Source organism: Orussus abietinus, unplaced genomic scaffold (genome assembly GCF_000612105.2).
Source record: "Orussus abietinus isolate OABI.00-Male unplaced genomic scaffold, Oabi_2.0 scaffold148, whole genome shotgun sequence".
In the NCBI taxonomy this organism is placed as follows: Eukaryota; Metazoa; Arthropoda; class Insecta; order Hymenoptera; family Orussidae; genus Orussus; species Orussus abietinus.
Genome location: NW_019395996.1, coordinates 71,445 through 215,623, shown reverse-complemented (window position 1 = coordinate 215,623; position 144,179 = coordinate 71,445). Strand labels below are relative to the sequence as shown.

At 39.7% G+C, this 144,179-nt stretch overlaps 5 protein-coding genes across 8 annotated transcripts; 3 read left to right on the top strand and 2 right to left on the bottom strand.

The window, feature by feature from the left end:
• The first annotated feature begins 10,114 nt into the window (after positions 1-10,114).
• LOC105698413 lies at positions 10,115-11,320 on the top strand. Its single transcript, XM_012422651.1, has one exon. It carries the CDS (start codon positions 10,115-10,117, stop codon positions 11,318-11,320), a length of 1,206 nt encoding a protein of 401 aa, XP_012278074.1.
• A 45,170-nt stretch (positions 11,321-56,490) lies between these two features.
• On the top strand, positions 56,491-85,466 carry LOC105697189 (protein fem-1 homolog CG6966). Of its 2 annotated transcripts, XR_002762362.1 has the most exons (8): positions 56,491-56,654; positions 67,069-67,269; positions 73,963-74,214; positions 76,210-76,366; positions 76,604-77,042; positions 77,198-77,404; positions 84,304-84,826; positions 84,893-85,466. XR_002762362.1 is itself a non-coding variant. In XM_023434111.1 (7 exons), exons 1-7 carry the CDS (start codon positions 56,573-56,575, stop codon positions 84,700-84,702), a joined length of 1,737 nt encoding a protein of 578 aa, XP_023289879.1. In that variant the 5' UTR covers positions 56,491-56,572; the 3' UTR covers positions 84,703-85,466. The 2 variants fall into 2 exon arrangements, 1 of the variants encoding a protein (XP_023289879.1); XM_023434111.1 differs by having other exon boundaries at positions 84,304-85,466.
• A 40-nt stretch (positions 85,467-85,506) lies between these two features.
• LOC105697191 (myelin expression factor 2) lies at positions 85,507-93,916 on the bottom strand. Of its 3 annotated transcripts, XM_012420286.1 has the most exons (8): positions 93,763-93,916; positions 92,911-93,295; positions 92,540-92,830; positions 92,012-92,432; positions 91,228-91,667; positions 91,019-91,154; positions 90,860-90,917; positions 85,507-85,732 (listed from the first exon to the last, which is right to left on the bottom strand). In XM_012420286.1, the coding sequence occupies exons 1-7, from the start codon at positions 93,774-93,776 to the stop codon at positions 90,862-90,864; spliced, it is 1,743 nt and encodes a 580-aa protein (XP_012275709.1). In that variant the 5' UTR covers positions 93,777-93,916; the 3' UTR covers positions 85,507-85,732; positions 90,860-90,861. The 3 variants fall into 3 exon arrangements, with proteins under 3 accessions (XP_012275709.1, XP_012275708.1, XP_012275710.1); XM_012420285.1 differs by lacking the exon at positions 85,507-85,732 and having other exon boundaries at positions 89,580-90,917; XM_012420287.1 differs by lacking the exon at positions 85,507-85,732 and having other exon boundaries at positions 89,580-90,917; positions 92,911-93,283.
• Positions 93,917-94,431: 515 nt separating this feature from the next.
• On the top strand, positions 94,432-97,466 carry LOC105697193 (probable isocitrate dehydrogenase [NAD] subunit alpha, mitochondrial). The gene is made up of 6 exons (XM_012420295.1): positions 94,432-94,590; positions 94,873-94,998; positions 95,550-95,722; positions 95,952-96,186; positions 96,257-96,535; positions 96,627-97,466. Exons 1-6 carry the CDS (start codon positions 94,564-94,566, stop codon positions 96,864-96,866), a joined length of 1,080 nt encoding a protein of 359 aa, XP_012275718.1. The 5' UTR covers positions 94,432-94,563; the 3' UTR covers positions 96,867-97,466.
• A 14,555-nt stretch (positions 97,467-112,021) lies between these two features.
• LOC105697188 lies at positions 112,022-114,254 on the bottom strand. Its single transcript, XM_012420282.1, has 2 exons — positions 113,102-114,254; positions 112,022-112,421 (listed from the first exon to the last, which is right to left on the bottom strand). Exons 1-2 carry the CDS (start codon positions 114,252-114,254, stop codon positions 112,261-112,263), a joined length of 1,314 nt encoding a protein of 437 aa, XP_012275705.1. The 3' UTR covers positions 112,022-112,260.
• Positions 114,255-144,179: the final 29,925 nt, after the last annotated feature.

Sequence of the window (144,179 nt, the reverse complement as noted above, 5' to 3'; positions counted from 1 at the left end):
AAGGGAAGAATAAGGACCGGAGTGATAACGAACCTGCGATGCAAGGATTTAAAGCATTTCTTAGAGGATTCAAGAAAATTGTTCACTACCAGGGTGAATAACGTGCTCCGAAAGGATGGAAACGTGAAAGTGAACGTCGTCTTGTCGTGCAAATTCAAGACTACGAAAGGCGGTGGAATCATTGAAGAAATTAAATTCTTCAATACTAGAAATTAAATTATTCTACCTTCGACGAACATAGACGAGTGGTTTAACGAAAACGTGACGAACAAATTGCTGACCAAGATCGAAGACTTCCAGGAAAGAGAATCGGGCTGGTCGCTGTTAAAAATTATAAATTTGACGGTGAACATCAACAGATACATTCCCATCCACGGTGGCTTGTCGAAATTCATCGAATTACCTGAAAACATTCGATGCAAGAAAGCAGTTGTGAATGTTAAAAATAGTGATCCCTTTTGCTTCCTCTGGTCGGTAAATGCAGCTCTGCATCCGGCGACGTCTTATGTAAACTTAATCGATTCGTATCCACATTTCAGTTCAGTGTTCAATTACGAAGGTTTACACTTTCCCATTGGTTTGAAAGACGTGCCAAAGTTTGAAAGGATGAATAATTTCAAAATTAACATTTACGGTATTGAACGCGAAAAAAAATAGCAGCGTGATCGTACCGATTTATCTAAGTCAGCAACGTTCGGATAAAGAGACGATTCATTTACTTATGTTGGAAACAACCATTTTTTCAAACGATGCAGATGACAATGTGTATAATTTTGCATGGATTCGTAATATCTCGGTTACTGAGTTCACAAATTTCAAAACGTGGCCACTATACCAGATTGTGCGATAGATGTCTTTGTCACTTTAGATTAGAAAGCTCTTTCGAGAAACATAGACTCGATTGCATGAGTAGTAATAAATGTAGAGTGGAATTACCGAATAAGAACGATAAAATTTTAGAATTAAAAAATTATAAGCACAAGGCACCCGTTCCATTCGTTATATATGCCGACATCGCGTGCATGTTAGAACCGGTTACGGGTACGTCTAATTCAACAAACACAGCGGTTTACCAGAAACATGTTCCACACAGCGTCGCGTATTATTTGAAATGTAACTTCGACGACTGTATTTCCAAATTTAAAGTTTATCGTGGCAACGATTGCGTGGAATGGTTTATGAACGAGTTAAAAGAATTAGCTCAGTTGGTGGAATTTTACCTGAAACGCATCGTATCGATGGAACCCCTAAATTTTGAACAGAGAAACGAATATTACTCGGCAAAGATCTGTTATATTTGTGAAAGGCCCTTTACATCTCAGGATGTGAAGCATCGGGATTATTGCCATTTTACGGGTAAATATCGCGGTGCTGGACATCAGGGCTGCAATTTGAACTACAAGAACTCGCACACCGTTCCTGTCGTGTTTCATAACTTATCAGGCTATAATTCACATTTCTAAATCAGAGCCCTGGCTACGTATTTCGAGGGCTCGATAAACCTTCCACTGGTAAATAAAGAGCGATACATATCTTTCACGAAGAACGTAAAGGATACGATCGTATGTTTTCGATTTATTGACTTGTTTAGATTTATGTCGAGTAGTATCGAGAAGCTAGCATCCTACTTGAGAGATGAGGAAAAATCAATTACGCGTAAACATTGCAATAGTGTAGAGGAATTTAACTTGTTGACTAGAAAGGGTGTCTTTCCATACGAATATGTCGACAGTTGGGAAAAACTTGAAGAGGATCGATTACCACCCAAAGAAAAATTTTATTCGAAATTAACTAATGAAGGAATATCGAACGCAGATCATGTACACGTTTCAAACGTTTGGCAAACATTTCATATCGAGACATTGAGTGAATATTCCGATTTATATTTGAAAACGGATGTTTTACTTCTTGCCGATATCTTTGAAAATTTTAGACGCGGATGTTATACTGTATATAAATTAGATCCTCTACATTATTACACTGCACCCGATCTTGCTTTCGATGCTATGCTTAAGTGTACCGGTGTGAAACTCGAGCTCTTGACCGACGTGGAGATGTTATTTATAGAAAGAAGTATCCGGGGTAGCGTAGCTCAATGCTCCAATAAATACGCCAAGGCGAATAACAGGTACATGGGAGATGATTTCGATTCGAGTAAAGAGGAATCGTACCTTATGTACTATGACGTCAACAATTTGTATGGTGCAGCTATGAGTTAGGTTTTGCCATTAGATTCCTTCGAGTGGGTGGAAAATTTCGAGCAATTGGATATTCATCAAATTCCCGATGACTCCATTATCGGTTACAATGTCTATCGCATCATCAAAATTTATTTAAAAGTCAAAATTGAATTCAAAGTAGAATTCATAATGTTTATACTATAAAACAAAAAAAATTAGCACTGAGCTGGAATGATAACAAGAGAATCATTGTTCCGAGTACGACTGATACACTCCCATGGGGTTATAAAAAAAGTGTAAGAAATTAGATTTTTAAGGTTCACGATTAACGTTTAATATTATTATCTTGGAAAGAGTACGAGCTCCTCGATCAATTGATCCTTTAAAGAAGTACCGACTCTGAGCAGCCAAACAACTCGGATAGATTGCAACCCTTTGTCGAACCGAAAAGTACCGAGTGGAGGAGAGATCTTTTAAAAGATGCTCCAGAGACCTGCAGCAGCTCAGTCGTCATTCTCATCATTGAAAAAAATTGAGCAAGTAGGCTACGCTGAAATTTTACCGAACGTCATCGTACCGTTCGAGTGGACGGTAGACAACTTAGAAGAAACGCGGATGGCGTTCATTACCGCCATTGACGTCTACTCCCGCCCGAGTGGATTTTCAGGCCCGGAATACAACTGCGTGACGGAGATCAACGATGTCCAAGCTAAAATGACGAAAGAAGGACGACGCATCGTCTTTCAAAAAATATAAGGTAAGTACTCAATGTAAAAAATGTTTTTCTTTTTCTTTTTATTTTATTTTCATTTTCCTTTCATTTTCTTTTTCTTTCTTTTTTTGTTTGGTTTATTGATCATTTTCAATTTTTACTTCAGAGATGGCGGTGCATGATAGCGGTGGTGGGCGGTGCCAGCAGCGAGCGACGGCGAGCCAGCGGCCGACGAGACCCTTCGCCAGCGGCGAGCCAGCGGCCAACGTGACCCTTCGCCAGCGGCGCGCCTCCATCGTCACCGTTCACCGTCACCGTTTTTTGATAATTTTTTGATCACAGAAGGAATGTAATAAAACTACAAAAAAAAATGTAAAACTGTCTACCATTTATTTTTACACCCTTGTTACGTAGGCACCTTCCATACCCTAACATAGGGAAAAACCCTATTTTTCAATTTCCGGAGCTAGCCATGGAAATCCGAGTACAGAAACGCGAAACTCTTGCGAAAGAATCCAACGAGTTCATCGGCCAAACGGCTCCAAAAGTCATCGATCGACCCGGGGCAAACAACCTGATGACTCCGCAACCCATCAGCACGACTTAGAAACGCCACCCTCACCTGGGCCCTAGGAAGCCCCCACCAATTGGAACACCCTGCTAATAAAACCAGCAGTCCGATCAAACGGCAGTCATATTGTCATTAGTCGAAAGTTTAGTCAATTTGCAGTAAGTCAACGTCAGTCGTCATCGAAACTTCGAGTGGAGCTCCTGGTCCCCGATACTCCGTTCCTAGCGAATCAGAGACCAAGACCATTGGACTCCCTGCCAAGGATCACTATCCTGCGAGCTGCAGTAGCGCCATCCGGTACTCCAGCGATCCAGCCACCGAGTCAGGACTAGACGGCGGCACTGCGACTTTCGTTGGACGGGAGGCTTCTAGGAGACCTCCAACCCTAGGGCACGCCACGGGACGAAGATGTTCACGCACAGTCATCCGACCGGGTCGATCAAAAGAGACTGTCACCGATTACGGCCGCTGAACAAGCCAGGTAAAGGATCCTTCGCAAGCTCGATTCATCCTCATTTTCATTCTAGTTTATTTACTCACCCTTCATCTTCGACCAAAATCGAATTCTAACCATTATCGCGGCTTACTCCGGTTAACCGGATAGATTAAGAATCCATCGACTTCCATTAAACAGCTGAGCTCGAATCTCAGCATCGCGACCCCCTTTTTATTCCTGACTCCCCTAGATCCCACCAGAGGAATTGATCTAGCCGCTCGGATCAATCTCCTCACAAACTTAAAATAAGCGTTACGCGCAAGATTTGGGTAATCTCCATCCGAATTACCCCGGCCTCGCATCCGCTCGGCCGCCCCGTAACACGCTTTACACATCCACCTTCACGTTACTCCTGATCATATAAGAATTGTCCTAACACACATTCAAAATTTGGATTTTTGAAACAAATTTTTTAACTTACCCCAGACCAGAGCCGAAATGGTGTCGAGCTCTCATATTTCTATCAATATACAATTATCGAAGGCTCCGATATGAGAAACGAAAGGGCCAGGACAATTTTACGACAATTTAGAACACTCTGGTAATCGATAAACTCGCATTTGAATGGGATAAAGGCAAAAAAGTGTTGTATACGCATCTATCCTAAAACGATGGGAATACGAGGTCTCATGGTGAAAATTTAATTGACCTGGAAATCACAGATGGCGCAGGGGGTCCATCTGCAGTCAATTAGGGCCCCAGAAAGGATGAATTCGGAGGATTTCTGTAGTTTTATTTCAATTTCTTGATATTCATTGTACGAAAACGACGGGTGGAGTATGCCATTTGGTACAATGTCCAATATATAATTCGATACAGCTGTCAAAACAAAAACGGACGTCGGTAACATAGACATTTAGAAAAATCTTCTTTGTCGACATGGATCAAGTTCCTCGACGTGTTTCACTTCACCTTAACGCCGTTGAGTTCCTGTTCATGGAAACCGCCAGCGGCGCGCCTCCATCCTCACCGTTCGCCGTCGTCATTATTGGAATTAATTTTTTGAGTACAGAAAGAATAAAATAAACCACCAAAAATGTAAAACTATCTAACCTTTATTTTCACACCTTTTACACATTCGCCTTATATATCCAACTATAATGCGAATGCTCAAACCCTGACCATTTCACGAAAAGCCTATTTCCACGCTTCCTGAGCACCTTCTCTATAAGATAAACGTCGGGAAATTTAACGCCGTTGAGTTTCTGTTCATAGAAACCGCCTTCAATGGGGTGATCCTGATAGTCTTTAAGTTTATACGTCACCGGATCGGTATTTTTAGTTTGACTTATTGTAAATATTTCCGTCGTCCAATTAGGTGTGTAGCCTTTCTCGAAAACGTGTTTAAATTTATTTACTCACACCTTATCTCCTACTTTAAACTTTGATCGTTTAAGCGTAGATTTAGTCTTAAAATTGCCGAACACTCGATGCAGTAATATCTTCTCATTCTTAGCGGTAACATCTGCAGGCCTCATACCAATCGTTTGGTGTCTACTGTCATTGTAAGAGGATACCAAGCCCGATAAAAGATTCAACCACCGATGATTACCCCGTAGGCTGAACTGCATCCACATTTTACTTTTCAGAGTCCGATTAAATCGCTCGCAAATCGATGCCTTCAAGTTGCTAAATGTCGAGTACAGCGTGATACCATGTTTTCGCACCAGATCTTGGAATTCGAAATTGTAAAATTCTCGACCTCTGTCAACGTGTAATTTCTTAGAGGATCGACCCTGCACCAGTATAAATTTCATAGCCGCCGTCACATCTTTAGCGTTCTTACTCCTCGACGCCACAGCCTAAGCAAATTTTGAAAATATGTCGAAAACGGTGAGCAGATACTTGTAGTCACGGTTCTCTCTCGCATAGGCTGACATGTCAACGAGATCGGCTTGCCAGGTCTCGTCCAATCCACGGATATCGACACGTCTGCGTCGATAATTTCTTCTAGCAGGTTTATGCAGTTCCTTCACCACGACTAACTTTTTTCCATTCATTTTCCAATACATTCAGTCTAGCGTCCAGTTGGGAAATGATCTCCGAGTTGCGGATCGCCAGGTCTTGTAACGATCCGATGTCAACTCGCAATCCCGTCAACGCTTTTCTCACGGTAGAATCGAGACCTTGAATCATTACGTTGTTGCTATCGATATCGCTGCGCATCCCTGTCATCGTATGGAATACCGTAGCGATTTCCTGCTTCACAACAGTTTTCATGATATTTAATGTCACGGCATCGTTTTGATCCTTGGGGGTGGCGACGTTGTACAGCCTCTTGTTATCTATATCGTACTGTCCATCAGCGGTAATCTTGAAGCCGACTCCGGGGATACCACGGTTACTCGTGATCGGGGTTCTGCTGCTCAGCTGACGTCCGAGTACGTCGACTCTCATTTTTAGAGTGACGATCGCGATCGTTTCGATGAATTAATAAACGATACCCGCCTCACGCAATTCCTCAAGAATCGATACAATTTCGTTCGAGTGACTGGGGTTACCAGCCTCCTGAGACGCGAGAAGAAGGCGAAGATGATCTACCAATTCGTTGGGATCGTCCCAGTATACGTAATCCGTTCGCCCGTTCTTTACAGCGATCATATACCGAGGTGATACGACACCTTCACCCGTTATCAAGGATTTATCGATCAGTTTTGCGATAATGTTTCGAAATTTGGAAATTTTGCTCTCGCAAACGGCACCATGCGGAGTATAGTATTTTCTGTACGCATTCGTTGCTACGATAATTTTTCGATAATTATCTAAGTTCATCTTGGGTGATGTCAGTCTCATCGGGTACTTTCTTAAATAAAAGTTCCATCAATCCAACTGTTCTTAAATAACTCGTATCACCTACATGAATTCGATCACCCTCGAAGCTTATAGACGCATCACCAATCATTAGCCTATTCTTAGACAGTTTGCGTACACCGCAGACCGTATTCAGAGTTTTCTGTTTATTGGATCGTAACATATCGAGATACCGTTGCACCGAATCGTCATTCCCATCCCCTACTTCAGCATCCTCTTCTTCTTCGGTGAAATCACCTTTCGTCGACTCGAAGGATTCATCGACCGTATCGTTTCGTTTTACCTCTCGTTTTATCTTATCCTTGATCATATTACGCTCCGTTTCATTTACTAATTCCTTAAGCGGTGAAACTAACGGTTTAAAGGCGTCACTCATCGCTCGTTCGATGTTCCCTTTACCCGATTTTATCATTCGATGCTTCCTGCGAATCGCGTCGCTAGCTTTCGCGATTTGATGCAGGATATTTTTTTGCTCTCGAAATTTCCCATGGTGCATGTTGTTATTGCTAAATCCGAGACGCTACTGTGTTTATTCTTTCGATGATCCTCCATTTATCCGCATGAAACAGTCGAATCCTTTTCGGTATCTACCTCCGTTGAGCTCGCTGTCCTTATCGGTAACGAGAAACCCGTACTTATCTTCCTTTCAGCATACCGAGCACAGGTCTTTAAATTGTGCGTAGGTCATGTCCGTGTTTACATGATCATCGTACACGTGCTTGTGATTCATGTCGTCCTGCTTAAAGAGTGCCAACAGGTTGGCGTTATCGCGTACAAGGTGTTTAGGAATCCGAGCGTACGTCTGACAAAGATAGAAACAGTCGTCCTTGTGTCGACCCATACTGACGAAGGATCTAATGTTATCTTGCTTCTCGCAATCTATATCGTCGTAAATAATTATCCAGTTTCGACGAGCCTCGTTCGGTGGCAGCACTTGTTCGTGTTCCGTAAAGGGAAAGTATCCGACGCCATCCACGGAATCGAGTAAATCTTCGAGAAACTTGTACTTCGATTGATCCAACGATTTTGAATATACATAAACGTTCTCAAATCTCAATCCATTAGGGTGAGTTATGAGAAAGAGTAACGCGTTCGTTTTGCCACAATTGGATGGTCCGCAAAACACCGCGCGTATGCTGTTCGGTAATAATTCACCGTGTCTCTTTCTTCTTTTCTTCACTCGCATCAATTCGTCGAAATTCATTACAGGAAACTTCAAAGACTGTGTCTCGAACCTCATCTCGCTTGCGACTAGTAAAAAAACTATAAATACTAGATTTATAAAGATCGCCGTTCAGTTGAAAACGTTTCGCGACAGAGGGTGGATATGATCGTGCATGGTAAATCCAAACGCATCTGCAAGAGAAAGCGTCGCGACGGTGAAGGCTTAGTTAACAAGATCATCAACGGTCTCCCCATTGAATTGCATATACTCGGCTATCAGTACTGCGGACCCGGAACAAAACTAGCCAAAAGATTGGCACGAGGTGATCCAGGCATCAACCCCCTCGACGCTGCTTGCAAAGAGCACGACATCGCCTACTCGAAGAATCGAGAAAATCTCGAGCAGAGAGGGGTAGCGGATAGGGTATTGGCTGACAAAGCTTGGAATCGCGTTTTAGCCAAAGACGCGAGTGTGGCCGAAAAAGCAGCCGCTTGGACCGTCACGAACTTAATGAAAGCTAAATCGAAATTTGGAATGGGAAACAAGAGGAAGAAGCCTAAAGCGATCGCGCTGCGAAAAGTTATCGAAAGATACGATTGATGATTCCGAGTAACGATGCTCGGATCGCTATCAAATCTGCCCTCAAGGGCGCGCAAATGGTTGTTAAACAAGCGGGTGGAAAACGCAAGGTTCGTAAACCGCGCGTTCTATCAGTACCATAAAAAATTGGAGGCTTCCTACCCTTTCTCGTCCCCGTATTTGCGGGTCTCAGTGCCGCTGGAGCGTTGGCCGGTAGAGCGGCAGGCATCGCAAAAGCTGTAAACGATGCGAACGCATCCAAGGAACAATTGAAGGAAAGCGAGAGGCATAACAAGTCGATGGAAGCCATTACACTGGACAAGGGGTTGTACTTGAAACCCTATAGGAAAGGACTGGGTATTCACGTGAAGCCAAAAAACTTGAAACGAAACTACCATACCGGGCGTTAACTGATGCCGACCTGCTCAAGTACGCAAAAATTGTCAAGATACCACATTTTCGTGGAGTCTTTATGCGGAACGCTATGCCGAAGAATGGACCGTACAGATACGAATCGGCGATAGTCAATCTCGACGACGAAGATGGTCCCGGAACTCATTGGGTTGCATACAAGAAGACGAACGATCGAGTCGTTTATTTCGATAGTTTCGGTAATCTTCGACCGCCATTGGATCTCATGAGATATCTCGGTGTTGGTAGTGTAGAGTACAATTACGAACGATATCAGAAATGTGATACTTTCGATTGCGGACACTTGTGTCTAAAGTTTCTTTGCGGGCAACTAAATCGTAGGAATAAGTACAGTTTATATAAACGTAGTGCATAGTTTCATGATGTCAGTCCATCGATCGCAATCATGGAAGATTCATTTACGCTGACTTTATCGGGCACCTCCTCCGTACTCGAAACTCAATATTTTCCTCCCGTTGAACTTTCTCCGTATAAAAATTATACTCTCGGACTCATCGAGCTGTTAACTTTCAATTCAATTCCTAACGTGGATACCGGTCACAATAAGTTTTACATCGGGGATGAAATTATTGCTATACCCACTGGAAGCTATGAGATAGCGAGAACTACGTGCAGAGCGCATTGAAGGATAAGAATATTATCGTTAACATTAGACCTAACAATTATACGTTATGCAGCGAAGTTAAGTGTAACCGTGACGTCAATTTTCTACCGAACGATTCCATAGGTCGTCTATTGGGCTTCACTCCACGCATTTTGAAAGCCAATATATTGCATACGTCCGATGTACCCGTAACCATTCTCAAAGTAAACGCTTTGCGAGTCGAATGTAATATTACCGCGGGGGCCTACATCAACGAACGCAAGGTGCATACTATACACGAATTCTTCCCGGTCGTACCACCGGGATATAAGATCATAGAGGTGCCATCGCACGTCATTTACCTTCCGATCGTGACCAAGACCATAGATCATCTACAGATTCGAATAGTCGATCAGGACGGAGACTTGGTCAATTTTCAAGGGGAGGTCATAACGATAAGACTACACGTTAAATCCATGCAATAATGGGAATCGTTTACAACAGAAAGATCGGTAGCGGCTATAATAGCAAACCGATATACCGAAAAGAAACCAGTCATCGATCGCTTCTCAAAGCGTGCATACCATGGAGGAAGAAACGTTGAACATTCGGATGCCCGTCATCTTCGACAAGTCCATAGCGCACTGCGAGACGCATGCGCACCAACCTTACGCCTCGTCAACGTTCAATAACAGCGACGAGATTCGAATCTCCGTTCAACACCAAGACCTGTGCTTACTACCGAGCAGAAGTTCGTTACACGTATACGGGAAGCTGGTTAAGAAAGATGGGTCTACGGTGACTGCTAGTACGGCTTTGGTCAATAACGCCATCTGTCATCTCTTCGAGGAAATTCGCTATGAAATGAACGCCATCGAGATCGATCGAAACAAGAACGTTGGTCTCACGAGTCTCATGAAGGGTTACCTTTCCCTAACACCCGGTCAACGCGCATTGATGGAAAACGCCGGTTGGATCACCGAGCAATCGAAATTGACCGATGTAGCCGGTTACTTCGACGTATCCATACCGCTGAGCATGATACTGGGATTCGCGGAGGATTATCGGAAGATCGTTGTCAACGCTAAACATGAATTGATTCTGACGAGGGCCAAGAGCGACGCCAATGCGATCGTGCAAACTGCTTCTGAGGAATACAAAGTCGTAATTCAGAACTTGGAGTGGTTGATGCCGTACGTGAGAGTCTCGGATCGACGAAAGATAGAATTGTTGAAGTTCATCGAGAAAGATGCACCCATCTCCATGAGCTTTCGTACCTGGGAGTTATATGAGTATCCTCTTCTCCCCACCATTTCGAAACACGTGTGGACCGTCAAGACGTCGACACAGTTGGAAAAATCTCGATACGTCGTCCTGGGTTTCCAGACGAACAGAAAGAATAAGAACGACAAAAACGCGAGTCACGTCGATCACTGTAACGTCAGGGACGTTAAACTCTTTTTGAATTCACAATGTTACCCTTATGGAAGTTTGAACCTTGACATTGCCCGCAATCTGTTTGCTCTGCTGTACGAGATGTACGCAAACTTTCAAGCGTCGTATTACGGTAAAGACCTTGAGCCGCTGTTAAAGAGAAACCCTCCTCTGCCTCTGATCGTCATCAATTGCTCGAAACAAAACGAGTCCCTCAAGTTCGGACTGGTCGACATTCGCCACGAATTTGAGGCTGAAAAGAATTTCCCTGCCGAAACATCGGCATTTTGCTTAATCCTGCACGATCGTATCGTTGAGTACAATACGATCAGTGGTGGGGTGAAGAAGTTGGTATAAAAAGCCTCGATCGCTTCCTCCTGCGCAGTTTGAAAAAGGAAATGGAGGTCATCGTAGATCTGCAAGGATTTAAGAAACCGTCGAATAAATTTGTTTTAAAGGAGTTTTCTCTAATTGGAACCGATAACTATTTCACCGAGCCCATAACGTTCCTGTTTCAACCACCGTGCCCATGGGAGCGTCTTCCAGCAATTCTATGCAGACTGCAACTTCACGCTGCTTCTCACTGTTCCGCATAACCTGACTCTGATCACTCGAATAATGAATACGTCCTGATGCAGCACTTTTATACAGGGAGCCCTCTTTTGTTTTTAAAAAATGGTAGGGGATTTCCTGGAATCGTTGACGGTGAGAGACAGAGAGAAGTGTTTAAGGTCAGAAGTTCTAGAACGTTCCAAAGTGCTATCGTCCAACGTCTACGAGAGCTAACGGATTTCTAATTCTCCGAAGACGACAAATTCGCGGAATTACGTCGCGAATCTTCCGATGTCGAATGACTGACGAGAGCCGGCGGATTCCTGCGTCGAGGGAGACAACGGCTGTCCTCCAAGATCGACGGGAATTCTCAGAATGTCGTCGCGAGTCTTCCGCCGTTGTGGGGAACAAAAGTGCCGACGCGAATCTTGGAATCGAGTGGCGAACGCAGCGGCCGACGAGAGCCGGTGGATTCCTGCGTCGAGGGAGATAACGGTTGTCCTCCAAAAATCGACGGACGAAGGGAATTCTCGGAATTATGTCGCGGATCTTCCGGTGTCAAATGGCCGATGGATTCTTGCATCGAGGGAGATAACGGCAATCCCTTCTAAACGACGGGAATTCTTAGAATCTCGTCGCGAGTCTTCCACCGCTGCGGGGAACAGAGGTGCCGACGCGATTCTTGGAATCGAGTGGCGGATGGCAGAATCCGGGGAATCGAATGGCTGACGGCAAATTCCGATCTCAATGTTGTCGTCCGCGGGGGGAGAGGGAGGAAATGTTGCGTCAATGTTTCAGAGGATGGAGCGGGGTCCGACGGGCGGGGTAGGCAAGGCGGTTGGGGGTAAGGGGACTTACACATATAGGCCAGCGGTGCGCAGGTGTGTGTGTCCATGTACGTGCGCACGCATACTGATCTATTCAGAACCGGCCCAGTATACCTACTAACAAGCGTAACTCGAAAAAGTCACATGGGCAAAAACAGATGAAATTACATCGTTAACTTGCATTTTAAATACAAATACAAGTCATAAAATTACGTGTCCGAAAAAGGCATGGACAACGGAGGGTTAACATTACGACTATATGGCACAGTTAATTCGAGACGACATTTTTCGTGGAGGAATTGATCCTCCATTCCCTCTGTTAATTACTTGCTCGCGGTCGCTGCAAAATGACAGTCCCCCTTGCGAGCCGCGGAAGGAAGAGCAGATAAGGCCTGAGGGTGAACGACGGCAAGCGAGAACGCCGTCGGGAGGCATAAGATCTGCGAGAGAGCCGCTCAGGATGAGAGAGAGAGAGAGAGAGAGAGAGAGAGAGAGAGAGAGAGAGAGAGAGAGANACCGTCGCGAAATACGCTACAAATTGTTTGCATATAATATCATATTGCAAGAATGTCAATGCCATCGAAAATATACAATTTCATTTCCAATCATGTTTCCTCTATTTACTGTGCTTATTTTAGTTTACGTTTTTTGCAAAATTTTTCTTTCTATCATTTTGCTTTAATGTCAATGCCGTCAATTTGTTTTATTTTAAACCACGGAACTCTGAAAATTCATCATTTTTCAGTTTCCACATGGTTTATAAATTTGCATGTATTAATAAAACAGGGACGACGAAATGTTAAAGTTACGAGTAGACCGCATAGTTTATTCGAGAGGACAGTTTTCGCTAAGGAATCGATCCCCTTTCCCTCTGTCAATTACTTGATTGCGGTCGTCGCCAAATGACAATCCACCTTGCGAGCCCTGGAAGAAAGGGGCGATAAGGCCTGCGGGTAAAGGAGTCCAAGTGAGAACGCCGTCGGGAGACATAAGACCCGCGAGAGAGCACAGGAGAACGACGTTCCGGAAGGAACGAGGCCGTAGGCCTAGGCTGAAAGAGAATCTTCTCCGCCGGCGTGAAAACATTGAGAATAATCCGCTTATCGGGAAACCAACATTGATACCCTCACAGCAGGGGGTTGGAGGTCCGAGACCGAAGTCTTGAGAGCAGTAGTGGAAGCCCGGGGCCTATGCGACCCGAAGGAGCAAGCGAGAGCGCCACGCCCCTCGAACCACTTGTCGGCGGCCGAGCCGTGCCGGCCACGCCAGCGCGAAAACGTAATTTGATCAGGACTCGAAGCCCGGACGCATAAGTCTGTCTCTACTTTAAAAGACGGTTAAAGCATCAAATAGGCCATCTCACTCGGGCACATGGCCTCCAGGGCGGATATAGAGAGTCGCAAGAGTGCAGTCCCCTTACCGCACCGGCCCTCCGTTCATCTGCTACCACCGAGGCTGAGTGTCGACGGACTCGAACGCTTCCCGAATGACTCACCCCCCTCTGCCCCTTTACCCTCCATGTGTAACCTTCGTCAGAGAATTCATATAACGAAATATTGGCCATTTAAATTTACCTTTGGGCTGTAGCGAAGCTGTACGACAGTCGTGAAATACGCTACAACTTGTTTGCGTATATCATATTGCAAGAATGTCAATTCCTTCGAAAATATAAAATTTTATTTCCAATCGTGTTTCCTCTATTTACTGTACTTATTTTAGTTTACATTTTTTGCAAAATTTCTCTCCATATCATTTTGCTTTAATGTCAATGCCGTCAATTTGTTTTATTTTGAACCACGGAACTCTGAAATTTCATCATTTTTCAATTTCCATATGGTTTATAAATTTGCATGTTGTTACGTCCCACGTAACCCACCCGATAAATTATCTCTAGCTTTAAGTACTGCGACGGGAATTTCCTATCCCTAGTCGGCAAACCGTCATACGCCAGGGATCTAACGCGAAACAGTGGCCGAGCCCTTCCGGGAGCCCGATTTATTTAGGGCGCCAGGTGCGCAAGCACACCTCGGGATCCCGGTACCCGGTAGCGCGAGCACGCCGACTTGGCCTGACGACGGGACCTTCCCCTGGGCGTATCCGACCGGCTACCCAGCCCCGCGAGGACCTTAGGCCCCTCACGGCACGGAAGAGTCGGGGGGTTCGTACTCCGAGAAGTGTGAGCGAGGAGGAGTCGACTCGGGATTCGGTTACCGGAGTAGGGTAAAATGACGAGAAACAAAACTGCGGTAGATCCTCCCTTCGGGAGATTTATATCGCTGGGCCCTTCACGGAAGCGCGTCACAAACTCGGCAGACGTTACGCCAACTCGGTACGGGAAAAAAATTCAAACGGGGGAAATCGAAACATAACGGGACCAATGACAAAAAATTTAGAGCGCGCGATTACAGAAGCGAATTCCCCGGTGGGAATTCGCACAGGGTACTACACCCTAGCGGACGGACCTATTTTGGGCCCCCAGTGCCCCGATAAGAGCCCGGTGCCTTCGATAACTGCGCAAAGAGATTTGGCACCGGCTCGCGATACGGCCCTACGCCTCCCACCCACTCCGACCTGCTCACGGGCAGCCTAAAACGGTAGTCCTATCCACTTCCGGGATTAGGCAATCGACAGTACGGGGCGCGATACTTTTGAGCGGGTGGGAGTCTCCGCCGGTCGGAACTTAACATAAAAATTTAAAGGGCGACGCGCTTTCCGCGGCTCGAACACGGCCCTTCAACAGAGGCGAAAGTCCTCCCCAAGACACTCGGGAGGCACGCACGGAATTTACGATTTTACAATAATGTCCGGCTGGTGGGACTCGAAATGGCGGTGGTCGCGGCGCGGTATCGGCTCACGGTCACACGGGAGAAATATCGGTCTAAGAGGCCCCCTGGGCAGGCTCGGGCTCACCGGTCAGAGGTCCACTCAGGCCGGGACGTTCCTGGCTCCGCAGCTTTTCCTAGGCGTGGCGGGACGGCGCCCTTCGGGAGTTGCGGCACGGCGCCTGTCGGGAGCTGCGGTAAGGCGCCCTTCGGTAACGGCGGTACGGCGCCTAGCGGGACGGGAATAGCTGACTGGGTCTGTCCTCGCTGACAATCCCTTTGGCAATGCCGGATGCGCCAGAAGATCCTACATTCCGGCTCCGGTGTCCTCCTGGCGGGCCTAGCGGAACCTCTTACCGGGCCCCGACCTGCCATCTCGCCTAGTTTAAATTAGGTCACTAGGCCGCCTAATTAGGGCGGCCGCCGACTGATGGCAGCAAGACCTCTGAATTCGAGGCTCGCGCGCTATCCGTGAGCCTGTAAAGAGGATGTTTACGCGCGCACTATGCGACCGGCACCTGCGCGACGTAGAATCTATCGCAAATTTTAAATTCTTATCAAAAAACATAATGCTTATCCTAATGATTGCCAGAGGTACTCCTCCCCGCTCCGGTCTTAAAATTCCTTGTGACGAGCAACTATTTTGCTACGTCACAGTACTAATGAGTTTTATTGGCACTCGTTGGAGCTGATTCACGAGCGTGTAGCGTATTTAGGCTAAGATCTTATAAACTGTAAAGGGAAATCGGAAGACGGCGTATTGATATCAATTTAGACAGCATGACAAACCAATCGATTATCAAACTAAAGATATCGATGTTTAGACGTTTTGAAATCTCACTCCATCGATTAGGTCATTGAAAGGAAAGACGAACCCCTTTAAAAGGGCTCATGTCTCAAGAGCGCGAATTCAGTTCAGTTTCAGTTCCAGCTCAGTTCAGACGAGTCCATTTTGCAAACACGTCCTCAGCCAAGTGTCGATTTAAAGAGATCAGTCTCTTCTATTGGTGGATTATATTGAATCCAGGTACGCCTACATCTTATTTCCCTAACTAAGCTTGTATAATACTTGTAATTTAATTAAATTTACACGATTTTTTCCTTAATAACATTAATATCTTTCTTTTTAAACCATTATCTATTATATTGTTATTGTTTTATTCTATCCGTAATAAATGCTTTATTAAGGAATTCAAGCCGCTTATTATTTTCTTTTTCCACATTAGTGGTCCAATTTCTCATAATTCGTTTGGCCCATATTGAATTGGCCTACTCAGAATCCGAATCGTCAGTCGGTCATATAGTTCGACTGGCAGCTTCTCAACTTGTCAATCCTAAACCAGAATCCCAAGTAAATTTAGTCCAAATAGATTAGACGAGCTGGTCCCAGGACCGGTATTAAGATTCGGTATCCCGAATCTTAACTTCCATTTCTTTCCATATCCCTGTAATCTCTTCAATTTTTTCCACCTTTTTACCATCAAGAAGGACGGGACGTAACAATGTCTTAATAAAGCAGGGACGACGAAAGGTTAAAGTTACGTGTAGATGGCATAGTTTATTCGGGACGACAGTTTTCGCTAAGGAATCGACCCTCCTTTCCCTCTGTCAATTACTTGATCGCGGTCATCGCAAAATGACTATACCCTCATAGCAGGGGGTGGGAGGCCCGAGACCGGAGTCTTGAGAGCGGTGGTGGAATCCCGGGGCCTATGCGACTCGTAGGAGCAAGCGAGAACGCCACGCCCCTCGAGCCAATAGTGAGCGGCCGAGCCGTGCCGGCCACGCCAGCGCGAAATCGTTATCTGGTCAGGACTCGAAGCCCGGACACATATGTCTGTCACTACTCTAAGAGACGGTTAGAGCATCAAATAGGCCATTTCACTCGGACACACGGCCTCCAGGGCGGATATAGAGAAACACAAGTATGCAAGTCCCCTAACCGCACCGGCCTGTCCACTTGCTACCCCCGAGGTTAAGTGTCGACGGACTCGAACGCTTCCCGAATGACTCACGCCCCTCTGCCCCTTTACCATCCATGTGTAACGTTCGTCAGAGAATGCATATAACGAAATAATATTGGCCATTTAAATTTACTTTGGGCTGTAGCGGGGCTGTTCGACCGTCGCGAAATACGCTCCAACTTGTTTGCATATAATATCATATTGCAAAACTGTCAATTCGTTCCGCAATATAAAATTTTGTGAATGTCTTAAAATACATTTTATTCTCCTTAAAAATAAGCAGCCAATATAAAACTTTATATATTTCTTTAGTATCTGTCAAAGTTATTTGGTCCCGTTTTTCTCGCTCGAGTGTAGTCTGAAAGATTTCGTGGGTGTCATTTTTGTACACTCGATGGCCAATCTGCTTAACGTAGTTCCTAACCATCTTTTCCCGATTCGCCCCGACCAATACCCTGAAAAGGAAATCAATTGCTAGAAAATTGATGGTTTAATTTTTCTCAACCTGACCTCAAATACATTACTGTAAAATGTAGTCAAAAGATTGAAGTATGCACGAATTGAACGAATAACGCTGGAAAGCCATAATATAAAAAGTAAGTTTATGAAGCAATGAGAAAACCACAGGATTTCTCGTTAATTTTAAAATTTGATTACTTGAACACATTGAACTTACAACAGTAAAAGATTGAACCATAATTGGAGAGAAAATTTTATATTGCGGAACAAACTGACAGTTTTGCAATATGATATTATACGCTGTGACGTAGCAAAAATCGTAGCTCGTCACAAGGAATTTTAAGACCGGAGCGGGGAGGAGTTCCTCCGGCAATCACAAGCTTAAGTATTATTGTTTTCATAATAATGTAAAACTTGTCATAGGCTTCACGGTGCGCAAGGCGCGCGGAAAGAATTTTCACAGGCTCACGGACAGCGCGCGGGGCCCCGAGTTCGAAGGTCCTGCTTCCAGCAGTCGACGGCCGCCCTAATTAGGCGGCCCAGTGACCTATTTAAACTAGGCGAGATGGCAGGTCGGGGCCCGGTAAGAAGTTCCGTTAGGCCCACCAGGTGGACACTGAAGCTGGAGTGTAGGATCTTCCGGCGCATCCGGCATTGCCAGAGGGATCGTCAGCGTGGTCACACTCTCGTCGTCTCGTCCCGTCCCGTCAGCGCTTACCGCCCGGCGTAGAGTCCCGAAGGGCGCCGTACCGTCGCTCCCGAAGGGCGCCGTCCCGCTACACCGAGGCGAAGCCGCTGAACGAGGAGTGTCCCGGCCTGAGCGGGCATCGTACCGGTGAGCCCGAGCCTGCCCAGGGGGCCTTTTTGACCGCCATATTGTCCAATCCGTGAGCCGATACCGCGCCGCGATCGCCGCCATTTAATGTTCGACCGGTCGATTTAGGCTTTAATCCCGGTTGTTTCTTTTCTTTTCGCCCGCGCGACTTCCGAACTTCGAAGGGAGATCTTTCGCAGATTTAGAGTGTCCGGGTCCCGATTCCCGCCGCCGCCTGCGGGGTGGACCGCGGAGGGCGCGTACGTTTTATCGTAAAATTCCAACGGGCGGAGACTCCCACCCGCTCAAGTGTATCGCGCCCCTTACCGTTTCGTGAAGCTTTTAAGAGTTGTATTTCACTTTTCGGTGGCTGCTCGCAAGCAGGTTGGAGTGGGTGGGAGGTGTAGGGCCATACCGCGAGCCGGTGCCGAGTTCTGTTAGGTCGGGGATCGTTTACTCGGGAGCGGTGATAGCGATTACCCGAGGATGTCGATCGAACCGGGCCTCGTGGGTTTGTTTTTGGGACTCGCTTCCAGATGGTTGAAATCAGCCAAAGACTTCGTCGAGCAAAGTAATGAAGGTACTTTATTTTCAATGTTTCTCGGTTTACAGGAACGACTCGTAGACTCGGTCAACTCAAGGGGACTAGCGTTCGCCCAGAGTTACAGGTGCCTCGCACGCAGGTTATAGAATGGAGACAGTTCAAACTTCAGTCCCAGGGGTAAGTTAAAGGTCCGTCCGCGAGGGTGTTGTACTCTGTCCGGACTTCCACCGGGGAGTCCGTTTCTGTGATCGCGAGCCTTATTTGATTTCGTTGGTCCCGTTAATGTTCAATTTTCTAGTTTTGAGTTTTCCCGTATCGACTCAGCGTGAAGTCTCGCCCATATTGTAACGAGTTATCGAGTAGGGCCGAGAGGCGAAATAAATCTCCCGAAGGGAGGGTCTATCGCAGTTCCGTTTTGTTAATTTACCTAAGCCCGGTTAGCGAATCCCGAATTGGACTTTTCCTCGTTCGTGTTCCCGATAGTCCGAACCCCCCGGCTCTGCCGTGCTGCGAAGGGCCTAAAGTCCTAACGGGTCTGGGCAGCTGGTCGGATACGCCCGGGTGGGTCCCGTCGATCGGACCGAGTCGGCTTGCTCGCGCTACCGGGTACCGGGATCCCGAGGTGCGCGCGCGCACCTGGCGCCCTAAATAAATCGGGCTCCCGGAAGGGCCGATGATCGGGCTTGACACCTTTTTCGCTAATGTACACCGGGCGTATGACTGTTTGCCGACTACGGACACGAAATTCCCGTCGCATCGCAAACAAGTTGTAGCGTATTTCGCGACTGTCGAACAGCCCCGCTACAGCCCAAAATAAATTTAAATGGCCAATATTTTGTTATATGACTTCTCTGATGAACGTTACACATGGCGGGTAAAGGGGGCGGAGGGGTGTGAGTCATTCGGGAAGCGTTCGAGTCCGTCGACACTCAGCCTCGGCGGTAGTAAGTGGCCGGAGGGCCGGTGTGGTAAGGGGACTGCATACTTGTCTCTCTATATCCGCCCTGGAAGCCTTGTGTCCGAGTGAGATGGCTTATTTGATGCTCTAACCGTCTCTTAGAGTAGAGACAGACTTATGCGTTCGGGCTTCGAGTCCTGACCAGAGAACGGTTTCACGCTTGCATGGCCGGCACGGCTCGGCCGCCGACTTGGCTCGAGGGGCGTGGCGTTCTCGCTTGCTCCTACGAGTCGCATAGGCCCCGGGCTTCCTCTACCGCTCTCAAGACTCCGGTCTCGGGCCTCCCACCCCATGCTGTGAGGGTATCAATGTCGGTTTCCCGATAAGCGGATTATTGTCAATGTTTTCACGCTGGAGGAGAAGATTCTCTTTCAGCCCCGGCCCTCGGCCTCGTTCCTTCCGGAACGTCGTTTTCCCTTGCCCACTCGCGGGTCTTATGTCTCCCTACGGCGTTCTCCCTTGCTCTCTCGCGGGTCTTATGTCTCCCGACGGTGTTCTCGCTTGGCGTCGTTTACCCGCAGGCCTTATCGCCCCTTCCTTCCAGGGCTCGCAAGGTGGATTGTCATTTTGCGACGACCGCGATCAAGTAATTGACAGAGGGAAAGGAGGGTCGATTCCTTAGCGAGAACTGTCGTCCCGAATAAACTATGCCATCCACACGTAACATTAACCTTTCGTCGTTCCTGCTTTATTAAGACATGCAAATTTATAAACCATGTGGAAACTGAAAAATTATGAAATTTCAGAGTTCCGTGGTTTAAAGTAAAACAAATGGACGGCATTGACATTAAAGCAAAATGATATAAAGAGAAATTCTGCAAAAAACGCAAACTAAAATTAGCACAGTAAATAGACGAAACACTATTGGAAATAAAATTTTATATTTTCGAAGGAATTGACATTATTGCAATATGATATTATACGCAAACAAGTTGTAGTATGTTTTGCGACGGTCGAACAGTCCCGTTACAGCCCAAAATAAATTTAAATTCCCAATATTTCGTTATATGTATTTCCTGACAAATGTGACACGTGGAGGGAAAAGGGAAGGAGAAGACCAAAAATAAGTTTCCCGTCGTCTGGGCCGGCTCTGCTCGGGGCTCGAGGGTCCTAGACGTGGCGTTCTCTCTTACTCCTACGGGTCGCATAGGCACCGGGCTTTCTCTACCGCTCTTAAAACTCCTGTCTCGGGCCTTCCACTCCCTGTTGTGAGGGTCTCGGTATCGGCTCCCGATAATCGAATTAGCATCGATGTCTACACTCTGGCGAGGAAGACTCTCTCTCTCTACCCCGGGGTGCGGTCTCGTTCCATCCTAAGCGGCGTTCTCCGTTGCTCTCTCGTGGATCTTATGCCTCCCGACGGCGTTCTCGCTTGCCGTCGTTCACCGTCGGGCCTTATCGCCCCTTCCTTCCGCGGCTCGCAAGGCGTATTGTCATTTTGCAGCGACCGCGATCAAGTAATTAACAGAGGGTATGGAGGATCAATTCCTCCACGAAAAATGTCGTCTCGAATTAACTGTGCCATATAGTCGTAATGTTAACCCTCCGTTGCTTATGGCTTTTTCGGACACGTAATTTTATGACTTGTATTTGTATTTAAAATGCAGGTAAGCAATTTAATCTCATCTGTTTTTGCCTATGTGGCTATTTCGAGTTACGCGTGATGTTTAACTTTTTCGAGAGTTGATTCAGTTGTTAGAACAAGTATCATTCCGAACATCAAATTTTACCCACTTTTCAATTTCCGCGTTCGAACTTTGTTTCTTCAATACTGTATAAGCTCCCTCCATAATCTCAATCAATTTCTTACACTTTGCGGTATCCATTTTTAAACGTGTGCGAAGGCTTCGCTAACAATCAGAATAATGAATACGTCTCGATGCAGCCCTTTTATACAGGGAGCCCTCTTTGTTAAAAAAAAAAAAAGAAACATTGTAGGGGGATTTCCTGGAATCATTGACGGTGAGAGACAGAGAGAAGCGTTTGAGGTCAAAAGTTCTAGAAGGTTCCAATGTGCTATCATCCGACGTCTACGAGAGCTAATTCTCCGAAGTCGACAAATTCGTGGAATTACGGTCGATATCTGTACCGCGAATTTGTTGATCGATGGCAGCTGAAAAAGTTCTTAGAATCGCAATCACCCCTTTGAAAGGTAGCGGCTACCGCGTTTGAGGTAAAGGTTCCGGAAGATTCCAAAGTGCGATGTCTACGAGAGCCAACGGATTCCTAATTCTCCGAAGTCGACAAATTCGCGGAATTACGTTGCGGTGGACGAGAGCCGGCGGGTTCCTGCGTCGAGGGAGATAACGGCTGTCCTCCAAGATCGACGGGAATTCTCAGAATCTCATCGCGAGTCTTCCAACGCTGCGGGGACCATAGGTGCCGACGCGATTATTGGAATCGAGTGGCGGATGGCAGAATTCGGGGAATCGAATGGCTGACGGCAAATTCCAATCTCAAAGGTGTTGTTCGCGGTGGGTGAGGGAGGAAACGTTGCGTCAACGTTTCAGAGGGTGTAGCGGGGTCCGACGGGCGGGGTAGGGAAGGCGGTGGGGGTAAGGGGACTTGCACGCATAGGCTATCGGTGTGCATGGGTGCGTGCCCTACGTGTGCACGCAGACGAGGGGCCCAGGGTCTTCTCGGCAAGGGGAAAGGGGGAGGGGGGAGGGACTCAGCCGCATAGGCCGGCGCTGCGCACGTGTGTGTGTCCGTGTACGTGTGCACGCATACTAATCTATCCAGAACCGGCCCAGTATACCTACTCTTGTTGTTTAACTTTTTCGAGAGTTGATTCAGTTGACAGAACAAGTATCATTCTGATCGATTCTTTTCTAATATTCTCATTTCTCTGGAAGTATTTAATTTCAAACGCAAATAGATTCAAAATCTATTTAAAATTGGAAATCCATAATAATTTATTGTTCTTATATCAAATACGAAATGGAAATGGGGTTTTACGTTTTTGATACCTATTTCGAATGAAATCAATTCATAAGAGTTACTCCGATTTGCGTTTATAAATAACTCGGATACGAAAAGTCTTTCTTATGTTTACGGGTGCTCATTTACATGCACATTTAATGATTTACAGGTGTCCATTTATTCGAGGTATACGAAGAATGGCGTAGAACGTAAATATATAACAGACATGAAATCATGATTTCGTTTCTATATCCGATAGTTGATGCATCTTAAATTTTCCTACAGTATTTCACTATATATATATTTAGAAACTATTTCTGTTAAGCTAAGATAATATTCTAACTTCGGTTCAGTGGATGGAACAATTGAATCGCTAAGAAACTTGTTAACATTTAATAAAACATGTTCTATTATATTCTTTATAAAATTCTGTAAATTATCATTTAACAAAAACTACGTTAGGTGGGTCAGGGACGCTCCACAATAATACTAAAATAATTTTCATTAATTGTTTTTGTTTATAAATATTTATTTTCTTTAGGAAATCCATTCTGCCCCTCGAGCGATTCGAATTCCGCGCTGCTCCCGTCGCTGGTACGCTGAGGAGTGGCCGGAGAAGGCAGTGCGGACCAGGAGGAAACCATCGATGGAGTCCAGTATACGTGTCGCAAGTTCAAATTCTGAAGGAAGAGTAGGGTGGGTTCGGTTTTATACGCAAATTTTATTCGTCACGTTTTACAATTCATAGCAATTGGACAAAACACATTGCAGTTATGTAATTTTTGATTGTGGGTTCAGCTTTTCATTATTTGTTTCACCGTCCATGAGGTGATTTTAATAGTTAATGTGAAATTAATTAAAATCGTACCGTAAGATAAGAGTATCAATCTTTCTTATCGTTAGTATTATTATTTAGTTACCCACGTTGCTACCGTTATCTCATTCGTTGCACAAATTTTAATTATAATCATCATTTTGAGAATGAGCTCGTAAGTTAAAAATCTCTGGTTGAAGTATTTGTCCCGTACATTACTGCAAACTTTACTGCAAAACATTTGTCCTGAAATATTCCGGCTCACGATAAAACAATGGTAATTAACATAATTTCAATAACATTGTTAAACACCGAGCACGTGAGTCATGAACGACGTGGATCACGCCAGTCGGCGAAAGATGAAAAATGATGAAAAAAAATTTAAAGTACATCATTGCCCCGAAGTCGATGCGATGCGGAGCTTTGGGCACGCGTCGGGTCACGTACAGAATTCACATGCAGCGAATCTGTGTGTGTGCGATCGCTTCTAGAAATGTTCGCGCGAAATTCTTCGAATGCTGCGAAAAATTCTCCCGAGGTTTACCTAGCCGCGGATATAAGCAGAGTCATTTCGCGTATGATTTTTACATTTCGTTACATGGATATAAATCAATAACTCTTTTGTTATTCCATTTGGTTTTATTTCTTGACAATGGAAGAAATTTAATTTACTGGTATTTAAACAAATTTTGAACTATCAATAAATAAACATCGATTATGAAATCAACTTCATGTCAAACATCTTCAAATTTCTCACCATTAGGAAACATTCTTTTCGTAAATTAGTAATCTTTTTAGGTATTACTCGTCAGAAATGTCGTTTTCTTTGTATCATTTACAATGAGTTCATGTTATTTTCGATACCAATTTTAATATTGACACTTTGAGATTGGTGCACTGGTATTGATACTTTCTGATATCAACTTCTCTTTTACTTTAACATATAACTCAATTTTCTTCCGATACAGTTTAACGTTTTAACACTTTCAGCTTGATGTACTTGTAAGTCGATACTTTCCATGTATTTATAATTATAATAATATGTAGTTTACTTTTGACACATTTCGGGTGCTCGCCAAATAAAATGTTGGTTTCAAATGGAGTATTTGAAGCGTTTTAGCGTTTTTGAGCATTATCGAGCGTTATCGAGCGTTATCGTTATATTTCAAGCGCTTTCGAGCGCTTTTCGTGCGGTTTCGAGCGTTTACGAACGTTACCGAGCGTCTTTCGTGTGTAATTGAGTGTCTTCGAGCGTTTTCGAGCGTTATCGAGGGCTATTGAGCGTTTTTCGACCGTTTTCACGCGTTTTTCGAGCGTTTTTAAGCGTTTGCGAGCGTTACCGAGCGTTTTTCGAGAGTTTTCGAGTGTTATCAAGCGTTTTTCGAGCGTTTTCGAGCGTTATTGACATCTTTTCTAGTGTTTTCGCACATGGTGTGCCGTTTCGTGGTGTGGCGTGGTGTGGCGTGGTGTGGCGTGCCGTAGAGTGCCGTAGAGTGCCGTAGAGTACGGCGTTCTCACGTCGCCCGACGGTGTTCTCGCTTGCAGTCGTTCACCCTTGGGCCTTATTGCCCCTTCCTTCCGCCACTTGTAAGGTGGAGTGTCATTTTGCGACGACTGCAATCAAATAATTGTGAGAGGGAATCCGTGAGGGGGTCCGGCTCTTGGCCAGGAATTCGGACCTAGCCAGCCAGCCAGGGCGAACTGAGGCCCTGCCGCTGCTGGTCCGGCATCCGGCGGCCTCGGCAGGCAGGACCCCTACATGGTCCAGATGGCCCGGGAAGGGGAAGCAGGTGCCATCTTCGGTGGTGAAAATTGTCCTCCGATGATGTTCCTTAGGTCTTTTTCGTGGGTGCCCCGCTGTCGTTTCTCTGGTCGTCGTTCTGACGGCCCTGGCTGTTTATTTGTGATCGTCCCGCGGCGGTCGAGCATCGCGTGCACCGTGCCGGGCCGTCGCTCATTACAGGCTACGATATTTGGCGAGGCTTTAAAATGCTTAATTATTCGCACTAGGGGAAGGAAATTGAAATTTCTATATGGAAATTCCTGACATGGCTTAATGCCAAAGAGATTATGAAAAATGGCAACGTTTTATCCTCTCAGTTTTCCTACTAAAGGAAGGGATGAATTAATCGAGTGCGAGATACTTGATTAGATAATTAAAACGCCTATTTTCGGCAAAAAAGGAAGAAAAGGTACATCGAGGACGATTAATTCATCTGAACGTTAATTAATCGAAACAGGAAAAAAAGAAAGAGGTTCTCATCCTAGAGCCGTAACCCGCATTCATAGAGTTCGTGTTCCTTTAAGAAAATAATACAAAATTGAACATAAAAGGCGTGAATGAAACAAATATAATACAGGTGGCCAGCGGCCCTCACGGTCCCCGCCCCCTCAGCCACCGCCGTCCGGACCAGTGATTGTCAGGCCGTTTTTGCGGCGATATTATATCATCGCATAATTGGGTAGTTCGTACCGGTACGATTAACCTAGGTATGTTTATTAAGTTAAGACATCGCCCTGTACGCCACGGTCTATGTTCGGTTCTCTTCCCGAGACAGTATGCTCGGAGCGTTAGACGTGCACGGCTAGGGTCTGGGCGGAGTGAATCAATAAATACGTAATTGGAAAGCAAAACAATGAGTTTATTCAAAGGGGCTGCGGGCGGTTCTACCGCTGAAGTGTCCGTTGTAGAGCTACAAAGGAGAATACAAAGATTGTACGTTAAATATAGGTTGTCGTTCCCTAAGTGGGATTACTTTTCAATACGTGTAATGCTACTCGATTTATTATCTATGAGGACTATTCTACTTTCGATTTAAGTCAGTTTCGCTTTCGCTTTTGTGTCGTCTATGTCATGACTTGACTGCGTGATTGTCTCGAACCGAGGTCTCTTCCTGCTGTTCGTTGAGAAGCTACACGTAGAGTACGGTGCAATGTGATCAGTTGTTGGTGGTAGTGGTGGGCATTGACAGTTTCACCAGGTTTCAACAGCTCATAGTAGACGATACCCTGCTGATCCCACTACACGTATAGCATCGTCTTTCGTCCGAAGCGATTTGGTCTTGCGGACGAGTTTGATGATTGGCCGGGATCAACCCACGATTTCTTGCGTTTGGGATTCTCGAAAAATATCCACTTTTTATCGCCTGTCACAATTCGATAAGGAATGACTTTCTTTTTTGTCTGGCAAGCAAGATTTCGCATGTGTTTTGGGGTCGCTCCATTTGCCTATCGGTCAATTCATGCAGCACCCATTTTCCGAGGTTTTGTACATTTCCCATGGCACGCTGACGCATGGAAATGGCTGGTTGTGTAACATCCAATTGCTCGGCAAGCATTTTTTGCGATTGGGTATCGTCCTCGTTCAAAAGAGCGTCCAATTGATGGTCCTTAACCTTCCTGGGCCGATTTTCACGTTTCTTGTCACTCAGGTCAAAATTGCCGTCTTTGAATCGACGAAACCAATCTCTGCACGTTGTTTCTGATAAAACACTTCCGCTATAGGCCTCCACAAGCATTCGATGCGATTCGACAGCCGATTTCTTCAAATTAAAGCAGAAAAGCAGAGGTTCCCGCATATGCTCTTTTTCTGTCAAGTAACTAGATATGATTACCAAAGAAAAAGTATATGTTGTTGTATGAAATTGCTGATGATGTGCACTAATTATTGTTGACAGATGTCAAGTTCATACAAAACAAAAGTATGGCGAGTCCATAGTAACTTAAAATGCTCACTAACGCAATTCTATAAGCAAACCGCGGATTTAAGCTTATTCACCTGGTATTACTAATTATTACTTTTTACATAATTATTTGTGTAAATTAGGTAGCTACCAAAGAGTCTAGAGCATGCAAGATTCTAGAGTAGCATGAACATGCACATGCTTCAAATAGGCACTCAAAAGCACACTGAGTGATCTCAGGTGCACTGTAAACTGCGACGTGGTTTCCGTCATAAGGTTCGACGCCCGGTCTTTAACGGCGTTCACCACCAAAGTGGGGACGATTACTTCCACCGCTAGATGGCATTAGCATCGAATTCGGTGGGAGGTAACTAATGCTCTTTCTCACTCGGGTTGAGAGAGATGAAACGTCTTATGGGCGGAGCTTAGATGACGCGGCAACAATGTGTGCGTGCATCTTGCACATATACTACACAACTAAAAGCGTCTTCGCCACGGCCTATGTTCGGCCTGACACATTGTGCACGGCCAGTACGTAACTCTGAACTGGCTTGAGTTTAAAATTGCTGGAATTTTGGCCGAAGCAAATAATACATTAAGCTGTAAATAAAAATATTAATAACAATTACCACTGTATAAATTTGTCGCTTTAAATATAATTACGTTTATACAATTATTCTAAAGCAGCTGTTTGCAAGCTACTGGCAATGTCTGACAGAAACTTCCCAGATCTCACCGCGTGGAGGTCGTTGCATCGAGATCCAAAGTCAAAGTTGACAGTTCAAATGTACGAAAACGGTTCGTTAAATAAAAGTAATGTAAAATATATTTTTTAATTCATTCGTGATTTATTAAATTCATGCAGATGTGTAGTGTCCGTTTAAAATTAGTGCTAATGTTTTAAGAATTAATTCCTATTAAGAAAACATGGACATCTTATAAACACATTATAAAATGTTTATGTAAAAAGATTAGACGACAATGAAAATTATGAAGTAAGTTTTAAATTTATAACGTTAGATCCGTGTAATGATTGTGTTTAAAATTACAAAATATTTTTACATTATGAGGGACCATAATTTAATATAATTACAGAAAATACCAAATTAGAGTACTATAATTCTGCAGTTCTATAAACTACACCACGTTTCCCTAAAATCTAAATAAAATGAGTAAACGTAATTCTGTAGTCAAGTTGTGAAGGGCAACAAACGAGAAATTTACTAAACATCTACATGAATTCATGTCTACAAGAGCATTATTGATATTAATAAAGTCTACACAAACTATCAACTGAAACCCAACCAATCAATTGATGATTCAATTCAAAACAATAAAACATTAGGGAAAACGAATCTCTATATTGTAATCCTTATTATATAAAATTACGAAAGAAATGTGTCTAGTAACGAATGCATCAATTGATAATTACTGGTCGAAAATAAAAAGATGTCTCATTAATTATGGAAAAAATAATAACGATCTTCATAAAATTAAAATAAAACATTTTTCCAACTATTTGTTGGTAAGGTAAAAAGATGGAAAAACAAATTTTTAAACAAGTGAGCATCGAACACCACTTTAATGTATAATATTGAAACATATAAATAAGAAATGCCCTGTTCGTGGCTTAAAAGTTCATATGGAATGAAACAAAACAAAAGTAAGTAATTGTACATAAAAACTGAATTCTTAATATTGTTGTATCTTAATACTTGAGAAAAAAAGCAGGCTATTTCTGGATTGAGTATAACGGAGTATAACTTTTAAAAATAATGAAATGAAACAGTTATTTTTTTTGCCTGCTAATATAACGAAAAGTTCTGTCCATAATGAATAAAATGAAAATCTCTTTGCATGTAAAAAAATAAAACTTGATTTCACATACATTAATGATTGGTGTAAAATGCTCAAACTATGAGTAAAATAACGAAATTAATAAACTTTGCATTGAATAAAACAAGTAATTACTTCACAAAAAAAATATATCCTGCTTACGGATTGACTAGTGTGAAGTATAACGTAAAAAAATATATAAAAGTACTACCTTTAGTAAAAATGGAAGTAACGTACGCATATAACAACAAAAATATTGCACAAAAATTCCTTTTGTTTAAAATAAAACTGATCTATTGCGTAGTCTCCACCGTAAACTCATCGCCTGTCCTCTTTTTTATTTTACATGTTCCTTTTTTTCAACGGAGGTACTTGCCACTTTTTTGATTTCTAAATTTAGTATGTCATTTCGTTTAACCCTTTGGAGACGGAGCTCTTTTGACACACAGGCGAAATTCATGAATACGTGCAGGCAATATTGGACTAAACGTCGGACGCATATATGCGGCGGTAGCCCGCAAAGGGTTAATAAAGAAGAATTACAACATGATTTCAGATTAAAACTCGTTAACGTTTTAATTCACGCGCTGGTTCCCTTCTACCATTTATTAATTATATTAAAATATGCAATGCTGAAAATAAAAGTCTGTATACAATAACCTCCACGCGTAAAACATGTACTATTTATATAGTGAATGCTAAATAAGAAAATTTTCATTCAATGAACCATTCTATTATATTTAAAGCGTCGTAATACAATATATTTAAAGCGACATAATACATAATTTCGTAAAAGTTATTAGTGTTGAGATATTCGAATCCACCGCCACTAGTCAATCTACGGCGGCGTTCCTCATCTAGACGACTGGAGCGCTCTGAAGATGATCGCCATTGATNTCTTTGCAACGAGCACTCGTTGAACCCGATCGGTTCAGAAATACGTTCAGAATCGTTGTCCCCGTGAGACTCTGCAAACCGCTGGAGTGGTGAGCGCCCTTAATAGATATCTATATACATCTCATATACGTTCAATAAACATTTATATACGATTAATTTACGGATATTCCACGTTCCGCAGGGCCTGGGTGGCACCACAAATAAGACCGAGGACTGGTACTGCAATCTTTCCCAAGAAAATGGGGTTGCCGTTATGCGGCAACGTGCCTTGTGTAAGAAATGGCTTCACGAAAAGCGCTTGAGGATAACATTCGAGGATCTTGATGACATGACTTGCTCTAATTGTGTAAATTAACGCGCAGAGTAGGTTGGATCTTCCCACTGAGTTTTGTGGTCCTTAAGGTGGAGTGGAACCCTCTTTAAATCAGCCGATTCGATTACAACACTTTTTTTTTAAGGCTGTTGGTCCAAACTGTCCGAAACTTTGACACATGACTCGCGATCATCTAAGAATTGTCCTGACACATTCAAAATTTGGATTTTTTAACAAAATTATTTAACTCAGCCCCGACCAGAACCAAAAGGACGTCGAACTCTCATATTTCGATCAATATACAATTATTGAATGCTCCTTTATGAGAATCGAAAGGGTCAGGACAATTTTACGATAATTTAGAACACTCTGGTAATCGATAAACTCGCATTTGAACGGCATAAAGACGAAAAAAGTGTTTTATGCGCTTCTATGCTAAAACTATGGGTATACGAGGTCTCGGAGGGAAAATTTAATTGACCTGGAAATCACAGATGGCGCAGGGGATTCCTCTGCAATCAATTAGGGCTCCAGAAAGCATGAATCCAGAGGATTTCTGGAGTTTTACTTCTATTTCTTGATATTTATTGTACGAAAACGACAGCTGGAGGATGCCATTTGGTACAATATTCAATATAATTCGACACAGCTGTCGATATAAAAACGAACGTCGACAACGTAGGCATTTAGAAAAATCTTCTTTATCGACGTCGATTAAGTTCTTCGACGCGTTTCACTTCACCTTAACTACACGTGCGGGAAACAAAGTCCAATAACATCAGACTACAATTTTTTAAATTACGTTTTTATTTAGAATTGAGTTTTATTGTTCCAGTTTGTGGCTGAAATAACCATTGTACGCGTAAACCCTGTTCATTACCCCTTCCTAAAATACTTTATATTTTAGGTTTCACAAGAACTGAACCCCTTCCCTCACCTGTAATTTCCCAACTAATTTTTAACGTAGATCCATAAAAAATAGTCTGTTCCGATTCTTATTTTTCTAGAATGGATGATGCCGTGAAAGCAGGTCGCGTTACAAATCTGTCGAGTAATCCTTCTATTGACACGATCTCTGTAGGGATCGATTTACGCCATGTAGAAACGTTGAATTCGATTTATACTTGAAACTGTACCCCAGCCATATTTATCTCGTACCCGCGATCCTGCATCCTGGGAAATCACGCTACGCCTATCCTCATTGCAAGGGTATCGGTCAAACCTTATGTAAGGTGTATGCTTCTAAAAATAAAAGGGAAAAAGAAAGAAATACCTCCGATTGCCTCGCGCAGGTATTATAGTACAAAATTTCAATATACTTCGTTTATAAACGTTTAAGACGTTCGATTCTCTGATCAGAGCTTCGCGGAACCACTTTCATCAGGAATTAAATACTTTGCACAGATCTTGTTTCAAGAAACCACGATATGATGTATAACAAAAAGAAAACCCTAATTATGTATAAACCACTGATTTACTTCTCTATTGTAGATTTCTGTCAGGAATGTTCACGAAATGTTCCTCTCCGATTTTGTTAAATTTTTTTTATGTTTTGTAGAAAAACATACTCTAAGAGCCACGTATTTTTCATACGTGCGTTAAAGTGGTTTCAAGGGGTGAACTACCCTCCAATTTTGGGCACGCAAAGGGGTAATTTCCCAGTTTCATTCAGGACTGTACCAACTTTAATGGAACGAACGGCAAAATGTTCGCAATAACGAGGGTAGAAAACGGCATTATGGGTTCTTTATGGCGGGTGTTTTGAAAGGGTAAATCGCCCTTTTAGCGATCACTCCCCCCTCCAGTGTAACCCAACGTAATGAACTATCGTCATTTTGCAGCTTCCTAAAAAATAGGACGTCCTTTTGCATTTTCTCGACAAAAATCTTTGGGGGTGGAAACATCCCCATTAATAAAAAATGATGGCGTGAAAAAGATTTACATATATATTCATGGGATATTTTTATTACACATACTATGGATGATGTAAGTTTTCTATACTTATGTCCTAATTTGTATGTCCACTATATTTATACTATACTTCATATGGTACCTGGCAAAGCACCATAATTTATATAGAGGTAAAAAATCATGATGTATGGTGATCAGCCAAAGAGGAAGTAAATAAAAAATCAGAGTATGGGCGATATTAACAGTTTTATCAAGTTAGAATTTTGATATAAACATTGAGTATGTATGAAAAATGTTGTTATATGAGATGTCTATTTTTCTAAATGTGTTTTCTACAATGTTCCGTGCACTACGGTGCGATGGATCTCGCGCTAACTTTAACGAAAACTCACGCGAGTATTTTCGTGTAATTATGTGTGTGTCTATTTGTATATATGGAACAGTGAACTGTGCTACAATTTTTGTATTACGACCCGGGCGAAAGAATTCGCCTTGGAACTAATGGCTACTCGCGTCGGTGTCGGAGAAACTGCCTTTTTTTGGATTAACAAATTCTGCCTTAGCGATGAAGATCTAAGGATAAGAAGACTGGAGAAAGTTTTGGAAGGGCGGAATTTTTGAAGAATCTCCGAGGATCGGTTGACAGCAAAAACGGGCTGCATTTTGCAGTGCAGCCGATTGGTTGCAAAGGAACGTGAAAAGGGAATTTAATGCAGTCAAGGAAGTGTAGGTGGGGATTGCAAAATGGACTCCAGGAGAAGTACTTCTGACAAGGAAGGTATCCCAGGTCGATCTCTCCGATTTGATTTCCTTTATAATAGGTTATAGTAGACTAAAAACTAAGCGACACGTATTTTTTTATCGGCCATTAAACACTTTAAGGGGGTGAAATCACCATCCAAAGTGAGGGGTGGCTCACCCGTTAATTTTTTTTTTTATTCAGAAAATTATGTTTCATTTCTCGTGATGAGAAAGCTTTTCCAGGTGGATTGGTTAAAAAATATGTTCTTGTGGGTGAAACTGCCAAATCGCCTTACTTTGGATGGTGGTTTCATCCCCTTAAAGTGTTTAATGGCAGATAAAAAAAAATACGTGTCGCTTAGTTTTTAGTCTGCTGTAACATATTATAAAAGAAATCAAATCGGAGAGATTGACCTGGGATACCTTCCTTGTGAGAAGGAACTCGGAGCTTCAGATAGGAAAGCTTACATTTACGTTCTTTTCTAACAAATTGGTTAGAGATTTGGCGATTTTTGCGAAATTCTGAGTAAATCGGCGATTGTATCCTGCGAGACCTAAAAACTGTTTCATGTTTATTGCTTCTTTGGGGATTGGGAATTTGTCTACTGTTTCGATTTTTCCGGGGTTTTCATGACATTTTCTTCTGTGGTGTGACCTAGATAATCGACTTCTTTCCTCAAAAATTCACACTTGTAAGGCTGTAGTTGAAGATTCGCCTTGCGCAATCGCGCTGCACGTTTATTAAATTTAATTTCGTGTCCTCTAAGGGAGCTAGCGTACAGAACAATGTCGTCCAGGTATACGAAAAGTTCGTTCCTCTGTAAGCCGATTACCGCTTTGTTGATTAGGCGCTGAAAAGTAGCAGGCGCATTTTTGAGCCCAAACGACATACGGTCGAACTCGTAATGACTATAGGGAGTTGAGAAGGCAGTTTTATGACTGTCCTTAAGGTGAAGTGAAACACGTCGAGGAACTTGATCGACGTCGATAAAGAAGATTTTTATATATGCCTACGTTGCCGACGTTCGTTTTTATATTGACAGCGGTGTAGAATTATATTGGGTATTGTACCAAATGGCATACACCACCTGTCGTCTTCGTACAATAATTATAAAGAAATCGAAGTAAAACTCCAGAAATCCTCTGGATTCATTCTTTCTGGGGCCTTAATTGATTGCAGAGGGACACCCTGCGCTATCTGTGATTTCCAGATCAATTAAATTTTCTCTCCGAGACCTCGTATTCCCATCGTTTTGGCATAGAAGCGCATACAGCACTTTTTTTGCCTCTATCCCGTTCAAATGCGAGTTTATCGATTACCAGAGTGTTCTGAATTGTCCTAAAATTGTCCTGACCCTTTCGATTCTCATATCAGAGCCGTCGATAATTGTATATTGATCGAAATATGAGAGCTCGATGCCATTTTGGTTCTGGTCTGGACTGAGTTAAACAATTTTTTTGAAAAATCGAAATTTTCAATGTGTCAGGACAATTCTTAGATGATCAGGAGTGATGTGTCAAAGTTTCGGACAGTTTGGTCTAATGCCCTTAAAAAAAAGTGTTGTATTCGTATCGACTGATTTGAAGGGGGTTTCACTTCACCCTTAACCCCTTAACTTACAATATCGCGTGAGAGACGTGGTATATCAGTCGGGCCAAACGTGAACAAAACGTGTGAGAGACGTGGTATGTCAATCGGGCCAAACCTAAACAAAACGTATGAGAGACGCGTGTGACTGAACGTTCAGCCAAACCGTGAAATGGCCCGATGTATGCCCGACACTTTTGTTGTTTATGGCACGCGTTATTGGAATTTAAATCGTAAGGCAAGGGGTTAAGATCCATTTCAATTTGGTGGAACAATATCTCCGTAAAAATAAATTCAGCATACTTCTATTTCGGATGAATGTAATGCTTAAAATGTTCTGATTATCAAACACGCATCAGAGCAAATATTAATGAAATATTGTAGGTTTAATAGCCGGGGTCGGAGAATCGCTTTATCGCCTGTCTGTAGAAAGCGTATGAACTGCGAGTTGTAAGAGATTAAGAAACTTTGTACAACAGGTTCCCTGTACAGTACTCGGCAACGAGACACGACCGAGTCTTTTGATACGTCTCTTTTTTTAGAGTTTGGGCTTAGGTGTGGGGTGATGGTGTGTGTACCCTGTTTGTTGTGTTTCGTCCCGGGTCTGCCTGTGTGGACTCGTCAGTAAGGCTATCAGGCAGACCTTGCCTTAGACACCGAAAAATCTCTCCTGAGCGAGATTTGAACCCGAGAGACTACATGGTATGAGCGGTTAGCGTAACCGCTGGGCTATCGAAGGCCCGTGTCGAAGGAAGAACTTCTAATATATATATATTAGGTCCTTGAATAACTTCTCGCTGTTTTCTAACAGATGGCGTTATCAGAACTATGTACATGTCATTTCAGATGGTAACGCATATACAAGGAAGTACTATCGGTAAGCTTGAACTTCAGTGTGTGTTAGTTCGCTACAGTGTAAACAGAGTTTTTTTTACTTGGTTCCTTGGTTACTTGGTCCGTATTCACCTGACATAGCCTCTTCCGATTATCACCTATTCCGTTCGATGGCACATGGCCTGGCTGAGCAGCACTTCCATTCTTATGAAGACGTCAAAAAATGGATCGATTCTTGGATAGCGACAAAGGACGTATCGTTTTTTCGACGGGGAATTCAAATGCTGCCAGAAAGATGGGCAAAAGTAGTGGCCTGTTATGGGCAATACTTTCAATGACTTTTTTTTTACCACATACTTTAAATAAAGCACTCGTTTTCACCAAAAAACAGCGAGAACTTATTCAAGGTCCTAATATATATGCTATGACCGCCACAAGAGATCCCAGAGGGGCGTTAGACGGGAATTTATTCACGATCCTGGGGGAAAGAACGTGACTGTTCCCGGGTGTATGGTTTAAATTTACAAGACGTCACTAGCGACCTCAGAACGAAGAGTAGTCTTCGGACTCAAGGTCGAGGTACGTAAAGCCTCACAGGATAATCTCGAAGGGAGACAAAGGATTCTCAAAATTATCATTCCGCTCGGCCTGTTCTTCGTCCTTTCGTTTGCTAAATTCAAAGTAAGCCACGATCGCGTCCTCGGTGGAATATTAAAATTCCCTAAATTCTGGTTAAATCAACATCTGCATCTCCTTTACATTTAGCAGTGGTATTTTTGGGCGGTTTCCCGGTACAGGAACCGTTTTTATTTCAGAGATGTGAGGTATCGCTTCAATCGTGAATCTCATTAGAATTCAGTCTTATCGGGGATATGCCTTGTTCCCTCGCTTTAGAACGGGGTCGTAATATTTTCCCGATAAAACAGAGGTTGGATGAAAGAGGCATTAAGCCGTAGACTACGGTTTAATTAGATCCTCAACTTTCCGACGTTCGTTTTATGTTCAACACGGGAATCCATCCACTTATTAAGGAGGTTTAAAGCTGCCTTTTTAACTCATAACTTTCGTCTCCGCCTTAATTCCTCGCCACTTCCGAGGACGATATAAGGAATTGCCGTAAACTTTCCCATATACATATATGGAAATAGAGGGTTATTCGTTACACGAGAAATTAAGGAAAGCTGTTACAAATTTTAATGATCACAGAATCGTAAAAGCTTTGTGATGCCTCATTAAAACATATTCTACTGCACATGAATATACTGAAAAATATAAACAGAATAATAGAAAACTAGAATAATATAAATATATATGTTTTTTTATTTCAAACCATTCTATCTTTTTTCTCGCAGCCATGTGTCCAAGCGAAAGTATCCCACCCGTTTGTTGTCTTATTTAAGACCCGTGGATCTCTCATAATAACCGTAACAATTGAAAGTAACGAATAGTAACCACAGATGACAATCGTTCTACAAATTAAAAAAGACAAACAAAAACAACTGGCGTATTATTGGAGTAAATGAATATCCACCTGAGAAAAGTGTTGTGGGCATTGCCACAAGTCGGTCGTGATCGGCAGTTAGAAGGACGATTGCAGTTCATTCATCGATCGGTACTTGGCCTCGACGTCATTCACGAGCGTTGGTTCATGGAACGGTGACACAATCGGTACCTCATAAACCTCTTTTTAGTCTACCGAGTTCTCGCGGAATCGGCCCGGGAGAAACCCCAACTCGTTTCCGAGAAACTCGGGCACCCTATCTCTCTCTCTCCTTTGCTATAATAGTCGCATAACTATATCCTACGGATTTATGTCTCCTCGAAAGTAAGACGCAGTCTCTAGAGAATGCTGGCAACGCGGATGACGACGATCGGTCGATTTCCCTTGGATGCATCAACCTCGTGGAACTAAGAAAAGAAAGAGGGTATAACACTTACCCCCTACTGAATTGAAACTTTTTAACGTCAGAATAAATGAAAAGGCTATTATTACTTCAATAGAGCACAATACGATATCAAAATACTGATAAATGGAAATGTTGCTTTATTCGAATACGATAATTTCTTCGCGATCTAAAAATTAAATCATGGGCTCAAGATAACTAAAATACCTATGATAGATTTTGTATCCTGTTAGGTCGGGGATCGTTTACTCGGGAGCGGAGATAGCGATTGACCGAGGATGTCGATCGGACCGGGCCTCATGGGTTTGTCTTTGGGACTCGCTTCCAGATGGTTGAAACCAGCAAAAGACCTCGTCGAGCAAAGTAACAAAGATACTTTATTTTCGATGCCTCTTGGTTTACAGGAACGACTCGTAGACTCGGTCAACTCAAGGGGACTAGCGTTTGCCGAGAGTTACAGGTGCCTCGCACGCAGGTTACAGAATGGAGACAGTTCAAACTTCGATAGATCAGAGAGCGAGCCCTTCGGAGCGGGCCCTTTTATACTGACCTAGGATGTTCCTAGACGCGGAGGAGGATGCTTATTGGTGGGTTTTTAAGATTGAGGAGGGAAATGTCTCATGTGATTGGGTTGGGGACAGGTCGAAGGGGAAACAGGTGGAAAGCGTCTTTTTCCAAAGAATCTGAATGTTTGACGTTTCCCAGGGCTGTCATCTAGTTTGGGGTGCGGAAGTACTCGGATAAACAAAGGGGAGATAAGAAACGAGGGAGAGCATGTCTCCAGGAGCGTTTTCGGGCGCGAGACGCGTTGCTTAGTCCCTTTCTTAATATTACTTAAAATAAAATGTTAGGTAGGGACCTAACAATCCCTGTCGATTTGTTGACATGTTCGCTTAAAAATTTGGGCCGAGCCAGTTCATATGAATGGTCTCGCATTTTCTCCACCGAAACGTTCCGTAATACATTGGGCTACTAATTTTTCACATTTTCGCTCTATTTGCTTTACGTAATAGACCCTCTGGGTCCTTTTGACTCGACGCCGAAAAACCACCTCGAAAGGGTGAACGGGTTGCAACATTACGCGATGGGGTTATAGTTACGCAGTGTTGGTGCAAGTCTGTACGGGTCTTTGAGAATATTTTGTAATTTTGTTCGTTTTTATATCAATTTGTTAACATAATTTGAATTTTTTGTTTAATTCCGTAAAGCGTAACCTACTCTGAGGTAGGGAAAATTGTTTTGCGTACAATATTGTGTTAGAAACATACATAAATGTGAGAAAAAGCACCAAAGGAGGAGAAAAGGTAATTAAAACACGTGATTTATTTAGGTTTACAGATAAAATGAATCTCCTCCCTACCGCTTTAACGAGCCCATTTCTTGCATTTTATCCATTGAATCTACACAGATCGTATGTAAACATAGACTTCTTAATCGCACGAGGCAGATTTCACAGTTTAACAATTTACCGGACTTTATTGTAACGAGTTGTCTTATATGTTTGATATTGTTTAAATTAGCCCTCTTCTAAACGTAACGCAACTTAATAAATCAATTTATGATAAAATTGTATGTAAATATAAGGAGAATGCATAGCCAATTTGGAATGTTAGAATATTTGTTCAATTCTTTTGGTCAATATCACTTGACGTCTTGAAATATTTACCTTGTCCATATCAAATACAGAAAGTGATGTACTAAAAATTCTCCCAGCGAATCACATGATGTGTTGAAGAGGAGGTACCCAGCCTAGAGAAGGCTTTCAGAAGCTCCCTGTAACAACTATCCCCGATCTCCCCTAAATTTCGCTTATCAGCGGTGGTATTTCTTTTTGATATCAATTCCGTGTGGCGCATGGCTTTGGAGGCCGATTGAAATTGTCTTATCGCGACGAAAGAAATTTCACTTCAAAAAGAGACGATCGTTCGATACGTCGTCGTTGACGTCGCGTTGCAATATCATTGTTTTGGCTGACGAGGCTAATCGACACGTAGTCGGTTTTGCGGGTGATTGCACGGAGAAAGTAGTCCAGTGCCGTTGGCTTCAGGATGGTGAATGATTATAGGAAGCGATAAGGAGTAACGAAACGGAGGTCAGCCCGCATTTTCTCGCACATAATAATGTTGCGACTTTATCACTTAGAATGATTAATCACCCCTTTAGAAGGCTCAATGAATGACCGGGTTTTCACGAGGATTGTCGTGAGATTTTCTCCTTTCGATCGACTGGAGCTGCATCCGCATTTTCGAGTTTTCTTAGTGCTTTCCAGGTCACGATGGAATTAGGTATACCCGTTTTGTTATTTACGAATTAATCATTTCGGTACGGCGCTCACCGGCCGTCGACTAAAGTCGACGCCTGGCTGTGTGTGTTCATCTGTGGCTGTCGACTGTAGTCGACGCTCGTACAGAAGTAGTTAACCCTTTCGTTACCTTGGACGAGATATCTCGCGACCCTATACTGACCGATTAACGCTTTTGACGAGATCTCTCGCGACTCGACACTGGCCGATCAACGCTTTTGACGAGATTTCTCGCGATCCGGTAGTAGCGGACTAACGCTTTTAACGATAATCTAGCTTTCTAGCACCAATATTTTGATATTCTAGATGAATATATTATTATAACTAATTCTATTCTTATAGCTAAAAGGAAGAAATAAATACAGCTACTACCGGATCGCGAGATATCTCGTCAAAAGCGTTGATCGGCTACTACCGGGTCGCGAGATATCTCGTCAAAAGCGTTGATCGGCTACTACCGGGTCGCGAGATATCTCGTGAAAAGCGTTAATCTGCCAGTATTGGGTCGCGAGATATCTCGTCCAAGGTAACGAAAGGGTTAAAGATCGGCTTCTTCTTTCCATCAGGTGCGTAAAGGTGGCACCCCCACCTTTACAAAATTCAAATTTCTTTGTCTTAACATTTTGTTCCCAGCACCCCCACAGAAGAATTGAATTTTTTTCCAAAAACCGAGCTAGCACAAAATTTGCGAATGTAGCAGATAATTAGTACGTACAGAGCACAAAATGTTAAGACAAAGAAATTTGAATTTTGTAAAGGTGGGGGTGCCAGCTTTACGCACCTCTTTCCATCGAGTGGATCGCGATTTTACATCTCGTTGTTGCTTCTTGAGTACGCCACGAATTCATTTTGGACATTCTATAAGTTAAGGGTAAGGTAAAACACACCTTCGGTGTACAAAAATTTCGCCAAGTACATTTATTTTTATTCAATTAAATGCAAAAATAGCTCCAGTTGCTCCCTTCCCATAAACAGTCCAAATCAACTATTTTTGCCAAATATAGTACAATATTCATTTCTTCAAAATGCTAGGTAAAATCTTTATTCCAAATGACACGGTGCATTTGGTTTTATGTATGTTGCATGTACAAGATTTTCTACTTCCTCAAACCGAAGACAAATATTAAAAACTATATCGAAACAAATAAAAAAATTAGAAATTAAATTTGAAAACAATATTTGTCAACACCAAAATGATCATATGTTAGGAGCATATTTCGGATGCTCGCCAAATAAGTATTTTTTTCAAATTTAGTTTGTAATTTTTTATTTGTTTCGATATAGTTTTTAACATTTGTCTTCGGTTTGAGAAAGCAGAAAATTTTGTACATACAACATACGTGAAACTAAATGTAGTGGGTCATTCGTTAAATAGATTTTAGCTGAGATTTTAATGGAATGAACGATCTAGTACATTTGGCAAAAATAGTTGATTTGAGCTTTTTATGGGAAGAAAGCGACTGGAGCTATTTTTGCAATGAATTGAATAAAAATTAATGTATTTGGCTAAATTTTTGTACACCGAAGGTGTTTTGAGGGGATTTCATTCCTTTTTGTAAAAAAGAAACCTCAATGTCTCTATTATTAATAATAAAATCGGCAAATGCATCTGATACATTCCTCTAATATCAAAATATAATTACTACTAACATATAATTGGATAAATAATTACTAAGAATATGCATATTTCGTATACGCAGTATGTATAATTATATTTTGTTTATATTAATACCCTCAACATTTTTAATGGCACCATAATTTATCCGCCAATGTGAATTTTGAAATTTTAGTATCTAGTTTGGATTCAGCGACCACGAATACCGCGAGAAACTCATTTTTATAAAAATGCAACCAATTTTGCACTTTTATCCGCCATATTGGATCCACCATTTGGATTTTAAAATTTTGCTTACAGATTTGGAGTCAGTGACCGTAAAGATCTTGAGAAACCATTTCCTCGAACAGAAATCTACCCATTTTTAACTGTTTTATCCGCCATTTTGAATTTTCAAATTCTGTTGCCAGATTCGGATTCAGCGACCTCTAAAATCTATAAAACTCCTTTTTTCTTATAAAAATGCAACCATTTTGTAGTTTCGTGTCCACAATTTTGAATTTCGAAATTTTGTTCTCAGATATTGATTCAACGGTTATAAAAACCATGCTAAACCGTTTTTTATAATAATCCAATCATTTTGAAATTCAGTTGTCATATTTAAATTCAGCGACCCCGAAAATGTAGAAAAACCTCTTTTTCTTATAAAAATCAAATTATTTTGAAATTTTTTGTCCGCCTTATTGATCCGCCATGTTGAATTTTAAGATTCCATTGCTTCAGTGATCTCAAAAACATTAAGGAACCTTTTTTTTTTTTTTTACAAATATCCAATCATTTTAAAGCTGAGGTGGATATAGTTTCTTTTCGTTCTGCGAGAGGCGGTGTCGAATGTCGGCTGCCCAAAAACTATATGAAAAATAACCATCAAGGTACGACGACGACGATGACGATGATAGACTACAACGATTTCGAGCGTAGGTAAAAATTAAAACTGCTATTTCTCCGCGTACATACTACGAATCGGAGTCGGGTAAATTAAAAAAAGTTCCTGATTTTTTGCTTGATTTTCTGAATTTGTCAAACGTTTATTTCTTTTTCTATAGTAATGGAGAGAGTAGATTCCCATTTCCCCCACCTCTGATATTTGGATCCTTTGCGTTAAGTACTCGGTAACATCTCGTTGAAACTGAAACGCGCAAGACGTGTTTCGCTCATCATTCGACCCTACGAGTTTCTTGATGCGATGTATCAAAATATGTTGAATTTCATAAGGATCTAAAACTGCTGAAGAGGGTTTGACAGCTGACTTTTGCTGCGCTAAATTTCCAACACCCTTGTTTTTTCAAACTTTGCCAAATCTTTTTGAGAAATCTCGGAAACTCAACTAAGTAAGGCCTACGTTAGCCAGGGGGATTATTTGTTAATTGAAAAAATTATGTATTTGATAATGATTTAGACGAACGATTCAACAATTGTTCAGCTGTAAATTATTGTCCGATCTTGCTTTATGATAATGAGCAGGAACGAGAATAATTTTTATTTTCAAATGTTAATCGGTTGAACATAATTCCTAGGTCAATGAATAATCACTTCGAACCAGGCAGCCACGGGCAACTTGAAAAATAAGGCAAATCTAAAGTATCGATTAGCTCTCATTCTCCATCATCGAATCATCCCCAAACGAAATCTTCAACGGTGGCAGTTTTAAGCGATCTTGCAGCTGTCACAAAGCAACCATTAATCTAAAATTGAGCATATTTCAGAGCCCTCCGGTTGTTGCGTACATACATCATGACACATTAGATTCAACCACATGTGTTCAATCATTGGATTTCTCAAATTCTCAGGATTTCAGCTCCAATGTCGAAAACAACTTTCCTTCGCGTTTATTTATCGCTTTACAACGGTCGTAGAAATGTATTTAAAACGTCGAATCGAGCGACGTATATTGCTTTACGCTCACGGATTAATTCATTCTCAAAAAACTCTTGGATTTGCTAAATTTCCGGTTTCAAATGGTCAAACCCTAATAAACCCATAAAAAGGTTGACTCCAAGGCGTCCGAGTGTTTGACTACTTAGTGGTACTTGGAATTTTCCGTGCCAGGGCAACTCTTGTAGATCTTGGACGACCCCATGTGCGAGTCACCTGGAACCCTCAAAGACGCGGCAAAGGGCGACACCTAAAAATCTGGCACGTTCAAGTGAGTTAACCAATCGGCATTGGAGGAATCCCTCCTTTACATTTTTTCGGGATTTTTTTCCGGAGAAAACTCAAGTATTTTCCGAATTTCCAACATTACACCTCCCACACGATTCTCTGATTTGAGAATCTCAATTTTGTCAATCTTCCACTGCGAGGGAGGCACGGTGGACGCTACCTTCGAGAACATTGCGATTCTTGAAGAGCGTCACTTGGTTCACTACTTTCAATCAGTCGACTTGGTTCGCACACTTTAACCAGTCGATTTGATTCACTAACTGCAACCAGTCAACTTCATTCAAACTTCTGAACAAGAGAACGGCGCATGCAGATTCCAACAAGAAATCACCATAGCTCACCATAAGAGCAGCTTCGCTCAGGTTTACGTTCATACAAAAAACAGCCATACAAAATTAAGTTGGCGTCCGGTCGTCGCGTTATCATTGTGTTCGCGAATCTAATTGCAAATCGTGAGGTTCCAGATTTACGCCTTGAGGACAGCAACGATCGCTCACGTTGACAACGGAACACCGGTTCTTGGACTAAATCGGCCGCGATTTCTAAACCGAAGGAGGTCTTGACCCGATCGATTGCGAACGAAAGTGTTATCCCGAAGAGTCCCATATCTTGGGCCCGAAATTCTGCCAGTTCTTCGGGCACCGTTCGACCCGATTTCGGGCCCGGTTGCCCTCCTTGCCTAGATACATAAAAAAAAAAGAAAAAAAAAACGAAGCTTCGAGCAATCTATTCGTCGAAACCTAACGGGTCGCGAGGGAGGTACTCGGCAGCCGATCCTCTCTTCCGAGGAGGACAGGAGGACACGGTCATGGCGAGTCGAAGCGAGAAGAGAGCGTCCTTTTCGGGCGAAGATCGGCCGCTTTTCTCGGGGTCCTCCTCGTCGATTATTCGTTAACGGGACCAGCCATCCAGAAAGAGAGAAAGAGTGCCCGAGAGTGGGGAGCGGATTTCACCGGTCGAGATCGTCAAATCGGGCCCGGGTCTCGTGCACGGAGACAGTCGGTGGTATACATAGACCAGGCGCTCTCTTCGGCTCTTCTCTCGTTGCGCGACGTCGCGGTGCATCCTCGTCTTACCTTTCCTCCAAAATTAAAGTAAAATCCTTGATTCGTATTTCAATCGCGATAATAGAGTTACCGTTCATCCTGTACAGAATTACCGGAGTTTATTTCGGGTCGCCTTCCGGAGCGTCGTGTCGCGATATCGTGTGAAAAGTGCTGCCCCAGTTGCGTCCGGAACAATCGTAATTATCCTCATAGTTGGAGCGACTTCGATTTTCTTTCTCGGGGGATCGCGCAGAAGCTTCCGCGAATTTCCACATTTTTCTTTGGAGGGTTAAAGACGCGCAAAGGAGAAACTGAGCCGTTTAACCTGGGCCCTTCATCTCTTGTTCACGGGGTGAACCCGACTGCCCGGGCTTGCTCGAGGCTCCTACCGGGCGCCTTGTAGTCGAAATCTCCATAAATCTCTCGAAGAGGTTGTAGAACCCCGGTGTATCGGTAAATCGGCAAACCTTCCTCGCGGAAAAGCCAGCCTGAGGAACGGAAGAAGTGTCACCCCCTCCTGGCGTCATACCTTTTACGCCCCTCTTCGCAGGGTGTGCGCCTCGAGTACTTATTCCGTGCATCCGAGCGTCGCTATCTTCGTCGGAGCGTGACCAGTGTCGAGTAAAGTTGGCATCATCGAGCCCCGGGGACGAGAAACCTTGGGGAGAAACGCGGACCTCAAGACTCGCCAAGGGATTTCAGGGTTCCTGGTTTCCAGGAACCTCCGAGAGCTCCGAAACCGTGGCCGCGAAGGCCGGGTTCTTTTCCGCAGGCCAACACGGGCTCCGTACTCTCTGGCGTAAGTCAATGGACGCATATGTAGGTACTACGTGTTGATACTTTTGTTCTGCTCGGCTAGTTTATCGGGCAGTTGTTGTATGAATCCCGAATGTTTTTGCAAGTAGAATTGCAAAATGGGATATTCATACAACTGCTCACGTGGAGAAAGAAGGTACCCGAATGAAGAGTGAGACTGTCGCGAACAAAACAACTTAAATTTATTATAATATTAAATAGACAAATGACTTATTGAATTTTGTCAGCTCTTCACGCGTGGATAACGATAACTGTTGCAGAGGCGGTGGTGAAGGCTGACGAGAGACGTCGAATTCTAGCGAGAGACGGAGACCGACTGACTTACAGAAAAAATACAGGATTCCTCCTCCGGTCGCATTACATTTTTTGCATTTTTTGTGGAGGTGGTAGCATATTTCTTGCACAGCGATTGGCTGACTTTTTAAGAAGGGTGGTTAAAATCGAATAGTCAGCCTCGTGATTGATCGATAGCTGTCCAATACGGTTGGGTGAAAACGGAAAATTTCTTGTTGCCGTGCAGATGGAAAAATATGCTGTATGCCCGTGTGCATGTTGCGCGCACGTGTTAGCGGTAAAGTTAAAGAAGGTATGACGGTAAAGAATAGGGAGGTCAACCCGAGAAAATTCTAAAGAACCCTAAACCTTCGCGATGGGACGTACGGGGCGGCAATATAACCGTATCGTAGAAATCTAAAATTTACAAACGGATTTTGGAGTCAGGAAACTGCTAAATTGAAAAATGACCCGATAGCTCCAAGCAGGCAGTAAGTCCCTTTCTCGAAATTTGTCTGACATTTCAAAAGCCGCGATGAATTTAAATACATGAGTGACGCGCACGGAACAACTTCGCTCTTATAAAGGTCGCGCGGTGACAACGGCTGGAAGAATTTATAATGAACTCCATTATGAATATCTGGTTGAAATATAATATGTACGTAGTCCAAGTTGTTTCAAAATATCATATATCCAAATTTTGTTCATTGTTGTGTTGGGGAGTTCGGTATACGGGTGTTCGATTGTCATTAATCATGTTTACAAAAGCTCAGATACTTTTGTATACTGATTTTTGATCACGTGCACGTACATCGGGTATCTGTACGTATTTTGAAAATTTTTGAAAAAGTCACGTTATGGTACGTATCGTAACATTTGTGCAGATTTCGTTTCTCTTACCGTTTTGTTAAAAATTGTTAAATAGGTATTTTTGTACAAATTGTCATGTAGAAATAGTATTCTTTGAAATGTATGCATTTATCGGGGTTTTATTCCGAGTATAGTTTCTGAGTGCAATTATTTACACCTATCCGGTACGCGTCCGGCAAGCGTCCGGCAAAGCGACACCAGTTTTGCGATAATCGCAACGAAGTGCATCCGTCATGGCGAACTTTTCCCGGGAAGAATTTGTAATCGTTGCCCTACTTCTAGTTGAAGATAAAGCAGAAATGACAAAAAAGGTTACATACGTCCGATTCGGCTCCGGTTTGTACAGGAACAAACATGAACGCCTTCCATAGAGATGTGGTACCGCCAATGTAAAAGGCCTATTTACCCACGTCCGATCCGTATCCGATCCGGTCGATCCGACAAAATCGGAACAATGTTCTCTAATGGAAACGTTTCTACTTCTCCGTTTTCGTTCCGTCCGGTCCGATCCGATCAGATGCGGCCAGTCTCCGGTTCTTTCGATATCGTGATCCCTGATCTATAGTACCTGGATAGCGGATACCGTGTTAAATCACTATGACCAATAGAAGCCATTTTGTTTCGAGGTTTCGTTCGGGTTTCGCTCGGCACTTTTCGGTCCGGCGACTTTTCATTCGGTTTGGCGGAAAATTTGAATTACAAATGTGACAATAATATTGAAATATAATCGTTTATCAGCATTGTTGTTACTTCTATGTATATTAATAAATCTTGTAATACATTCGAGTAAATTATTTTTTTTATAATGTAAATAATTTCGTTTTAGGTAGTAACCGTTTCTTATATTATAAAATATTTGACAAGAATATACATACTTAGTAAATAACTAATTAATGTTACATGATGAATTGAGTGGTTACTTATTTTTATGAAGATATAATAATGTTTGTAGACGTTTCTAATAAGCGACCCAGAGGGAATACATTTTATAATAATGATTGTGATTAGTATTAAGCGGAAAAATTAATTTAAACATACATTTCAAAAATAAAAATTCAACTTGTTTATGAGTATGTTTTGTTAAAAGGAACGGTAATATACATAATTTAATTTTTACATACAGGTGTATAATTTACAGTTTGCAAATAACATTATCCTTAATCATCTATGAGGTCTAATATATCCTTGGGTGGATTGCTGTAAGTTAGTAACTTGGTTATGATCCTGCTATTTCTGCTGGTTTTTTTCTCTAAGCTTATTAGGCTGCCAACTTTCATCTTATGTGCTATACAGTATGAGGAAAAACAGATTTAATAAATGTAAATTCTTTTATTTAAAAAGAAATAAAAAATTCTACTAAACGATTATATTTCAATATTACTGTTACATTTGTAATTCAACATTTCCACTTAACCGAATGAGACGTCGCCGAACCGAAAAGTGCCGAGCAAAATTCGAACTTCGAAACAAAATGGCTGTCCCGGCTTCTATTACTCACGATTCGGTCTATCCTCTCCGCCATCCAGTTACTACAGAGATCAGTGACCGTGGAAAATCCAGAAACTGGCCGGAACTGATTGTATGGGACCGAACGGAACGGAAACGAAGAGATGGAAACCCTTCCGAAGAAAACATTGTCCCGAATTTACCGAATCAAATACGAGTTGGACATGTGTAAATAGGTCCTTTACATTGGCGGTATCTTATCCCTATGGGAGGCATTCATGATCGTCCCTATACATTGGTGGACATGAATGCCTTCCTGAATTGCCATATTGTGCTGTCACTGTATGACGGGAAGGTATTCGTGTCCGCAAGTGTACAAACCGAAGCCAGATCGGAGACTGATCGGACGCATGTAAATGGATCTTTATCGGGGATGATATCTTCCGATATCGGAAGAAGCGGAGAGTGAACGAACCCTGATTGGACGGCTTGTAAAGAGACGCTTTCAATAGGAAAGGTTGTAATGATTTTGTTAGATCGGACAGACCGGATATGAATCGGACGTAGGTGAATTGACCTTCAGTGTATATTAACTTTTGCCCCGGCATCGCACAGAAGCCAAGGAAATGTATGCATGGCCTTTATTCACAATCAGCCCTCGATCAGTAGATCGATCGTTGAGGGGAATTTCCGAAATCCGACGTTGGATTCCAACTGGGAACTCCCAAAAATCCCCGAGTACAAAAATTAGCCCCTAGGTCCACCCGCAATCATCCGATTTGGAACTGGACAAATTCCCGATTAGGATATTGGATTTGTGCTGGATGTGTACAATTTGGAACTGGACAAATTCCCGATTAGTATATTGGATTTGTGCTGGATGTGTACAATTTGGAACTGGACAAATTCCCGATTAGTATATTGGATTTGTGCTGGATGTGTACAATTTGGATGGACAAATTCCCGATTAGTATATTGGATTTGTGCTGGATGGAAAATGCCAAACACCTTTGGCATTTTAATCAGAATGGTGTCGTCCATTGACGGACGAATGCTCTAGATTAAATGAGGTTTGAACGAGTTTAACGAATATGGCAGGGATAGGAAAAATTATTTTTTTTAACGTTTACCCGTGTATACCTTCATGAGCTTCAATATTAAGAACATTCCTCGATTGGATTTTGCAAAGTATACCTGGAATGGTTAAAACCTCCATATACGTTTCGACTTCGGAACAACTTTAAATGCTCCATCCACTCTTATGTCATATTTCTGATGTGGGCCCCCGCTTTGTGTTAAATTACCTATGTTTTAAGAAACAAAAAAAGAAATGAAGTTTTCTATCTCGATCATATTCGCCAAATTTTCTGTTTACTGGATAGTTTCTTCTATTCCTACGTAAGATCTAATAGAACACGACAAAACACGATAACGTTTTGTCTTGTTACATGTCATGCGCTTGAAGCGTTACAAGATCAGATATCTCTATTCATTAATTTTTCCCATATTTTATCATTATTTATTTTTTATTACAAATAATGACGTAAATCTTGTTTACTCCATTTATTGTTCAAATATAAGCGCATCCAAATTTTAGACAGTTTTGCCTCTACTGACTTCGAAAAATAGTGATAAATTGATTTCATCGGTAGACACATACAATGGTCAATCAAGAATCCCCTTGACCTTAGTTCATCCTAAACCACGTATCACTTTGCGAAGGTCATGCGTTCCCAGTAGTCTAAAAATAATTATTATATCATTTGTAGTGTATCTGTTGAAACATCTGATTGGAGTGAGGCGGCCCGAAGAACATTTGAGCAACATTTGGCCATGGACAATGCGAGGCCCTCTTTCTCGAAGGAGGGTCCTGCACGTGGTCAGAAAATAGCTAAAGAAAGGACTCGAAATTTATGACCCCGATCAGAGGGGTCTTCAAAGTTGGCACTTCAGGGTCTGGCATGGCGACGCATTTTCAAAGGGTATCGTATAGCTAACAGACATCGCGGACTTTCTCAAGGATTCGAGGAAGTCTGTGCCATCCTGGAAAACGAACCTTTGGGAAATGCTATCCTAAAGTCAGCCAATCAGGGCTCAGCGTTCCGAGTGCATCCCTTCCTAGGTTTCGACAGAGGAAAGGGAAGAAAGTGCATCGAGAATGCAACTTTCTATATTTTTTAAGATTTAGGCTCAACTAGGTCTTCGAACAATTCGGATGTTTTGTCTCCGCCCTGGGGCTTAGGGCGTAACCCGGACCCGCGATTGTACCGCGAATTTACATCGACAAATTGCATTCTCTATCCGTTCTTTTATTAGTACAATTAATGGTTATTGTTGTTTTTATTTAAACTTGTGCGTGGGGCAAATCCAACGAACTCTGAATTTACCCGCCAGGAACTTATCTCAGCGCTCATTTTCAAACGGCGCAAACAGTGGTCGATAGGCCGCCACTTGATTCCATATTTTTCAGTTTCGCGTTTATTTTTATTAATTCCGTTCGTTCATTTCAGAACTTTTGTCGAGCGCAGTCTTCGGTGTATAGTCTTAACCGATCAAAGATGGATAATGAAAAATTCCTTTATTACCTTTGGGAAATGCTATCCTAAAGACAGCCAATCAGGGCTCAGTGTTTCGAGTGCAACCCTTCCTAGGTTTCGATAGAGGAAAGGGAAGAAAGTGTATCGAGAATGCAACATTCCATATTTTTTATGATTTAGACTCAACTCAAACTTTGAACAATTTGGATGTTTGTCTCCGCCCTGGGACTTAGGGCGTTACCCGGACAAGCGATTGTACCACGAATTCACATCGACAAATTGTATTCTCTATCCGTTATTTTATTAGTACAATAAATTGTTATCGTTGTTCTTATTTAAACTTGTGCGTGGGGCAAATTCAATGAACTCCGAATTTACCCGCCCGGAACTTATCTCAGCGCTCATTTTCAAACAGCGCAAACAGCATCGCTCGTTAAGGTGAAGTGAAACAAGAGGAACTTGATCAACGTCGATAAAGAAGATTTTTCTAAATGCCTACGTTGACGACGTCCGTCTTTATATTGACAGCTGGGTCGAATTATATTGTGTATAGTACTACATGGCATATTCCACCTGTCGTTTTCGTACAATAATTATAAAGAAATCGAAGTGAAACTCCAGAAATCCTCTGGATTCATGCCTTCTGGGGCCCTAATTGACTGCGGAGGGACCCTCTGCGCCATCTGTGATTTCCAGGTCAATTAAATTTTCACTCCGAGACCTCGTATTACCATCGTTTTAGCAAAGAAGCGCATACAACACTTTTTTGCCTTTATCCCGTTCAAATGCGAGTTTATCGATTACCAGAGTGTTATAAATTGTCGTAAAATTGTCCTGACCCTTTCGATTCTCATATTAGAGCCTTCGATAATTGTATATCCATTGAAATATGAGGGCTCGACGCCATGTTGGTTCTGGTCTGGGCTGAGTTAACAAATTTTGTTAAAAAATCCAAATTTTGAATGTGTCAGGATAATTCTTAGATGATCAGGAGTGATGTGTCAAAGTTTCGGACAGTTTGGTCTAATATCCTTAAAAAAAAGTGTTGTATTCGAATCGACTGATTTGAAGGATGTTTCACTTCACTTTAAGTCTAGCACTCTGAGGTGTAAAACAATTCTCTTTGACAACTCATCGAAGTTATATTACAATTAACGACACAAGCTGTTCCCGTTAGACAATGCATTCTCTTTTTAAGGTCGCGCTTGGACAATAGCCGCGAAACGGTTATCTTGCAACTTATGGCTACCGTTAGGCTAGCATTTCCTGAAATAGCATGGCCGAGTTACTTTGACACGAAGTATGTTAATTGTTCGTATTGAAAAGTGTATTTTCTTCTTAAGACTGCGTTTTCACAAAAGGTTCTAAAAAGTTATCTAAAAATTTGTACCGCGTTATTCATTAAATCTCTTAGATGTAATTTGGTTAACGATACTTCCGCATTTTTTGCCACGAGTGTTCGTGAAAATATTTAATTTAAAATATTTTGTAATTTTTAGAATGTTTTCACAACTATACCGAGTGTTTCGTCTTGTCGGCCACGTGAGCGTTTGATGCTGTCCTCGGGGCGTAAATCCGGGACCTCGCGATTTCCAATTAAATTCGCGAACACGTAGATAACGCGACGACCGTACGCCAACTTAATATTGTACGGCTGTTTTTCAAATGAATGTTGACCTGAGCTAAGCTGCTCTTCTGGTCGGGTGATTTCTGTTGAAACCCGTGCGCGATATTCTCTTGTTGAGGAATGACTGGTTGAAAATAGTGAATCAAGTCGACTGGTTAAAAAATGTGGAACCGAGTCGACTGATTGGAAGTAGTGAACCAAGTGCCACTCTTCGAGGATCGCAAAGCTCTCGAAGGTAGCGTCCGCATGCCTCCCTCGCAGAGTGGGAGTTTAACAAATTTGAGATTCTCGAATCAGAGAATCGTGTGGGAGGAGTAATGTTGGAAATTCTGAAATTACTTGAGTTTTCTCCGGAAAAAAACCCCAAAAAATGTAAAGGAGAGATTCCTCCAATGCCGATTGGTTAACTCCCTTGGACGTGCCAAATTTTTAGGTGCCGCCCTTTACTTCGTCCCTGAGTGTCCCAGGTGACTCGCACATGGGGTCGTCCGAGATCGACAAGAGTTGCCCGGGCACGGAAAATTCCAAGTACCACTGGGTAGTCGAACACTTGGGCGCCTTGGAGTCAACCTTTTTAAGGGTTTATTAGGGTTGGACCATTTGAGACCGGAAATTTAGCAAATCCAAGGGTTTTTTTGAGAATAGATGAGACCGTGAGCGTGAAGCAATATACGTCGCTCGGTTCGACGTTTAAGATAAATTGCTACGACCGCTGTAAAGCGATAAATAAACGCGAAAGAAAGTTGTTCTCGGCATTGGGGCTGACATCCTGAGAATTTGAGAAATCCGATTGTTAAACATATGGCTGAATCTAGTGTGTCAGGATGTATGTACGCAACACCGAGAGTCAAGTTGCCGTGTGATTTTACACGAATAAAAGATTGGTCAGGAAAGCTGCAATTGGGAGATTCTTCTCAGGAGGTTATGGCAAGCAGAGTAACTTACAATTAGTAAGAGAACAGAGTATATAAAGAGGTTATGGTAAGCACAGAAAACAACTCGTTCCTTGTAGTTATCTTGACTAAATGGTGAAATTACCGGTACTATAACCGCCTACCCAGGTTGTCCCAAAATGGTTACGATTACCACGATTGTGATTTTCCTGACCATCCTTTTTTTCCCGTGTAAGTATCCCATACATAAAATTTGCCCTGTAATCCTTACGGCAAGGGCAATTTCTGTCGCCGGTGCAAGTATAAATTGTATTGTTTCGACTGTACTAGTAACAATTGAATCGTAATAGTTAACATATAATCTTCGTGTCGTCTCCGACGATTGCACGTAGCTAGTACTGTGTGAAGCAAGAATAACGAATGTAAAAGCGCATCTCACGTTGTCCCTATTATAAGCGTTAGAGGCCTAGTTTTGTAATTGTAATTTCTTGGGGTGATACTTTCTGCTCTTACTCGCCTTGACATTTTAGAAGAATAATAACTCTGCAAAAATTGCTGTCCCTACAATTTTATATGGTTGTTATTAAACACGTCACGATTATGGTACTACCGATACGTCGTACTTTCTGTAACCACGTAAAGTCATCAGTGGAAATCGCTTTGACCCACAATACTTTCCACAACACTGCTAAGAGATACGAGGAATGATATATTCAGAAAATATGATATTTCAAATAAGTGATACAGAGTCAATATTGTTGGATCGTTGAAAAACTTAACAATTTATTTTAACGATCTGAGCTTATGTTCGAAGGTGTACAATTGAAGTCCGGTTCTTGAAGTACAATGTGTTCGATAACGCTGTTATCTCATATACTATGATTCCGTTAATCTAAAATTGACTTTCAATGGATGACTCACAAGGAAACATTCCCAAGTGTCCGCCCCAGATCTTATTGATTTCCATATATGTTGAAGAACACAAAAATCTAAGAGACACGTGTTTTTTTATATCTGTAATGGTCCACATTTAAGGGGTGAAACAGCCCCCCAAAGTTTGGCAAAAATTCAGTTTTTATAACAATTTTCGTAGAAGCAGTGGAGGGATTTCGACGAAAGTAAGTATAAACGTATTCCATATAAGGACGGTGCAAACACAATATTGTCCAGCAATGCTACACCCCCCCAAGTGGGTGAACTACCCTTCAGGCGACATTTTTCTTGTAATATCTAATAAACGAGCACTCCTACTTAAGTTCCACTTACACGATGTGATTGCTCATAAAAGATGAAGAATCCGTGTTTTTTGCTTTTTACCAATAAACATTTACACATCGGTTGTAAACAATGAATGTAGGTGGTATACGGGTATATTCCGAGTAGCTTTATTGGGTTATATCGTGACCATTTTACCTTTTCACCAAGGAGATTGTATTACTAGTTGGAAACGGGTGATGACTGCGTCATCGGATCTGTTGCGAAACTATTTTAGTCTCTTAAACTTTTTTTAAATTTATTTATAAATAATTGCATACTATGAAAACCAAGGACATCTTGAGGAATAAGCACGTTCACAAGATTTATGTACAATGAATTGGTCACGATATAATCCAATATAACTAGTCGAAATATACCCGTATACCACCTACATTCATTGTTTACAACCGATATGTAAATATTTATTGGCAAAAAGCAAAAAACACGTATTTCTTCATTTTTTGTGAGTAATCGCATCGCGTAAGTGGGACTTAAGTAGGAATGCTCGTTTATTAGATATTACAAGAAAAATGTCGCCTGAAGGGTAGTTCACCTCCTTGGGGGGGTGTAGCATTGGTGGACAATATTGTGTTTTCGCCGTCCTTATATGGAATACGTTTATACCAAGTTTCGTCGAAATCCCTCCATTGCTTCTACGAAAATTGTTATAAAAATCGAATTTTCCCCAAACTTTGGGGGGTTGTTTCACCCCTTAAATGTGGACCATTGCAGATATAAAGAAAAACACGTGTCTCTTAGATTTTTGTGTTCTTCAACATATATGAAAATCAATAAGATCGGGGGTGGACACTTGGGAATGTTTCCTTGTTAGTGCGCAACCTGGACACGCGATTGTACCGCAAATTCACATCGACAAGTTCTACTGACAATCAGTCTATGATTTTATTAGTATAATAAACTGTTATTGTCCTTTATTTAAACTTGTATGTGGGGGCAAATTCTAGAACTTTGAATTTACCCGCCAGGAACTCCATCTCAGCGCTCACTCTCGAAGAGCGCAAACAACAAGATGCAATAAGTATCTTTAGTACCGATCGAGAGGTACCGGAGCGGTCTTCATATGTCCGAAAAATAGTTATTTTTTCATAGACTTTGATATCATCATGGTCAGTGCTACTGCTTCCTACGCGTGAGTCCGGAGTTCAAATCCCGACAATTGCAAAAAAAATGTTCGGTGTCAAAAACAGCAGGACTCGTCTGCATGTGTGTACCGAACAAGTTCTCTAACAGACTACATCTTACATACATTCAATAAACATTTATATCCGGTTAATTTACGGATATTCCACGTTGCACAGTGCCTGGGTACTGTCTAGTATAAATAAAAAACAGTTTTTTTGGAAAAATGAAATTTGCGAGCATCGCGTTCTTCTTTAGTGCCTTCATAATCAGGTACTGAAGTTTCAAATGATTCGGTCCACCCAGTTTGGATAAAATTGTATAAATATTTTGACGTTTTGATCCGACGTGTGATCCTTTCATATCACCTTAATGCCAGTTCTTTTTTGGTATTAGAGTTTATTACGTGTTTAATTTTCAGTTGACTTGAGAAATATTCTAAACGAGCGTTATAAATAAATATATTCGATATTATAAATTATTTAATGCGTTGAATTGCATTTCCTTTCCGTTTTAAATACAAGCAAAATTTGTGTTCAAATATTTGAGCTTCTTAATTTATACTATTATTTTCTTGATTATACCGGATTGTCCTATTATTTTAATCCGACTGTACTAGAATAAACAGAAATGAAGTTGGCAACACTGCGCAATACCCTTTTGCTTCATTGTGGTAAATACCTTCAGCTTTACCGACGAAGGTTACTCTACCAGTAACGTCCATTACCCCAAATTTTTGTTATCGTTACTAGAAAACTATAGTAAAAATGGAATTGTTAATTTTACGACATCCAAACAGGACAAAAATATAGTATCTGTTACTACATCGGCCGTTTAGAAAACAAGTTAATTTTACTAAATTTATTCATCAGGGCAGTAATTGAATTTAATTGCAACTCATTAATATATTCCATTCTTGCAACTTTTTATACTTTGGTACATTTTATGATTATTGTAACATGCATATTGTTGATGTTTTAGTTGACATAAATATTTTCTATTCTTGTGGTGAAAAAAAAGTTATTCTCAGCAACTAAAAAAAATTTCATTGACGACGTACTTCACTAAAGAAAATAGTAGTTTTATAGTAACAACTAGAAATTTGTTTCCGTGTAGACCGACAGTGAGAATTTCTTTTGACCCCTGGATTTGTTTGTTAACAGGAGTATCTGGAGCGGCAGAGCAAAGATGAGGTAGACACCCTAGTCGGCACCGAGACGCACGGTGCGACGCCGCTGGTGATGGCTTGCCGAAACGGACATTACGCCGTGGCGGAGTACCTCATCGAAAAATGCGGCGCCGACATCGAACAGCCCGGCTCGGGTTAGTGGAAAACATCAGCTAAGTTTCGCTTGGGCGAAACAGTTTTTAGCCCTTTGATTCTTCATGCAACAGTCGGAGATGGCCGCGAATGCTTTTTTTCAAGGCCTTTTTTAAGATAATACAAGACACCGAGAAATTTAATCAACATCGGAGCTACAAAGATTCTTTTAACTGATATATCGTTTGAAATAGTTCCCGACATTTATATCTATATCGACAGTTGTGTTGTACGGTGTATATTGGGTACTGTACGGAATGATGTTTGAGCATTCAAATTCAGTGCTCGGGTGTTTTGTAAAAAACGTGAATTTTGTTAACAATAAGTAATGACAGAGAACACGGAGGTTGAGATGCGTTCCGGGTGGATGATCGACATTGCGTTACTATGGGCTTGCGCCTGTCGTACCTGGGTCCGAAGGACCCCTACCGGCCCCCCCCATTTCTGGGGGATTATCGGCATCCATCTGCCTCCAGCGCCCCCACTACCAAGGGGGCCTGGAGGCCCATGACAGGCTTGGAAAAACCCGAATGCTCCGGACCGATCGACAAACCCTGAGGAGGCGCTAGCCGGGTTGGGGCCTCCGCGACGTACTCCCCGAAGGGAGTAACTCACTCAGCGCATTGTGTGCCACATAGAGCGCGACGTGTCAACACGTCGATGATGAAAACCAATCAGAACTGCAACGAAAGTGAGCAAGAGGTTAAGCGACATTCTTATTGGTTTTTCATTTTCAATGCGTTGACGCGTCGTACTTAGAGTTCGAAAATTCTCGGTAACATTAAATTGGAGAAGGGAACTGTGAAACATACCGTAAGTTACCGGGAACATTGAGAATTTAAGAGAACGTTAATTTTGTTATTTATACTTTAGGTTTCTTCGTTTAAATAACTTTTTTTTTCAATTAACTTCAAAGTTCAAGCTAAAGAGTAATAATTACTATTAGAAAATATTGATTATAGGGTCGTATTTACCTCCAGCTAAAAATATTCACGTATGTACAACTTCACGGAAAATTCCATTCGATTTGTTTCAAATGAACTGATATTTCATTCTGCGACGAAGCGAATGGGAGGTTTTGATTGGCTACGGAGAACGTACAACGGAAGTTCCCTTCTACGATGTTTCTCTATAGCTAATCGAACCCTCTCGTTCGCTGTGTTGTAAAATTCAAATTCTCATAATTTCTCGATAAAAACGGCTTTGGAGAAATTACCGATAAGTTACCGGGAATTTCTCTTCGTTTCTGACGTAACTTACTGGATTTAGAACTCTAGTCGTACTCGGTGTGATCGTCGATCGTTGCAGCGCTGAGCGCCGCAGTTCATTTTCATCCCGCGAGGGGCGCTATGGAATGTCGTACGAAAAGTCGTATCAAGGCTGACCTATCGCGTGAGTGCGAAAATGGTAGTCGGTGACTGGAGGGATCAGGGTTGGGTAAGTATAATACGTCAAGTAATATACGTGGTTTTCTACACGTATATTAGAACGTATAATACGTTCCTAGTTTTCTACGCAGGCACGAAGTATATTACCCCGAACTAAATGTGCAAAGCGCATGCGCAATATCGTCAATAACCAATGAGAGTCCACCTGTTTACCTCTAAGAGAGATTCTCATTGGCTATTAAGGAGATTGCGCTTTACGCATCCACAAATCCGCGCACATTCGAAATCAGCCTTGGAAATTTGAAATGTATGCATATGTGTGCATTTGATATTTGTTTATAACGACTACTTGACGTCGTAAGATTCGTAACCAATATTTGTGTATCAAAATGTATAAAGGTAGAAGACCAAAAAGTAAATTATGGGATGAAACAAATGGACAAGATGGGTGTTTATAACCTAGCGGATACCGCATGCCCTACGTCTGTTTTGTCCACCATATTTGATACGTTTTCTCCTACTTTTCTATGTTTTCTACGATAAACTACTTGATTTACGTAATATACGTCAAAAACCTCGAAAATCGTGAAATTACCCAACCCTGAGAGGGATGATGATGAGGATATGAGAACAACGATTCTGAGAGTGCCGAAAACTTTGCCGTGCCATATCTTTACGAAGATAGCAGCAATCAGGGTCGGGTAAATTAAAAAAAATTCCTAATTTTTTGCTTGATTTTTTTAGTTGATTAAAAATCCATTTCTTTATCCGTAGCAATGAAGAAATTATATTTCTATTTCTCTCACTCCTGAAATCTCGATCCTTACTGTATAGAACTCTGTAGCGTCTCGCTCGAACTCAACGCACAGGGCACGTTTCTCACATCACTTAACGTTACAAGTTTCTCGCTCAAAAATGTATTTGGCTCGAGACTCTACTGAGTTTCTAAATTACTTGTTCCTCCGGAGGGAACAGAATGGTATACTCCATAAATTGTTTCAGTGGATTAATTATAAACAGATTGAAGTAAAATTCAACAAATCTCCGAGGTTCAAGATTTTTGATTTTCTAATCGACCAACGACGCCATCTGTCATGTTTAGTGGGAATTAAATGTTGAGTCTAAGAGCACTCGTTACCCATGAGATATACGAAAATTTCACTGAATTCGTTTATATAATTTTACTCGGTGTTCCGTGCACTATAGTGCAACGGATCTGGCAATAACTTTAACAACTTACACGAGTATTTTCGTTTAATATGAATTTTTATTTATATACGGATCATTGGACGGTAGTACAATTTCATTTCGACTCGAGCGAAGACTTGTTGTTGGAATCTTGATGTTTCTTTTCGCGTCGGTATCGGAGAAATTTCTCTTTTTGATGATGAACAAATTGTAACTTAGCGATAAAAATCCAAGAATAAGGAGACCTCCGAGAAAGTTTTGGGAGGGCAGAATTTTAGAGAGATTACCGAGGATAAGAAATTACTTAACATTGTACATAATAAAAAATGACGATTATTAAACTTAAATGTAATTTGCAGTAATAACAAAACTAGTGAAGGAATGAAAGTTCGTAAAAGAAAAAAGAATGATAAACTAATGTCAGATTATATAAGAAACAAATACTTCCCGACGTATGCACTTGGCATAGTGCTTTGATTTCAGTATTTTTTGTAGGTAAAAGCATAATGTGGATCTAAATACTTTTTTTTTTTTTCAAAATGGGGATTCGTAACGACTATGTACTTGGCGAGGTTTTTTTACACGGAAGTGGGGTATTTCACAAGTTTTTGTTTTCCTATAAAATATATCATTTTTGATATGCCATTGATAAGGCTAGCAAACGTCCAAGGCTGATATAGTTATCCACTCGTGATTAGTTCCAATGTTAAGCTCACAATTAAAAACATATTTGTGTGCTGAAAATGGTAAGAACAATATGTATTTAATACTTCGTTAAAAAAATGTCATATAATGTAAAATTTAAGCCGTTACTTTTCAAAGTAGATTTCACTTGAATTAAGAGAATCCCTTTTCTAAATATTCAACAAACTGTTCTTTGTGGAATTGTTATCAAATTTTGACCTGAATACTTTACGTACCTAAAAGTCTATTTCTAATCGGAAATGGATAGTCGATCGATGTTGATTCAATGTCAATCTTGTATCGAGTATATATTGTTGACTGGGTTACTTTGTAAACTTATGGTTTCCAATTTATTAATATATTTATCGATGCCTTTAGATTTCAGTCCATAAATTCGACACCGCACATGAAGAAGCACTTAGTAGTAAAGTTTCCGATGGAAAGGTGTTTAATCCGTTTTAATATTTGCTGACCTGGTAGAATAAAATAGGGAAAAGATTCAACAGGTTTGTGGTTTTTATGTGAATGAGCTTTAATTTTTTTCTCGTGAACAAATACATATGTAAAAAAATAAATATTCTATTGACATCGATTAGAAGACTTATACTTTGAAATCGAACGACCCAGCTTTTATAGAATTTTTTATATTAGGAATGGAACATTATATCCAGTATGCTACTTTGCTCTTCTTTCAGCTACCATATTTAATACAACATACAGGGACACCACGTGCTTGACACTTCATTCAGGCTTATATAGCGTTAGAGTGAATTCAGAGTGTTCTATTATTGATTGGGATGTTTATAAAATTGTACCTGAAGTAACGTCTAATTTTTGTTAAGTGTTAATAGCACTTTGCTTCTATTTTTAAAGTATTTTAACAGTAATTTTATTAAATCTTCTTAACATTAACAAACATTGTATGTTATTTTAGGTTTCTAATATTGCACTGGTTCATTCTTTAAACACCGCAGACACTTATTGAACATTCAAACACTCTCTAATGTCTCCTGTCCCTGAATGTGTTGCCGAACGCATGATGTTCCTGCACATTGTTTTAGTTTTGGTAACCGTAAGAAGAATAAAGTAATACACTACATACTATGGCGGATGCAGAAGTTGCTGTATAAGCTGAATCGATTGTTTAAAGGTTACAAGCCTTCTGAACAATGTCAACAGAAAATTGTACATAATTTTAAATGATATAAGTAATTAATAGACAAAAACCTCGAACCTGTTTAATCTCTTTCAAGTATTTCATTCCACCAATGCAGTAAACATTAAGATTTTCCTTTGAAACCCTACCATCAGTAGTTCCTCTACGTGCGGCCCTGAATCTTTGGACTGAAATGTAAAGATATTCGTAAACGTGTAAATAAATTGAATTTAGGATAAATTTTTTGTCACTATTATCAATATTGAATAGTCGATACATGATTAACATTGAACTAACATCTATCGACTGTCTGGATCTAATTAGAACTAGACTTTTAACTACTTACGGCTTGAATATTTAAGTCAACATTTTATTATAACAACATAATTAACCATAAATATCATTTTGTCAAATGATTAAACAGGATTCTTAGTTTTCTCTGTCGTGAAATGTTTTATCTGAAAAGTGACAGATCTTAACTTCTGTCTGCTTAGATCTTTATAATATTACGATATCGTTATAACATTAATTTAATTAATACAATCTGAATTGTTGTTCCTACCCTATTTTCACAACAAAACTATTTTTAAAAATATTTATTTCTGGTCGCAACGGGCCAGATACAATCTTCAGTTTCCCGAATCTGCCAATCCGGACGTCTAACCCTATTATTTGCATATGACTCATATGACGCTGACACAAGCTATATCAGCTGACGAAATAATAAACCGTTTAAAACGAGGATGTGTCGCCATCCGCCGTGAAAGAAGTGAAAAAGAAAGTCATACCGGTGCCACTACTGACGCCATCTGGCAGGAAACATTCCTGAAGGTGGTGCGAAAATGACGACGGAACTGAAAGAGGTCTTGTCTTATCCTCAGTCCTTGTTAATATTAGCTAATAAATTTCCGGTAACTGACTTAGGACGTTTAAAATTGATTTGAATGCAATCGTTATCATTTTCTGATTCATAACCTCCCGTTGAATCTTTGTATTAAAGATTGTAACCGTAAGGTGGTGCCCGGAGGTTACTCGCGAAAATCTGGGGTAAAATTCGCATTCCACTGAAATGGAAGGAAAGTACTCAAGACAGCGGCTCTGGTTTGTACTTGTTTATTTCTGCTCGATTTCAAAAAGGATTCTGATCTATGTTAAAAATGGATGCAACGCAAGACCTCGTAAAAATTTTGAAGACTGGGTAAAGGCCACAGGTTATTGGCTGGCCCGGTATGACGCACGTCGATCCACCCAGAGGGAAGAGCGGTGGAGTGGGGTTAAACCTCAAGGGGCCGGCCTCCACCGGGAAGGCCCAAATTTAAGGGATTACGATAATGGGGACCCGGCAAGGAAATCCTTCGATTTCGGTATTTGCAGACAAACATCCGCTACGGATTACAACTACGGGTCCCTTTCATTAGCGCTAAGTAAAGGCGCAAACAAAGATAATATGAAGAGATATTGGTAGTATAGTAGTTGCGGCCGTCGAGTGTTAGGTCCCTACTTAACATTTTATTTTAAGTAATATTAAGAAAGAGACTAAGCAACGCGTCTCGCGCTCCAAAACGCTCCTGGAGACATGCTCTCCCTCGTTTCTTATCTCGCCTTTGTTTATCCGAGTACTTCCGCACCCCAAACTAGATGACAGCCCTGGGAAACGTCAAACATTCAGATTCTTTGGAAAAAGACGCTTTCCACCTGTTTCCCCTTCGACCTGTCCCCAACCCAATCACATGAGACATTTTCCTCCTCAATCTTAAAAACCCACCAATAAGCATCCTCCTCCGCGTCTAGGAACATCCTAGGTCAGTATAAAAGGGCCCGCTCCGAAGGGCTCGCTCTCTGATCTATCGAAGTTTGAACTGTCTCCATTCTGTAACCTGCGTGCGAGGCACCTGTAACTCTGGGCAAACGCTAGTCCCCTTGAGTTGACCGAGTCTACGAGTCGTTCCTGTAAACCAAGAGGCATCGAAAATAAAGTATCTTTGTTACTTTGCTCGACGAGGTCTTTAGCTGGTTTCAACCATCTGGAAGCGGGTCCCCAAAAACAAACCCACGAGGCCCGGTCCGATCGACATCCTCGGGTAATCGCTATCACCGCTCCCGAGTGAACGATCCCCGACCTAACACGAGCCGCCGTATTCGGCCACCCATTGCATACCTATAACAGCGAAGGTGGCCAATGTAAAGAGACTACGATCGGCCGCGCGCTTTTACTGTCGTACATGGTTTCACTTGGTGAGGTACCTGGTACTTGGCGCCAAACTTAACCGAGTCTCTTGATTGTGAGGAAGATAATGAAAATTTTCGAACATATACATAGAAATGTAGGGTATACATTAAAGTACAATAATTGCAGTCCAAGGTTCTTTAATCTTTTGTAAAATAATTACAGAAAAAGTGATTTATGACCACTGGCGCGGTTAGTCATCTTCCTCCGGGTACCGGGTACAGGGCAACTTGACTTATTAGTTGGGGTACATTGACACGGCATATAAATCCGCACGAGATTGGTACACAATTGAAAATAATAAGTTGCAAATTTAAAAATATGGGTTTTCATTATTAATAGTAACAAAATATACATTTATAAATACGCAACAATTAATCTTTATATACTTTATAATAAATATTTGTGATGCTTTAACAATCTCTTACGACTTAATGACTTGCTTAAGCAAAATACTTTCTTACTTTAATTAGTACTTGCTAAAATCACAAATGTGTTGGAAGTGTTAAACAGATACTAATCAGAAATTTTTAGGAGACCTCCTGACTCACGAAAAGTGCCCAAGAAAGACGGCAATTGATCTGTATCGAACCTTTTTTCGTATCCCCACTTACTGCATTGAATGAATTTTATACAAATTTCTCGATGAAACTTCAAAAAATAAAATTCACCGCACATTAAACAATGTCTCAGTCCCGTCTTGACTTGCCGTTTAAATTTCTTCGGCGTTTTTTACACACTTACCTTTAGGTTTTTCTTTTGACGTTTGGTTCGGCTTCGCTTTGGACTTTACATTAGACGTTTTAATGTCCTTCAATAAATTTAGAGCCCACCAAGCTTAGCTCATTATGTTCAGTGAATCAATAAATATTTGGAATATACTTAAAGCACAGAAGATGACAGAAAAACTAACAGCTAGCGCGACGTCAAGATTTTGTCAATCAACATGCCCCGCTTGTCGATAGTCAGTTTGCCTTGAACATCATTTTAACAATCGAAAGCACTTTGACAAATGATAAACTATTTTATTTAAAAATATATACACAGCGATGCAAAGCTAAATATATGTTCTTTTTATGTGCCATGCTTTCAACATAACAAAAAGCAATACACTGCATTAAAAAGGAAAAAATGAGGACTGAAGAAATTCACTTCCCACAATGCAATTCGGAATATTATAGTAGTCGAATATTTCAAAATCAGATGGGAAAATGTGGAAAGACAGTTCCATAAACGATTGCAAGAGAAATGCTGACTTCTTCCGCAGCTCACGTGACCTAGAGTCGAAATTTAATTCACACTAAAAGTGATAGATGGCCCTGATGTAAATTAGTATATTGAACCAGGATTGTGCGTAATCGGTAATGAGTATGAAATATCATGAATTTGGGGAATTTCTTAATTTTTACTTTGATCTTTTTATAATCACTCAGCATAAATATAAATGTAGGTAACGTGCCGGGCCAGTTTGATACCACTGGAGTATTCAAAATGAGATTACTAGTGAAAAGGGTGGACACTGACGATACAAGAATTTAATTTCGTCGACATCGATCGAATTTCCCCACGCCTTTTACACTATTTTAATTGATTACGCCCCTGTTGACTTGTACTTCTTATTCAGGCTAAATTTTTGCCTGTATTCACGAAGATACTTTTACTGTTTAGATACTTATACTATTTAATACTTTTACTGTTTAGATACTTATACTGTTTAATACTTCAAATTAATACATATTACCTACTTAATTTACTTACAAGGAAAGGTACTTCGGTGTCCCCCTCCGATTCGGTTTTACCTTTGATATTTCATATCTCATAGAATTCAATTTTTTTATACCTGCTGTAAAAGAGTTTTAAGAGGTGAAACCAATCCAACTCTGCAAGGAGGTGATATGGCAGTTTTGCAGTGTTTGAACACTCAAGTTTGATGCTCGGTTATGCAGTGTTTGAACACTCAAGTTTGATGCTCGGGTGTTTAATAAATACAGGTAAACTTTATTAACAATAATTGAGAAAGCTGCACACCGGGTTCCAGATGCGTTCCGGATGGATGTTCGACGGACTAAATTTTTGTGTTCGGTTCGTTCTAAAAGTTACAAACGAAAATTAGATGATACGTGTATCGGCTTTTTTGCAAATAAAAATTTCTTCAGGGTGGTAACTATTCCTTGGAACGATTATACGGATGCTTGTTTTAAAATCGAATTTTTTCCGATGCGCATTAAAAAAAATTACCACGTACACGAGCAGAGATCAGAACATACCCGAAACCTATCGTAGTGTTACTTCAGGGGTAAATCACCTTTAGTGAGAGTTTATAATACATACGATGTAGCGATAAATTCATGTTCAGATGAGTCTCATGAACGTAAATGGTGAAGTATATATTGCTATTAATGGCAAACACAATTTTCAAGGGTAAAACTACCCTTTGAAAACTATTCTTTTGATTCGTTCTAAAATCGAATTTCTTGCGAGTTTGTAACAAAATTTCATATGCTTTTTAAAAATTGTAGTTGTTTTTTTTTCATTTTTATAACCGGTTGTGTCAGCTTGATAATAAATTGGCATAACCTAAGTTATTTTATTAACTATTACAGTTGAAGAATTCTGATTCATGAATTCTTGGAGATACAAAATAGCAACAAATTCTGAAGTGTTTACTTTTTCAATTGTAGTATTTGTTTTCATTTCAATAGAACTGGTCGTACAAGTTAAATATTAAGCTGGCATTACTCACGTTCTTTTTGTAACGACTGGAGCTACAACATTTTTAAGGTGAAGTGAAACACGTCGAGGAACTTGATCGAGGTCGATGAAGAAGATTTTTCTAAATACCTATGTTGCCGACATTCGTTTTTATATTGACAGCTGTGTCGAATTATATTGGATATTGTACCAAATGGCATCCTCCACCTGTCGTTTTCGTACAATAAATATCAAGAAATCGAAGTAAAACTCCAGAAATCCTCTGGATTCATGTTTTCTGGGGCCCTAATTGACTGCAGAGGGACCCGCTGCGCCATCTGTGATTTCCAGGTCAATTCAATTTTCACTTCGAGACCTCGTATTTCCATCGTTTTAGCATCGAAGCGCGTACAACACTTTTTTTTTGCCTTTATCCCGTTCAAAGACGACTTTATCGACTACCAGAGTGTTCTAAATTGTCGTAAAATTGTCCTGACCCTTTCGATTTTCATATCCGAGTCTTCGATAATTGTATATTGATCGAAATATTAGAGCTCGACGCCATTTTGGTTCTGGTCTGGGCTGAGTTAAACAATTTTTTTTTTAAATCCAAATTTTGAATGTGTCAGGACAATTCTTATATGTTGAGGAGTGATGTGTCAAGGTTTCGGACAGTTTGGTCCAATACCCTTAAAGAAAAGTGTTGTATTAGAATCGACTGATTTGAAGGGGGCTTCACTTCACCTTAATAGGAGAACAAATTAGTAACAAGAGCACCAAATTTTTCCGTATATTTTATTTGATTGTACTGTAGTGGTCGTGCCAGCTTAACAGACGTAAGTAATTACCCTACCCTGGGGGTTCAGCAAGAAGAATTATGGGATAGTTTACCCTTTCAAAATAGTCCGACAAAAAGCCCAATGTGTATTTTTATATGCATGCCACGAGGAACACTTTGTCTTAGGTTGAGTCAAATCGGAGGGGGACACCAAAGTATCTTTCCTTGTTAGCTTGCCGTGTAAAATATTTTTGCCTCGATCGTTCTTCGTGTTTCTTATTCGGCATTCGTCTTTCCCTTTTAGTTGTCTTCGACGGGGAGACGATAGAAGGAGCGCCTCCCCTGTGGTGCGCAGCTGCAGCTGGCCACATCGCCTTGGTAAAACTGTTGGTGAAGAGCGGCGCCAAGGTAAACTCCACCACCAAGACGAAGTCTACACCTCTCCGAGCGGCCTGTTTCGATGGTCATGTTGCAATCGTCAAGTTTCTGGTGGAGCACGGTGCAGGTATACAGTTGCGAACACTTATTTTAAATGTCTGTCATCTCGCATGAATGCAATGAAGGGCGCTTACTACTCCAGGAATTCCCAGTGCTTCGCCGGGACGACGATTGCGAACGTATTTCTGAATCGATTTAGAAGATCAAGTGGTTGTTTTAACGGTAAAGAATGTACGTGGTTTACGTGAGAGCGATTTCCGATAAGTAGTCATTTTCATATAAAAAATGCAACAACGTAATTTGGAAGCACTTTTCATTCGGAAGAAAATGCTTTATCGAAATTTCCTCTCATATGAATACACGTTAACATTTTATCTTTAAAACGAGCCCACGATCGACTAGATCGATTCAGTAATATAGTTAAAATTGTTGCCTCGTGATGCACCTTTTCTGCGATTTTCGGATTCTTCGTTCGCGTTTTGGGGTCCCTACGGTATTGTCGAATTTTACTCTTTCGTTACCTTGGACGAGATATCTCGCGACCCAATACTGGCCAATTAACGCTTTTGACGAGATATCTCGTGACCCGATACTGGCTGATCAACGCTTTTGACGAGATATCTCGCGATCCGGTTGTAGCCGATCAACGCTTTTGACGAGATATCTCGCGACCCGGTAGTAGCCGATCAACGCTTTTGACGAGATATCTCGCGATCCGGTAGTAGCGGATTAACGCTTTTGACGATAATCTAGCTTCCTAGCACTAATATTTTGACATTCTAGACAAATTATTTTGTGTTCTGCCTTTGAGTTTTTATGTCGCTTATGGTATGTCTTGAGCATTCATCTAGAATGTCAAAATATTGGTGCTAGAAAGCTAGATTATCGTCAAAAGCGTTAATCCGCTACTACCGGATCGCGAGATATCTCGTCAAAAGCGTTGATCGGCCAGTATCGGGTCGCGAGATATCTCGTCAAAAGCGTTAATCGGCCAGTATTGGGTCGCGAGATATCTCGCCCAAGGTAACGACAGGGTTAAGCGGAACGTTCAACTTAGGTGTGGGGGTGTCGGTATTTCGGACACGCGAAGCACATCCTAGAATTTACGCAATCTAGTCTTTATGTGGGTCCTATCCGCAGAGAAAACAATTCTTATCATTCCTACAATTGTGTTAACCATGGCAGCAATCGCAGGTAAATATAAAGACGGTAGTGCTGCAAAGTTATTATTGGGCTGCCAAAAATTTAAAATTAACAATTTAATTAAAGTATTTAAATAGTAGTATTTAAATAGTAAAATAAAATATAAAGTAAAATTAACAATTTAATTCAAATATATATTATTACAACGAATGATTGCAATTTCAATACGACAGTCATGTTTACAATCGTTAAGGCATGAACTAGTCAATTGAAGTAACAGGTATCACAAGGAAGGTATCCTAGGTCGATCTCTCCGATTTGATTTCTTTTATAATATGTTATAGTAGACTAAAAACTAAGCGACACGTATTGTTTTTTATCTGCTATTAAGAACTTTAAGGGGGTGAAACCACCATTCAAAGTAAGGCCTGTGAGGGGTGGTTCACCGGTTAATTTTTTTTTTTTAATTGCGAAAATTATATTTTTCATTTTTCGTTATGAGAATGCTTTTCCAGGTGGATTAGTTAAAAAATATTATGTTCTTCCGGGTGAAACTGCCAAATCGCTCCTTGACATGCCTTACTTTGGATGGTGGCTTCACCCCCTTAAAGTGTTTAATGGCAGATAAAAAAAATACGCGTCGCTTAGTTTTTAGTCTACTATAACATATTATAAAAGAAATCAAATCGGAGAGATCAACCTGGGATACCTTCCTTGTTAGCAAGTGCATATGGTAACGTTCGCAAATGTAACACCGAACGTCAATGCATACAGGAAGTATCATTCGGTAATGTATTTATTACTGTTAAGGTGGTCATAAAATACAATACCCACATGTGTTCTTTCCTGTCGATTATTGAACGACTCCTATGTGGAAAAATTTGAGGGAACTGGCCAGGCGCTCACGAGCTCGTTTAATCTCAAATCGGATCCTGAGTAGACGGTCTGATCAGAGGCTGATCAGATATATAACGCTTCGTATGGCTTAGGTCTAGCCTACAATAGCTACTTCTAGCCAGTACGGCTTGTTCGTGGTTTGAATTGTCAGGATTCGATAAACTATTTCTTTTTTAACACTAGGTTTACGGGACCCGTCAGTTTGACGGAATTCAAACTTCAAAAAGAAATACCGAAAAAACCATAGCATTAATTTTAACCATTTTTGTATCGTAAATTAATCATTTCATCCAAAGAATTTGTAAACGCAATTATTTTTTCCTAAGCCTTCAAATTATTAAAATCTGTATGTAGTATACCTATCTCTACGAAACCCGTCAAATTGACGGACTAGCTAATTTCATAAACAATCCATATATATTTGCTTCGTTGCAGTGAGTGTAAGGCGAAGATGAGAGTGAAAGTTTGCATTGAAAGTGTAGAGATAGAAGGATCCTCGGATAGTGAAGAGGAAAACTTCTTGAAAGGGTGTCGTAGCAAGAAAAGGATGCGCATTCTTTCTAGTTCTGACTCCGAGGATGAGAGGACGAGCATTCCAATCATTTCCGTGATAATTTTTAAAAAAGGACTTTTTACTTATTAATAATTTATTTATACGTAAAGCCTAGGGTTGTTTAATACAGACTTAATTTGAATAAATCGATTTTTTAAAGAAAATGCGTGTTTTTGTTTACCCATCAATTTGACGGGTGCTCGTAGAAACAGGTATATAAAAAACGCCCACAAACCTAGTGTTAATGTCGGAACTATTGAAAACAAATATTGATAAAGTGACTTATTAAATAACATCAGAATAAGTTTGCGAGGATACGAATATGAATACACGTTCAATTACGGTCGAAAGTACAGTCCAGTCGAATAAATGGTCGAATACTTCTTTTTTTATACGTTGATAAACATCCATAAATTTCATCAAAATCCCCGACCTGTTTGATGCGACCTTCCATTAATAGGTATTCAACGGTTTATGCTTAAAAAAAAATTAAAAATTCAATAAGTGACCTGTTAACAATTTAATCGATTTATTCAACATTATCGATCCTTCCGTGTGGGCCCCTTTCCGCCAACTTAAGGTGAAGTGAAACAAGTCAAGGAACTTGATCAACGTCGATAAAGAAGATTGTTCTAAATGCCTACGTTGCCGACGTCCGTTTTTATATTGACAGCTGGGTCGAATTATATTGTGTATAGTACTACATGGCATATTCCACCTGTCGTTTTCGTACAATAATTATAAAGAAATCGAAGTAAAACTCCAGAAATCCTCTGGATTCATGCTTTCTGGGGCCCTAATTGACTGCGGAGGGACCCTCTGCGCCATCTATGATTTCCAGGTCAATTAAATTTTCACTCCGAGACCTCGTATTACCATCGTTTTAGCATAGAAGCGCATACAACACTTTTTTGCTTTTATTCCGTTCAAATGCGAGTTTATCGATTACCAGAGTGTTCTAAATTGTCGTAAAATTGTCCTGACCCTTTCGATTCTCATATTAGAGCCTTTGATAATTGAAAATCCATTGAAATATGAGGGCTCGACGCCATTTTGGTTCTGGTCTGGGCTGAGTTAAAAAATTTTGTTAAAAAATCCAAATTTTGAACGCGTCAGGACAATTCTTAGATGATCAGGAGTGATGTGTCAAAGTTTCGGACAGTATGGTCTAATACCCTTTAAAAAAAGTGTTGTATTCGAATTGACTGATTTGATAGGGGTTTCACTTCACCTTAAGCCTCGTAAAATAGATAGGAAAACGGGACCCCCGCGATAACCGAACCACCCTTGCACCTGCGAGCCCATAAATTCGGCTCAAATCATAATATTTATTAGTCTTCCTAGAAAAAGAAAGTCAATCTCCCTCTTCTAATAACATTTTCTCCCAAATTTCCCTACTCCAAGCTAAACCCTCCAATTAGAAACTTCCAAATCCCACTCATCCCAGAAGTCCCATTTTTCTAACTTCTTTCCCAATAAAAGATTCTCCAACTCCACTCTCACTCATTTTTTCCAATGAGTAATTTTTCCAATTCCCACCACCTCAAATTTTCTCAATAGGAATTTGAATTTTTACCCTCACCGAATTTAGGGACTCAAGCGTCGGGGGTGGCAATAGTATAAAAGCTGGTGTTTAAGCAGCGAGCGACAAATTCTTAACAAAATTTCTTGGTAATTCTTAGATAAAATTCTTAGACAATTCGCTTAGAAAAATTTCTTGAATATCCTTAGCCGATTCTGAGAAAATCTGTGAAGCTAAATCTTGCTTAATTTTATCCATCTTAATTCTTAAATTTTGGTCATTCTCTAGTCTAAAATTTTGTTCGAGGAGCCTACATCGCTTCGAAGAAGGGTTTAAGGTATTTAGAAAATACTCTCATCACACACACACACGCGCGCACATGAATATTCTCACGATCTCCTTTTACACAATAAACCAAGTAAAACGAGCTCCTATTTTTCTCTTTTTTCACGACCTACACCTCCACCCATATCGATAAGTCCGCGTAAGACTCGGTGAGGGGTCCACAAGATTCCTATTCTTAATTCCTTTGAATATACAGAAGGCACGGGGGCTAGGTCTCGCCTTCCCTTCAATATTCGAATATTTTTCTCTTTTCTTTCATTTCCTCAATTGCAAGGAAAGCGCGGGGGCTAGGTCTTTCCCCCCTTCCGTACGCGAATAATCCTATCTATTCATTCGATTATACAGCAGTCGTGGGAGCTAGGTCTGGCCTTCCCTCCTGTATACGAATCATTTCCCTCTCCGTCTCCAGACGTTACAATACCCGAAATTAGGTATTGCTTTAATTGGAGTTAGTTATTTATTTTAATTCGGATTACTTTGAAAAATTCGCTTTGCAATTTAAAAAAATTTTTTGAAGGTCACGAAACGAAGACAATGGAAGCCAGAAGGCATGAAAAAATCAGGGGTAGCGGGGCGTAATAACGAAATGGGATATCTTAAGACCCATAAGGTATATGAAGTACCTAAGTCTACAGGATTTGAAAAGAAGGCTAATTGCGCAAATGTCTTGAATAAAATATTAAGATTTTAATTTTTATTCTTTTAATTTTTAATGTATCGTATTATGTCATTAAGTTGATTCTCAGTTCTTTGAACGTCATTTGAATTTACGACAAATAAATAATTTACTATATTTGCATTGTTAGTTTTATTTTATTATATTTTTAGTATTATACCCTAAAATTCTTATGCATTCAAAATTAGGCACCCACTCCACCCGAAATTAAGATCCCTTTGATTCACTCCAAACAAAGCAATGTTATCGACATCGACTATTTTTTTTCCAAAAATTCAATTTTCACTGCGATCGTGTTAGCTTGACGTTAAGGTAGCGCATTCTATCCGCAAGCAATGCAATAAGATAAAAACAAGAACATCAAATTTACCAGCGAATTATGTGCTCGTCGAATATCGTATTCCTAAATTTAAATCTCTATCCCGTATGTGCCAAAATCCACCCCCTTCTCGGGTACAAGAAGTAACTGCTTGTGTACCGTCGCGTCGTCCACGTGAGCGTTTGTTGCTGTCCTCGGGGCATAAATCCGGGACCTCGCGATTTGCAATTAAACTCGCGAACACGAAGATAACGCGACGACCGTACGCCAACTTAATATTGCACGGCTGGTTTTAAAATGAACATGGACCTGAGCTAAGCTGCTCTTATGGTCGGGTGATTTCTGTTGAAATCCGTGTGCGATATTCTCTTGTTGAGAATTGACTGGTTGAAGTTAGTGAATCAAGTCGACTGGTTAAACTGTGGGAACCAAGTCGACCGATTGAAAGTAGTGAATCAAGTGTCGCTCTTCGAGGATCGCAAAGCTCACGAAGGTAGCGTCCGCATGCCTCCCTCGCAGAGTGGGAGTTTAACAAATTTGAGATTCTCGAATCAGAGAATCGTGTGGGAGGAGTAATGTTGGAAATTCTGAAATTACTTGAGTTTTCTCCGGAAAATAACCCCCAAAAAATGTAAAGGAGGGATTCCTCCAATGCCGATTGGTTAACTCCCTTGGACGTGCCAAATTTTTAGGTGCCGTCCTTTACTTCGTCCTTGAGTGTCCCAGGTGACTCGCACATGGGGTCGTTCGAGATCGACAAGAGTTGGCCAGGCACGGAAAATTCCAAGTACCACTAGGTAGTCGAACACTTGGGCGCCTTGGAGTCAATCTTTTTAAGGGTTTATTAGTGTTGGATCATTTGGAACCGGAAATTTATCAAATCCAAGGGTTTTTTTGAGAATAAATGAAACCGTGAGCGTGAAGCAATATACGTCCCTCGGTTCGACGTTTAAAATAAATTACTACGACCGTTGTAAAGCGATAAAGAAACGCGAAGGAAAGTTGTTCTCGGCATTGGGGCTGAAATCCTGAGAATTTGCGAAATCCGATTATCAAACATGTGGTTGAATCTAATGTGTCAGGGTGTATGTACGCAACAGCTTGAAACTTAAGAAATCTTATATTCTTCATATCTTCATTGGTGTGGAAAATTGTTTCATTAATTTGACATTTTATAAACTGAGCTGCTGCTTCTAATAAACGACTTAAATAGGGTGTTGCATTCTACGGCACTTGAGAATCTTGCAGTAGGGAGACCACACGTTTCGAGGTAAAACTGTATGCTAATTGCTCGTCTTCTTCCAGATATCGAGGTTGCCAACAGGCATGGCCACACTTGCTTGATGATTGCCTGCTACAGAGGTCACGTTACAATTGCCAAGTTCCTACTGTCCCTAAAAGCGGATACCAACAGGAAGTCCATCAAGGGAAACACGGCCCTTCACGACTGCGCCGAAAGCGGCTCCCTAGAGATCCTCAAAGCCCTCGTTGAGCATGGGGCGAGATTGGACGTGGATTCCTACGGGATGACACCACTTCTCACTGCCGCGGCAACAGGTGACTGTTCTTGGATTTCTGAATCATTGGACGCATCGTGGAAAATTGATGGTTTTCTGCAGAAAATTAGTGGCATTCCATTTTGGGCGCAAAACGTGCAATGTAATGATGAGATCGTATACCTTGAAAGATATAACATTTTTTGGAATCTTTATATCTAACATAAGATGTACTTTCGAAAATTGAGACAAAAACACGGGGAAGGATTTCGTATCTTTTATTTGTCCTGTTTGTTTGCTCGACAGTTGTTATAGGAATCCCGATTGTTTTTGCAGACAGAACTGCACAATGGAATGTTCATATAACTGCTCAAGTGGCAGAGTACACCCGAAATTGAATGAGACTTGTCTCGAACAACAAGAAACTTTTAATTTATTTTAATAGTAATTCGGCGAGTGACTTGGGGTGAGCTCTGCCACTCATTCACGCGTGAATAAAAAAAAAGTAGAGCAGAAGCGAAGGTGAACGCTGACGAGAAAATAAATTCCAAAAAACGTTCAAGATTCCTCCTCTGTTGCGTTACATTTTCGGAGGAGGAGATCAATTTCGTTAATAACGATTGGCTGACTAACATACAAAAGAGCGGTTAAAAATTAAGTAGTTGGTCTCGTCATCGGTCGTAAGCTATACAGAGCTGTTGGTCAAAAACGGAAAATTTCTGGTCGCCGTGGAAATGAAAAAAACATGCCGTGCGTACGTGTTAACGGTATAAAAAAAGCCTAAACGATTCAGCGACGAATATTAGAGACGGCCTAACCAGGAAGGTTTCTGAGAATCGTAAAACACTCAAAAGGGACTGTTTCGTTTTTAGGTGGGTTACGTAAAGTTTTAAATAAGAAAATAGGCCTTCGAACGTAAAAACGTTGTCATGGGCCAAATTTAATATTGCACGACTATGTAGGGTTATGTGGTAGACACAGAATGGATATTGTACTTCGTGTGGTGCATGAGTGTTCTATGAAATATTATTCGATCGCGCATGGAACACGGTTCATATCGGTGATGTATAGCTTTGCTTTCTTTGCTTTGTTACTAAGGATTCCGTGATTCCAAACATTTCTTTGAGTGCAAAATTCGCGTGTGATTGGCCGGAAAAAAATACGTATTATTTAGACAGTAGATATTATTATTTATACACGACATACGTGTCATGTGCACGTTAACCTGTTTCGTTTTTAGGTGGGTTACGTAAAGTTTTAAATAAGAAAATAGGCCTTCGAACGTAGAAACGTTGTCATGGGCCTAATTTAATATTGTACTACTATGTAGGGTTATGTGTTAGACACAGAATGGATATTGTACTTCTTGTGGTGCATGAGTGTTCTATGAAATATTATTCGATCGCGCATGGAACACTGTTCATATCGGTGATGTATAGCTTTGCTTTCTTTGCTTTGTTACTAAGGATTCCGTGGTTCCAAACATTTCTTTGAGTGCAAAATTCGCGTGTGATTGACCGGAAAAATAAAACGTATTATTTAGACAATAGATAGTATTATTTATACACGACATACGTGTCATGTGCACGTTAACATACGAATTAATTTAGTATGGGTGTGTGCCGAACAATAGCTACACGGTGAGTGGTTTTACAATGTTCGCTCAAAGACCGATATGTCAATAAAAACAGGGCGCGATACTTCGGCGACAATGCTTCTAAAACGGACGCTTTAAGCAATTTTTGTTTTCTTTCGATATTGCGAATTTGCTGGCATGATAAAGATAATTTAGTACACCACAGCTACTAGACATGTCTGTGCGTATGATCGTAGTAACTTTAATTTCCTTATTACCTGCTTTCAACTATGTACAATTATACATACTTTAAAATACTTATGTATTGCAATTGGGAAAAATCAATCTTTCAAATAACCCGAGAAACTCGAGTCCTTTTGGTTTTTTTTTCTTCAATAAAACTTGATCCACTGTTCTTTTTTTTTTTCCAAAAGAACCGGGTTCTTAACTATCCGACTTAACCAAAGACTGTTTTTCCAGGTAACACCCATATAGTGGAACATCTCATAGGAATGACACATCTGGTGAGTAGGAAGGAACGAATAGATGCGCTAGAACTTCTCGGAGCCACATATGTTGACAAGAAGAGGGACATAATCGGGGCTCTGGAGTTCTGGAAACGAGCCATGGAAGAGAGGTGAGCTTTCGACTTTCTGCGATAACAATATGAGTTCCACATTCAGGTTCAAACCGTATTTTCATGACGAAAGAATCATTTATTGGAACTCGAATCCACGTCTTTGCTCTTTTCTGGCAAGTTTTCGGGCCTAACTAAACATTTCAAGCACTGCTAAAAGACCCCTAGCTGAGTTACCGATGTTTCCGTTGACATTAATTCTGTTTTTGTCTAATCTTCGCATCTCCGTTGCTTTAGGTACAGAGGAGAAGGCCCTGTGATGCCGAAACCACCACCACCTCCTGCGATAGCAGCCTACGATTACGCCCGCGAGATTTGCGACTTCGAGGCACTGGATGAGCTGCTGACCGATCCTGACGAGATGCGGATGCAAGCTCTGGTCATCCGAGAGAGAATCCTAGGACCGGCGCATCCGGATACTAGCTACTACATCCGATATCGGGGAGCCGTGTACGCGGATGCCGGCAAGTTCAGCCGATGCATTGACCTTTGGAATCATGCCCTGGATATTCAACAGAGTATGCTCGAGCGGCTGAATCCTATGACGCAGAGCTCTCTGTTCAGCTTCACGGAGCTCTTTAGTTTTATGATAGGTGAGGAACACACGCAGTCGAGTAGAGGGCGCCGTGTTCCGTCGCTACAGCGAGAAGAGCTCATGAAAGTCTTCAAAAAAGCGGTAATTCTAATAGTTTTGACTCTTAACACGTTGACTGCCAGGCGCATTTTATTTGACTGGTATGTCACCCGAATATGGGTGACGTGGAAGTCAACGTGTTAATCGCGACGTGTTCCATGCATTGCCGTTTCAAGTTACTTTTGATGTTTCACTAGGTCCTCGAAGTTCGCCTAGGGAAGCAAATGCTGGACAAGATGCCACCTTGCGAACGCGACCTCACGTACTTAAACCGAGTTCTGGTGGTGACGTTACACCTGGCTAGTCTTTTAACTCGCGAGACTCCACCTGCAGGCACAATAGAATACACAGAGCTGCACAAAGAGATCTACGAGCTCGTCAAAATAAACGCACGGGGCCTACACGTAAGCATTGGACAAGCTAATTCAATGTCTCGTAATAACGAAGTTAGGGTCTGTGTTTCGTCGTGTCGTCAACGTGAGCGATCGTTGCCGTCCTCAGGGCGTAAATCTGGGACCTCGCGATTTGCAATTAAATTCGCGAACACGACGATAACGCGACGACCGAACGCCAACTTAATTTTGTACGGTTGTTTTTTGTATGAACGTAAACCCGAGCGAAGCTGCTCTTATGGTCGGGTGATTTCTTGTTGAAATCTGTATGCGACGTTCTCTTGTTGAGAATTTTGAATGAAGTTGACTGGTTGCAGTTAGTGAATCAAGTCGACTGGTTAAAATGTGCAAGCCAAGTCGAGTGATTGAAAGTAGCGAACCAAGTGACGCTCTTCGAGGATCGCAATGTTCTTGAAGGTAGTGTCCGCCGTGCCTCCCTCGCAGTGGGAGATTGGCAAAATTGAGATTCTCAAATCAGAGAATCGTGTGGGAGGAGTAATGTTGGAAATTCTGAAAATACTTGAGTTTTCTCCGGAAAAAATCCCGAAAAAAATGTACAGGAAGGATTCCTCCAATGCCGATTGGTTAACTCACTTGCACGTGCCAAATTCTTAGGTGCCGCCCTTTGCCGCGTCTTTGAGGGTTCCAGGTGACTCGCACATGGGGTCGTCCAAGATCGACAAGAGTTGCCCGGGCACGGAAAATATAAAGTACCACTAGGTAGTCGAATACTCGGACGCCTTGGAGTCAACCTTTTTATGGGTCTATTAGGGTTTGACCATTTGAAACCGGAACTTTAACAAATCCAAGGGTTTTTTGAAAATGAATTAAACAGGTGAGCGTGAAGCAATACATGTCGCTCGGTTCAACGTTTAAAATAAATTACTACGACCGTTGTATAGCGATAAAGAAACGCGAAGGAAAGTTGTTTTCGACATTGGGGCTGAAATCCTGAGAATTTGAGAAATCCGATCATTGAACATGTGGTTGAATCTAATGTGTCATGATGTATGTACGCAACAGTCTGCTAACAATATTTCGCGAAGAAACATTAACATTGCAAAATAAGTTAACTGCTGAATGCCGCAATCATTATGACGGTGATTTCTAAAGGCTAAAGGCATTATAGCCGGAGTGGGGCGCAGGGCATCGCCCTGCAAAAATGCGGGAGCGCACATTAAAGACGGGTCGGGCCGGACCGCCTCACATTAAAACATATAATTTTCGTTTTAGTTGTCAATTGACTCCTGCATGCATCCGGACGTTTTCCGAAAGGGATAGTTACGACGAAGAACTTTATTTATTTAAAATTCTTTTCGACGAAGAAATGGATAAAAGAGAACTAGAAAAAAACATAGTATATGGTATTGCAATATTTGCTTGAAAAGAAAGTTATTTGGAGAATTTCCAATCTTTTTGAAGATTTACTCGAAGATGAGAAAAAATCGATAAGTCGATAAGAATTGACGGGAGCCTGTATGTGATAACGGTATATTATGAGCAAATTTTCAAATCGCCTATATACCAACGGTAATTACACGGTTAATGATAGTTATCCGCAAGTTTACAGCTCACGCCCCAGTGCAATACACGTTTCGTGTTGCGTAAGCTTTTGCGCAGATTCGTCGCACACTTTGACGGAGTGGAGCGAGTCGCAGCGGGTCCGCGAAAAAATCTACCTAGCAAGCGATTCGTCGATGTGCCCCGTCTGTAATATACAATACTCCACATAAAAACTATGAAATCGATCCCGTGCGGATTTTTGCAATGCAATGCGATGCGTTGCGATCCGCCCCGGCATAATGTGCGCGGACTTTAAGGTGAAGTGAAACACGTCAAGGAACTTGATCGACGTCGATAAAGAAGATTTTTCTAAATACCTACGTTGACGTTCGTTTTTATATTGACAGCTGTGTCGAATTATGTTGGGTATTGTATCAAATAGCATACTCCACCTTTCGTTTTCGTACAATAATTATAAAGAAATCGAAGTAAAACTCCAGAAATCCTCTGGCTTCGTGCTTTCTGGGGTCCCAATTGATTGCAGAGGGACCCCCTGCGCCATCTGTGATTTTCAGGTGACTTACATTTTCACGACAAGACCTCGTATTCTCATCGCTTTAGCATAGAAGCGCATACAACACTTTTTTACCTTTATCTCGTTCAAGTGCGAGTTTATCGATTACCAGAGTGTTCTAAATTGTCGTACAATTGTCCTGACCCTTTCGTTTCTCATATGAGAGCCTTCGATAATTGTATATTGATCGAAATATGAGAGCTCGACGCCATTTTGGTTCTGGTTTGGGCTAAGTTAAAAAATTTTGTCCAAAAATCCAAATTTTGAATGTGTCAGGACAATTCTTAGATGATCACGAAGTCATGTGTCAAAGTTTCGGACAGTTTGGTCCAATACCCTTAAAAAAAAGTGTTGTAATCGAATCGACTGATTTGAAGGGGGTTTCACTTCACCTTAATAGTGCCTTTGCAATTGGCCAGTAGCGCATAAGCTATGGTTTTAGGTTAGCCAATGAAGGACTCCGTAAAGTCAAAACAATTATTGATAACATTAGAAGTGCTCGAATCGCGTGAAATTTCTGATGGGCATTCTACGAAATAAATTATACAAACGATGAAGACCAAGGCACGATTAAACTAGATATTTACGAAATGCGACAGCTGGACAGTTAATGACGGATGATGCACTAAAAAACGAAGAATCACTGACTGCTTATCACGGCTAACGACTGATTTAGGCTGGAGTCTGAGAACGTCTCAAGGTCGCAATACCAATCAGAATTGCGGCGAAACCGGTGCTTGGAGTCAAGCGCAGTTCCGATTGGCTTTTCTCGATGAGTTAACGCGTGGTACTCTGTGTAACGTCTGACTAGTTCAGGAGGACTCCGCGGCTATACAATCCCGAGGCATTAAGGTGATATGAAAGTGGCGTCAAAGAGGTCTCGTTCGTGAAACTTTTCTCCAAACTGGGTGTACTGAATCGATTCAAACATTACATCATAAATATGGAGGGTGTAAGGAAGGTTCAGAAACTCTTAAAATTGAATTTTTTTTTATAATTTGTTAATAGATATTTTTAAAATGTGCTATAAAAAAACGTAATTTCACGGGTGTCAGGGCCTTATAGCTTGCACATTCACGCTGTAAAGTTTGAAACGATTCAGCACATCTAGTTTGGAGAAAAGTTTCATGAACGATTGAGTCTTCGGATGCCACTTTCATAACCTCTTAAGGTGATAGAAAAGGGTCTGAAGGGTCAAATCGTTCGTGAAAATATTCCCCGAATTGGGTGTAGCGATTCCTTTCAAATTTTATAACATGAATATGTAGATGTATGTGATATGTAGGTCATAAAGTAGGTCCTGAAACTCATGAAATTTTATTTTTTAACAAACCATATTTTATTTATCGTGGACTCGAACCAACATGGCGTCATCCATGCTCGTTTATGATGTTTTACGATTTTTTAAGAGTGTAACAGACCAACATAAATATAAATGTCGGCAACGTGACGCGCCAACTTATGTTACCACTTGAGCATCCAATATGGCGTAACCATCAAAAAGGGTATAGTTGAATTTTATTTTATTGACGTCGATTAAATTTCTTGGCGCCATTCATATCACCTTAATCCAGCAATAAACATGACGATGGCCCACAAACTGACATATTTCATGCACTGATTACTATGGTACCATTGACTTGACAAAAAGTGTCATATGTAGCCGAATGCTCGCCAGAAATTTTCGGACACGGCGTTATTTTTCACGTCTAGAGCTTAATCAAGCTCCTCAACCAAGTAGCACTATAATACTTTAAGATAATATGAAAATGGTGTGCGCGGGGTTAGTGGTTTATGGAACTTTTTTCCGAACTGGGTGAACCGAATCGTTTGAAACTTTTTTCCGTGAATAAAAAGACCTTAACATCCATAAAATTAAAAGATTATACATTTTTTAGAAAAATGACATTTCATAGGTATCAAGGCCTTTTTTAGGACCTCTATATTCACATGGTAAAATTTCAAAGAATTCTATACGCCCAGTTTGAAGAAAAATTTCATGCACCTATCAAACGTCACTTTCATATTACCTTAATGGGATCGCATTCATGGCTACCATCCACATATTCAAATATTGAATAGATGAATATCGAAATAAAAAATGTACATTTATACTTTATTGAATATGTTCTAAATTGCGTTACTTTGAAACCATTTAGAAATTGTAAAAGTATTACATTTATAATTGAAAAATCGAATTTAATTTGTCCTCTGCAGTTCCGTTGGATATAAGTAAAAAATATATCAAAGTTACTGAACATCATGTACGGCATCAAATATTTAATTTTGAGACGTTCCAGAGGCGAGGAACTTGCGTAAACTTCCCAATTGGTATTCAACGAAACGAATAACATTTGCCAACGAAGACGTTGGCAACGATACGAAGAAACTAAATACTCACGAAAAATGTCAGTAGATCAGTTTATGACGAATCATGCACTGCGAAATGAGATATCACTCGCTGAAAATTGGCCCAGTGAGAAGACTAGGATTCCGAGGTGATAATTCGACAATGAACATAATGTCAACGCAAACACGGACCGTTTGACAAATTTTATGCATCCACTGATTCTTACAGCTCCCACAATTCGACGAAAACGTGAAAAAATGTAGCCAAATATCGGTTGGGAATTTTACGCGATTTTCTTGTCTCTGACGTCAAAATTAAATATGGCCGACCTGACTTTACTGAATTCTTAACAACCATAACTTCACAAAAAGAATAAAAGGTGAAAGCAAAATCATGCTTTCATGGTAGAATAACAGCTAGGTACACTTATGAACGGTTTCACCAACATCAATTGATTCTTGATTATCTATTCGTACGTAAAAGCAAACGCAAAAACAATTGTAATCGAGGTTGATGGTATCAAGTCTTAGTGAAGTATCTTACATGAATAGACGAATTTCAAATTGACGACTAAAAAAATCAGCATACGACACATAAAGTCGTGAGATATTTTATATACCGGCAGGCACGAATGTCTTTTCATCATACACTGATAGCAGATCCATAAGGAAAACATTCGTATTCGCCATAGGACAATAAATCGACTCCTAGACAATTGACAGACTTTTTCTTACTCTCATGCACAATTTTTGTTTTATATTTATTTCGTCTGTTATATGCCATCAAAATGCTGACGAGTAAATAAGTAGGGGGAATTAAACATTGCTCGTAACTGACATGAAATAATTCAAATGAAATATGTTCGGACAACGTCCTCGAGTTATAAATTCCAAGCAATTATGGTGAAGTGAAACCCCCCTTAAATCAGGCGGCTCGAATAAAACACTTTTTTTTTAGGGTATTGGACCAAACTGTCTGAAACTTTGAAACATGACTCGTGATCATCTAAGAATTGTCCTGACACATTCAAAATTTGAATTTTTGGAAAATATTTTTCAACTTAGCCCAGATCAGAACCAAAATGGCGTTGAGCTCTCATATTTCGATCAATATACAATTATCGAAGACTCTGATATGAGAAACGAAAAGGTCAGTATTTTATGACAATTTAGAACACTCTGGTAATCGATAAACTCGCATTTGTACGGGATAAAGGCAAAAAAAATGTTTTATGCGCTTCTATGCCAAAACGATGGAAATGCGAGGTCTCGGAGTTAAAATTGAATTGACCTGGAAATCACAGATGGCGTAGGGGGTCCCTTTGCAGCCAATTAGGGCCTCAGAAAGCCTGAATTCAGAGGATTTCTGGAGTTTTATTTCGATTTCTTTATAATTATTGTACGAAAACGACAGATGGAGTATGCCATTTAGTGCAATACCCAATATAATTCGACACAGCTGTCAGTATAAAAACGGACGTTGGCAACGTAGGTATTTAGGAAAATCTTCTTTATCGACGTCGATCAAGTTCCTCGATGTGTTTCACTTCACTTTAAAAGGGAATGGTACAATTAAAAAAAAGCCCGAGTTGACCGTGCTGCCACGTAACGGCAAGTAGTGGCAACACGTGTTAAGTAAGCGCCGTTTCTGTAGCATGCCGTGGAAGTAACGGTACCGCAATTTTGATGTCAAGCAGCCTTATTTCAGAAACTTCGAGCATTAGTTATCGGGCGTCGGGTCTAAAAAAAAAGTCATACTTCACGTAAAGCAATTGATTTGTTAATAAGAAATCCATTAAAAAAAAAACATCTATTGTACTACACAAGAAAAGAACTCGACATTTATAAGTTGTGCGTTTTTGTGACGCGTATACGTGTTGCATCGAATAGAAAATTCTACACGGACCCTGATAAATACGGTCATGTAGCTAGCTGTTTCTACCAGTCGTCCACTGCGCATCTTCTATAGCGCATGACGTCACGACGACTATCAGCGCTTGTGGCGTAAATTTGCTCAAGTTTAATGCGAGGGAAATGTCCTCGTTCACAGTTTGATTTTTATTAGTGGTTCTGTTTAACAGCACCGTAAGCGTTGAACAAGTAACGACATAGGCCGTGTTCGACCGCCATGACAGATCCGTGGGTTGCCAGTATGGGTTTCTATTCATTATTATACTTTTCCTGACAAATAATTTAAAAATCTGGTCCAGGAGGGAAAGCTGTATTTTTGGAAGGCTATGATGTCGTCAATTTAAATTATTCACAGTACTTCCTGTATAGACATTTTTAGGTGCGAAGTGTCCCCGCTTTCAGCTCTCGCAGGGGTGAAAACGCACAGAGAGAAAATGACGTACCATTCCCCCTTAACCGATGTAAGAACGATGTTACAGTAGAAGAAACACTAAAAATATAAATAAGGTCGAGCTCGTTCCGCAAGGGCATCGAACAATTCCGATCTAATTATTCAATTTTAATTGTTTAATAGGGCAGAGACGTGCTCCAGTTATCGGTCAACGCTCACCAAGCTCTAATGGGAAGATACCCTGCCTGCAAGTTTCCATCGGATCATCTGACAGCGGCTCTCCTGAGATCCGGCGCGGACGTGACGAGTGGCGACATCCACGGGAACACCGCGCTCCATTTGGCGGCGCAGAGCTCCAATAATCTCAGCCTTATGCATCTTCTATTAGAGGCAGGTGCTCACCTGGACGCCGTCAACTACCGGCGGAAGACCTTGAAGCACTTGCTCCAAGCGCGAGATTACGCTGCCTTAAACCCCGTTAAGTACACCACTTTGGCCTGTCTGGCGGCTCAAGTGGTCAGGAGGACACAGCCCATCAAAAACGTCCCAAAGCACCTGCGGAGCTTCGTGCGGCTTCACTAGTGCAGATTTCGGACGTGGCTTTACGTGCAGATTGTCATCTTTTATCCGCGAGCGATACGGATAATACCGTTTCTCACGAATAACAACCGCTCTCCCAGCCGGCGAATTACGCAGAAGCAAAAAGGTAAATGACCCTTTGGAAGCAGGTAGATTGCAATTTACCCATAAGTCTTATTCCGATAATGCTCAGCGGACGTCCTCGACTACACGGTGGATTTTATCAGAGGCCGGAGAAGCGTTTTCTGTAGGTCGGTCAGAGGATGTTCGGATATCGTCCGGCGTTTGCGACACCAAGGCACAGAGCGGACATCCTCGGGCTGCGTCGGAGCTATCAAAGAGAACCCTGACCGTGTCCTCGACGATTTGCATCGAGGACTAAGACGAGAAGTACCGTTATCTTCCCTTATACATAAACCCCCTTCGCGTAGGCCATATCACAGCGTCTTAACGAAGCTTAGTCGTAGTGCACGAGATATTTAAATTAAGTGTTGTATTAACTTCCCTGGCCGTGACTTCTCTCCGTGCGACATATAGACGAACAAAGGCAAGGTGGTCGAAAGCGATATTTTTAGGATGTACTTGCTTGATAGGGGAGAGAAGAAATCGGATATTTAGAGGACTCCGAATTCTTGGTCGAACTTACGTTCGAGAACGGGTCGGGCCGGGGTATGATGAAATATTAATTCCCACTCTTTGCAAGGTGAACGTTTCACGTTTTATAATGTAAAGATTGTGAAAAATACAAAGTGTGATTTAAAAAAGACTATATCGTACATTCATTGCGTGACCCTACTTACCGGTTCCTCCTCGGGCGATCGAGACTCCCGGGCTGGTTCGTCCTACAAGAATAGGTTTTATGAAACGACGTTGCACGAGGATTACATCGGTCTACTTATCTTCATCTTGCAGGACACCCGAGGTGCAGTTTGAGGTCATTTGCTGACGACAAAATGTAGTCTTTGTCGTACGATGTTACTAAGACGTTGGATCTCTTAGACTTGCGCTTCCGCCTTCGTTTCTTTTCAGAATCCTGTCGAAACGATAACATACTAGCAATTCTCTATTTCTTGACACGTAAGACGTTTTGATTAATGTAAGGGCATTACGACAAAAAGTAGCTCCGTAACTCTGAAAATTCGCAGTGAGGTTAAAATTAGTGATATTTTTGTGTAACATAAATGAATAAATAATAATACATTTCTTTCGCAATGCATTCGGAGCAATTAAGGGAAGCAAACCCTTTAGAATTTAAAAAAAATCGATTTTCTTTTATTACATACTTCGAAAGTGTAATATATTGAGAATATACTGGAAAAAGGAAAAATCGAAATATTAAATATTTACGAAGTTATTCCACATAATCGAGAGCGCCGGGACCGCATACCTTGAACTAGCGTGAAAGCTGATGCAAGTGGCAGAAAGTTATTGCTTTAACCGTTTGACTGCTAAGCAATTTTTGCAAGAACGCACGAAAATTGCGGAGCAACCAAGAAACACTGAAACTTGCAGCGCAAAAGCGTGCGTCGCGGTTTTCGAGACAAATGAACGCAGCGCTTTTGCGCCGCGTAGCAGTCAAACGGTTAAGGTGAAGTGAAACCCCCTTCAAATCAGTCGATTCGAATACAACACTTTTTATTAAGAGTATTAGACTAAACTGTCCGAAACTTTGACACATCACTCCTGATCATCTAAAAATTGTCCTGACATATTCAAAATGTGGATTTAAAAAAAAAATGTTTTAACTCAGTCCAGACCAGAACCAAAATGGCATCGAGCTCTCATATTTTGATCAATATACAATTATCGAAGGCTCTGATATGAGAATTGAAAGGGTCAGGATAATTTTACGACAATTTATAACAGTCTGGTAATCGGTAAACTCGCATTTGAACGGGATAAAGGCAAAAAAAAGTGTTGTATGCGCTTCTATGCTAAAACGATGGGAATACGAGGTCTCGGAGTGAAGATTTAATTGACCTGGAAATCACAGATGGCGCAGGGGGTCCCTCTGCAGTCAATTAGGGCCCCAGAAAGCATGAATCCAGAGGATTGCTGGAGTTTTACTTCGAGTTCTTTATAATTATTGTACGAAAACGACAGGTGGAGTATGCCATTTGGTACAATACCCAATATAATTCGATACTGCTGTCAATATAAAAACGAACGTCGGCAACGTAGGCATTTAGAAAAATCTTCTTTATCGACGTTGATCAAGTTCCTCGACGTGTTTCACTTCACCTTAACCGTTTTAGTGCCACGCAGCGCGATCGCGTTTTTCGCGTACTGTGGTAAACTGTGTCGCGATGTTGGTCCCGATCGTCAATTCGCAACGCTATTGCGTTTTATGGCACAACCCGACACGGATTTTTAAAAACCCCTGGCACTAAAACGGTTAAACAATGATCCAAATCTTGAAGATCTTACTCCATTGCTTGGCGAAGAGATGAAACAGCATGTCTTACAAATTTATGAAGATTTATCCAGGGACGATCTACTCGAAAGATGCTTGGGTGGCCATACCCAAAATGCTAATGAAAGTTTTAACGACATGGTATGGCAATTAGCTCCAAAGCATCTACATTCTGAACTGAAAATAATTGAAATCACAGCCTACATTGCTGCTGGGGTATTTAACGAAGGCTACACCTTCACTCTGAGAATTATAAACGAGTTGAGCATAATTGTTGGCACCTACTCCAAAGTTTTCGCCGAAAACACCGACGAGGCGCGGGTGGCGAGGCAGAACCGGATGAGTCTTTCTGAGACAAAAGCATCTCGTATAGCCCGAAAACAGCAGCAGATGGCTGATAACCAGCTTTTCGAGGAAGTTGAAGGTCTTTTATATGCGCCTGGAATCGCTGATTGATCGGTAAGACACTAAAACTAATAGTTTTATTGTATTGAAACTTTAGACGCGATTATCTCGAAATTACATTTTCAAAAACTGCTCGTGCTGTAGCTCAAAAAGTTATCGATCGATCTGGCTGAAATGTTAGGAGGTTTCTGTCTATAATATTATCGGAAGGGTGTACCTAAAGTTTGAAGGATATCGCGTAAATAAAGTACTTTTTGGGGGTAAAAATGGTTAAGAAAATAGTCGAAAATTTGAACTTTTCATTAAAAAAAAAAAAAGCTGCTTAACTTTTAATTTTATACTTTTTTATAATTTTATAGGTTTATCCTTCCCCTCCAGTTGTCGGTAATCGGAAAATATTTTTGTTTTCTGTTTCAGATCGATAGAAAAAGTATGACAACTGCAGCACTTTTCGATGTCACGCAAAAGACGCCTGAAGGAATAGCCTATGACGCCGCCATTTTGTTTTGTAAAAAGAAAACAAAAATGTTTTTAAACGCTTAAAAGTTGTAATAAAATAATGTCAACATTTTAAAAAGATGCAATTATTATATCACCATTAAAAAAATTCCTAAAAAAATGACTCATTTTCGGGCGTCTAAAGGGTCTGCTCCCCCTCCCGATCAAGTTTATTTGATTTTATCGTTTAATAAGATCGAACTCCATTTCGCAATTACTAAATCTCGGATTGATGGAAGCATTCGTGTCAGATCTCTTACGGAATTTCAACGGGTCGATATCGTTTATACGAATCCGCGAAACGAATAAAAAATGACAATCACGTGGAATATCGCAGACCAACTGGACAAATGAAGTATGAAGATGTTTCCAATGCACAGGGAGGTGAATGGAGCTAAAGTTGTTTTGCCGAATTCGATTGGTCTCTTTTGTCCCAAGAACGGTATAATATCGATGATGCGCATAACGCATTTGGCACGTGGAATTGCGAATCACAAAGATGCCACGTTTTGTTCAATTCAAATACCGTATAGATCATTGCATTCACGTAATCCTGAATGATCACGATTTAAAACCAAGGAAGAGTTAGAAAAAATGTCACCTGATCGTCGTCGGACCGAAGAAATCGACACTCGATTGTAGTATGGTCACGACTGTAAGTAGACCGTTGTTGGCAAGTAACCAAGAGCAACGATACCCGTAACTTTCGATTTAGCACCGCAGGTGCTTATTTAGGAGACAATAACGACGATAAGCTCGAAACTGCAGGGGCACAAAAATATCACGTAAGTTTGTCACCTACGGAATGCCTCGACCAACGAGTACTCGGTCCGATATCGACGAGAAAAGGAAATAATTGAACGACTTACGTACAAAAGACCAAAATTCCCCAACGGATCGGTATCTCACGATACGGAATATCACTCGTCCTTCGACCCTTAAAGTATCCTATTTTGTAAACATTAACGAGAAAGAAAATAAAAAATCCTTGCCAACATACGTCGCAAGTTTTCACAGCGGAATGTCTAGGTAGAACGATCGAGGCGTCTATAAACTAGTTCTAGCGATAAAAGGATCACAAAACGGGTTCCTCGTTAAAAGTAACATGCCCAGAAAGTCCCACTTGTACCTTTCAGCGATCTAACTTCGAGCCGGCAATGTTCTCCATGCAACGTGTCCTCCTAGAATAACGCAAGCGTCAAGACCGATCCAAAAGTGCATTAGCCAGGGTATGAGTTACCTTTGTACAAAAATCGGTAGAAAGTCACTTCCCAACCTTTGAGTTGATCGTTTACGGTAGGAAGATTCCGGGAATCGAAGAGTTAGCGAACAGCAACCGGGTTCCCAAGAAGTTTCGCATTACTCGGAGGAAAATCATCTCTCTCGTAAAATCGAGGGTTAAACGCCAAGAAAGTGTCTCTCACCTGCACCCCGGAAGGAGCCGATCCTTCCCCGAAATGACGGCGGTGGACACGAAGCGTAATCACTGGTTGAACCGCACAAATAAAATACGTGCATATCTGCATACGAACGACCGTTGCAGTTTTATTTTTATTTTCCTTAGTCAAATTGAAACTGAATTTTATTCAATCACTGTCATGACGCGTGGTAATACAAGAGTCTTATACAGTTGACGGAAATGTTCTCCTCGAGATAGGTCTACCCGAGACGAGAGGGAAGTACGTCGACGAGAGAAGGGTCAGCAGTCAGAGGTCGAAGACGTCACCCTTTGCCGATCGGGCGATCTTGGTCTTTCTCCGAGCGAAGACTTTTGGCGAACTCGAGCCGGGCGATTCCGCATGCGAATTTCGACAAGGAGGCCCGCCGACTTCGGACGGAATCACGACTTCGACGTCCCCTTGACGAGAGAGAGTAAGAGAAAAAAACAAAAACAAAAAGATATTTCAAGGAAAGAGAAAGACCGGAACGTGTCTTCTCGTGACACGAGTGGACAGTCGCCGATCCATTCTGGCGAAGGGTACACGATTCTTCGGCGATAGGGAATAAAAAAAGTAAACCATCATTTTGCATCCACACGTAGACTCGTCGAGCAACGTTCCAAACGGAAGCACGAGAGGGGCCACGAGCACACATTCGAGTGGATTGGACGATACGTCGCCTCGTCGGAGTGACAAAAACTAGTTCCGGATAGTACAAGATAGTGCTTCGAGTATGTCCCGATGGACGAAGAGATATAATTCGCCGCGAAACCAATCTGCACGTTCTTCCCGAAGTGTTTCATACGTCAAACCCAAAACTCCAGTAAAAGGACTCCAACGAACTGCAGCCGCATGCTCTCTTTCTCGTTCTCTCTCTCTTTTGTCGTCACGATAAGAAGCAACTTAGGTCTACTACATGTTACTGTGATTATGATAACCTACATATTGAAAACCTGTTAATTATGTAGAACGTTACGAACCTAAGACTAATCGCTTCGTCGATCACTGGGGGAAATAATAGTACCGGCCGAACGACGTCGATGACACCCATGAGAAAGACAGGAGCGATGGCAGGCGCGTTAAATGGACTTTAATCGTGAACTTCGGCGTCGACCAAGTGCCGAACGAAACACACGTCGAAACGAATAAAGCACAACGAACGATGATCCCTCGAGAAACGGACTCCTTCCCGTGCCCCAACGGCGGTCAGCTTCCTCCGCGATACCTCGATAATGTACAAACTTTCGTCACTCGGAAACTATCGCCATCAATTTTGTCCCAATCTCTGCCTCGTTGCGATGGCCGGACAATTAATGGCTAAGCTGTTTCGTAAGTGCGAAGAAAGATCGCTTAGGGGTTTTCTCTCTCATTTTAGAGCATTTTACCTTAACTCCTAGCCTCAAACCTCTAATATATGCGAACGTCGATTGTCCTGCCGTCGAGACGCGATCGGTTCATCATGCCTGTGAGAAATTTGTCAAGAAAAATAAATGGTTGTCCGTACAATAAGATGCGCGTACTCTTACTTTCATTCGGTTGGTTTTCGTTGTTAACGAAAGGATACTGACTGCACGGTCCGCGTCCCACTCGGATGCAAAGCGCACCATTCCCATGTCGGTGCCTCGCATCTCCGCGAATTTGACTTCTCCGACTTCCTGGAATTTGTCTCGCAGCATCTGCCACGTCGTGTTGGGAGGCAGCTGCACGGCAGGCACAAGAAATTAGGTTGACGCGGGAGCTGATTACGTAAGTGGTTCCGGGTATAGAACTTACGTTTCCGATGATAATGGTGTCGGACGAAGGCCTCTGTCCGTTCGAGTTCTGCCTGCTTCCCATGCCCGATTGCCCCTGATTGGTAGAAAAAACGGCACCTCCGCTGGAAACTCGATCTCCGTCACCTCTGCCGAAGTTACCGTCGAAATCCCTGCCACCGCCGAAGTTCGAACCTCCGAAGGCATTGCTACCACCGAACCCTACGTCATTATCCAATTTCGATAGGCCTCGAGGAGCGAACGAGTTATTTGCTTGCCCTCCCGCGAGGGAGGCTTGTAAACTGGAAAGTCCGCCGACTCCGCCACCGAAGTTGTTGAGATTCGACGCTAACTCGCTTGTCAACGATGGATTCAGAAGAGTCGTGGTGGCGAGATTGGCACCCAAGCCACTGGCCAGGCTTGCTTGGAGGGCCGCTGCATTGGTGTTCGACAATGCAGATGCTACGACACATGTGTAAGTTACAATCGGAACTCTCCATGAAAATATTCAACCGCTGAGATTCGATTTCTCTACGCAACTCTAACAAATCAATTCATTTTGGTTTAAACAAACTCTCAGAAGATATGGCTTTGATCAAATTCCATTTCTCCAAGAGGATTACAGGAGCTATTCTACCAGAAACTAGATTGTTTCGTTTGAAACGGTCTACGTACGGTATCAAAGACGGCCCTGTATGAGTATATGTGTCAAAGCTATTTTAGAATCGCCATCGGAAGAAAGGAAACCCCAATTGAAGAATGAAGAAAAAATTTTAGAGTCAACTACGTGGTACCATGCGTCTTACCTAACTGAGCTGGTACGACGTTCAATCCACCACCAAAGGCACCCGAAGTAAGTACAGGTGCAGAGATGGGATTTACAACAGGTGGATTGTTTGGTTGTATGTTCGGTATGTTTCTAGCAACATCCATCAGTCTGTTGCCACCTGCTCCGAGACCCATACCGATTCCTTTCAAACCTTCGGGTAATTTAGGTGGCATATCGGGTTCGTTAGCTCTATCGAGTCGAACCGTCATACGCCGATCGTACAGTTGTTGGTTGTGAAGCATGGAAATAGCTTGAACCGACTCGACCGGATGATCATATTCCACCACTCCGAAACCCCGTGACTTTCCATCTTTATCTTTGCCCAGCTCTACGTGCAGTACTTTTCCAGCAAGTTTGAATACTTCCAACAGTTTCTTTTCATCCACCTTGTAATCCAACTGATGTAACGCAACGTTACGACATTATTGAAGGAAAGTACGACCATTTGAACTTATAGTACCGTACAATACAGGGGTAATAATAAAAGAATATATAACTTGCTTACGTTTGCAACGAACACTCGAGTAACCAATGGACCGTTAATGCCAAGAGACTCAAGAAATTGAGTGCTTAAGCCATAAGTGTTTCCAAATTTATTGTCGCCACCGCCTCCACCTCCGCCACTGCCACCACCGCCACCACCACCGCCACCGCCACTACCACCACCACTGGGATTTGACATATTCTGTCGTATACCACTTGGTCGTGGAGGATCTCTAAACCTATCGTCGCGTCCTCTGTCATTGTTTCGCGATGTTGCTAAACGACCGTATTTATCACGTTCAACATCAAAGTCCTGAAACGACAAATCCTTTGTTCTTAAGACACAATGCAAACGAATTCAAGAAAATGCAAGATCATCGATGACTGTCCCACCTCTTTAACAACCAGCTTTCGACCCTTGATATCAAAGCGATGCATTTTATCTACTGCAATCTTCACCGAATCGGCATCCTCAAACTCAACGATTCCACAGCCCCTTGGTTTCTCGTTTTCATCCGTGAAGAGTTCGACGTGTGCAACCTTACCAACCTCTGTTCTAAATAAATCCTTAAGATCTTGCCAACGGTAATCGTAGGGGATATTCGAAACGTAGATTCGTCTTTCGGAAACCTTCCGGCCACCTCGATCATTGCGGTCTCTGCTACGATCACGGCTACCAGAATTTATACGATTCTGCCTGTCCGAACGTCGATTACGATCTCGCTCTCTACTACGATCTCTGTCTTCGTCGTTTTGCATCTGTGTACTGACAATTGATCTTGGGATAAATACAATAACAGAAAATTCAGTATAACCTGTGCATTGAAACCAATGTTTCGCATAGAAACAAATTGATTTGTTGTTTTTATTTTATATATATCTTAATTTCTTTTATGTTGCACTTAAATTTAATCAAAACAAAGTAAATATCATAAATATGGAAACCTGAAAAAATTATTAATTTGTAACGACGCTCTACGGGAAACCAAAAAAAAATGGACGCATCTTGGCTCAGAATTGTGACTATTCGTACAGTGAGTTAAAAAGTTCTTAACACAATCAGATAATTTTCAGTAATGCTCAATTGCGTTATCGTGAAAAAATAATAAAAATAATGTAAAAATAAAAGAGCTTAAATTATAATGCTATGTGGCATCGTTTCTTTATAAGCACGAAGTTCTTTACTGCCAAACAAATCCGCATGTGGAATCAAATTTTCGGGACAAGAAAAAACATCATACTTACTCTTCTGTCTTCATTACACCCAAAGTTGCTCACGTATCGTCCAACGATAAAGGCAAATTCGACAGTCAATATAAAAATTCAAAATTAAAAACCAAAGACGAGAGTCACTCGCAACGACTTCGCGACGTACACGGCTTATAGAACAGAGCGTCCTTCAAAATGGCGGCCGGTGAAAATATGGCGGAAATGTTCCTCCAACCGGAAACCTCTGAACTCAACATCAAATCAAATGGCTACAGTATTCAAACGACAAACTAAAATTCGGTATAGTTATAATAAAATCATTAATATATCGTTTAATTCATGATATCCAACATCTAAACAAATATGTTCAATTTATTAAAGTGACCATACATTCCTTATTGAAGCATTATATGAGATAAAGTTAATGCCGTATGGCGAATGAAAGATGTAAGTATTCGGAGCAACGATTCGCATGAACTTTAATTCTAACAATTTTCTCTTTAGACTGTTTTACATTAAAGTTGTTTCAAAACTAAAATTGTTACATTAAAACAGAAAAGCACGAAATGTATGTTAATATACTTAGATGAGTAAATCGATTTGTATTTTGAAAAAAGAACCGCCAGTGAAACTCGCCGTAAGTGGCGCCACTCGTTACTTCCGACGAGTCATCCGCTATCTTTCTCTCGCCTCTTTCTAGCAGAAGACATCGGTTGACGACAGCCAATCAGAAGTCTGGTGTCTGGTTCGTCCCTTTTTTTCTTCTCATCGGTTACCAGATCTGACGTGTAATATAAACTGGTGGTGAAAGGCTTTTTTATTGAAATTAATAACAGAATGGCAGCACAATGGATACGTAAAGCTGTAAGTAATAAGTGTCGCTCTGTACTCCTGTAGAGCGGCCACTGTCCTGCCCGTTGACCCGCCTCCTTCCCACCGAAAAGGTTAGAACTTTTCGCGCACAGTTTGGTTATATATCCGTCTGCTTGTACGCGATTTGTCGCCTCTTCTCTCTTTCTCCTATTGATCTCGTTATAGCTCCCTCTTGTTCCAACACGTTCCGTTTCTCTCTCCATCTCACCTTGGAGAGGAAGGCTTCAAATTATTACAAGAAAATTATGATTTCTTCTTCATTCGACGAAACAGATTTCCCCGAGATTCGGCAGAGTTCGCCTTTATAGCAGCAAAACCCACAAGTGCACTCTTATTCCTGGAGACGGTATCGGACCTGAGATTTCTGCAGCTGTACAGAAGATCTTTGAAGCAGCCAAGGTGAAGTATTTTTATCTTGTGCTCCATTGACTTTGTTAGGCTACAAAATCTGAGTTGTACAAGATGGCAATTCAGTCGATTGAAAGTAATTCGTGTAGATTTTTGTAGATCCTTTCTTGACCCGACTGACCTCAAGAGTCCCTTAGTAATTTTGATTATTCATTGAATGACCATTTTGTTTTAACTAAATTTCTATCTTGCCTTTTTTTAATTAATTTTTTCATAGTTACGAGATGTTGGCATAATTCATTTTCTATTTAATTCATAGGTATCAACTTTATCTTTGAATATCGTGTATGCTAAATTTAATATCTAGGCTATTAAAACATACGTATGACCATTTGGAAATCTAAACAGAAGCAGATACAAATGAATCTTGTTTCGTGATCAGTCATGTAAGATGCATATTTGCTCAATGCAAAATCAGTTATCCTCGTACCTCTCTTGTATCTCATATTTAATTCTGTTCTTTGATTTCTACTCTAATTTAGTAATTCAGCGTATATAAGGTATTTCTTAATTTTATTTAAGTGTAATAATATTTCGCGTAGGTTCCAATAGAATGGGAATCCGTAGATGTTACTCCAGTACGAGGTCCAGATGGGAAATTTGGTATACCGCCAGCAGCCATCGAATCAGTTAATAGAAACAAAATTGGTTTAAAAGGTCCACTGATGACACCAATAGGAAAAGGTCACCGATCTTTGAATCTCGCGCTTAGAAAGTAAGTCTTGTAGATCATTACATAAGCCTGAGAGCGTTTATTACTTCCATTCATTCCTATGAATGTTATCTTGTACTATGTGACTGGTTATATAATCGGTATAAGAACAAGTTTAGGGTTATTTATGCATGACAGGTGCAAGACTTTGCAAACAGTAGCTGTTATCAATTTTAGCGTGACATTTTCTCGCTTAAGATATGCTTTGATTCTGGATTATTCTCATTCACAGGGAGTTTAATTTGTATGCCAATGTACGCCCATGTCGTTCGTTAGAAGGTTACAAAACACTGTACGATAATGTTGATGTTGTCACAATCAGAGAAAACACAGAAGGTGAATACTCTGGTATCGAGCATGAGATCGTTGAGGGTGTAGTACAATCGATTAAACTTATCACTGAAGAAGCCTCGAGCCGAGTAGCAGAGTTTGCTTTTCAATATGCTCAAGATAACAACAGGAAAAAGGTTATTTTTGGATTTTTTCCAATTTCTTTATTTCAGAAATAGGTGTGTCACTCTACAGTGTGTTCCATAGGTAACTGCAGTCCATAAAGCTAATATAATGAGAATGTCGGATGGACTTTTCCTGAGGTGCTGCCGAGATGCAGCAAAGAAATTTCCAAATGTAAAATTTGAGGAAAGGTATTTGGATACGGTGTGTTTAAACATGGTGCAAGACCCGAGTCAATACGATGTGCTTGTTATGCCGAACTTGTATGGCGATATCCTCTCCGATATGTGTGCTGGTCTCGTAGGAGGTCTTGGGCTAACACCTAGTGGAAATATTGGACTTAACGGTGCTCTCTTCGAGTCGGTAAATAGTCTCGTGTATTAATTAACCTTTGGTTTATTTAATTATTCTAAAGCTTTTGTTGAGTTTCAAATTTTTGGTTTTTTTTAAACAGGTCCATGGTACAGCCCCCGATATCGCAGGTCAAGATAAAGCTAATCCCACCGCTCTGTTGCTTTCTGCCGTAATGATGTTGAAACACATGGGTCTGAACGATCACGCACGAATTATTGAGCACTCTGCGTACGACACTATCAAAGAGGCAAAGTATTTAACTGGAGATCTGGGTGGTACTGCCAAATGCAGCGAGTATACAAATGAGATATGCAAGAGAGTGTCCGCTCAGGTTAAATAAACTTTAGATACAACGATTCCGATTTAACGCCAAATACTCGTAGAATTCGTGCGCGTGAAAACAAACAGATTGAAGAAAAAAAAGAAGCGCTTTTATCGTGCGCGTTCTTTACCCTCGATGCGTTCCGCACGATAATGTGTTCTTGCAAATTTAATGACACATTGGAGAAAATGGGTGCTTTTAAAAGAAAAAGATCACCCGGCCTTGTCCGAACGGCTTGATAGAATATTTCCATTATTCTACCTCAGAACTCGTACAATTCGACTCATTCGCGATCCGTTCAACAATGCAAACAGCATTTAATATTACTGTACCCTCGACGGATGACTAAATATGAGTGTTACGAGAAATGCATTGACGATCCAGACGAACGAGCATGCATCTTTTTACATACTAGCTATCGCGAATCGTTCGCAGTTACTGACGAATCGAATCCTAGTTAAATCTGTAAAGTCTAGCCGTTTAAGGATACTTAGGAACAATGTGTATAATAATTTTAAATAAAGATCTTTAACGCGAGAGTTATGCCCTCCACGAGGAGAAGCGAGAGTCGTCACGTTGTGCAGTATTACGAATCAATAAAAACGGTGTAAACTTAAACGATGTGCCCTAAGGTCTTGAACGCTTATTTATTTCTTGAATCAGTTTGCATTATTTAACGATACCTTAACCCGAGTGTACAAATATATTTCTTTTCTGAAACCTCTGGGAACTTGACCCCATTAACATTTTGAGATTAAGAATTCTTCAGTTAGTTTCATTTTGTGAATTTAATATTTGGAATGCACCGTCCTTGTTTCAGAGATTAAACGATATTAATATACTAAAACACCTGGAACTCTTTTATTATCTAGATGCCATAAGTTAGTATTAAATACATTTTTGTTTAATAGAGTAAAAGAAACTTTTTCTCTCTATATATTGTTTGAAACCAATCACGTGGAACAGGATTATTTACCTCTCGGCGGTGGAAAGAACGAAAGAAAATGTTCACGTAAAGAGGGTAATATTCCCTGGAAGGCAAGAGAGCCCCCTCTATCGCTCCCTCGGTATCAACACGATTATTCTAGTACGTACTTCATACCTCGTCCCCTTATGCTGTAACGTTATAGCACCTTCCCCTCAACGTCTTCCGTTACTCGTGGCTTTTCACCGAAGTATAGCATCCTTCGGCGGAAAACTCTCAGCTATGAGAAAAGTTGCCGGCTATATTTCACAGAAGGTAGCAAACGACGACGAAGGAGCCCTCTGCATCCTCCTTCTACCGGTAAGAAAGATGAAGACCCAGTGTCATCTTCGTAGCTCGTTAATTCTCTCGAGATTTATCGAGATCCCCTGGAGTGAGTAACGACTGCTTATAAATTTTTAATATTGAATTCCTACGATGATTCATCTTTCCCTTCGTAAAGTAGATCATTTGTGGCAAAACCCAGCGGTAATGATGATTTCTTTTAACTGGGAATTAGTTGGTGATTTCAAGGTTGAAAGTTTTCGGAAAATGAAAACAGCAAGCCATGTTATGATTTTGTTACTCTTTATCGGTAAATCAACATTTTGCGAAGTTATTTAATTATATTATCAATAAGTTATGCATATTATTTGTCTTATGTTAGATTGCGTAGAAACTTGTAACCGCATCGTGCAATGCCCTACGTATTTGTCGGCGTGAGCGTTGCGCAAACGAGTTGCAAGTTTACGCGGCCTAGAAGTAAAATGCCTCATTTTGATTATTCGTAACTCTGGATGAGATTCTCTAGCCCCATAATACCGTCGCGTTAAAACAGAAAAACGATGTTAATTACCCAGTGAACACTGTTATTTAACTGTTGGGTAAATGTTACGATTTCGAAACTAACATGTTATGTAGCATAAAAGGAACATGGAAGTTAGATAGTTATTATTTCCCACTCGGTAAGGTAACATGTTATGTAACATGTTATATTAATGTTGTACTTTCAGTTACCTTAAATGATATTAATTTTTCATACATTTAATAAAAAATCACACAATTTTATCCAAAATTATATAATTTTTTATTTTTAATTATTTTTTGGTACTTGACAATAGTTAGATATTAAATGAAATTATGTAATGATAAACTATCTGATTTTACTTAAAGATAATTAGAATTTCATTCGACTAGCAAACAATGACTAATAATGTACATGCGCGTTTGAATTAAAGTCATATTTTTTCATAGGAGTAGTAAACAAAATATGACATATATTGATCTTATGACATTTGACGAATTATGACAATGACGATGACAATGATGTAATAAAAAAAATGACACTTAGCACCAATATAGTTCTGTTTTGTTACAAATATGTGCTGCATATACATAGTAATATCAGGACAGTAACATAATGTAAGATGAGAGTAACAAAGTTATGCTACATTTATATAGATATGATTGTAACAAATGTCATGTAACCCATAAGCTCCATGATACATAACTGTTAAGTTACTACATTGTAACAAATGTCATGTAACTAGTCAGCTCTATGTTACGTAACTGTTAGGTTATTACATTGGAACAAATGTTATGTTATTTGTTAGTTTTAAGTTACGTAACTGTTATGTTTGGTGTTCAGTGGGAGTGGACAGCAGTAGCCAGTACCCATAAAAAGGGAAAAAAAAGGTCTTGTATTCCAGGGTACTTTCACGTTATTATAATGATTAGTACATACATTAGGGGGACCAAATGAATTCCCTGAAAAACGGTAGCAAGATTATCAACAATCCCTAAGAATACAATACTCAATAAAATAGTAAGGGTGACCGGAGCAAATTGACCAACTTTTTCTGTAATGCTTAATTGCGAGGAAAGTAATGAGAATTTTCGAACGTATACATCGAAATGTAGAGCATAAAATTAAGGCACAATGATTGCAGTTCAAGATTCTTCAATTTTTACAAATAATTATAGAAAAAGTTATTTATGCCTGCCGGGGAGGTTGGTCACCTTGCTCCGGGTACGTGATCATTGGATGAATTACTCGGGATAAATTGACCCGGCATATAGATCCGCACGAAATTTGCCCATAATTAAAATAATAAGTTTCAAATTTAAAAATATTGTTATAATTATTAACAAAATGTAAATTTATAAATACGCAATAATTATTCTTTTTACTCTTTACAATAAATATTTGTCATGCATTAATTCTCTCTTACGACGTAATGACTTGCTTAACCGTTTGAGTTCCACGTGTCTTTGCTGTTTTCCCGTCCAAAAGTGCCAAGGAGCGCTTTTTCGCTTGTCTTATTACCTCTCCAAAAGTGCCAAGCGGCGCGATAGCGCTTGTCTTATTCCCCGATTAAAAATGCCAAGGAGCGCTATTGCGCTGTTTTCTGCTCTATACGGTAATGTTCGACTGAAATTAAAATTTGGTCTTTTACCAGCTGTCTCATTCTTTTACTTTTACCTAAAATGGAATGGTAACCGTAAAGTCGCTCATCGACGGAAACCGAGCGTGTCGCGGTTATCGGCTTCGCAGCCTAGAACGCTGGCGCTGTTCGAGCGTCACAGAAGAAGCGCAAAATCGCTCCTTGGCACTCAAACGGTTAAGCAAAATAAACTGATCTTACTTTGAATAACATCTGCTAAAATCATAAATGTGTCGGAAGGGTTAAACAGGTATTAATCATACATTTTTAGGAGACTTGACTTACAAACAATGCACTATAAAGAAGGCAACAGATGTGTATCGGCGCATTTTTCATCTCCCCCCTGGCTGTATTAAATGAATTTTATTCAAATTTTTCCCTGAAAATACAAAGAATAAGATTCACCGCACATTAAACGAAATGTCTCAGTTTCGCCCTGGCTTGCCGTTTCCATTTCTACAGTGTTTTTTTACACACTTATCGTTAGATTTTTCTTTGGACGTTTACTTTGGCTTCGCTTTGATCTTTACATTACACGTTTTAATGTTCTTCAATCAATTTAGAGCACACCAAGCTTAGGTCATTATGCTAAGTGAACCAACAAATTAAGTGAACCAACGAATATTCGGAATGTACTTGAAGTACAGACGACGAGAGAAAAACTAACGGTTATCGCGACGCCAAGAGCTTGTCAGTTAACTTACCCTGTTTGTCGTAAGTGAATTTGCCCCGAACGTCATTTTAACATTAAGTATATTAACAAATGATAAACTATTATATTTTAAAATATATGCATAGCAATGCAAAGCTAAATATATGCTCTATTTATGTGCCACATTTTTAAAATGATAAAAAGCAGTACGCTATATTGAAAAAGAAAAAAGTGAGGACTGAAAAAATTAACTTCCCACCATAGTTCTTGACTTTTGATTTTTTATGAATAAGCGAAGCTGCAATTAATTACGTTAAGTATCAAGATAAGTGTGGGACACAATTAGGACTGTATCATAAAATGAAGAATAATATTAACCGTTTGCGTACCAGATGGTTCTGAAAAAACAGGATCGAAAAGCGCCAAAGAGCGCGATCGCGCTCCTTCGTCTGTTTCGGCCAAATGCCCTGGCTTTTCTCGACACAAAATCTGAAGAGCCCGAAAGTGGCTCGTGGTATGCAAACGGTTAAGGGGTATGGCCATGGTAGCGAGTATAAAATCATTTGCATATTCAACAATATTTTTGTTGTATAAAAAGTAATTTATTTACAGAACTAATTACAGAACTTTTTTCCGAGGCGTTCCACGGCGTGACATTTGGCGTCCACAATTTTTGACCTAGAACAAAACGAAAAAATTCTCGTTAATCTACATAAAAATACCTAGAGAAGTACATATGGAATTTTAAAAATATTAATTTTTTCGAANAATTTTAAAAATATTAATTTTTTTCGAAAATGGCAGGTATTTGAAGTTAACGGGTGAATTTCCAGTGAAAAATTTCGTATAAAACTGCTCATAAAATGGAAAGTTTTTAATTAATCAAAAATTCCGTATGTACTTCTCTGCGAAATACAATTACAAAGATGATATAAAAATTTGAAGTCAATCGGAAGAAATTTGTCGAAGTTATTTATCACGCGAATTAGAAAAAAGCTGTTTTGAGAAAAATGCGTTTAAAGTTTGACGTATAACTTTTTTGTTGTTAAACTTGAAGAATCGAATAAAAAAAAATGTTTACCTTTAGTCTACGATGCCAGCTCCATAAAGTCGGCCTTCTAAGGCAAGATTTTCATCCTCTTCAGCTTTCCTACGCACAGTTACGCACAGTACGCAGTTTTCGTTCCTACAGCAATTGCTTCGACAAGTTTGTCATAAAAGGAATGGTATATCGGCCGTGAGAATTCCATGAAGGCACTAAACTTTTTGATACCATTCAAACCTACACCTAATAATCGCATCGCTAAGGTGATTCTGCGATTAATTTCATATCCATTTCTCACATAAGGGGGCAATTAGGTATTTCAGTTTTTTCACACTGGTTACGAGAAATTACGATCTTGAAACCCAAACCGCGCATGGCCGATTCAGTGATTTGTACATCTTGACCGTACGTTTTGCAAACAATCACTTGAGAAATTACGTTCATAACAGTTATGAAATTTATAAATCTGTTGCCGAATTTGGCGTTAATGTCATTATCACGCGAACTCGTTGACAGTCGTAGTTTCTTGGCCGACGCGCTCACGCCTTCTGCATCTGTCTCTGCTAAGAATCGATTTACCAGTCTACGCTTCGAAATATTGGTCTTATGCGAAGACCAAGTGTTTGATTTTGACCCCTTCTTTGATAGATAAACCTTTTTTTGACCACTCATTTCGGCTGCTCACAAAAAATGCTTCAACTTGCACAATAGAAAATCACGCACAAAAAGCAAAAGAGCAACTGAATGGCGTTCTTTCAACGGTCATATTGGCATTTGATGATCCTCTATAGGTATGTTTTCGTACAGGTAGACAACCTCTAATGGTATAGCTCCAAAAATCCGAGGGCGTCACGCGGCGCGCTCGGGTACTCCACCGCCGCGCTACAAGTAGGCTTATGCTACACGCTCAAAGTCGGTAAAGAAAATTTTTTTCGCTGTAAGTCGAATGCTAACTTATTCTTATGATATTAAAGCATCGTTTAAGCAAAAAAAAAAATCGTTTTTTTGAAAATTCTACCGTGGCCATACCCTTTAAGTAAAAAACAAGATATGTAGTAAGCATTGGTCGGTTTACCCCGTAGGACAGCTTGCCATGGTCTCCCCTAGACTCGAGCATGATCCGAAATGCCTCGATATCCTTGCGTTAGAAGAGGAGAAGGACGACAAACAATTATTGGATGAATTAGGGGCTCCGTTAATGAGTCGTTGACCGCATCTTTTGAAGGGTGATAGGAAGGTGTATCCTTTGTAGGGGGTTGTTAGAATCACAGCCGAGCATGATCCAAAATGCCTCGATATCCTCGCGTTAGAAGAGGAGAAGGCCGACAAACGATTATTGGATGAATTAGGGGCTCCGTTAATGAGTCGTTGACCGCATCTTTTGAAGGGTGATAGCAAGGCATATCCTTTGTCGGGGGTAGTTAGAATCACAGCCGAGGAAGGTGGGACTCTCGAGAGAAGTGTGGAGTTGCGCCTCCTATGCATATTCATTGGGGTGGTTCCACTATAGGAATAATAAAAATTCGAGGGCTGAAATTATTTAGATTTATGCCCGCTCTCTTGTCCTCGTGCCGCTGGTGACGAGGAGCGATTCGATTCCGGGGGTACAAATTTCATGCATTATTCAGAACTTGCTGCAATGCACTCCCGTCAGTGGAAACGATCCTTTGGAAAAGGTCGTTTTTAATACCGTGGTCGCGGCTAACCTTTGTCAGGTGCTCTCTTTTTCCTCTTCCTCGAACGACATTATACGCGACGACGAGTACGAGGTGCCTCTGAAACGATAGGGTAATACCTCCATGAAAGTCCCTTCTCTAACGTGCGGGAAATCACTTCTCACACCTCCATGGAATTTAACGGTGTTAGTAATGCAGGGATGTCATCTGTCCCTGTATTGGGATGAAACTCCAACATTGGTCAACAAATTAAACCGATGGCCTGCATAAATCAAATGTTACATCAAAGTCTAAATGATCCGTCTATTTTCCCTCATAGTTTATTCCGAGATGCATGTATACTATATGTAGAGGGGGTTGCAAAAAAATCTATACGATTTCTATTCTAAAACGTATTGAAATCGGGTGCATCTTTTTTGCAACACTGTATTTTAACCGTAACCAGTCATTTGACCGGTTTAGTGATTCACTCAAGTCTTAATTTGAAAACAACATTGGATATATTCCCTAATATCGTTTCATTCTATCCGCAAATGCCAACACACATGAAATAAGTTTCGTATTTCTATTGCATTTATTCGTATTAATTGAATATGATCATAATACGAAGGGTGTTCATTGCGTGTACATATTTCAACAGTTTGCAACAGATCTTCACAGCTATTGTTGCACAGTAAGTTAACTTGGAAATAACATATTTGTTGAAATTTAAAGTAAGAAATACATTTTTTTACACTATTTCGTTTGTTATTCTCGATGCTAATTAGATTAATACCTGCATTAAATTGACAAAAATATAACTGAATTAAAAACTGACTGGTTCCGATAGGAAAAAAATATATATAATTGTCCTTAATGTCGGAGGTAAATAATCCTCTCTTATATTAATCGTGCACATTTTTTAACAACCCTTTGGATCAGGAAGGGATGCAGGAAGTTCTAAATCGACTTAACCGATCTACAAATTCCCAATTTTGTGTTTAATTCGATTCTGTCCCTTAGTCCAGTTTATTAATTTGTCAGCATCACTTTCAAGTCACCTCTTGAAATATTAAATACATTGCAAGGCATCTCTCTTTCTCTCTCTGTCTCTCGTGTATGTTCGATCTAGAAGAGAGAAAGAAAACCCCGGCGCCTCTAGTCCCTGAATCATTTAACAGTCGCAGCTGCGTTTATAATCCTCTACCCTGTTTGCAGATTGAATAATTAACATTATGCAGCATCGTGTAAGCTTCTTGTCGCAGATTAAAACTCGATGTCAGCCGAGAAAAGCACAGGGTCTTCTACATTTCGAGAGGATCCTCTTCGTTTCATCCTGGGTCGGTCGGCGCGCATCACCAACAACTCGGCTTGGGAAATTGTTTGCATTATGGCAATTACGGGTTCTATCGGTACTGCGAGTGGTCGCGCATATTACCTTGATAGTTTGGACAGCATTAGGCAAAGTGATTCCGGATTGTCGACAAATACGAACGATCCTCTCGCGATTTGGATTTGAATTTCGTAGTCGGTGATCTGGACGAAGAAGATGCTGGGAATCCTGAGCATCCTCGTTAAAACGTACATTTTATTAACTATTTTCATTTTATCTATTCCTGTAATATGTAATAATTGGCTGCGAAATGAAATGTCAGAGGTATAATTCATTTTCCTTGAAACAGGTGATTTCCTACATCCTTCCGGAGAATTATTCCTGGACCAGCAGGGAAATTTAGCGACCCAGTTTTTTCTATAGAACAGTTCCAGGACCCTGGCAGAGTTTTCGAGATGGAGAGAATTTTTTTAATTCTCGACAAAATTGGAAGCTTCACAAGTTCAATTGCGTAGGTCGCAGAGGGGAAGTCATTTTAGAGCTTCGAATAATCACCGGCTACGAATGTAACGAATATGAACTCTTTGCAGAAATATCTTGTGGGGGTTTCAATGTACAGCTTTTCACATATTTTATACATCTTCAATTATTCTATTAAAGAAAAACTGAATTTAAAGTTATCACCTCAGGCTTTTTTCACGTCATGTCCAGATCGGAATTAAAGTATCTAAATTAAATATCCATTTCTTATATCATGTCACCTTAGACTTTAGGAGATTTCGAATGTAACTTTCTACAATAAAAATAGTTAATAATATGATTTATTACGTATTGACCGATTGAATGCAGTACAGTTGTTTGCTGCGAACGATATCTTTGGTTAAATAACATTAGTTTCAAAAAAATTCCTTAAGGGTGCTCCCCACTCCAGCGATTTTGCCCGGGAATAACGATTTCCAACGTTTTTCAACCGATCGAGTTCAACGAGTGCTTATTTTAAAGATAAAATGTTGACGCGCGTTTATGTGGGGACGATTTTTGATAAATAAACACCTTCCTAGTTTAAAGGGCATGTAAATTATGTTGTTGCTTTTTTTAATATGAAAATGACCACTCATCGAAAATGGATATAAACACAGATCACATTTTATCTTTTAAACGAACACTCGTTGAACTCGATTGGTTGAGAAATACGCTCGGAATCGTTGTCTCCATGAAGCACCTTTTTCGTGATTTTCAAGATCGGAATGAGTGATTTGAGGTCTCCTGAGTAATTGTTGCCGAATCTAGGCGGACGTCAAACTAGCGTGTGCGTGCGTCCGTGTGACGACACACACGAAGCGCCTAGTCCACAGCCGTCTAGCCGTTACGTGGGTTCTACATGTGTAGGGTGACGCACATATTTGTCGTGCCTCGGTAAACATCGCCAATACAGTGTTTCGCCTCTCTCGTTAGAGCAAGAGCAAGAACATTGTGGTTACCTCCCACTGAATTCGATGTTAACGCCATCTAGCGGTTGAAGTCATCGTCGTCCTTTTGGTGGTGAACGCCATTAAGAACGAAAACGTTCAGCAAGAAATACATCAAAATGCTTATGTAGTAAAAAGTGCCTTTTCTTAATTTAATTATCAGATAGGTTTCGGTTTTAGGAACGAGTAATTAAGTGAAATTGAAAACACCAGTCAGTAATTGATATGTGAAGAAATAAACCTATTACAATTTAACAGTCAGAATAGAATTCACGGATGAGTCTTGGGAAAAAATATTCGCGCCTCCTTCCAAAACGTTAAAGAAAAGGGTAGGAAGTAACTGACAGAAAGAAATTAAACATTTTTTGGTTTAAGGTGAAGTGAAACACATCGATAAACTTGATCGAGGTCGATAAAGAAGATTTTTCTAAATGCCTACGTTGCCGACGTTTGTTTCTATATTGACAGCTGTACCGAATTATATTGGGTATTATACTAAATGGCATACTCCACCTGCCGTTTTCGTACAATAATTATAAAGCTCCAGAAATCCTCTGGATTCGTGCTTTCTGGGGCCCTAATTGACTGCGGAGGGAACCCCTGCGCCATCTGTGATTTCCAGGTCAATTAAATTTTCACTCCAAGACCTCGTATTACCATCGATTTAGCAAAGAAGCGCATACAACACTTTTTTTGCCTTTATCCCGTTCAAATGCGTGTTTATTGATTACCAGAGTGTTCTAAATTGTCGTAAAATTGTCCTGACCCTTTCGATTCTCATATCAGAGCCTTCGATATTTGTATATTGATCCAAATATGAGAGCTCGACGCCATTTTGGTTCTGGTCTGGACTGAGTTAAAAAATTTTGTTGAAAAATCCAAATTTTGAATGTGTCAGGACAATTCTTAGATGATCAGGAGTGATGTGTCAAAGTTTTGGACAGTTTGGTCTAATACCCTTAAAAAAAAGTGTTGTATTCGAATCGACTGATTTAAAGAATGTTTCACTTCACCTTAATAGGAAGATCGACGGTATTTGCGGAGGAGTTCTGGAAATATTCGCGTTTCGTTTTAATACGTTACAAAAAAAAAAAGAAGAGAAATCAGCAACTCATATGTGAAGAAATTAAACTTTTATTGAATTACTAGTCAGTCCGACGGAATTCGCGTCGCCTCGAACAAATTTGAAAAAAGTATTCAGTAACTGATATGTAAAGAAATTGAGTTCTTCTCAATTTAATGGTTAGATAAATGCAATTCGCGGAAGAGCCGGAGGAGCCACTCGCGCTTCGTTTTAATGAATAAAAAAAAAATAGACGTCAGAAAATGGCATATAAATAAATTAACCTTTTCTCAATTTCATTGGTAGATCGATGAAATTTGTATCGAAACTCGGAGAAGAAATATTCGGGCCCCTTCCAAATATGCTAAAGAAAAAGAAAAAAAGGAACTGCTATATAGGTGAAGAAATTGACTTTTCCTTGAATTAGTGGTCAAATCGATGGAGTTCATATTCTCATGGATTTATTCCTCATTCTAACGGATTGAAAAGAAAAAAATGGCAAACGGTATGCGAAGAAGTTGACCTTTTTCTCAATTTTCTGGTCAGATCGATGGAATTCGCAGAGGAGTCCCGAGAACGAGCACTCGTGTCTCCCTCCGATAGACTCGGCTCGGTTTCTTTATGCGACGAGGTCGGAGAGCGCGCGGAAATGTCGAGGGTGCTGGGAGGGTGGTAAAAAACGGGAACGAAGGCCGCATTAGGAAGAAAGGCCGTAGGTTAAAAGCAGAGGCCCAAGACGCATAATGAAAGCCTATTGGCCAAATAATAACGACCGGGGAGGGAGTCTGGATGAGATCGGCATTCCGCGTAAGGTTTCACCTGGCGCATACTTAGTGTTCACGTTTACGCCATTGCGGCGTTAAGGGCTCTCGCGAATATAACGAGGCGGCACATTGAGGCAAAAGGGAGGGAAAAAGAGGTAAGGTCTGCCAAGGGAGGTCCCGCGAGCTCGCCGTTACTTTTTACAGGCGCAAGCGTCTTACGGCTCTTTTCTTTTTCGAAGGCCAAAGAAGATAATGGTGACATACTGCTGCAATTATTATTCTCGGCTCTTGGCAATCCGTCGACGTGTTACTTCCTTGGGTAATGATTTTGTTTCACTCTAAACTTGTTTTACATTTTGCGACGATACGTGCCGTTAGACGGTTGATCGTTAATCGATTTAATAAGAAGTGCCATTTATGTGAAATGGTTTTGAAGGGAAATGGAAAATCAAAAAAGATAATGTCACGATATTCTGTTAATATTGGCATTGTTATTTTTTGACAAAGCCTTAGGGTGTTACATCATTATTTATTGTCGATTGCGACAAAGAAGGTGGAACGTTCAATGTCTTTTATCCAAACTTAATTAGATTTAATGTCCTCGAAATAAATCCAAGTTAATCATTCGCGTGCAACTTCGTCGAAGGGAATTTCCACTTCAGTTGAATAAATCAATTTTTCTCCGAAACTTATGTTTTGTTAATATAACTCATGAAAAATCGCGCCAATAATAAGTGCTAATTATATTTAAGTATGTACAATTACGTGTAATCAATGCCGAGGAAGAAGGTAAAACCTAAGAGATTTTGATTCGTTTTTAATTGACTTCTGTTCCATCGATGTACAATTATTAGATTATCAGTATTTAAGGTAGGCTCATTTCCAATTAAATGAATTCTACGATATTTGATGTATCGTAAGTGTATTTTTTTTTATCGCGGAGAGAATGTTATTCGTAGAAAGATCACTTATATTAAGGTGCAGTGAAACCCCCTTGAAATCAGTCGATTCGAATACAACACTTTTTTTTAAGGGTATTAGATCAAACTGTCCGAAACTTTGACACATCACTCCTGATCATCTAAGAATTGTCCTGACACATTAAAAATTTGGGTTTTTGGAACAAATTTTTTTACTTAGCCCAGACCAGAATCAAAATGGCGTCAGGCTCTCATATTTCGATCGATATACAATTATCGAAGGCTCTGATATGAGAAACGAAAGGGTCAGGACAATTTTACGACAATTTAGAACACTCTGGTAACCGATAAACTCGCATTTGAACGGGATAAAGGCAAAAAAAGTGTTGCATGCGCTTCTATGCCAAAAGGATGGTAATACGAGGTTTCGGAGTGAAAATTTAATTGACCTGGAAATCACAGATGGCGCAGGGGGTACCACTGCAGTCAATTAGGGCCTCAGAAAGCATGAATCCAGAGGATTTCTGGAGTTTTACTTCGATTTCTTTATAATTATTATACGAAAACGACAGGTGGAGTATGCCATTTGGGACGTTACCCAATATAATTCGATACAGCTGTTAATGTAAATACGAACGTTGGCAACGTAGGCATTTAGAAAAATCTTCTTTATCGACGTTGATCAAGTTCCTCGACGTGTTTCACTTCACCTTAAGGTAGGCTCATTTCCAATTAAATGAATTCTACGATATTTGATGTATCGTAAGTGTATTTTTTATATCGCGGAGAGAATGTTATAAGTAGAGAGATCACTTATATTAAGATGGAGAACCATCAAGCACGATCGGCAGCTAGCACTTACTATTAACGTCCCATCGTTGAAGTGTCTCCGCTTTATCTAAGACTACCATGCAATTAATGAAAATCGATCCCGACTTGTTTACCAGAAGCCCTCCAAAGCGAATTCCAATCGCGCGCTCTCCATTCGCTACTTGGGCTGGACACAAGTCCTAAGCAAACTTGGTTCTTCGTGATCCTTCCTGCCGAAAGTGCAACTCGGGTTTCGTCGGATTCTCAGCAGTTAATCACATCTGCGCGCGATCTTCCTGTTATTATTTTTTTTAATTATTACGTTGCACGTATGCTTGGAGCAACAAGCAGTCCGAACCTCGCTATATAATATAGTTATTTACAGAGATGTTACATACAGGGTAGAATTCGAAATAGTCCTTCACGTGGAATGTTGCGTTTTATCGCTTTACGGAATTCTGCAATGCATGATATGGTTTAATGGTTCTAAAGTGCATAAAATTCAGTGATAACTAAGCCGAGACGTCTCACAAATCGCTCATCTGCGGAGATGTGTTTCGGATTGAATAAATCAATGCAAAAGTAGCACGACGCGCGAAATGATGCTGCTGTGTGACTTTCTAAAACATATTTTGCATAAAGAAACTATTTCTTGGAGATCTGACAGTTAAAGATACGTGTACCTACACGACATTCACAAGAAATTTCTGATCCAACATACAAGAAACTTACCTAAAGCCTGGGTACAAGGAACCACTTTGAAAAACAAAGGAAACAGGGGAAGAAATTGCGAGACCAAAGTTTAATTTATCGGAAACTTCAGAATTACATTAAATAACAATTGCCGTACCTTAATTGGTGTTTATTCCTTTTTTACATTTTATAAGTGCATAGGGCCTACAAACACCAAAATCCTGCTCCACTTAAACGGCCGATTTCCTTAAATGTGAATTTCGTGTCTTGAAGAAATTCTCGAAATGGTATGTGTGATTAAAAAAGAATGTCTTTCCTGAGTTCTGATTTCTGGTTTTTTCTTCATGTGCGGTGCACTCAAAAACAAACATTTAGTTGTAGTTACTAAAAAAATCATGTCAATGGATAATAGTAGATGAAATTATAGTTTACAGCTCCTAAAACTATTTGCGATCTTATGTTAACAAAATAATTTGGCAACAAAAGCCGTAGGGAACGTAACTCATAAATTATACTATCAGTTAGTATGGTTATTTTGCTATAGAGGTTATGTTTCAGCAACTTCTTTACAGTAGTGTCATGAAATGAACTTTTTACTTAATACAACCTAGTTATCTTACTATTGCAGCTTGATTATATCAACTTCCAGTTTGTACCGACCGTTACTTAAGTTCTTATTCAAGTTAGTTTCGACAGGACCGATAGGTGGCAGGGCTTTATCGCAAGTAATGCTGATAGTTTGGTTCTATAAGACTCGTTACCGTTTGATACATTTACGTAGTAATACTCTTTTATTCAATTGTAGTAAATGCCGACACTTCAGCTTTACGCGAAGAAGGTTACTCCAACAGTAACGTCTATTATCCCAAATTTTTGTTATCGTTACTGAAAAACACTGGTAAATATAGAATTGTTGATTTTATTACTTCCAAAAAGTAAAAAAAAATTTAATCACTGTTACTACATTTGTAGTTGAAAAAATAAGTTAACTTTACTAAATTTCTCCCTCAGTGTAACAATTAAATTGAATTATAACGCAATAAAATATTCCATTCTTGCAACTTTGTATTATTTGGTACATTTTGCGATTACTATAACTACATGCTTATTGTTAAAGTTTTAGTTGACAGAAATATTTTCTATCGTTCTAGTGAAAAAAATTTATTTGCAGCAACTAAAGAAAATTCCATTGGTGTCGTATTTCACTGAAGAAAATAGTAGTTTTATAGTAACTACAACCAAACATTTTTTTCTGTGTACGGAAGTTTATTAAAAGTTGCGAAATGTAGCGTTGATAATTCTTTTCGAATGCGCTTTGGTGCCGGAGTAAAATTTTCTTTTAGTTCCTACTCGGGCAGGGACCTCTTCCGGGGCGCGTATAATCGTTTATTCCTTACTTCCTAGTAGATTCCTGTAGAGTACTTCGGATTTATCTCGCTTGACGAGTCACCTTGCGACACGGTCCAGGTGGCTAGCAATGGCGTCGTTCAAAGTGTATCTTCAAGGTGACGGAAGGACTGCGAAGTCCCTACGGAGATATCAATGCTAGCATCTATTTTACAGAGATGGCGGAAACTGACGCCGCCTCTCGTTTCGGAGATTACTCCGTTATTTGCGGTGTTTGCTTCGACGAGAGGTGATCGCTTTTCGGCTCTTTCACGTAATCGACGACCAACTCGAGGTCGATTAGAGCTCGTAGGTCCCTCTTTTCGTCGGCCTGACTGGACGACGAGACCCCCTCCTTCTCGAGCGATTCGTTCGCTGAAAACCGTGAAAAGAATCACGAATAATAGATTATCCTGTCCAGAAAAAAGAATACAGTAGAAAAATCGTGAAACAGTGGAAGAAATCGAAGCCCCTTTGCCTTAATGAATCTTAAAATATATCATCATGTAATGCACCCTGCTCGTAAAGAACATCGCAATAACTAAAAATAAAAATCGTGCAATTCGGAGACTAGCAAATACTGTTTAGAATAACGTAAAGAAATTCAATTTTTGTTTAAAAAATACTTGTAATTACCGAGATATGGTCATAGTCTACTCTAATTATACTAAACAATATACGTGATTATCAAATATGTATAACTTCGAAGGGTAAAGGCACATTGTGCCAGGGCGGATCGCAGCGCATTGCATTGCAAAGATCCGCATAGGAATGATTTGATTGATTCTACATGGACTATCGCAAATTATAGACGGAACATTGCGATGCACTGCGGCCCGCCCCAGCTATAGATGTCCGCGAGCCTTTACAGTTTTTTGGCGAGTGGGGTGTTTTGATTTTTTTTCGTTCCGCAGTTAATATTATATTCATTTTAATCGTCTATCGCGGACAAAGCGTGCAGAATAATCTACTGGAATAGATTTCTGGATCAATTTTATCTTGAATGGGAAATGTTAGAACTATACACATTAATACCGAAACGAACTCGATCTCACCTTCGGAATCACTGCGTCTGTCCTCTTCGTCCTGCTCACCATCGCGGTCCGTCCTGGTCAGTTTCTCGGCATCCCTGATATCCTTGTAAGTCCTCGTAAGATTTTTTAAGATATAATGTGTGCCCTTGGAGTTCTCTTCGCCACCCCTAGAGGTGGTGGCCTCGTCTCTGGTGAGGTTGAGGGGTCGATTGTACTCCTTCGACTGGGGCACGCTGAAAGCGGAGCTATGCTTGCTCTTGAACGGAAGTTGCCTTTCGTTCAGTTTTCGGTCCCAAATGTGGCCCGAGACGTGAAGGTCAATGAAGAAGTGCATTGGATCGATCCCGGAATAAGACTGCGACATGTGGTAGGGAGGATACCAGAGCGGATTCGGCAGGAATTCTGGATTGGGCACGTTGGCCGGAAGTCCGAAGTTCTTCAAGGATCCCGGAGGTATTTCGTCCCCTCGAGCCCCCAAGAAGTTCCTCGATGCAAAGTCCAGCTTTCCTTGCTTCTGATCAGGCAAAAATCCAAGGTCACTGTTGGCCCTGGCCCTTTCCTCGAACTCGGGTCTTTCGGTGCACGAGGACTTCCGTTCTCCAGGAGGCGGCTCCTCGGGCTTCAACTTCCGCGGATCTCCCTGGTAGATTCCGGTTTCTTGGACGGCCTGGTCCAGCCGGAAGTGAGATTGTCTGTCGTCGAAGTAGCTTCTGCTGTGCCTGATGAATTCCGCGCGATTCTCGTCTACAGGCTTCAGCACGTCCACGTCGAGGGCCGGCTTCTGTTCGAAACTCTCCGCATGGACCTTCGCTTCCACCTCCGGTAAGCACTCTCGTTTTCGGTTCTCGTGACCATCTTGTCGGGGCTGAAGCTGGTACTCGTCTCGTTGATGATGGGGTCTCTCCTTGGTCGTGAGTTCCAGGGGACGTTCCCGGACTTCTCGCCAAGAACGTTTGCGACGCCTGGATGGAGTCGAGCCCGTGGGCACCGGCGACGCTTCCGCCTTTGCCTGTACGAACGATCGCAGCATCTCGCTGAAGAAGAAGCTGTGGGGGGTCAGGGGGACGTTGTAGAGGTAGGGTGGAGTTGCTGCCAAAAACCGAGTCACGAGGTCGCCGCTTGACAGGGACGGCGGGCTCTTTAGACTCGACGGATCCCCTGTTGTCGTCGTCATGGCGTTACGTCTGGTTTTGGCGTTTTTGGAAACGATTCTGAAAGGAACAGAATAATTCCCGCAGATGTCAAATATTGGTGTACAAGAAAGAAATGGATCATGTTAATTGCACGGACGCGTTGGATTATTACAATTGCAACGATAACGACGCGTCCGGGAACACATGCTAAACGAGGGCAATTCCGGTCAATTGGCAATTCCGGCACCTACAATATCTATAGAATTACAAGGATTATTCCAGCTCAAAATAAAGGATTGCAAGCACTGAAACGTCCTCTTTCTCCTGCAGACTTGTGTTCTTCCAACCTCCGTTAAATCATTGATTACCTAACCGTAGATTAAAGTTACCGTCTAAGTTATTCTTTGGTTAAAAACGTAACTGTTCCACCATATTTATTTAGAGTGTGATTCGTGAATACATTGTTCGAAGTAAGTTAAATTGTCAGTGAACGCGTTCGCGTGATTGGCTGACACTCTGATCGACTAGAAAGCAAGACAGATCCGCCCTTGTCGTGACACGAAGTCCCACTAGCTTTATGCCAGAAGTTATTTACAGACGCTAGCCTCAAGAAGGAAAGTTCTTTGGGAAAGATTTAAAAAAAAAATAGGTTCAAGCGTACTTCGATATTAAGAAATTGCAAATCAAATCATAAACGCCTTCATATATTTCGTCATAAGAAGACGTTAATACATACTGAATATAACCCATGTTTTCTTCATGTTTATGCTGTTTTTAGGCTGAAGTTCGATCAACTTAAGTTAAACGATCTAACTTGACTGGTTAATCTAAACGGCTGTTAATGGAAATTAACCCGCCGTTAAAATGTGACGGAACGTGCAACTCATTGTAACCGAGGTTGGTGGGATCGGGCAAAGGAGTAGTAGTTTGTTTATTTGATTAAAAAAATAAACCTGTCATTGATATTTTTTATTTTATTGCCTTGAAGGTTTAAGTGGCCAGCATTATCCTCATTTTCTCTAGGGAATAGTGTATATATGGATTTGTAGTGATTAATGCAAAATACTAAATTTGTTCTTGCAAAAATTACTCAGTAACAAATTCAATAACAACAACAACCCGTGCCCCACTCGTGGCCTACTCAGTTAAGGAGGCCACGAGTGGGACGACAATACTGTTTTACCGATAACGATGCCGATTCAGCGAATAATTATTTCAAAGTACATTGAAGATGGTTCACCTATTACTTTCTAGTACCCATCATATACTCAATTACGGAACAGCTATATGGCTGTTACAAATTTCTTTATAACATTTAATGTGAAATACTACATGTTATACGTACGAAAATTCATATTACGATTTCGTACTCACAAGGAAACGTTCCCAAGTGTCCGCCCCCGATCTTATTGATTTTCATACATGTTAAACAATATAAAAATCTATGAGACCCGTGTTTTTTTATATCTGCAATGGTCCGCATTTAAGGGGTGAAACAACCCCCCAAAGTTTGGCAAAAATTCGATTTGTATAATAATTTTCGTAGAAGCAATGGAGGGATTTCGACGAAACTTGGTATAAACGTATTCTGTATAAGGACGGTGAAAACAATATTGTCCAGCAATGCTACAACCCCCCAAGGGGGTGAACTACCCTTCAGGCGACATTTTTTTGTAATATCTATTAAACAAGCACTCCTACTTAAGTTCCACTTACGCCATATGATTGCTCACAAAAAATGAAGAAATACGTATTTTTTGCTTTTTGCCAATAAACATTTACACATCGGTTGTAAACAATGAATGTAGGTGGTATACGGGTATATTTCACCTAGCTACATTGAGTTATATCGTGACCAATTCATTCTACATAAATCTTGTGAACGTATTAATTCCTCAAAATGTCGTTGATTTTCATAACATGCAATTATTTATAAATAAATTTAAAATAAAGTTTAAGCGACTAAAATAGTTTCGCAACAGATCCGATGACGCAGTCATCACCCGTTTCCAACTAGTAATACAATCTCCTTGGTGAAACGGTAAAATTGGATTTTTACTGTTTTTACAAAAATAGAATTAGCGATAATCGTTCACCCCCTTGGGGGGGTGTAGCATTGTTGGATAATATTGTGTTTTCACCGTCCTTATACGGAATACGTTTATACCAAGTTTCGTCGAAATCCCCCCACTGCTTCTACGAAAATTATTATAAAAATTGAATTATCACCAAACTTTAGGGGGTTGTTTCGCTCCTTAAATGTGGACCATTGCAGATATAAAAAAACACGTGTCTCTTAGATTTTTGTGTTTTTCAACATATATGAAAATCAATAAGATCGGGGGCGGACACTTGGGAACGTTTCCTTGTCAGTTATAAAACGTTATGTTATATTCGTACTCAGTTATATAAGAGTATATCTAATGATGTAACATACACTTCATACAAGGGTACCACGGTATTTTTTTAGAAATATAACCGTTACCTATATAACTGCTACGAACTTATGCGCAGATCTTGAATTAGAGTTTGGTCTAGTTTCTGGCGAGTTACTAGTCTCCCCAAATTCTTTTTTGGAACAGTTAGTTAGTCAAATCGAGCAGCTACTAAATAGGCCTGTAATGCTCGAACTGCCTAGACAGGTAATAAGCAAAGTGTGTGGTAACTGGGTACAAACTACATTGGGATTAGACAGAAAGTATATAAAAAGGTAGGTGTAATTTATTACGATCCCGATTACGATTACGTTCCCTACCCCTGAAAAACTCAAATCAACGATTTTTCCCAAATGTAGTAGAACATTCATTCCATTAAAGTCTCAGCTAGATTTTTTTTGTCAAATGTCAGTACATTTGGTTTCACGTATTTTGTATGTACAAGATTTTCTGCTTTCTCAAACCGAAGACAAATATTAAAAACTATATCGAAACAAATAAAAAAATTAGGAACTAAATTTGAAAACAATATTTTATTTGGCGAGCACCCGAGGTGTACTCCTAGCATATGATCATTTTGGTGCTCGCCAAAAAAAGTATTGTTTTCAAATTTAGTTCCTAATTTTTGTTATTTGTTTCGATATAGTTTTTAATATTTGCCTTTGGTTTGAGGAAGCAGAAAATTTTGTACATACAAAATACGTGAAACCAAATGTACTGTGACGTTTGACAAAAAGATTTTAGCTGAGACTTTAATGGAATGAATGTCCTACTATATTTGGCAAAAATAGTTGATTTGTGCTTTTCAGGGGTAGGGAGCAGTTTGAGCTATTTTTGCAATTAATTGAATAAAGATAAATGCACTAGGCTAATTTTTCTACTAGGCTAAATTTTTGTACACCGAAAGTGTTTTGAGGGGATTTAATCGACGCATTGCATCGTATCGCTCTTCCAACTTATCGCGCTGTTTACCTTCCGAGTCTCGGATGTGGGCCCCGGGAGAAACTCCACCGATTTACGCTGGTCGTTCAACGTGTTAAGTCTTGAAGGCAATAAAACAGAAAATATCAATGACAACTTTATTTTTTATCAAATAACATACTTTAACTATTATCCTTTATAATTCAAAATAAAACAATTATTTTGATAAATTCGTTACGGTGGATTTGGGTAATTGAGAAAAAGAAGGGTTTAACCGATGTTGGCGGTAAATGCTGCTGATAATGGCCACGATGAAGACAATACCGGGCAGTGTTAGGTCGGGGATCGTTTGCTCGGGAGCGGCGATAACGGTTGCCCGAGGATATCGATCGGACCGGGCCTTGTGGGTTTGTTTTTGGGACTCGCTTCCAGATAGTTGAAACCAGCCAAAGACCTCGTCGAGTAAAGTAATAAAGATACTTTATTTTCGGTGCCTCTTGGTTTACAGGAATGACTCGTAGACTAGTCGCCTGACGGGGACTGGTGTTCGCCTAGAGTTACATGTGCCTCGCACGCAGGTTACAGCATGGAGACAGTTTCAAACTTCGATAGTCAGAGAGCGAGCCCTTCGGAGCGGGCCTTTTTATACTAAACCAGGATGTTCCTAGATGCAGAGAAGGATGCTTATTGGTGGGTTTTTAAGATTGAGAAAGGAAATGTCTCATGTGATTGGTTTGGGGACAGGTTGAAGGGGAAACAGGTGGAAAGCGTCTTTTCCAGAGCATCTGAATGTTTGACTTTTTCTAGGGCTGTTATCTAGTTTGGGGTGCGGAAGTACTCGGAGAAACAAAGGGGAGATAAAGAACGAGGGAGTGTGTCTCTAGGAGCGTTTTGGAACACGAGACGCGCTGCTTAGTGTCTCTTTCTTAATATTACTTAAAAATAAAACGTTAGGTAGGGACCTAGCAGCAGCGGAATTTCAAGTAATTTTTCGCACACATCCATCTAGGGTGTCCCACCCTGTACATTCCCGATGGGCCCATAATCCGCACAAGATGTATCAATACCGCACTTTGTTGTTTTCTTGACGAAATATTGATTTTTCAACATCTATAATTACAAAAGGTTGTCGGAGAGGATGTAAATGAAGATACCGACATCACAATTTATCCGAAGAAAATAGTAATGATCACTATGGTTTTAATAGCAACTAGAATTATAAGAAGGGTAACTATTATGATTCTCTTCTCGTAGGGTATTTGCGGGTAATCCCAGTCATGCAATCAGAATTAGATAACTGTACAATAACATATACAGTAATTAAACCATTTTTTGTCATATTTATCTCTTACGTAGCAATTATGTGATATTGCATCAGCATCTTGCAAAACAAATATGCATCTATCACTCAGGAACGCTTCCTGCAGACTGCAAGATCAAGTGTGCAGGAGAAAGAGAACGTGTTAGTGCTTGCACTCCTTTGTTTCGGTTAGAATAATCCTTGTATATCTATAGATACTGTGGTGGCCGGGATTGCCCTCGTTTACTCTACATGTATACTCAATATAAATATATTCGGTTGATAGCACATGTTCACGATAAGTAATTGATTAGCGCTTCGCTTCTCTTCGAGTCGTATGAAAAATGCATTCAGAAATTATTTAGCGATGAATTCAAATATACCGATTTACTTATTTGCGGGCTGTGGCATCTCGTTTTACACCCCCAATCTAAAGTTGAGACATGACAGCAACACCAATTTTAAATGATACTTAATACATAGCATCTATGTATAATTGATATAACAACGGGATATTATGTGTTATATTAATAATATAAAACTACAATGCTGTTTTGTAACAAATGTTACGTAAGGGTACTAATTTGATATCATATAATATTAAAGTAACTTTAGAGTGACTTTTGTTACATATTATGTTGTTTCAGTGTGTGTAACTATACATAGTGTGCTTGGTGTGTAGATACTGATACAAAGGGCGAATATTTTAGGAATGCCTTTAAAAAAGGTATGCCGTTTAGGACTAAGAATATTGTATTGTGCGTTATTTATTGATACCGCTATATAGTAATCAAGATATGCTGCAGCGTATTAGACAAATTCACGGCTTTTTTGTGTATACCCAAGATGTTTTTAACATTTATTATAATGAAACTTTCAATTTCTGATGTGGACGATTAATCTCCTGTTTCTTTAGCATGGATTTATGACTTACAAGGGAGGTTTCCCAACCCAGGAATTCAAAAAATTTAGAAACTTGGAAGATATTCACAGGATCTAGGTGAGTTACAAACCATTTTTTTCAGCGGAGAATATCATTTCGAATGGATCCAATCATCTCATGAAAATTATTCCTGTTGCAGTTTTCTTTTTATTTCTCGTAAACGATGAGAGATACGACAAAATATTTCCAAGAAAAGATAATTCTCTTAATAAGAGTAATCACAGGGTGAAATAAAAGATTAAAAAGTGTAAACAATTGCAAAAAATTATTGTAAGATCAGGAAAGTTGGTAGAGTTTCGCGCCGAAAACATTTTAAAGCATGCGCGAATGGCACCGAATACTTTACGCCAAAGTTCGGCCCGTCAATTCAATAAATATTTTTTTCTCGAATAAGAAAACTTATTATGGACTCATATTTGGCATATTGAAAGTACGTTCCGTTTTGTAGGCCTGTAATTTTTTCAGATTTTTTAGAGCTATCAACTATACGCTACGCCAATTTGAATATATTCAAGGTCATGTTTCGCTCACTCGACGTGATCATCATCGTCTTCTGTCAGCATTCCTTTCCTCGCACCCGCATTCCTTTCCATCGCACCCGCATTCCCTGCAAGTTTCCTCGCGTTGCCGCGAGTAGCCCCATGGTAAACTCGGAGTCCAGCGCATCGTCGTGTAGAGGATGAAGAACCAATCAGAATTGCGCTTAATCTTGTGGTCACTTATGTTGCAGTTCTGATTGGTTTCCACTTTCGACACGACGACGCGCCGCGTTCTGTGAGGCATACAACGCGCTCATTGATAAAGAACCGTTTCCGCTGTGATGCAACGAACGTTTTTATAAAAACATTGGTGACATTTTGTTGAGTTATGTGGAACATGGATGATTTTCAGATTATTGACATCATTTTCAGATGACATGGCATTTTTTCAGGTTAGACATTGATGATGACATTTTTAGGTTAAATATTTCGTTGAAGATATATTCATTAAATTTTCAAGATGAATATCAATATTAAAACCGTTAAATTAGGAATAGTTCAGTTTTCTTTCGATTGACAATTTTAGGTTCGTATTTTAGTGGTATCGTCCTTTCATATTTTTTACACCCATCGACACATTTTTAGATTTCTGATTTCTGGTATCGATCTTTCCAAACTGATACCTTGCTTGTACTGATATTAAATTAGATTATTTACAGATTATTCATAACTTTCTATTAATACTGGTATCGTCTTTTCATAGTTTTATTCATAGTTTTAACATCGATCGACACATTTAGATTAGGTTAGTGATTTCTGGTATCGATTCTTCTAAACCTTGCTTCTTTTGATTTCATTAGATCGTCTCTCGACTTTTCTTTTACTTTTACATAAAATAATTCAATCTTTTTCCGATACAAGTTTTAACATTAATACTTTTAGCTTCGTGTACTAGTAACTTGAGACTTTCTTTTTATCCACATTATAATAATTTGTAGTTTCATTCGACACCAGTTTTAATTATCATTATATACCAGCATTGACATTAAAACATTCAGCTTGGTGTATTGGTAACTCGACACCCCACTGAACAACAAACCTAACATTTACGTAACTTAAAACTAACAAATAACATAACGTTTGTTACAATGTAATAACCTAACAGTTACGTAACTTTAAGCTAACAAATAACATAACGTTTGTTACAATGTAATAACCTAACAGTTACGTAACATAGAGCTAACTAGTTACATGACATTTGTTAGAATGTAGTAACTTAACGGTTATGTAACATGGAGCTAACGGGTTACATGACATTTGTTACAATCATATCTATATAAATGTAGCATAACTTTGTTACTCTCATCTTACATTATGTTACTGTCCTGATATTACTGCGTATATGCAGCACATATTTGTATCGAAACAGAATTACATGGGTGCTGTCATTTATTTTATTACATCATCGTCATCGTCATTGTCATAATTCATCGTCGAATGTCATAAGATTAATATATGTCATATTTTGTTTACTACTCGTATGAAAAAAATGTGACTTTAATTCATACGCGCGCATACATTATCAGTCATTGTTTGCTAGTCGAATGAAATCCTAATTGTTTGTAAGTAAAATCAGACAGTTTATCATTACATTATTTCATTGAAAGTCTGATCTGTCATTTAATATCTAACTATTGTCAAGTACCCAAAAATAATTAANGAATCATTCTTCCTAAACACATATAGTATGTTACATTGAAAACAAAATATATCTTAAAAATAAAAAAAATATTTGGCCAGCCTCATAGTAATATTTAATTCTCTCAAAGATCTCGAGTTCGGTACGATTGCTTAAGGTGAAGTGAAAGATCCTTTAAATCAGTCGATTCGAGTACAACACTTTTTTTAAGGGTATTAGACCAAACTGTCCGAAACTTCGACACATCACTCCTGATCATCTAAGAATTGTCCTGACACATTCAAAATTTGGATTTTTCAAAAAAGTTATTTAACTCAGTCCAGACCAGAACCAAAATGGCGTCGAGCTCTCATATTTGGATCAATATACAATTATCGAAGGCTCTGATATGAGAATCGAAAGGGTCAGGACAATTTTACGACAATTTAGAACACTCTGGTAATAGATAAACTCGCATTTGAACGGGATAGAGGTAAAAAAAGTGTTGTATGCGCTTCTTTGCTAAAACGATGGTAATACGAGGTCTTGGAGTGAAAATTTAATTGACCTGGAAATCACAGATGACGCAGGGGTTCCCTCCGCAGTCAATTAGGGCCCAAGAAAGCACAAATCCAGAGGATTTCTGGAGTTTTACTACGATTTCTTTATAATTATTGTACGAAAACGACAGGTGGAGTATGCCATTTGGTATAATACCCAATATAATTCGGTACAGCTGTCAATATAGAAACAAACGTCGGCAACGTAGGCATTTAGAAAAATCTTCTTTATCCACGTCGATCAAGTTTCTCGACGTGTTTCACTTCACCTTAAATGTGCAAAACGTATAATCGATGAGGCTCGCCAAATATTTCTTTTATTTTTAAGATTTATTTTGTTTTCAATGTAACATACTATATGTGTTTAGGAAGAATGATTCATTACTGCTATGCACTCAATTATTACTTCATGGGTATATTTTCGTAAAAGTTAATATTTCACATATAACACCCAATGCATGTATTTGGTAAAACTGATTTCATTGTTTTTGTGCGATTAATCGCCACTAGATATGATTTGTCATGAACATGACTTTGCAAAATATATTGTTTCAATTGGATAGATGTATTTGGCGTAAGTTTTTTTACACCGACGGTGTTTTTGTGGTGTTACAAATAACAGTTTGAATTAGTTTGGTTTCTTCGTAAAATATTATTGCATATTAAAAATATAACAACGTAGGCTGGACACAATTCTCTTTTACTTACGAAATTTACCATTAACTATAGGAAACTTTTATTCAAGGACAATTTTCAGAATTTCATCTTGTGGTTTCGGTAAGCCGCTTACAAATTTCTTCAAATTGTAGGAAAACGCCGAGATTGTCAGAATTAATATCCTTTATTAGACGAAGAAGTTAATCTCGTAAGGCAGTTTTCAACTGTTCCACTGTTTTCAGAATTTCTTATTATGGTTTTGGTTCACTATTTGTGACCCCAATAAATTTCTTAATATATAACAATTAATATTTAACAATGTCTATTAAATATGTAAAAAATATGAAAACTGTCACATAATAGAAATTTAAACATACATGGCACATGTGACTCATTTATAAATAAAACAGAAGGGAAATCTTGTTTTTTGTCTGTTAAATGGACTTGTTTCCTGAAAATTGCAAAAAGGAAAAAACGTTCTGTTGAATCATCTGATTTGAGTGATGCAGCCTGAAGCACATTTAAGCAACATTTGGTCATGGACGCTTTCTCGAAAGAGTGTCCTGCACGTGGTCAAAAAATAGTTAAAGAAAGGACTTAGGATTTATGGCCCCGACTAGGGAGGTATTCAAGTGGTCACTTCAAGATTTGCCATGGCGACGCACCTTCAGGGGGTATCGTGTGGCTAACAAATATCGCGGACTTTCTCCAGAATTCGAAGAAGTCTCTGTCGTCTTAAAGAAGCTAACCTTTTGGAAGTGTTAACCTAAAATCAGTCAAGCAGGGTTCAGCATCCCAAGTGCATCCCTTCCTAGGTCTCGACTAAGGAAAGGGAAGAAGGTGCATCGAGAATGCAACTTTCCATTTTTTTAAGATTTAGACTCAAGTAGGACTTCGAACAATTCGGATGGTTGTCTCCGCCCTGGGACTTAGTTCGTAATCCGGACACGCGATTGTACCGCGAATTCGCATCAACAAATTGTATTCTCAATCCATAATTTTACGAGTATAATAAATTGTTATTGTCGTTTTATTTAAATTTGTACGTGGTGCAAATTCTCGAACTCTGAATTTACCGGCCAGGAACTCGTCTCAGCGCTCGTAAAGAGCGCACCCATATTCTTTGGAGGAAGTAAACAAAAATTTTAGAAAATTGAAACTTTACAGCAATTATACAAATAAAAGCGTAGATATTTTGTTTTGACGACAAAGTATAATGAAAATTCTACAAGAATTCTTTTTATTCTTTTTTATTCTTTTTAGATATTCTTTTTACGTAGAATTAGATGGGAAGGAATTGTCGAGAGAGGAAGCTCGTGAAGGAATAAATGATTACACATTTCTGAACACTTGTTCAATATTTGTCTTGATAAGGCAGAAACTCGTGCTATTATTTACGATTTAGATTTGTGAATATGGGCATTAGAAGCTAATGAATAAATAGGACTGCAGGATTTGAAAAGGTCAAAGCACTGAATTTGGAATTTCAAGAAAACGTATAGAATCGTGTCCCAGAAAGTTAATAGATTTCTAAGCTGATCAACCGGTACGGACACTTCGAAATTACATGAAATTGCTTCAAATTTTGTAAACTGTGTGAAACCGTACATCCAAAACTATGGCGATGGTAATATATTTAATGCCGACGAAAGCGGTTTTACTTTGGAATGGCATTTTGGTCAAACATTAACGTGAAGTGAAACACGTCGAGGAACTTGATCGACGTCGATAAAGAAGATTTTTCTAAATGCCTACGTTGCCGACGTTCGTTTTTCTATTGACAGTTGTGTCGAATTATATTGGGTATTGTACCAAATGGCATACTCCACCTGTCATTTTCGTACAATAATTATAAAGAAATCGAAGTAAAACTCCAGAAATCCTCTGGATTCATGCTATCTGGGGCCCTAATTGACTGCAGAGGGACTCCCTGCGCCACCTATGATTTCCAGGTCAATTAAATTTTCACTCCGAGACCTCGTATTACCATCGTTTTGGCACAGAAGCGCATACAACACTTTTTTGCCTTTATCCCGTTCAAATGCGAGTTTCTCGATTACCAGAGTGTTCTAAATTGTCGTAAAATTGTCCTGACCCTTTCGATTCTGATATCCGAGCCTTCGATAATTGTATATTGATCGGAATATGAGAGCTCGACGCCATTTTGATTCTGGTCTGGGCTGAGTTAAAAAATTTTGTTTAAAAATCCAAATTTTGAATGTGTCAGGACAATTCTTAGATGATCAGGAGTGATGTGTCAAAGTTTCGAACAGTTTGGTCCAATACTCTTTAAAAAAAGTGTTGTATTCGAATCGACTAATTTGAAGGGGGTTTCACTTCACATTAACTATACAAGAATCAAATATGGTCGCAGGTATATTTCAATCTTTCCCTGCTATCACTCATAGCTATACCATACTTCCTATCATAGTTATCCGCTTCAGGCAAAATGTCTCGTCATTATTTATTATATTAAAAGAACAAATTAAAACTTTTGGACCGCGAGTTCTGAAAAGATTATTCCAACCATCGAATATTTATTTCGGAGCATCTACTACTGGAAGGTTAACAACGGCACTTTTCCATGAATGACTTACACAAATGTACCTACCAAACACAGGATCTCGTAGTTTGTTATTATTAGATTCGTGGACAAGTCATCCATGCACCGCTGAATGTATAGTAGACGTAAAATACTCGAATATCAATTTCCATTGAAAGTATGTAAGGTATATATAGATACCTATGAACATCCGTTTTAGATATTTTGGGCGCGCGTGTACTCGGTTATAAAAATCGAAAGAGGAGGATGATAACTCGGGAGTCGGTGTTTAAGGTGATATGAAAGGGTCATTCCATATATATATAAAACGTCAAAATATTTATAAAACTTTTCTCCAAACTAGGTGCACTGAATCATTTAAAACTTCAGTGTATGGTTATGAAGGCTCTAAGGAAGAACGCGATGCTCGTGAAATTCCATTTTTCAAAAAATTTTTCTTTTTATTTAACCTAAACTAGAACCAAGATCATATTTTGTATGAAAAATAATATTCCGTGAGCATTGCGTTCTTACTTAGGGCTTTCATAATCATGTACTGAAGTTTTAAATTATTCCCTGCACCCAGTTTGGGGAAAAATGTTATGAATATTTTGACGTTTTATATATATAGAATGACCCTTTCATATCACGTTAATAAACGTTCTTTATTAGTCGAATGCAACTGAACGTCTGCCGGCTGTTCGTCCTCATCGAAGTCGAACTGTCCGTTGTCTGGTTCGTCGCGTCCTGGTGAAGGGTAGTTCTTCTAATAAGTGTAGGGTTTGACAGAAAACAGATGTTGGAGTACGTAGTTTTGTCGAGTGTCTTTTAGGAAGTGTTCTAGGAAAGAAGGTTCAAGAAAGCAGAGATTTTAGAAAAGAGCTGTCGCGTCTGTTTTCCAGATGTCGATTGCGTTTCTCTGCAGTCGGAGTCCCTACAATATACGCAAAGGCTAGATGACAGTATATTAAACATTATATATATCCTAGATATCTACATAGATGTTTAATCTGCGTCCCAGATATTCATTCGACATACATATGTATTGGTAAAAAAAAAATTAAATTCATAACACTTTTTGAGTCGAGTCTGTTTGAGAACTTGTTCAGTATATATATGCACACAAATCCTGCTGTTTTTGACACAGAAAAATTCTTTTGCCGTCGTTGGTATTTGAACCCGAGACTCACTTGTGGGCAATAGGAACGCTGACCATGATGCTACTAGTCTACGAATGAGTAAATAGTTTTCGAACTTATGAAGACCGCTCCTGTACTTCTCGATCGGTGCTAAAGATACTTATTGCATCTTGTTGTAAAAAAAAAAGTCGTAAGTGATCATAAAATTGAAAAGCCATTAAAAAAATTATAACAGTATGTTATAAAATCATCTTTTTATTTAGAAGCGTATAGTAAATGTATACCGATTGATTTTTAAGATACTGAATTCGTAATTTTACTACAACATTACCCAGGCAATCCATGAAGTGGAATACACGTAAATTAATTGTCTAAATGTAGTGTCAGTGTCCTGTGCGATCCAATGAAGTTAATAGAATAAAAAAAAAGATGAAAGCGTTTAGCTATACGAAATAAAGATTAAGAATTAGACTAAATAGAAGTTAGAATGAAATGTAATGTTTGTATGATTGTGGGGTGAAGTGAGAAGTATTTAGATTAAATGACAGCTCGATAGGCGATACTGTTTATGCGTGGTTGAGAGTTCGTGAAGTGCGAGCGGCCGTGTGACTCAGTGAGTGAGAATTTTGTCGCACAAAAAAATGTATTGATGAGTGTGGGAATGAGAGAGTGAGGAATATGAAATGAGTGAGAAAGAAATTAGAGTGAGGCTGGATGAGAATGATGGAATGAGAGTTAGTTCTAACTGAGGAGAGCTCGAGCGAAGTCGGAGGGAAAGTCAAGTCCCTTTTTCTGAGATCTTTAAGACGTACTCTTCAATGTATTCGATTTCTTTATATTAATTTTTTTTATTAATAAACCAACCGTTCATGTTAATCCTGACACTTGAAATTTATTCCTACAATTTGGGGGCTCGTCCGGGATCAAGTCAAGTCAGTGATTCCTAACATACGGTATGACGAAGTTGAATACGATGAGTACAGTGTTACTGGCTGAGTGCTAAGAGTAACGACGACGTAAAGACGTAGTATTTTTCGGACGCGCTACGTGATCGGCAGACGGCCATACGAAGATATTTTGAGTAACGTTTTCTGAAAAAATCTGAAGTGCAAAAATGATGAACGACGGGGAGAATGCCCAACAAAGTGTAGACGCGATGACAGTTGAGGACTTGCGATTGAATTTGCAGGAGCGAGGACTTTCAGTGAAAGGAAGCAAAGCAGTTTTGCTAAACAGACTGAAAAAAGCTCTTGGTTTAACAACTAGTGGCAAAGGCGATAAAAATAAAAAGAAGAAAAACGACGATGATGGAATGAAAGACGGCACTAAACTTGACGCATTATCAGTGGAAAGACTAAAGGCTGCACTTAAATCCGGCAAAGATGATGATAGTGAAGAAGAAGATGAAGAAAAAGAAGAAAGTGAAGATGAGCCCGAGATCCCACGACGTGTTACGCGTAGTCAACGAATCAGACATGACTATAAAACGCCAGTTTTAACGTTTAAAGATGTTGAAGATGCGCTGGAAATGTTCAGTGGTGACGGAAATGAAAGTGTGAACCGTTGGTTTCTGAATTTTGAAGAAACCGCCGAAATGTGCGAATGGACAGATACACAAAAAGTGATTTATGCGAAACGATTGTTACGTGGATCAGCCAAGCTGTTTGTTAATTTCGAGTGTCAAATTCGAAAACGTTAAATTGATAGTTTATATTCAGATTATTTGTTAAAATTCAGCTTGAACAGATTTATGATAATGTAGTTACACTGTAAAAAAATTGCGCACATTTAGATGAAATATCTTTAAATAATGTTCATAAAATTCATGCACTTTTAGTATGTAAGGTTGTACTAAAATTTTGCATTTAGTATCTTAAAAGTCAATCGGTATACATTTATAATACACTTTTAAATAAAAAGATAATTTTATAACATACTTTTACAATTTTTTAAATGACTTAATTTTACAATCACTTACGAGTTTTTTTTAAGAATAAGTTTACAACAAGATCCAATAAGTATCTTTAGCATCGATCGATAGGTATCGGTCTTCATAAGTCCGAGAAATATTTATCCCATTATAGACTTTGGTAGCATCATGGTTAGCGTTCCTGCTTCTTACACATTAGTCCAGGGTTCATCAAATCCCCACAATTACGAACAAATTTTTCTGTGTCGAAAACAGCAGGATTTGTCTGCATAACTGTACTGAACAAGTTCTCTAACGGACTCTGCTCAAAAAGTGTTATGAATTTAATTTCTTATACAAGTACATATGAATATCTACATCTATTGTAGATATCTACGATATATGTATATATTACATATCATATCCGGACATCTAGCCTTTGAGTGTATCTAAAATAGAGTTCATATATATCTATATATATATCTTACATACGTTCAATAAACATTTATATACGATTAATTTACGGATATTCCAAGTTCCGCGATGCCTGGGATATATACTAAAAGTACATGAACTTTATGAATATTAAAAAAAAATATATCATTTAAATGTGCGCAATTTTTTACATTGAAACTAAATTTGTATAAGTCTGTTAAAGCTAAATGTGACTATTAATTTAAATATAAACTATAAATTTTACGTTTTCCAACAGTTTAGGTATCTATATGCGTTCTTTGGATTTCTATGACATACGTACTGAAAATATGAGCGTGAAAAATATTTACATATATATTTACAGGATACTTTTATTATGCATACCATAGCCGATGTAAGTTCTCTATACTTATGTCCTAATTTGTACGTCCACTGTCCCTATACAATACTTCATACGGTGCTTGGTAATGCATCATCAGATATCAGTTATAAATAATGATGCGTGGTCACCAGCGGAACCGCGGAACGTGGAATATCCGTAAATTAATCGTATATAAATGTTTATTGAACGTATGTAACATATATATATGAACTCTATTTTACATATACTTAAAACCTAGATGTCTGGACATGGTACGTAATATGTATATATATATCGTAGATATCTACAATAGATCTATAGATATTCATATGTATTTGTACAAAAAATTCAATTCTTAACACTTTTTGAGCCGAGTCTGTTTGAGAACTTGTTCAGTATAGCTATGCAGACAAATCCTGCTGTTTTTCATGCAGATAAATTTGTTTGCAATTGTCGAAATTTGAACTCGGGACTCACGGGTAGAAAGTAGAAGCGCTATGATGTTACCAAAGCCTATGAAGGAATAAATATTTTTCGGACTTATGAAGACCGATACTTCTCGATCGATGCTAAAGATACTTATTGCAACTTGTTGTGAACTTGTTCTGAAAAAAAAGTCGTAAGTGATTGTAAAATTAAGTCATTTAAAAAATTGTAGCAGTATGTTATAAAACCATTTTTTTTATTTAAATGTGTATAATAAATTCCGGTTCGCTTTAAAGATACTAAATTCGTAATTTTAGTACAACCTTGTATACTAAAAGTGCATGAATTTTATAAATATTATGTAAAAATATTTCATTTAATTGTGCGCAATTTTTTACAGTGTAGCTACATTTTTATACATCTGTGAAAGCTGAATTTTAACAATTAATCTGAATATAAACTATCCATTTAACGTTTTCGAATAGTTCAGATTTCTATACAGGTTATCTAGACTTCTATGATATATGTACTGAAAATATAGGCGTGAAAAAGATTTACATATATATACACGGAATATTTTTATTATGCATACCATAGATAATGTAAGTTTTCTATATTTATGTCCTAATTTGTGCGTCCACTATAAGTATATTATACTTAATACGGTGCCTCGTAATACATCATAAGTTACACAGTGGTAAAACATCATGATGCATGATCACCAGCCAAGGAGCAAGTAAATAATAAATCAGAGTATGGACGAAATTAACATTTTTACCAAGTTGGAATTTAGATATAAACATTAAGTATGTATGAAAAATGTTAGGTTACACGAGGTGTCTTTTAATTTTTCTAAATGTATTATCAACGATGTTGATTAATCTTTGGTAGATGTCTACTAGAGTTACTAAATATTTTGTATGCGTCAAGAAATATGTAGATAATTGTATAACAAAAGCGGATATATAATTTTCATCTACAAGAGACTTGGATATTTTTATATGTCGTTTAGATATATATGACATATATTGTGCAGCCAGGTACATAAAATAGATCTATATATTAACAAAAAACATTTATTTTAGGTGGATGATAGACGATATACGTTTGCTATACCTATTGACGTAATCTAGACGAGTAATATACGGATCTTGTACCTCGTGAGGTGTCTGGGGCATTGTTTATCTTCATTACCGAAAATTATACCAGTTAGTAGGGATGTTCAAATACTTACAATACCTAAACAGAAAACAGATGATTCAACCGCTCGATGTTTACGGATTTGAAAAATAATCAATTTGCGAACACGCGATAATGTAATAAAATTACAATCTTTAGTACATAACCAGCTTTCGTCGCTGAAATATCACAAGTTGCCCACTTATGTGTGGTATATAACAAAACAAAAGTAAAGAGGGTTTTGAAAATTCGTTGACTTTGCATTCAGATGACGAGATTTTATACAAGCGCTACGTTATTCTAATATATATGCGACAGTCACGCTATACGACAAATGACATGACAAATTTTTGTGCTTTAGCCATTTTGTTGACACCATTTATGAAAATTGCAAAGAATTAGGAAAATAATTAGAATAATCTAAATATCTTCGAATCCTCGAAAGGAAGATATTTTATGCCAGCATAATAAGTCTAAAAATTGAACTGTAGCAAATGGCAAAATAAAAGTTGTACGCATAAAATACAAATAACATAATAGCTACCAGAATAATACGATATGCAATGATGAGTGCTCTGCACAACAGAATTTGATGTACTTGTGTCACGTCAAGTGCGAAAGGCGAAAAAACAAGTATCGTTTTATCTGTAGATAAGTCACATGTACCATGTATGTTTCAATTTATATTTTGTGATCATTTTTATATCTATCACATATTTAATATATGTTGTTAAATATGAACTATTTCATATTAAGATAGTGGTTGGTGTCACAAATGGTGTACCCAAACCATAATAAGAAATTCTGAAAATTGTTTATCTTTAAGAAGGGGTTATGCACAATTATCTTTAAATTTCGTGAATCGCAAAAAATTGTGTCCAACCTACGTTGTTATACTTTCAATATATAGTAATATTTGACGAAGAAATCAAAGTGACTGAAATAGTTATTTGTAATATTGCAATATTTTTTTTCAATTGTTTACACTTTTTAATTTTTGCTTTCTTTCTATGGTAAATCTTATTACGAGAATTATGTTTTACTGGAAACATTTTGTCGAAATCTTTCATAGTTTGCGAGAGGTAAAACGAAAACTGCAACTCGGATAATTTTCAGGGGATGATTGCATCCCTTCAAAATGATTTTCTCCGCCGAAAAAAAATTGTTTACAACTCACCTAGATACGCTGAATACCCCCCAAATTTCCAAATCTTTGAATTTCCGGGTTCGGTAATCTCCCTTGTTAGAAGGGTCTTGTAAGCAACAGCGATTACGTACCGTTTCTCAATTCAAGGAGCACACCTTATTCCAAAGAGCTTCAGAGATCTACCTCTTTTACACATCTTCTCAAAGCCATTGTTGGAAAAAATTAATTGCTATAAAAGTGTTGTCAAAGTTTTGATGTTTTATACAAGAAGCGTTAAACGGAGTTAATAATTTTTGCGAAAACGGTTAGACGCAATTGAAGTGATTAATTTCCTTAGTCATAGTTTCTTACGCAAGAGATTTACGGCTTAAGAGGATCTCATAAGGGACGGCGATTACCGGCTCCATGGGATACACCTTATTCCGAGGCTCTCCGCAACGGCTCGCGAATCGTCTAGTCTCCTTCCACCAGACACCTACAGAAAGCGCCATTGTCTCGAGAAATTAATTGAAAGGGCCGCGCCATCTAAGACCGAGGAAGACATCGGAGATCCGGCTGAGGGTTATGCCACCAGCCACCGAATCCATTAAGGATTACTAATTTCTGTCAAGCCCACGTTCGCCGTTGCGGCGAATCCCACGGGATGGCGGGGGAAGGGAATCTCGTTTGCGGGGACCGGAAGTCGTGGATGGAGAACGTCCGTAGACGTTCCCCGCCGCGTCTTTTCTGATTTCCGAGACGGTATTCGTACCTACAAGTACGTTTCTCAGTATATTTCAAGAAGCTCTACTCATTCAGGGAAAATTCTGGGACGAACGGAAAAATGTCGTTCATGTAATCATGCGAAAGGTTTCCGTTCGCCGAATAGAGGACGTTGGAACTGTTCTCTTGATATTTTAATATCGACATTTCTGTCTTTCTTGTCATGCGCAGAATGAAATTCCTCGAGTAAGTACGCTAAAGGATTCATTGAAATGCAGTACTAAGAGTGCGAGGTGATCCTGCGAATGGTAATTATTAAGTTCAATATTTTGCGGTATTTAAATTTGTCACTAGCAGAATCCGGGGAATTTCTTTTTTTAGAAATCCAAAAATTTTCGCAAGCAAACATTCGTAAAAGAAGTCTTTGCAGATACTATGGGAGCAAAGTGCCAAATGCAAATCTTTCTTAGAAATTTCTGATGGCACCCGAATGCCCCGAAGGAGTCCTTCGGGATAATGTAACAAGAGATGCCGAGGGGATTTCTTCCGTAGAATAAAGACGGCCGCATCCTGCGATGGTTACATGGCGCATCCGTATCTGGTTCGTGCACCGAAGAGGGATGGGCATTGTTTCGGGCCATTGTTTCCCAAACAAACGCCGTCCACATCGTTTCGTCAGGAGATATTATGTCGAGCCAGACAGACAGGACAAGCGGGAAATGGACCGCTGTCGGCTTTACCCCGTCTGATAAATACGAGTCCGTTCTCTCTGCTCAAATCAACGACACTCGCTATTTTCTTTAGGCGTCCTCGTTTCAAAGAGAAGAACACCATCGAAAAATTCGAAAAAGTAATTTGCCAGCAGAAGCATAAAATATTCTTGAAAACTTTACAGATCACTTTAAATGAAATTAACAGGTTTCATTTTCCTGCTTTTCCATAACGTATTTATCGTTCCTGCGGAAGTATAGCCACCCAGGCACCGCGGAACGTGGAATATCTGTAAATTAAGGTGATGTGAAAGTGGCGTCGAAGAGGTTTTGTTTATAAAACTTTTCTCTCAATTCGGTTTACCGAATAGGTTGAAACTTTACAACGTGAATAGGGAGACTATAAGGAACGTCCTGAAATTCATGAAATTTCAATTATTTTCAAATTTGTTTATAGGTATTTTAAAAATAGTTTACAAAAAATGAAATTTCGCGAGTTTCAGGACCTACTTTAGGGTCTCCATATCCACCTTTTAAAGTATGAAACGATTTGAGACACCCAGTTCGTAGAAAAGTTTTATGAACAATTGAGCACATCCCCTTAATCATATATAAATGTTTATTGAACGTATGTAAGATATGTATAGATATCGTATAAGATAAGATAGGTATCGGTATAAGATATCTATGAACTCTATTTTAGATACACTCAAAGGCTGGATGTCCGGATATGATACGTAATATATATATAGTGGATATCTACAATAGATAGTTTATAGACACTCATATGTACTTGTAAAAAAATTTAAATTCATAACACTTTTTGAGCAGAGTCTGTTTGAGAACTTGTTCAGTACAGCCATGCAGACAAATCTTGCTGTTTTTGACACAGAAAAATTTGTTTGTCATTGTCGGGATTTTAACCCAGGACTCAAGGGTAGGTAACATAAACGCTAACCATGATGCTACCAAAGCCTATGAAAGAATATATATAAAATATTTGTCGGACTTATGAAGACCGCTCCGGTGCTTCTCGATCGGTGCTAAAGATACTTATTGTATCTTGTAAATTTGTAAATTCTTAAAAAAAAAAACTCGTACGTGATTGTAAAATAAAGTTATTTAAAAGTGTATAATAAATGTATACCGATTCACTTTTAAGATACTAAACGCATGATTTTAGTACAATCTTATGTACTAAAAGTGCATGAATTGTATGAATATTATTTAGACATTTCATTTAAATGTGCGCAATTTTTTAGTGTAATTACATTTTCATATGTCTTTGATGTTGAATGGAAACTATTAATCTGAATATAAACTATCAATTTAACGTTTTTGAATAGTTCAGATTTCTATACAGGTTATCTAGACCTCTATGATATATGTACTGAAAATATAGGCGTGAAAAAGATTTACATATATATTCACGGGATATTTTTATTGTGCATACCATAGATAATGTAAGTTTTCTGAACTTATATCCTAATTTGTACGACCATTATAAATATATTATACTTCATACGGTGCTTGGTAATACATTATAATTTACACAGTGGTAACAAATCATGATGTATGGTCACCAGCTAAAGAGGAAGTAAATAAAAAATCAAAGTATGGACGAAATTAACAGTTTTATCAAGTTGGAATTTAGATATAAACATTCGGTATGTATGAAAAATGTTAGGTTACATGCGGTGTCAATTTATTTTTCTAAACGTATTTTAAACGATGTTGATTAACCTTTGGTAGATGTCTACTAGAGCTATTATATATTTCGTATGCGTCAAGAAATAAGTAGACATTTGTAGATCAATAGTGGACATATAATTTTCATCTATAATTGACATAGATATTTATATACATCCTTTAGATATTTTTTTAGGTGAATGATAGATAATATGCATTTGCTATTCCTAGAGACCTAATTTATTTAATTAATTGATTAATTTATGTATATTCCACTTCATGGGTTGCCTGGGTGTAATGTGTTGTATAAGAGAGTTTCGAAATTACATCTACTGTTTAATCATTTTTATTTCACAAATATTAGTTCCTGGCTCTAATATTAGCGCTGAGTTGCGCCATGATTTGATATTAAATATATAAATAGAATTTTCTAATATTGACCCTGAATTGGGCCAATGCGTTACCACGATTGAGCTGCCTATGAACGAATGAGACCTTATGAACGAAGTGTGTTGGCTATATATAATAGCTAATGTTGTATCTGAATTCCATATAGATTTGGCTTGAAGTTTTTGATCTCTTGCCGTATAATGATATGTGAGATTCCTATTATAGAATCCAGACCAAATTTGAAAAGTACGTGCAGACTCATGGTAAATGATAAAGGCAGGTAAATACATGTGTCCTTTTTTCCAATTTGCAAGCGAACTTTGTTCTTTCTTTAATCCCGCGCGGTGACAAACTAAATCACACGGTAAGAGGGTATGGCGAATTTTTCGACATTGGCCCAATCGAGAGGGTATTTACTCAGGAAATCATGGATTTTAATGCTCAAAATATCGTGGACATCAGCTGGAAATCTCAAGCAAAAATCACTGGAAATCGTTGGAAATCATCCCATTTCAACAAACGTTGAAATGGAAAACATTACCATGTTAACATTAAGGCCGACTGCCACTTGTTACCGAATCGCATTGTTTTTTATAATAGGAAATTAAAGGCAATCGGTTCTCAAAGAAGGAAATCGTTTTCACTGATTTCCGAGTGGTCTAATTCTTGGGTCAATGTTTTACCATGGTTGAGCCTTCACAGAGCCTTGTTAACAAACTATATTGGCTATGTAGTAGTCAATGTTGTACCAGATTTCAGGTTCCAAGGTTTGGTTTAAAATGCTTCAGTAAAGTTTTTCAACATTTATTTAATTCTCTTGCCAAGGTGTCACCATTGCTTGGGCCTATGTCGAGCTTTGCAAAGGAAGCTTATTTACAGCCAATTCAGACCATCGTGTTGCCAATGCTCTTCTACACATCGGGCCATGGACTTTTTTACGAGACTTGGCAGAACCGTTGGGCAACGATAGACACGATTGTACACAAGGAAAACAGATCTGGTTCATTTAACAAAATCGTCTGATTGACTGCATTTTATTCATCTTAGCAAACGTTTGGGTTGAGTGAACCGAATTTGAGTTTACTTGATCAAACTCATTTGTTTCAATAACATTAATACTGTTAGCATGGTACTTTACTGATTTCATCCTTTCATAGTTTTAACATCTATCGACATTTTTAGTTTGGTGATTTCTGGAATCGGTCATTCCAAATAGATGCCTTGCTTATATTTATATTAGAATATACAGTTAATTCATTACTTTTTATTAATAGTAAATTGTACATACATTGATACTTTTAATATGGTACTTTGCTGCTATTGTCCTCTCATAGTATTATCATCGATCGACCCGTTTAGTTTTGTGGTTTCTAGTAGGTCGTTCCAAACAGATACTTTGCTTGAATTGATAGTAGATTATACAGTTAATTTATCTTTTTGTTGATACCAAATTGTTTTAACATTGACACTTTTAGTTTGAGGCTTTACTGGTATCGGTTCTGTAATGTTGATAAATGATAGTTAAATAATAATTAGTTCAGAAGATGATATATCATTAGTGTCATCATTTAGATAATTAAGAAAATAGCACGCCCATATAAGTTAAATAAATAATTTTTTTTCGTACAGTAACACAGAAGTTTTGTAGTCAACTTCAATCAATGTAAAGGGGCTTCTTACCTGAATTCTCTTTGAACTTGTCATGTATCTAATGGATTTCGATATTCAGATATTCATTCATTGTATAACTCAATGCAAATTACAAAAAGATGTGAAATCACCACAAAAACACCGTTGGTATAAAAAAACTTGCGCCAAATATATTCAATTGAAAAAGTATATTTTGCAGCCATATCCATATAGTGGCCATTAATCGCAAAACCAATGAAATCAGTTATTTATGCCAAATACGTGCATTGGGTGTTATATGAAAATAAAATTTGACCAAATATACCCATAAAGTAATAATTGAGAGCATAGCAGTAATGAATCACCCTTGNAAATATACTTTTCCAATTGGATGTATTTGACGCAAGTTTTTCTTTATAGCGACGGTGTTTTTGTGGTGATTTGAGTTTCCTTGACCAAACTCATTTGTTTCCATCAACCAAAGTGTTTTTGTTAAATCGTTTTGTTAATTTTATGAAATATTTTCGCCAATGAAGTTCCCAGTGTATCTGCTTCGTGGCGAATGGCCATGGAGCCTTACTCACAAGTGAAGTTATGATATTGCGTCAATACGTTGCTCATATCATGATCAAAGTCGCGACAAGGGATGTATTTTTTTACGAAATAAAGTCTCTCCTCTACCAGGAAAATTAGTATAAGAGCAATGTTTTTCTTGAAGAATATTTAGTGACATTAAAATGGGTTTAAGTGTACGAAATCACTTAAATATTTTATACGATGTACGATAATAGTTGATGCAATGAACCGAACATTATTGCCCAAAGAATTTAGTCATGTCAACCAAATATTTGGTTGTTCATATAATGACCATATTCTATAGTTGAACCTACAAAAATTGTGTTACTTCAACCAAATATTCTTCAGTGTATACATATTGGCAGATGGTTGACAATTTTTGCTTGGGGAGGCTTACACGCAAAATAGTACAGATTATTCATTTCTATACAAAACCCTGTTGTTTTGCATTTAAGTAATGCAACTTTGCTTTATTGCTGCTATTTCCGAAATTTTAACTTTACATCAAGAAAGCACTATTCAGGCACTGATGCATTATCAAGCACATATGCAGCATATTCATATAGTGGACGTACAAATGAGGATCCAGGCAACCCATGAAGTGGAATATACGTAAATTAATCATCTAAATTAGATCTATAGGTATAGCAAATGAATATAGTCTATCATCCACCTAAAAAGATATTTTAAGGTACGAAAATACGAAAATGTCCCGAAAGCTGCCACCTGATATATATACATATGTGTATATATATGTCTATTGTAGATGAAAATTATATATCCACTATTGATCTACAAATATCTACTTATTTCTTGACGCATACAAAAGATATAATAGCTTTAGTAGACATCTACCAAAGATTAATCAACATCGTTGAGGATACGTTTAGAAAAATAAAAAGACACCTCATGTAATCTAACATTTTTCATATATACTTAATATTTATATCTATATTCCAACTTGATAAAACTCTTAATTTCGTCTATAGTGTGATTTTTAACCACTGTGTAAATTATAATGTATTACCAGGGACCGTATGAAGTATAATATACTTATAGTGGACGTACAAATTAAGACATAAGTATAGAAAAGTTACATTATTTATGGTACATTATATATGTAAATCTTTTTCACACCTATATTTTCAGTACATATATTATAGAAGTCTAGATAACCTGTATAGAAATCTGAACTATTCGAAAACGTTAAATTGACAGTTTATATTCAGATCACTAGTTGAAATTCAGCGTTCACAGATTTATATAAATGTAATTAAACTAAAAAATTGCGCATATTTAAATGAAATAGCTTTCAAAAATATTCATAAAATTCATGCACTTTCAGTACACACGTTTGTAGTAAAATCGCGAATTTGGTATCTTAAAAGTGAATTAGTATACATTTATTATACATTTCTAAATAAAATGATGATTTTATCACATACTGTTATAATTTTTTTAATGATTTTTCAATTTTAAAATCACACGAGTTTTTTTTTTAAATAAGTTTACAACAAGATGCAGTAAGTATTATTAGCACTGATCAACGAGTACTATAGAGGCCTTCATAAGTGCGAAAAACATTCGTTCCTTTACAGGCTTCGATAATATCATGGTATATTTGACCAAAATATTTGGTTCACAGATTAAATAATTTTTTTAAATTAATAGAACGATTGAACCAAAACATTTTAGTGGTTCGAAGCAGTCGAGTTTGGTCTTATGAACCAAAATTTGGTTGGATCAACCAAAACGTTTTCCGAAAAGAATCAAATGCAGTCAATAAGATTATTTTGTTCAATGAACCAAATTGTTTATCTGCGGGTGTTACTGCATTTTGTAGTACAGTAAATAAATTAATTTCAGTATAAAAAATATTATAATTCTTTTCAACTATGAAAATTTGTTAAAACAAATAGTTAATATAGCTAGATTTTTTTCTTAGTGAAGGTCCGCCGCGAATTTTCTCATACCAATAAATATAACACAAATAATATTCTAAGCAGTTTTACTATCGATGAACATAAAATAAGTCTTTGACCAATTGATTGACTGACTCATGGTTGTCGAGCTCAAACTGCTAAGCCTAGAAACTGCAAAATAGAGGAGTATATTCTGTTCGAAATATGGGTGTTCATTGCGAATCGATTTTTCGAAATTCAACCCCAAAGAGGATTAATGGGGTAAAATTTGTTTCAAAAAATTTCTTAATATCTCTGAAGCCAACTGATATATCGACTTTGTTTTTATTTAAAAACGGTACACATACAAATAGTTAAAAACCAATTTTTGGATCTTGACCCAGCCCCTGAAGGTTCGCACACATTATGCCGGGGCGCATCGCAGCGCATTGCATTTAAAAAATCTGCACGGGATCGATTTCATAGATTTTATATGGACCATCGCATATTGTAGATGGAATATTGCGATGCGCTGCGGCCCGACCCGGCCATGATGTGCGTGAGCCTTAAGGTGGAAAACAGGGATAAACAAGAAAGATGATAAATTTCGAATTATACTTGCACATATCGCGAGCGAAGCTAGTTTTGGGGGTGCTAGTTTGAAATAAAACCATTAGCAGGATCGCGTACCCCTCTATTAAATGCAATTATTATTGAAGAGTCAAGTGTATTTCACGTTGCGTTTAGTTGTATTCATTTGGTACATCTTAATCTTTCAACGAAAAATATATACCGGTCCCTTAAGAACTTGGCAGTAACTGGACTTAAACATTTGTAGCAACTGTTATCAGGATTTGTATTTTCGTATTTTCTTTCAATGCCTCGCTTTTAGAACGTTTAGAAAATTGTATTAATTTTGGTAGCTCGTTTCTCAGCATTTATCAGCGATTTTATCCTTTCACGGCCACACCTAACGAAAGGCCGAATGCCATATTTCTGCGAAAATCTCGAAGATTTCTTAAGGGGTGCAGAAACGAAACGACGGGGGAGTTCGACTAGAATCGATCCTGGATGGCGAATAATCTGGTCTGAGGAGTCTGCCGTCTTGAAGAGTCCGCGAAGCATCGCTTCCGCTTTATCGGCGATTCCGGATACGGTGGCTCGTGCGTAAAGGCGGATTCACCGCGGAAAATAATAAAGCCCAAGACTGTGAAGGTGGAACTTTACGGCCGGCGGTTACATTATTATTCCACGAAAGGCAGACTGGCTGCGGAGTTTCAGTTTCACGGCTTGGTTTACGATTCATAAGACAACTCCGGGATTGAATTAAGCGAGCGCCAGCTGCCAGGCCCGTCCGCCTATTCGCCGGAGAATCTGCATAATCCCGTCAGACCGGCGATTCTAATTGGCGGATTGTTTCAATTTCTCCGCTCGCGGGAAAATTTGCATCCGCGCCGACCTAAGGGAAGCTCATTCCTGGCCCCAGCCCCTTCTTCGGTTTCTTTGAAAACGCGAAGGTGCGAACTTCCCAGCTTTCTCGGATGTCTTTTTAACTGAAACCCTTCCCTTGGAGAGAGGTTCAAGGCCCGAAACTTCCGACTTCCGATTTCGCGTGCTGAATAATACTCCCTAAGCCTAAAGTCCTGCGGGTAATCGAGAACCGGTGATTTCTTCCTTTATGTGAAGGCTATTATTTCGAGGCTGTTTGTCGAGATTCTCCCTGGGATGATATCCTTGTCTTTCTATTTTCGAGTTTAGTGCTCGATAATGCGAGTATGAAATTATGAGACAGTTCATAAGACCACTCAGTGGTTGCAAAATAAAAAAAATACATAGCTTCAAAGGCGACTGGATAAGAAAAGGCTTTCTCTTTTTTCGCCGCGAAAGGAAGCGAATCTCGAAACTGCGATTCTGTTAACTTTGGTGTTTAAGTTAATTTTATCCTAGCTCTTTTATCGTTCTACGTTCTCCACAGCAAATCCAGACGTTTCCCGTTTTGTCCACGCGGTGAAAAAGGGTTTCGAAATTCTAGAACTGTTTATAATATCGTATGGTAAAAGGACCAAATTACTAAATGTATCGTACTTAACACAAGATATATTGAAATGTTCGCTAGTCATATCTTGCAAAATGCTGTTCGGGAATAGAATTATGCCAGTGGAGAGAATTGTGAAGTTGGATGCTAAGGCATATAGAAATCATGGCTTAAATACATTAAGGTGATGTGAAAATGGCGTCCGAGAGGTCAATCGTTCGTGAAAATATTCTCTAAATTGGATGTACCAATTAGATTCACATTTTACTACATGAATAAGGTAATGCCCCAAGGTACGTTCTAAAACTCAAAATTTCATATTTTTAAAAAATTCTGAAACTGTCCCTTTTATATCATCTTAAGGTGAAGTTGACATGACTCGGGAGCACCTAGGAATTATCCTGATACTTTCAAAATCTTGATTTTCGAAAGCGAATTTTTTTACTTAACGTAAATCAGAACCAACATGGCGCGGAACTTTCATATTTCGATCAATATGTAACGAATGAAGGCTTTGATATGAGAAACGAACAATTATACAATAATTTAGAACACTCTAGTAATCGATAAACTCGCATTTGAACGCGATATAGGCAAAAAAGTGTATTATGCGCTTCTAAGCTAAAATGAAGGTAACACGAGGTCTCGGAGAGAAAATTTAGTTGGCACTGAAATCACAGGTGGCGCAGAGCAGCACTCTGCCGTCAATTATAGCATCAAAACCCGTGAATCCAGGGGACTTATGGAGTTTTACTTCGATTTCTTTATAATTATTGTACGGAAACGACATGTGGGGCATGCCATTTAATACAATACCGAATACAATTCGACACCGCTGTCAATATAAATACGAACATTGGCAACGAAGATATTTAAAAGAATCTTTTTTACCGACGTCGATCAAATTTCTCGACGCGTTTCACTTCACGTCAATTCCGTATAGCGATCTAGGGTATCCGAGTAGTTGAGGACAGATATTTCATAAGTAGAAAAAGTTGTAGCATGTTTAACCCATTTAGTGCCGGCCGATGTCGTTAACGGTTGTAAAACGACGATATATCGTTGTCTGGGACTAAAAGGGTTAAGTTTTTCGAAGGCAGAATACTGTAATTTAAAATCTAAACGGAAGACATCGCCGGACAATGTAGAAACTTTTAATTACAAACGTCGGACTAAATCGTGATTATTACTAAGTTTACGTTACTATTGTATAATCGGGACTCCTCCGTCGCGAGTTACAATAAATTGGATTCAAGGAGAGTCCACCGGAGAGCTTGGGTAGCTTAGTGGTTTAAAGCACAGGCCCGGAAGCAAGGGTTTTAGTGTTGGCCCGGTCGTTCGAAGGTCTAGCATTTTTTTGCGAATCCTATACTCAAGGGACTCGTTTGGAATGGAGGCAGGTTTTGTTCCACAGGAGACCAATGGTGAAAACAGATGACGTGCGAATACGAACCAGGAAACTGCCCAGTAGCACTGCACAATTTAGACGTCACATCCGAGGACGCATGTTTGTGTAGAATGGTCAAATGTGGGACCTCTGGCTCCTCCTTCTCAACCAAGTAGAATTCAGGAAGAGTGTCGTCAGAGGGTCTGGATAACTTACAATTAGTTATTCGGAGCACTTGCCTGGATACCGAGAAACCCGGTTCGAGTCCCAATCCAGTTACTGGAAGATTCGAGATTTTCTGCGGTTCTTACAATTTTGAGAGACTAAGAATAATTTCGTAATTTGATAGAAATTGCTATATCACGTGGTGAATAATAAGCTGAACGGTATAGAAACAATGGTAAAGAATTGGTACAACGAAAGTTAAGATGTGGAGGCGGAGGATTCCAGTTTTCTGTTTGGTACCAATTGGTTGTCCAATACTTGATACAAGCAACGGATTCGTTAAATATCCTATTCAGATTTTCGATAAATACCTAGAATATACCAATCTTTATTAAGAATTTAATAAACGGTCACAGTAATGACTGAAACGTCTTTAAGGAAGTATTGCTAGAAAACCCCACGTATCCCTGAGTTACGATACGATATAGGAATGATCGTAAGAAATTCAGGAAATTCTGATCATACAGTCTTCTCCGAGTACTAAATAAAAATAATTAAATAGGTGTACCGTAAAATAAGTGAAAAATCAATGTTTACCGGCTTTTTTCCTAAACGTCTGCCAGGAAATGAATTAAAAAATGGATTTATGGTAGGAAGAAAGTTGGAGAATG

What these genes read in the sequence shown, in the direction of transcription:
- LOC105697189 (XM_023434111.1), top strand. Translation starts at nt 56,573, where the DNA reads ATGGCTTGCCGAAACGGACATTACGCCGTGGCGGAGTACCTCATCGAA. An exon ending in TCTCACTGCCGCGGCAACAG is followed by an intron (nt 74,215 to 76,209) that starts GTGACTGTTCTT and finishes CTGTTTTTCCAG; the next exon opens with GTAACACCCATATAGTGGAA. An exon ending in AAACGAGCCATGGAAGAGAG is followed by an intron (nt 76,367 to 76,603) that starts GTGAGCTTTCGA and finishes CCGTTGCTTTAG; the next exon opens with GTACAGAGGAGAAGGCCCTG.
- LOC105697191 (XM_012420286.1), bottom strand. An exon ending in CTCGAGTGTTCGTTGCAAAC is followed by an intron (nt 92,433 to 92,539) that starts GTAAGCAAGTTA and finishes GCGTTACATCAG; the next exon opens with TTGGATTACAAGGTGGATGA. An exon ending in GGACGCGGACCGTGCAGTCA is followed by an intron (nt 90,918 to 91,018) that starts GTATCCTTTCGT and finishes AATTTCTCACAG; the next exon opens with GCATGATGAACCGATCGCGT.
- LOC105698413 (XM_012422651.1), top strand. Translation starts at nt 10,115, where the DNA reads ATGGAGGAAGAAACGTTGAACATTCGGATGCCCGTCATCTTCGACAAG.
- LOC105697193 (XM_012420295.1), top strand. Translation starts at nt 94,564, where the DNA reads ATGGCAGCACAATGGATACGTAAAGCT. An exon ending in TTGAATCTCGCGCTTAGAAA is followed by an intron (nt 95,723 to 95,951) that starts GTAAGTCTTGTA and finishes TCTCATTCACAG; the next exon opens with GGAGTTTAATTTGTATGCCA. An exon ending in ACGGTGCTCTCTTCGAGTCG is followed by an intron (nt 96,536 to 96,626) that starts GTAAATAGTCTC and finishes TTTTTTAAACAG; the next exon opens with GTCCATGGTACAGCCCCCGA.
- LOC105697188 (XM_012420282.1), bottom strand. Translation starts at nt 114,254, where the DNA reads ATGACGACGACAACAGGGGATCCGTCGAGTCTAAAGAGCCCGCCGTCC. An exon ending in CAGACGCAGTGATTCCGAAG is followed by an intron (nt 112,422 to 113,101) that starts GTGAGATCGAGT and finishes CACGGTTTTCAG; the next exon opens with CGAACGAATCGCTCGAGAAG.